The sequence below is a fragment of the Protopterus annectens genome, chromosome 5.part0, assembly GCF_019279795.1.
Source record: "Protopterus annectens isolate FY-2018-M chromosome 5.part0, PAN1.0, whole genome shotgun sequence".
NCBI classification, from domain to species: Eukaryota; Metazoa; Chordata; order Ceratodontiformes; family Protopteridae; genus Protopterus; species Protopterus annectens.
Window position 1 is genome coordinate 934121681 of NC_056735.1, and position 144179 is coordinate 934265859.

Here is a 144179-nt window from a genome sequence, read left to right on the forward strand (position 1 = left end):
AATAAGCACCAGCACAGCAACCACGTCCACAGAATGTATAAATTCAGTCTTTAATAGTTTAATTTTTAATAGTATTTGTTTATGGTGTTTACTAATATTAAATAGTAAATGTAAAATTATATGGATGTGTATATATTTTAATATTCCGGCCTTTACAATATGATGTTGGTCTTTTCACATTGAGTCTTTTAACACTGAGTCTTTGTGTACATAAGCATACGTATGTTGTGAATAAAAGGAATTATCATATGATATTTGTTTGGGGGGTCACAAGACGCTCGTATACTATTTAAGAAAGGGGAGGGGTAATTGATATGTATCTGATGAAGTTTTATGGATGTTAAAACGAAAGCGCTTATACTATTAAAGAGTGAATTTATACAAGGGCCTAAGTAAACATAGCCAACAAGGTTCCCTGGCTTACGCCATCCAACAAAGTTAATTTCCTGTGCACCTGTTGAGCAGAGCCACAGAAGGGATCCCCGGGGTGTATTTCCTATTTCCCATCCACTCATCAAGATTTTGCTTGAAGAGTGCTAATGAGGAATTTTGCTTGACATAGATGGGTAGCTTGTTCCAGAGTATAGGAAGTCTCTGGGACAGGAATCTATCCCTCCAGCATGTCCTGTTTATTGTGGTGACAAAGTTTAGGTCCCTAGAGTGTGTAGCTTGGAGGGATTGGGATTTCCTTAGGTGTAGCATGTCCATCAGCCCTGGGTTTAACATAGCTTTATATGTTAGGCAGAGATCTCCTCGGAGTAGGCAATATGCGACAGAGTAAAGCTGGAGTTTTTTTTAAATGGTCAGTGTAGGGCATCTGTTTCAGGCCAGTAATCCTCTTTGTGAGGTACTTCTGTGGCCTTTCCAGCTGCTGCAGATGTCTTGTGAGATACATTCCAAAAGGGGTGTTGTACTCTATAATGGGTCTAATGAGTGCTGAGTAGAGGGGAACAATGACCTCTTTTTTCTTGGATGAGAACCTTTTGTGATGAGGTGTGCCACATAGAAGGATTTCCTGACTACTGTGGCGATGTGATTATCCAAGGAGAGACTACTGTCCACCTGGGTCCCAAGGTCTCTTATCACACATTCAGCATTAAGTAGACTGACGTTTATGTGGTAGTTCATGGATACAGAGTTTTTACCAAAGGGGATGACACTGCACTTTTTGGCATTGAGCTTGAGGCCATGCCTCTGACACAAGGCATCTATCTCAGTGAGGCCCATTTGTAGGATGTCCACATATATTTACAAAATCTTATGCAAAACAGTTTGGCTCCAGAAAAGGGGTAGTAAGTTGTCCTAGTGACATCCATGTAACCCCAGATACTGGAATCAAATTAGATTATATTGAAAAAGAACTGTGCAAACTGGATCCAAGCAAAGCGCAGGGAAGAGACGGAATAAGTAACAATGACCTGAGAACACTTCAGCAAGAACTTATACCACAATTATATCTATTATTCACTAGGTCATATAAATACAGGGCGATTCCTGAAGATTGGAGACATGTACTTATTAAACCTGTATTTAAGGGAAAGGGGAGTAAGACAAACCCAAAATCATATAGACCCTTAAGTTTACTTTCATGGTGTGGAAAATAATGGAGAAGGTAATAGTGGATAAGTTATTGTCAGAACTGGATAGGTTGGGACTTGAAACCATATATCAGCATGCATATGTTGAATATATATCTATTACCACCTGTAACATGATGTTCTAAAACAATATAATAACAGCTATGAATGAAAAATTGTGCTGTGATGTGATTTATATAGATTTAACTTCAGCATTTGACAGTGTCATACACAAAACACTGATCTGTAAATTAGTACAACTAGGTATTGATGTACTGTTGATTAGATGGATAGCTGCATGGTTTACAAATAGGACATGGCAAGTATCACCCACCAAATGGACAGGTGAAATCCTTGGTTACAGTCAAGGTGTCCCACAGGGCTCTGTACTAGGTCCTTACTTGTTTAGATTGTGTCTTTCAGACCTTACTTTTTCATCTGAGGTGTTCTACAGTCTATATGCTGATGATCTGAAATTGGGTAAACTGATTACAAGTGTTACAGATAAGGCATGTCTGCAAAATAATTTGACTAAATTGACCATTTGGGCACAGGAGAATAATATGTTGATAAATACATCAAAAACTAAGAATATGAGATTTGGAAGACATAAACTGAAAGGTGAATATTTAATACAGCACACAGTGATTGAAACTGTGGACTCATTTAAGGACCTGGGTATATGGGTAGATTCAGCTATGAGTTTTTCTAATCATATCAACCACTTGGCTAATGATAGTTATAGAACTATAGGTTGTATAAAAAGATTTATAAAGTCTAGGAAATCAAACATATTGAAGTCATTGTTTGTTAGTTACGTTAGACCCAAACTTGAGTATGGAATAACAATATGGAAACCCTATAAGAAAACAAGCATGAATAAACTGGAAAGAGTACAGCGGAAATATACATAGAGCATCCATGGATGTGAAAATCTAAGTTATTATGAAGGACTAAAATATCTGAACTTATACACTGTCTCTTACAGATATTTAAGAGGAGATCTTATTAAGGTAAATAGGGCATTTAGGGACAACTACCTCTGGGAATGTTTGGGGTTATCAAAAAGTACTAGAGAATCATCAGATAATCTATGTAGAAGATTCTATAGGAATGATAAGTGTACTAAATGGTCCTCTGACAGAGTAGCTGATGCTTGGAACAGACTACCAAAATTACATTAAAGCAAGTACTAGTTTAGATATTTTTAAGAACAGCCTGGATATTTATTATGGGAGCAAGTGTTTTGGTATATTGGTAAGTTAGAAGGGAATTAATGCCTGTGCTTGAAACATTTGTATGTATGTACTGAGAGGTAAGCAGAGGCTGAAAAGTGAGCCCTGGATTCAGAGACAACTGCTGAACCCACCGCAGAAGCTCTCTCTTAAGACACAGGAGAAGAGGAACAGGAAAGTCCAAAGGATGTGCATGCTGAAGCCACACTGACCTCAGACATCACTGAAACTTCCTCGTGTGGAATTTGGCCAGAGGAAGCATCAGAATGGTGGAAGCCATGAACCCCATAGCTCTCAGAAACTCCATGGCTGAAATGAAGGCTGAAAAATTATATGACATCTTCCTGTTTGTTACTTGCTGTTACTTACATTTGCATGCATGCATCATTTACCTATTTATTGTAATCAGCTAGTCTTATTACTGTATTGTACTAAGTACAATAAATACACAAAGATAACTGTTTCAGATAATACACTTTACTATCACATTGTTTCTTTTCAGATCTACAAGCATGTAACATAGATGCTGTCAGCTCTCTATGGCAAATACCCAAAGCTTGTTTATACAGTCACATTTATACCAAAAGGTCTGATATTTTTTCTCAGATTCTGGTGTATAACAGTTCTTTCTTTGTATAACAGTTTTTCTTTGTTCCCTTGTCCTTGATTCTTTGCAGTTTGATGATCCATGGAAACTCAATCTTGCATTATCTGAAATGTAGTGTTCCAGCACTATCTGAAACTTGATGTTACATCCTTTACATTATTTATGTCCTTCCAGCTGCCATCTGCACAGTTATTTTTACATACTTTGTTTCTTAATAACATACTCCTTTACATGGATGCCAAAATCCAAGCTATATATGCTTGCTAGCACACTTACTACTTTCTATTTTTCAACATTTTATACTATTTCTAAATTAACCCTTTATATTTCATATCATTCTTGCAGCTTTTTATTCAAGCTAATAATCATGCTAGTGAAAATACAGTGAACTATTATTCTTTCAGAGGCCAGGGGAAGAAGAATTTGAAAGAAAGAAATGAGAGTTAATGCCTTTGGAGGAGGAATGAATGACAGCATTGGCACCATTTGAAACCTGCAACCCAGAAAAACATGATCCTGAGAAGGAGTCAGGGAAGACTTTTTGAAGTTTATTGTAAACCCTAGCCTCTGAAGAAGAGAAAAGATCAAATGAAGACTTTACAAAAGGACCTCTGGAGAAGATGCCCAAATCAGCAGGTCATCCAAATAAGGAAAGATTTGGATCCCTTGAAGCCTGCAAAAGGCAATCATAGAAGCAAGGCATTTGGTGAACACTCTTGGGGCAGGAGAAAGGCCAAAAGGCAAAGCACAGAACTGAAAATGCCAAGAAGCAACAGAAAAATGCAAAAATCTCCTGAAAAGAGGATGGATCAAAATATGGAGATAAGCATCCTTGAGGTCCAGAGACACCAGAAAGGTCTGAGGGGGCAAGAGAGGAAAAAAGGACTGAAGGGACAACATTCAAAAAGAAAGGCACCTTCAAAAAGGTGTTCAGATGGAGAGGTCTAGAATAGGTCCCCAAGTACCTTCTTTTCTGGGCACTAGAAATTTTCTTGAATAAAACCCTTTCCCCCTTTGGGACACAGACACTTCTTGAATTGTACCCTGAGACAAGAGGTCCTGAAGAGCCTCTGGGAAATAAGGAAGATGTTCCTGAGGAGGCTGCAGAATGCCCATAAAAGGAGGGTGGGAAATCCAGATCATGAAGTATCCCTGACGAATGACTGACAGAACCCAAGAATCCCAGGTGATTCAGAGCCAAATAGGAAGAGAAAGAGAAAGAGGAATGTGGCTGGGAATTGGTGGATAGTCATACAGTACCTGGTTTGTCAGGAAAGGAAGGCTTAAGAATCTCTGCAATCTGAGTGGACTTAGTAGGAGGAGTCCAATTACCACCCCTTTTTACCTTTAGAAGTAGGGTGAGACTGCCTATGAACAAAGGCTGGCTTAGAAGGGTAGTTCTGCTGACATTTAGGCACAGCAGAAACAAGACATGCTTAAGCTCCTGTAAAGCCTTCCCCTTGTCCTGAAGAGACTTAAATAAATCAGCAGCTGTTTCACCAAACAAAAGAGTACTTATCCAGAGGAGCATCCAGCAACTTAGCCTTAATATCATCAGGCAAAGGCTGAAGCCAAAGCCATGAATATCTCCTCAGAACTGAACCAGAAGCAGCAGCCCTTGAAGACATATCTGCTGCATCATAATTACATTTGATAGAATTATGATCTACCTGAGAGGAAGTCCCAAGCAAGGAAACAGCAGCAGATTTACCCTCAGAGTCTGAAAGATCAGAAAGAACCTGACAAGCCTGAGAAAGAAGAGCCAAGACATACCTAGAGATATAGGTCTAATAATTAATAGCCCTAAAAGCTAGGGTAGATGAAGTATAAACTTACTTACTCAGCCTATCCATCAGAAGGCAGTAACTTGGATGAAGGAAGGAAGTGGGATGGCTTATCAGAGGCTACAAACACCACAGAGGGGTCAGCAGCAGGACATTTAAACAGAAAGGAACAATCCTCAGGCACCCTATAAAACCTATCAGACTTACTGGGAGCAGGGGGCAGAGAATCCAGAGCTTTAGAGACAGTGGAAGAGACATCCAATAAAGTGGGCAAGACAGGAGAAATCACCGCAAGTTTAGGAGATTCCATCTGCAGTAACTCATAGTACCTCCTATGGATATCCAAAACCTGGGCACAATCCCACTTAAAAAATTCCATCATCCTAGGGACTGTCCCCCCAAAGGAAATATCCTCAGAAGGATTATCTAGAGTATGAGAATCCTCCACCTCAGACCCCGTAGTCTAGAGGAGAAGGCATGTGGGTAGAATAAGCAAGGGAGACATCATCAGAATCCATCTCTGAAGAATGCAATTCTCTGGGTCTTTTAGGGGAACAGGTGGAACAAGGAGGATCAGGAACTGAAACCCCTTGAGGAGGCCGCAATGACAGTAAAGCATTAAATAACCCCTGAGTAAAGGCCTGCCACTCACTTTGTGGATCCCTAAGAGCAGGAGAAACATGGTTAGTTTTTGTTTCTTTTTTAAAGGGGCAGCCATCCTAGACACCTGAGAAGGCCCAGACATAGGATGGCATTCCACAACCGCAGTAGGACCCTCTTCCCTAAAGAGAAACTGCGGAACCCCACTACACCCCTCGAAAAAAGTCAACCATGGTTCCCTCTGAACACCCAAATCATCGGAAATGCTGTCTGCCAGATCCTCATCAGCTTCCAAACCAGACAAGGAAGAATAATCTGGCAAAACAACCAGGTGAGCCTCTGGGTGCATAATAACCTCAGGACAAACTCCCGGCAGAGGCTGGACAGTGGAAGATTCTGGTCTTACCTTATGCACCTTCTTCTTCCCAGACAGATGACCCTCGGGGCAGAAGTTCCATCCATAGTACCCACAGCAAGAAGCTTAATTCACTGGTTCTCAAGGTACAATGAAAGGGAAGAATGCCTACTATAAACAGTTTTGGGGATAAACACCTGACAAATTAAACAAGATGTATGGTCGTGAGCAGCACCAAGGGAAAAAAGACACTTATTGTGGCAGTCTTTATGGGGAATCAGTCTCCCACACTGGCATTTACACTTCCTGGATGACATTAACCCCAAACAGCTCAAAACAAACAGAAAAAGTTACCAAAAACCCAACTGGCTACTTATCTACAACTGTGAGGACTCCAGCAAACAGGAGCAAGCATAGAAAAGCCAACAAACAGAAAAAAAACAGTAACAAAAATGGATGTATGCAACAGACCAGCAGTTAAAACAGCATTCGGACTGGCAGTAAAGAAGTTCTGAGAATGGTACACCTCAACATCACTTTTATGCCCTACTTTATGCAAGGAGTACGCAGGTGACGTTCAGCATACCTAAAAGCAATGGTAGGCTTTTGTAAACTGGCCGGACGGAGGGCTTCATGGCAAGGAATCCCCATTCATAAGCTGTGAATGTAAGGACATCACTGTGATATCAGAAAGGCATTTATTGTTGGAACTTCTTCCAAGATAAGCAAAATATGCTATTTTGGCTGAGACCAACACAAAACCATAGGATGAAATATGCATTGTTCCCATTGGTATCAGCCTTACTTTCAGTACCTAGTCAGGAAGATTCACAATTTTTCAAGAGTATTTGCTTCACACCACATTTTAGTTTCTCTAGTCATTTCTTCTTTTTTACTGTGATCATTTGACAATGAATATTATACTTTTAAGACATCAGGCAGCCAAGCTTTCTACAGAAAGCAAACTGCTCTTCTCTAGTCTCTTTTGCTATCCTGATAGCCTCTTATTTGGTGACGTGGGTGAATAAAAGTTGTACCAGTGTCTGTTATTTCCTGAAAAAAAAAAAAAAAATATATATATATATATATATATATAAAATACTGAAAAAAGTCGAATGTTACAAATAGTGAACGTTTATAATCACGAATTTCATATATCTCGAATATATGTCGAATTCCTGGTTATGAAGTTGCGCTACGTAATGACCGGGTTTGTGTTTTGTTGGTGTGCGGTGCCGTGTGTGGATGTAGGTGTTATGTCAGGTAAGTGAGTGTTTTGTAAGGGTTTTGAGTGGGAGTTAGAGTGTGTGTGAGGGAGTGGAGAATGTGCGTGTGTGAGTGAGCTTTTGTGTTGTGTTTGTGCGATCTTGGAGTTAGTATATATAAGTAGGGGGGTGTGGGGATGCAGCCCCCCACATGGGGGGTGCAGGGGGGCTTGCCCCCCTGCTTATGTGTGTGTGAGTTGTGTATGTGTGCTGTTTTTTTGTTTATGTTGTGATGTGGGTGTTGTGTTGTATGTTTAGTGTAGTGTGTGCAGTGTTTTCGGTTATGTGGTTTCGCGGTTTTTGTTTGTCGATGTTTTGTGGATTCGGTTTTATAGTCTCGAGATACTGAAATTTGATATTTCAGCATTTTGAGGTTATAAAGTGAATCCATACATACATATATATATATATATATATATATATATATATATTAGGTACTGCAGTGGTGGTGCACGGTAGCATTGTCACCTCACAGTAAGATGTTGTCCTGTTCGATTCTCAGCTAGAGCATCTTCTGTGTGGAGTCATGCGTGAATGGGCATACCTTCATTGAAGGTTGTGCATCAGGGCTGGCAACTCGGCATGTAAAAATCTACTGCCAATCATTAGCGGACCGAAGTTCCGCTGTGGCAACCCCTAACCGGAAAAAGCCAAAAGACACAACAACAACAACAACATTCTAGGACCCCTTCTCTTCTCTCTGTTCATAAATGATCTTCATGTAGCTATTCCTCAATCCACCTCCACCTTATACAGTGCTGCTATGATTTCTACTATCTCTTGTGCAGTCTCTCTCCTCTTCCTGAGCTGAAATAGCCAAAGCCAACTCTTTCTCCATAGAAAAACATGGTTCAAACAACTGCTGCTTACTCTTGAATGCCAAAAAAATTACTTCTGATTACTCCCAACAAACAGACCCCTCCCCCCCACTTCTCCTAGCTAGTAAGCCCTTTATGGAACCCTATCATCACTGACTGACCTGTTATTAGGACAACAGACAATAAAACATAAACTCACTTTCATATTAATAACACCATAAAGTCATTAAACAGAAAATTAAAAAGAAAATAGCTTGTAAGAGGATTCCTCCCCTTCTCTCCTAAAAACTACCTCTAACTTTGCCCTCCTCTCTACCTCTCTACTCTCTCCTATTCCCCTCCCATTATTACCAAAAATTTAAACAATCAACAACAAAAAATGTTAAAAACACAACACAAGTAAGGTTTGTAACTTGTAAGCCTGGTAGAACTACAGAACCCATCACTTAACACCACCACCAGCTAGACTGGCTTGAACTGCAAAACGCTTCTCTCAATCTCACTCTCAAAACAACAACAAAATTACACTTTTCTAACAACACCTACACACACCTCTATCTTAACACCCTATATAACAATCTTCATTCCTATGCTCCCTCCTAAACTCCTCTAAGCTTATACCCAAAATAACACAACTTAACTGAGCTGTGTGACTCCCAACCAACCACTCCCAAACCACCTCATGGCCACAATGAAATCTGCCTATAAACTTTTTTTCTTCATTTCCATTTTCAAATCTTTCTAAACTAAAATGGTTATGCCCTTAACTTGCATTGACCTCTAATATTGCTACTACACCTAGCTACTACTACTATTAGCCTGTAACCCTCTCTCTCTTTTCTCTACTTTACGTACTCTTCTACAAATTTAATGTAATGGTTTACTTTAAAATTTTATTTAAATGGTTATGTATTGTATGTTATATTCTTATTCTTCCTGCTGTTGTGCTCATATGCTTTTTTATATATTATTCTCCAGCTAGACTACCCGGGCAAACAAATGTAAAATAATAAAATAAAATAAAAATAAAATATACATATATATATATATATATATATATATATATATATATATATATATATATATATATATATATATATATATATATATATATATATATATATATATATATATATATATATATATATATATATATATATATATATATCAGACAAATACCAAACTATTGACTTTGAAAGTTCCCAACAGACTGCAAATTTCAAAGACTGCTTTTGTAAAAAAATGTATATAAAGGACATTGAAAGTGTATGATGTTAGACCTGATTTTGGTCAGACCTGGTACATGTAGGAACACATTTGTTCTGAGGTGTTGAGAAGTTAAAACCTGAGACATTAAAACCTATAAATTGTGACATTATCATACTTGTCGTCTGTTACATAGACAAGTTATTTTATTAGTAAATGTGCAAAGTTAATATATAGTGCTGAAAAGGTTAATAGTCTGAAAAGTTCAGTACATTAATTAGACTCTGGTTTCAGCAAGAAGCTGCATCCAGCAGGTACCACCATTCATCATCATTAAAGGACCACTATGTGTTTCTTTGCTTATTTCCTCATTTACAAAACGATTTACTTCCGTATCTTTTCATTCTACAAATGTAGTACAGTCAGACTGCAAAGGTTTGACTGTTTCTTTCATCCTGTGCTGGGCCTTGAAGAGCCCATTTTCAGAGGAGGCCCATGGAGAAAAGAAACAATAACAATGTGTAATTCACACAGCTTGGAGAGTTTACAAAATGCTTCCTAAGTAGTTTTAAGACAGAAATATAAATAAAGGCAAAGCAATAGTAGCAAACTCAAATGTGAGTATAAAATAAAGTATTCAAACTAGTATATACATAGAAATATAATTACAGGGAAAACCTGACCTGACTCATGTTGAAATGTACTGTAATTTGTAACTGCATTTACTGTGCCGTACCTGTCTGATCTATTTTCATGGCATTTCACAGCGTAACGCATGTATTTTGAGCGATATCTACTGCTAGTTGTATTTTTACCCTTCAACTCCTGCTATATCTGTTTTCCTCAGTTTACCTACTTTTCTTTGTCATTACCACTATTGAGCCACTATCCCTACTCACTTTCTCCCTCCTAATCCTTGTTCTATACGCACGCTCACTCATAGCAAACCCTAACTCAGGCTATTTCACCTTTTCCTTGGCTCTATTTTTCCCCATGTCTACCATACAAAAACTGCTTCTAAACTTAAAACCATGTTCTAATGCCCCGATGAGATACCCTCCTACTTCCTAAAGATAGCAGCCTTCCCTATCTGCATCCTAATAAATCAATCAATTTCTGAATGCCATGTTCTCCAGCTCTGGAAAAAGACCTTTATCATTCCACTCCATAAAGGTGGCAACAACAATGATATCCATAGCTGGCGTTAGGCACCCGCGAAACCCGTGGCCACCGAGAGCCCCCGATTACCTCCCCATGAATGAGGGCCCCCATCCAGCAGCTGCGGGTTGCTCTGACTGGTACTGTTCCTCGGCTCGGCTCCTCATGGACATCCACATGGTTCCCTGACATCATTGTGAAAATCGGAACTGTGTTTCTTTTTTTTTTTTTTTTGATTTGCTGGCAAGCTGCACTCAATCAGGTCTGCTCACTGAAACAAGGGATCTGATTGGATGCAGCAGCCTGCGAACTAAGTTCTTGTTGTTGATTGGTCCTTGCAAAGCACTTCCTGTACAAACTGCCTTTAAAAAGTCATGTGTAGCTAATAAGGATCACTTTTCTTGTTTTTAAACAGAGGAATATTCCTTAGTAGCAGAGTGTGGACATCGAGCTGGGTTTGGACCAGTGTGAAGATGGACTACATTGGAGAATGCATCAGCGGTGAAGTGAAGCCTTTGGAGCGGTCATGGTCATTGGAGAATACCCCTTTCAACTGTCCTTCTAAGAGTAATTTCTCAAAAGGTCTGAAAAACTGTCCTTTTAAGGGCAATTTCAAAAGGACTGCAGTGGTCTGAGGAAGGCAAGCAGAGCAGATGAGCCTTCAGTCATAAAGAGGAAGCAGAGTATTGGAAGCAGTCTTCTGTAGAAAGCATAAAAGGTTAGTTTTTGGATTTAGTTTAAACTTTATTTTTTGTGGGGAGGCGATTGTATTTTGTTTTTTGTGCATATTTCTTGTGCTAAGAGGTTTGGGGGGGTGAGGACTGTGGCTGTACTAGTTTTATTTTGGTTTTGTGTAGAGTTTTTGTGCTAAGAGGTTTGGAATGGGGTGAGAGCTGTGGTTGTACCAGTTTTAATTTGGTTTTGTGCAGAATTTTTGTGCTAAGAGGATGGGAGGGTTGTGGATGTACCAGTTTTATTTTGGTTTTGTGTAGAGTTTTTGTGCTAAGAGGGTGGGGGGTTGAGGTTGTGGTTGTACCAGTTTTATTTTATGTCTGTGTAGTGCTCTGGTGGTAAGAGGATGGAGGGGTGAAGGGCAGTGGTTTTACCAGTTTTATTTCACTTGTGTGGTGTTCTTGTGCTATGAGGATTGGGGAGGTGAGGACTAGTTTTACCAGTTTTAATTTACTTTTCTGTAGAGTTCTTGTGCTAAGAGAATTGGGGGGGGGGGGTTGTGGTTGTACCAGTCTTATTTTACTTTTGTGTAGCAACGTGTTGTGCTAAGAAGATTTGTGGGTGAGGGGCTGTGGTTGTGCCAGTTTTACTTTACCTATTTTACATTTGCTTACTGGATAGTCTGACCGGGATAGAACCCATTTTCAGTGGAGGCCCATGGAGAAATGCTTATCTTAGTACACAAGTGCTAGAAATATGTAAAATAAGTTTGGTTTATTTGTTTGTATGAGGGATAATATAAGGGAATGTGAAATGTAACATACATTTAATTTTGATTGCCTGTTGGTTAGGAGAGTGTATAAGTTAGCTATTGGGGGCAAAGGGTTGAGTTGGCTCGTTATTTTTTTTTTGGTAGTATCTATGCTGTATGCTAAGCTAGTGGGGAAAGAATTGCTCTGGGCCTGTATATGTAAAAGGTAGAGAGAATGGGATATGGGTGACAAAAAGGAGGGGAGATAAATAATGAGACAGAGAAGGATATTGTAGCTGGCTAGAGCATGGATAGGTGGACAGTCTTGTGCGGTGCTGTCTAAGTCAATAGTCTTAGGTGTATGGGGTAAGTGGTGAAGACTAGCTTATTTCAGCCTGGGTTGGGACATGACCTGTTGCATGGTAGATGTGACACAAGTTTATCGGTCTCAGCATATTGGATTGTGGGTGTGATGCCCGTGCACTGGCCCAGCAATCAAGGAGCCTTAATCCTCACCACTAACACCAGTGAGGGGTGTCCATATAGGGAAAGGATAATAAATATACACACAGTAAAGTACAATTTCCCCTAAAAGCTCACAGAGATCACAGTCAGTCTGGGGCTGGTTTCTCCCTTTCTCTCAAGGTCCACAATAAGACTCCCCACTGGCACAGCTATAGGGTCTAGATCTCAGCCTAGTGGGCAAGCTAAAACCTCCAGCACCCTCTCTGTCCAACCAGTGCTTCATGTCCCTGCCCAAGTAGCTGACACACACACTCTTTGAGATAAGAGTTTATACAACCACACAGACACTCCTGAGGAAGGCTGGCACAGGATCTCCAGCTGTGTCCCTTTTCTGCCCGGTCTAAAATGTAGTACCAGCTGTCAGCTACTCAAATCCCCTTCTGAAAGGGTGTCCAATTATTGCTGTGCAATATTATTATCCAAATGGTAAGTGTGACAAAACAGTCAAGGTGAGTGACTTTACAGTATCACTATATACATGCAATGTACTCTAGAGCTTAAATTAACTCTACATAAAACAGCCACAGTTGAATGGTTTAAAAATATTTCATAATAAATAATAAAAACACAAGACAATACTTCTTACTACACAATGCTAGTCAAGACGTCACAGAGAAATACTTAAAATAATACAGTAGAAAAGTTCTAACATCAACACAGAAAAACACTTAGTCTAATCTTCCTAATTCCTAGCTATTTCTAAGAGAAAACACAGTTATAAATAACCTGCATCTACAGTAAGACAGTGCTGGTGATGTTTGATGTTCTCAAGACAAATGCTCAGAGCTCTCTGATTCTCTCTCTTTAAATTGATAACATAAAGCTGCTTCACATGACATCATTCTTCATGCTTCTCTGGTGTTCCTAGGCTAACAAAAACTACATTTTATTCTTTACACCTGGTCAGAAACCAGAGCAATAAAGGACATTTATACATGCAAATTCTAGCCATTAACTCTGGTCTTAAAACAATAGGCAGGATGCCTCCGTCTAGACATATCGGCTTTGAATTTTGACATCAAAGACCATCATAAAATGCTTGACTTAGCTTTCTTACAGCAGAGTGCACTGTTTCATTTTTGCAGTTCAATTTCCAAAGCAGTCTTTTCACATTTAAGAGAACAAGCCTGTGGCTTACATTAATATTTACAAATGACAGAATTATCTACAAAATTATATCTGGCTAAGCTGACAGCCTTCACCTATCTTCACCCCCCCCCCCCGAGAACTCAAGCTAGGTTTTTCAAGTGGCCCTTGAGAAACGTTGCTTGAAAGGGTTAGGTCTATCTGAGTATACCTTACCCCATTCCCTGCCTGACAGCCCATCTCTGTTCGCATTACTAATCCCACTGAGGTGCTGCACTGACATATCATATGCTTGCAACCCTAGGCTCCATCTTAGCAACTTGGCATTTTGCTGGCACGTTTTGTGTAACCTTGTTAGGGGGTTGTGATCTGTCACTACAGTGAATTTTCTTCCATACAGATAAGGCTGAAGTTCCTTTAATGCCCACACTATGGCTAGACATTCCTTTTCTACAGCTGCATAGCATTCCTCCCTGGGTTGGAGCCTATGACTGAGATAAACCACTGGGTGCTCTTCTCCCTCTGAAGAAATTTGGCTAAGTACAGCCCTCACCCCATGGTTCACAGAATCCACCTGTAAAATAAACTATTTGCTGTAATCTAGACTGGCTAACACAGGGGGTCCTCCCAAAGCTTGATTAAGCTCCTAGAATGCCTGCTCACATGTTGGGGTACACAACACCTTATCTGGCCTGTTTTTCCTTGTCAGGTCTGTGAGGGGAGCAGCTATGGTACTATAACTAGGGACAAACTTTCTGTAGTACCCTGCTGTCACTATGAATGCCTTCACCTGCTTTTGGTAACAGGTGCAGGCCATGCCTGAATGGCTTCTAATTTGGCAGGTTCTGGACTGATCTTACCATTCCCCAATCTATGTCCCAGGTAGGGGACCTCTGCCATATCCACCTGACATTTGCTCACTTAATGGTCAACCCTGCCCTCTCTAGTCTGCCCAGCACCTCCCTGACATGTTGAAGGTGCTCTTGCCAGGAATGGCTGTAGATGGCAATATAATCTAGGTAAGCAAGGGCAAACCCTCCTGTTCCTGTTAGGATATGATCTACCAGCCTCTGGAAAGTTGCTGGAGCATTTTTCATCAGAAAGGGCATCTCTGTGAACTCATACAAGCCAAATGGAGTCACAAAGGCTGACCTCTCTATAGCCCTGGGAGTCAAAGGCACCTGCCAGTAACCCTTGGTAAGATCAATGGTTGTAAGATACTTAGCACCACCCAGTTGCTCTGGGGCCTCATCTGTCCTAGCAATAGGGTAAGCATCTGACTTTATGTGACTATTCAATTTCCTGTAGTCCACACAGAACCTCGTGCTGCCATCCTTCATTGGCACCAGCACCACTGGGGAGTCACAGGGACTGTTGGACTCTTGAATCACTCCTAGTTCAAACATCTCCTGTATCTCCTCCCTCAGAGTCTGTTTGACTCTCTCAGGCACCCTATAAGGGGCCTGCCTAATAGGCCTTTGGGGTCCTGTATCCACCTGGTGCTGCACCAGGTGGGTGCACCCTGGTTTCCCAATGAACATGTCCCCAAACTCATGTAACACTACTCGGATTTCTAGAACTTGGGTAGGAAATATCAAATGGGACATTGCTACCCCTTCCACTGAGGTGTTGTTCAGAGCCTCGCTGAGGATATCAGTCACCAGATCTCCCTCAAACTCCTCATGCAAGCCACTGCAAATGCTCAGCACAAGGGCCTCCCTATATGGTAAGATTTCATCATGTTAACATGGTACAATTTGTGTCCCTGCCTTCTGTCTAACAGTTCCACCATGTAGTTAACATCACTTACCTTTCTTACTACCTTGTAGGGTCCCTCCCAAGCTGTTTGCAGTTTGTTGTGTCTGACAGGAATGAGAACCATTGCCTGCTGCCCTGCAGCGTACTCTCTAGCTCGAGCATTCCTGTCATACCATACCTTTTTCTGCTGCTGGGATTCTGCCAGATTCTCCTGGGCCAAGCCCATGAGTTCCCTGAGCCTTGTCCTGAGGTTTAGGACATATTCCACAACATACTCCTTGTGAGGTTCACACTCACCTTCCCTCATCTCAAATTAAATCTAGAGGTCCCCTCACCCTATGCCCATACAACAAATCAAAGGGTGAAAAGCCTGTGGATTCCTGGGGAACCTCTCTGTAAGCAAAATACAGATGGGGCAAATATTTGTCCCACTCCCTCTTAAACTGGTCTGCAAATGCCAGTAGCATGGACTTGAGTGTACAGTTTAACCTCTCAACAAGACCATTAGTCTGGTGATAGAAGGAGGTGATCTTCATGTCCTTCACCCCACCATACTTCCACAGACAAGCCAGTAGGTCTGACATGAAATTGGCACCTCTGTCCATCAGTATTTATTTTGGGAAACCTACCATGCTGAAAATCTCTAACAAGGTATTTGCCACCTTTTCTGCCTCAATGGAGAACAGAGCCACTGCCTCAGGGTATCTTGTAGCATAATCTACTACCACTAAGATATACTTTTTCCCTGTGGAACTTGGGGTACTCAGAGGTCCCACAATATCCATAGCTACCCTCTGAAATGTCTCCTTAATCACAGGCAAAGGCATCAAAGGAGCTCTCACCTTGTCTCCTGCCCTGTCTACATTTTGGCACTACTCAGAGGTCCTGCAGTACCCCGCTACATCTCTGAAAATTTCAGGCCAATAGATGTTCTGCATAATAAGTTTCTTTGTACGTTTTATGCCCATATGACCTGCAAAGGGAATATCATGGGCTATGGCTAGAAGTGCCAGATGGTAAGCTCTAGGCACTACTAACAGCTGTACCCTCTCACCTTCTAGCCCTCCCTCAGTGGTCAACTCTCTATACAGTAACCCTTTGTCCCAGTATACAGATTCTCCCATCCCTTGAGAATCAGGTGCCTCACTAGCTACCTGCCTCAGGCCTTGTCTCAACTCTCTCTTTGTAACCTTTCCCAGCTCCCCTTCCACAGGAAGTCTGGCATCCTCTGACAGTTGTGCCTCACTGTCAGCCTGGGTACTACTACTCACCTCTTCCTTTGCAGTCACTCTGTCCAAGGGTACATCAGTACCCACAAGCAGCTGTGGCTCACCTTTAGTCTCACTGCTACAGAGTAGCTCCCTTCCTGAAGTAACCACCTCACCAGTCCTGGCTGCAAGTATGCAGTCTGGCTGGATCTTCCCCAGGCTACCAGATCCATATGCTTGTCTCCTAGCCTGACTGAGTTTAACTGCATAAGCACATTGTACTGCCTCATCTAAATCCTTCCCTATCAAGACAACTGCAGGATGGTAGTTCAGTACCCTTGTTGTCTCAAGAAAACCTACTATTGGCATTTTGTCTTTCCCACTTACTGGCTCTCTCACCTTTTGTTCCCCACCTTGCCTCCATGGACATCTGTATGCCACATGACCCCACTTGTTGCATTTAAAATATTTAACCCTAGGTCCTGAACATGTACCTGGACTAGTGGCTTCCCCTGCTACTGGCAGATTCTGTTGGGGCAGTCTGTGCTGCCCACCATGAGATCCTTTAGACCCAGGAGCAGTACTGGGCATCCCTTTACTGTGCAGGGATGCCCTGCTTGCTAGGTATAAGTCTCCCTTCTTCCCCAACTCATTTGAAGTAGCATCAGCTAACCAGATTCCCATGTCCTCAGGCAAAGTGCTAAGGGCTTGTTCCCTCACCAAAAGGTCTGCCACCCCATCAAAAGTGGTGACCTGAAATCCACTTACCCACCTATGAAAATAAGTGCTCAGTTCAGCAACATGTTCACACAAACTTTCATCTGCCTTGCGTCTATGCTCACAAAACTTTTTCCTATACATTTCAGGTGTTAGCTTAAAACATTCTAACAAGGGATTTTTAACATCAGTATAATCAAACTACTCACAATCAGCAAGTTTAGACAACACAGTTACAGCTTCATCATGGAGTAAGGGGGTCAGGAACTGTACCCAGGGCTTTTGGTCAACATCATACTGTTTACATGCCTCTCAAACATATGAATGAAACTATCAAAATTATCCCCCTATTTAAACTACAGAAGAAATTTACTGATCTTTTGTGCTTCTGGGGTCCAGTCACTCCCATCCTCATTACCTCCATGACTCTGGCAAAGAGTCAGCATCTCCTTCTCATGCTGCCTCTGCCTCTCCTTTTCGCCAGCTTCCAAGAATAGCAGTTTCTCATTCTCCTCAGCTTGCAGACATCTCAGCCTGTCAGCTGCTTCTATTTCCAAATGCCTGGCCTCCATCCCAAGTCTATTTAGCTCCAGATAGATTTTTAAGTCCCCTGCAGAAAGGTTGAGCTGTCCATTCTTTGAGGGTGGCACATCTCCACTGCCAGTTTGAATGTCCTCCTGGTTGCTGTTTTCTGATGCAGCTGTGACCAAAGCTGCAATCATGTCTGCCTTAGTCAGGTTTCCATGCACCAGTCCCCTAGCCTGGCACATCTCAGCCAGCTGGCTCCTTGTCAGCTTTCCGTACTCCTCTGCCGTGACATGCTGCTGCTCTCCCTGACTAAGCTAACAAAAGAAATAAAAAAATTGTGATCTGAACTCTGAATTCTGAGTATTCACTGATTTAGAGTACAAAACACATTCAGTGATCACTGTACACAAGCTACATGAATTCATTCTACCCACACCACTACAAGCCAATTAGTACTGGTACAGCAGTAGCGTTGTTGCCTCACAGCAAGACGTTCTCCAGTTCGATTCTCAGCTGGAGTGCCTTCTGTGTGGAGTCTGCATGTTCTCCCTGTGGTTGAGTGCCCTCTGAAAGACATGCGTGAATGGGCATGCCTTCACTGAAGGTTGGGCATCAGACTGGCAACTCGGCACCACAAAAATCGGACCGGAGTTCCACTGTGGTGACCCCTAACCGGGGAAAGCCGAAAAGACAAACAAACAACCAATTAATATGTAGTGTGGACATCCCACCACTGCCACCAATTAATATGTGATGCCTGTGCACTGGCCCAGCAATCAATGACCCTCAATCCTCCCCACTAACACCAGTGAGGGGCATCCATATAGGGAAAGGATAATAAATACACACACAGTAAAGTACAATTTCCCTTAACAGCTCACAGAGATCACAGTCAGTCTGGGGCTGGTTTCTCCCTTTCTCTCCAGGTCCCCAATAAGACTTCCCACTGGCACAGCTATAGGGTCCAGATCTCAGCCTAGTGGCCAATCTAAAAGTTCCAGCATCTTCTCTGTCCAACCAGTGCTTTGTGTCCCTGCCCACGTAGCTGACACACACATGCTTTGAGATAAGAGTTTATACAACCACACAGACATTCCTGGGGAAGGGTTCTCCAGCTGTGCCCCTTTTCTGCCCAGTCTAAAAGGTAGTACCAGCTGTGACCACCCACTAATATCAGCTGCTCAAAGGCCCTTATGAAAGGATGTCCAATTATTACTGTGCAATATTATTATCCAAATGGTAAGTGTGGCTGAACAGACAAGGCTTATTAGAGTGATTTGGTACAGTATCACTATATGCATGCAATGTACTCCAGAGCATAAAGTAACTCTACATAAAACAACCACAGTTAAAAGGTTTAAAAATATTTAATAATAAATAATAAAAACAGAAGACAATACGTCTTGCTACACAGTGCCAATCAAGCATTCAGAGATCACAGAGAAATACCTAAAATAATACAGTAGAAAAGTTCTAACATCAACACAAAAAAACACCACTTTGCCTAATCTTCCTACTTCCTAGCTATTTCTAAGAGAAAACACAGTACTAAATAATTTGCATCTACAGCAAGACAGTGCTGGTGATGTTCAATGTTCTCAAGACAAATGCTCAGAGCTCTCTGATTCTCTCTCTTTAAATTGATAACACAGAGCTGCTTTACATGACATCATTCTTCACACTTCTCTGGTGTTCCCAGGCTAATAGAAACTACATTTACATTCTTTACACCTGGTCAAAAACCAGAGCAATAAAGGACATTTATACATGCAAATTCTAGCCATTAACTCTGATCTTAAAACAATAGGCAGGATGTCTTCCTCTAGACATATTGTTTCTGAATTTTGACATGAAAGACAGTCATAAAATGCTTGACTTAGCTTTCTTACAGCAGAGTGCACTGTTGTTACATTTTTGCAGTTCAATATCCAATGCAGTCTTTTCATATTTAAGAGAACAAGCCTGTGGCTTACATTAATATTTACAAATGAAAGAATTATCTATGTACTAGTTTTATTTTGGTTTTGTGTAGAGTTTTTGTGCTAAGAGGTTTGGAGGGGGTGAGGGCTGTGGTTGTACAAGTTTTAATTTCGTTTTGTGTAGAGTTTTTGTGTTAAGAGTATGGGAGGGAGGGTTGTGGTTGTACCAGTTTTATTTTGGTTTTGTGTAGAGTTTTTCTGCTAAGAGTATGGGGGTGAGGTTTTGGTTGTACCAGTTTTATTTTATGTTTGTGTAGTGCTCTGTAGGTATGAGGATGGAGGGGTGGGGGCTGTGGTTTTACCAGATTTATTTCACTTGTGTGGTGTTCTTGTGCTATGAGGATTGGGAAGGTGAGGACTGGTTTTACCAGTTTTAATTTGCTGTACTAAGAGGATGGGGGTGAGGGGCTATAGTTGTACCAGTTTTACTTTACTTATTTTACATTTGCTTACTGGATAGTCTGACTGGGATAGAACCCATTTTCAGTGGAGGCACAGGGAGAAATGCTTATCTTAGTACACAAGTGCTAGAAATATGTAAAATAAGTTTGGTTTATCTGTTTGTATGAGGGACAACATAAGGGAATGTGAAATGTAATATACATTTAATTTTGATTGCCCGTTGGTTAGGAGAGTGTGTAAGTTAGCTATTGGGGGCAAGAGCTAGAGTTGGCTCATTATTTTTTTTGGTAGTATCTATGCTGTATGCTAAGCTAGTGGAGAAAGAATTGCTCTGGGCCTGTATATGTAAAAGGAAGAGAGAATGGGATAGGGGTGACAAAAAGGAGGGGCGATAAATAATGAGACAGAGAAGGATATTGTAGCTGGCTAGAGCAGGGATAGGTGGACAGTCTTGTGAGGTGCTGTCTAAGTCAATAGTCTTAGGCATGTGGGGTAAGTGGTGAAGATTAGCTTATTTCAGCCTGGGTTGGGACATGACCTGTTGCATTGTAGATGTGGCGCAAGTGCATCGGTGTCAGCATATTGGATTGTGGGTGTGATGCCCGTGCACTGGCCCAGCAATCAAAGAGCCTCAATCCTCACCACTAATACCAGTGAGGGGCGTCCATATAGGGAAAGGATAATAAATACACACACAATAAAGTACAATTTCCCTTAACAGCTCACAGAGATGACAGTCAGTCTGGGGCAGGTTTCTTCCATTCTCTCCAGGTCCCCAATAAGACTCCCGACTGGCACAGCTATAGGGTCCAAATATCAGCCTTCTGGGCAAGCTAAAACCTCCAGCAGCCTCTCTGTTCAACCAGTGCTTCATGTCCCTGCCCAAGTAGCTGACACATACACGCTTTGAGATAAGAGTTTATACAACCACACAGACACTCCTGAGGAAGGCTGGCACATGTTCTCCAGCTGTGTCCCTTTTCTGCCTAGTCTAAAAGGTAGTGCCAGCTGCCACCACTCACTAATATCAGCTACTCAAATCCCCTTCTGAAAGGATGTCCAATTATTGCTGTGCAATATTATTATCCAAATGATAAGTGTGACTGAACAGTCAAGGCGAGTGACTTGGTACAGTATCACTATATACAAGCAATATACTCTAGAGCTTAAATTAACTCTACATAAAATAGCCACAGTTGAAAGGTTTAAAAATATTTAATAATAAATAATAAAAACACAAGATAATACTTCTCACTACACAATGCTAGTCAAGAGGTCACAGGGAAATACTTAAAATAATACAGTAGAAAAGTTGTTCTAACATCAACACAGAAAACACTTAGTCTAATCTTCCTAATTCCTAGCTATTTCTAAGAGAAAACACAGTTCTAAATAACTTGCATCTAGAGCAAGACAGTGCTGGTGATGTCTCAAGACAAATGCTCAGAGCTCTCTGATTCTCTCTCTTAAATTGATAACCCAGAGCTGCTTCACATGACATCATTCTTCACACTTCTCTGGTGTTCCCAGGCTAACAGAAACTACATTTACATTCTGTACACCTGGTCAGAAACCAGAGCAATAAAGGACATTTATACGTCCAAATTCTAGCTATTAACTCTGGTCTTAAAACAATAGGCAGAATGCCTCACTCTAGAAATATTGGCTCTGAATTTTGACATGAAAGACAGTCATAAAATGCTTGACTTAGCTTTCTTACAGCAGAGTGCACTGTTGTTACATTTTTGCAGTTCAATACCCAATGCAGTCTTTTCACATTTAAGAGATCAAGCCTGTGGCTTACATTAATATTTACAAATGACAGAATTATCTACAAAATTCTATCTGGCTAGGCTGGCAGCCTTCAACTATCATCACAGTGGATGCTAGGGATGTGGCAGTATTGAGGTTGATAATAAATCCACTAAACTGAAGTGGACCAAGGATGGAGCTTTGTGAGACTCCTAATGTGAGTGGGAGTAGGTAGATCCTGGAGACATTTTATGGCTGTTTATGACCTGTTGGGTAGCTTTGGAGCCAGTGGAGGACTAGGGGGATGCAATTTAGGTTGGCAAGAGTAGTTAGTAGTTTGTTGAGAGACTCTGACAATGGCCTTTAAAAAATCAAGAAAGACAGATGATCCTATTTTACCTTCATTTTTAAATTGATGCTGTTGGTATAACAGAAGGGCAGTTGCAGCATGAGGCCTGAAGCCGTGTTGGGATTTAGCAAGTAAATTATTGGTTGAGAATGAATGCATTCCCTCTAGGAGTTCAGCTATTGGGGAAAGAGTTGCTCTGGGCCTGTAATTTGTAAGTTCTATCGGGTTTCACCTTTGTGCAAGGGTATAATGTATACATTTTTCCAGATGGTTGGGACGTATTGCTCAGTAATTGATCTTTTAAGTATTCAGGATAAGAACTGGCTTCAGCTGCTATTTTTTGAAATTCTGCTGGAAGATTGTCAGCTGTATTTGCAGTAGGTTTTGAGTTTTTTTACAAGTTTTTCAAACCACCGTTCTGCTATCTAGGTTTATAGTTGTTCTTTTGGCTTTTCCTGGTTAGGGGTCGCCACAGCGGAACTCTGGTCCATTAATGATTGGCAGTAGATTTTTTACGGGTGCCAAGGTGCCAGCTCGATGCCCAACTTTCAGCGAAGGCACGCCCATTCTACAAATGTCTTTCGAACATCACTCGACCACGGGGAGGACATGCAGACTCCACATAGAAGGTGCTCCAGCTGAGAATCGAATGGGAGAACCTCTTGCTGTGAGGCAACAACGCTACCGCTGCACCACTGTGGCTTAGTGTAGGTTTATAGTACTGTTTTAAATTATCCATGATGTTACACCTTGGTCTGCATTTTTTGGCTGTTTGAATTATGCTGAGAGGGTAGGAGGTTGATGGGGCCTGTACATTGTTTAAAATGCCTAATGTTGGGAGTGTACTTAGCAGCTGTGAGAATGTTGCTGAAGGCACAGATGTTTTGAATGTATACTAATGCAAACCCTGTTAGGCTACTATTGGGTATAACTGCAATGTTCTACTCACTGATGCAATGACTGAAATTTTTTTGTTGTCCGTCGTTAATGTGTTGAAAGTTTGGGAGTGTGGTTAGGGCCTGTGAGAATGTTGCAGTGTTCAATGTTTGCCTGGAGTTTTTAATGGGAGGGGGGTGTCATGTACTGTATAAGCACATTGTTAATGCTACCACCTTTGTTTTTTTTTTTCACTTCATCCACAACTATTGTGCTGTGACTTTGGGGGGTGAGAATTCCACCAAATGTACTGATATCTTAATGCATGCCAATGCAAACACTGTTCTGCTATCTAGGTTTGTAGTACTGTTTAACTATCCCTGATGTTACAGCTTGTTCTGTAGTTATTATTGGCTGTTTAAATTATGCTCTTTGGAGGTTGAGGGGACCTGTACATTGTTTACAATGCCTAATGTTGGTAGGGTAGTTAGCAGCTGTGAGAATGTTGTAGAAGGTACAGATGTTTGAATGTATACTAATGCAAACCCTGTTACACTACTATTATGTTTACCAACAATGTTGTACTGATGCAATGACTTAACTTTTTTAATTGTCCATACTAATTGTGTTGAAAGGTATGGAGTGTAATTAGGGCCTGTGAGAATGTTCACAGGTTCTTAGGTAGGTACGAGGCTATCGGCCCACGGGCCTAAGTAAGTCTAGCCAACAAGTTCCCCAGCTTACACCACCCAAGAAAGTTAATTTCCTGTGCCCCTGTTGAGCAGAGCCACAGAAGTGATCCCTGGGGTGTATTTCCTATTTCCCATCCACTCATCAAGATTTTTCTTGAAGAGTGCTAATGAGGAACTTTGCTTGACATAGATGGGTAGCTTGTTCCAGAGTATAAGAAGTTTCTGGTTCAGGAATCTATCCCTCCAGCATGTCATGTTTATTGTGGTGACAAGGTTTAGGTCCCTAGAGCATGTAGCTCAGAGGGACTGGGATTTCATAAGGTGTAGCATATCCAACAGCTCTGGGTTTGACATAGCTTTATATATTAGGAAGAGATCTCCTCGGAGTAGGCAATGTGCTATAGAGTAAAGCTGGAGATTTTTTAAGATGGTTAGTGTAGAGCATCTGTTTGAGGCCACTAATCCTCTTTGTGAGGTACTTCTGTGGCCTTTCCAGCTGCTGCAGATGTCTTGTGAGGTACATTCCAAAAGGGGCGTTGTACTCTATAATGTGTCTAATGAGTGCTGAGTAGAGGGGAACAATGACCTATTTTTTCCTGGATGAGAAACCTTTTGTGATGAGGTGTGGCATATAGAAGGATTTCCTGACTACTGTGGTGATGTGATTATCAAAGGAAAGACTACTGTCCACCTGGGTTCCAAGTTCTCTTATCACACATTCAGTGTTAAGTAGACTGCCGTTTATGTGGTAGTTCATGGGTACAGAGTTTTTACCAAAGGGGATGACAATGCACTTTTTGGCATTGAGATTGAGGCCATGCCTCTGACACCAGGCATCTGTCTCAGAGAGGCCCTTCTGTAGGATGTCCACATCATTTGGGGACTCAGCTTTGGCTCATAGTTTGCAGTCATCTCGGACTTCATTAGCCAGAGGCGTTCTGTGTTACCCTGTACTTCAGATAAGTAGATACCAAACAGGAGAGGTCCCAGGACTCAATCCTGTGGTACTCCATTTGTCACTGGTTTGAAGTCAGATTTGGAGTCTGCAACTTTTACAGTGGGGGTTCTGTCAGTGAGGAAGTTGGCAACCCATCTTGTGACGTAGGGGTTTATACCTAGTTTAGTGAGTTTAGCTATAATTCCAGAATGGGGGATGGTGTTGAAAGCCTTGGCGAGGTCAAGAGAGGCTGTGTGAACCACCTTACCCTCATTTACGGCTTTGATGACTGCCTCAAAGAAGTCGATCAGTTTCAAAAGGCATGATCTGTCTTTCACAAATCCAAACTGGGTGAGGTCCAGAGTTTGGAGGTTACCAATGTCTTTGTTTATGAGATCCATGATGATATGTTCCATGGCCTTGCAGACCAGGCTCATCAGGCTAATAGGATGATAGTCCCCAGGATCAGTGGTGGCTCCCCTTTGTGGAGTGGGATAACTGTTGCTGTGTGCTACTCAGTGGGCACAAAGCCTGATCTGAGACTATGATTGAACATGGTGCTTAGGTGGGGAGCCAGTTCGTTCTGAAGTTTGTGTAAAATTCAGCTTGGGATGTTGTCCGGTCCAATGGATGCTGTGTTTTTAGTTTTAGAGAGTGCAGCTTTTACCGGCATAGATGTGATTACAGGGATTCTGCATTCTTCCTGTATAGATATGGGCCCTTTAGGGGGTGGGAGGGGAGTAAAGTTAGCAATGAACCCATCTGCCAGGATGTTGGCAATATCAGTTGGTTCTGTAATTTTCGTGCCGTTTTGCTGTAACTCAGAGCAGAACTGGGTGTTGCCATTAAGATTCTTGACATAGCTATGGAATGCTTTGTGGTTGCCCTTAGAATCAGTGGCGATTTTGTTTTCATAGCTAGCTTTGGAGGATCTTATAAGAGATCTCAGCTTCTTACCGAGGCTGACCAGGCTACTCCACTCATGGGATTTTACTCTCTTTTGCAACAGTTTCTTCCTTCTGTTGTAGAGATTGTTTATGGCAGGGGACCACCAGATTGGCTTCCTTTTTTTGGAGGATAGCATCTTGGTTCTGTTTGGGATAGCACGATCTATGCACTTGTGTAAGTGCTTATAGAGTGCATTTGTGTAGGATTCAGCAGTCATAACTGTATTGTCCATCTGCATGGGTGTCATGAAGTTCACCACTTCTGTCTTAAGAAGCTTGAAGTTGGCTTTGGAGAAATTTTTTACTATGGTTTCCTTAATGGTGGGTGGGGGCAGGATATGAATATCTAGGGTGATTAGCTTATGGTCGGATTTGACCAACGAGGAGTTGATTTCAGGTGTGGAACACTGGTCACTCATGTTGGTAATGACTAGGTCTAGGATATTGTTGCCCCTGGTCCAGGGCATTGGAATTTATGAATTCCAGAAAGCGTTGAGTGAAGGGGTTGGTACATGAGTAGTCTTCCCAGTTAATGGTGGGGTAGTTGAAATCATCCATTATTATGGTCTTTGGTTGAACCCTAATATTTTCCAGTATATCAAGGAAAAAGGAGTGGGAATCCTGGGGCATGGTGGGGGATCTGTAGCAAGCTACAATTTGGATTGTAGGTTTGCCCAGAGTTAGTTGAACTTGGATAACCTCGGATGCATTATGCTGCGCAACTTGCCAGGAGGTGTGGATATCCTTAATGAATATGGACATACCTCCACCTTTGGTGTTCTGGTCCAGGTTAGATGGCCGAAAAGTGTGGTACGAGTTATAGCCTGGTAATTCAGGACTGCTCTCTACAACCTTGAACCAGGTCTCAGTCACTGTACAGATATTGATGTTCTCCATTTTAAGGAGTGCCTCGAGTGAGTGCATTTTGAGATTTAGACTTCTAGCATTGAGTAGCATTACTCTCAGTTTTTTCTTGCCTGTTCCTGTTACGGTGGTGAATTTGTCATTTGAACCTTGCCTAAAAAAGGCACTATAGGGGCGGCAAGAGTCTTAGCCAGTATCTGAAATCCCAGGGGTGACAGGTGCAGGCCATCTCTGGCAAAGCATCGTGGTCAGGCAGACAGATACTGGATCCCCTTAGAATGACACCAGAAGCTTAGCCAATTGTTGAAGTCAATAATTTTGTCCTACTGCGGTATCATTCTGGGCAATGGCAGGATGCTACTCAGGGCTAGGGTCATACCTGCCTGGGCTACGAGATCAGAGAGCTCTTCCATGTCACTTTTCATGTAGTCCAGTAAGGTGCATCTCAGGTCGTTCACACCAACATGGACAATGACAGTCATATTTGTACTTGTTGTGGAGTGACCTGAGTGTGTGGGTTATGTGGCAGATCCTGGCACCTGACAGGCAGCTGACAGTAATCTTCTCCTTGTTTAGCCTGTTGAGTGGGACATCAGTGTGCCTGACTATAGCGTCACCTATGACTAGTGTGTTGGGTACGTTGTTTTGCCTTATGCGCTGTGGTTTATTGGCACACTGAATCTGTGGGCTATGTGTCCTTTGGGTTGTGTTGGGGGGTGGAGGTTGCTTGCTTTCTGCTTTGGATGTCTCTGTTGCTTGAGCAGATTAATATTGAGAGCCTCTGCAAATGTTTTTGTGTTTCTATATCTGGTTTTTGGTGGTGTAGGTTTAGTGGGACTATGTGATGAGTGTGGTGTGGTGCAAGTGTTTACCTTCTCCTCTTGACTGTCAAGTTCAGTCTTGGTTGGAGAGAACTTTACCTCCAGTTTGGCTAGATAAGTGCATCTCTCACAGGTTGTGGTGTTGGGTGGTAGGAGGAGAGAGTTGTATGTGTACATGAGGCAGTTGCTACATTGTCTCATAAGCCCAGATTCATCAGATAGACAGGAGAGAACACTGGGAGCTGACCCTTGGATATGCCTGAATAAAAAACTACTTTCCTCTAGACAATTGAGGAAAGTGAGTATAAGAGCTGTTTTTCTCTAAGCAAGTGAGGAAAGTAAGCACAAGAACTGTTTTCCTCTAGGTAAAGAGGAAAGTTGAGTGTTTGTAGCTTATTTAGTGCTAACAACAAGTTCTGAACAAGTGCTGAGCAGGAATAAGCAAATTCAAGTGCTAAAACTAAGAATCTGTACCTGGATCTTGTGGTAGATAGGCTACCTAGTGCTTATCACTTCCACTAATAAGCTAGAATGCTTCCTTCCAACAAAGGCCTGGAGGCTCAGAAGCTTACAAACAGTCCTGGATGCAGCAAATCTGTATCTGGACTAGACTAGTTACAGGAAAGGTGGGAAACAAGAGCAAACGCGGGCTTTTAAACCAGAAAGTTGAAAGAGATGGAAAAACTGCCAAATGGCCAATAAACTACAAAATTACAGAATGTTGCAGTGCCCATTGTTTGCCTGGTGTTTTTTTAATGGGGGAGACACGGACTGTATAACCACATTGTTAATACTATGCCTTTTTGTTTTCACTTCATCCAGAATTGTGCCTAGACTGGGGGGGGGGTTAAAAATGCTGCAGAATGTACTGATATCTTAATGCATGCTAATGCAAACACTGTTCTGCTGTCTAGGTTTATAGTACTGTTTAACTATCCCTGATGTTACAGCTTGTTCTGCAGTTATTTTTGGCTCTTTGAATTATGCTATTTGGAGGTTGATGGGACCTGTACATTGTTTAAAAAGCCTAATGTTGGGAGAGTAGCTAGCGGCTGTGAGTGTGTTGCAGTGTTCAATGTTTGCCTGGAATTTTTTGAATGTGGGGCCACACACTGTATAAGCACATTGTTAATGCTATGCCTATGTTTTTGATTTTCACTTTATCCAGGATTATTGTTCAGAGGCTATGGGGGGTTGAGAATACTACAGAATGTACTGATATCTTAATGCATACTACTGCAAACACTGTTCTGCTATCTAAGTTTATAGTAATGTTTTAAACTATCCATGATGTTATGCCTTCGTCTGCAGTTATTTTTGGCTGTCTAAATTATGTTGACAGTTTAGGAGGTTGATGGGGCCTGTGAGAATGTGCATCCAGATGTTTTTGGCCTCTCTCACAAAATGATTGCATAGCACAATGCGGAGGGAAGAGGCTACTAGAAGAAATGGACCATGTTTCATACCCTCCACATAATGCATGGTACATTCCCTGGCCTTATGCTTTTGTACACAGATCCGGTGCTAAGGGAGGTTGTGGGAATGTCTCTTGATGTGTTTGCCACTTCTACACCCCTCACAAATGAGGTTTTCTAGCAAATCCATGCTTTTATTCCTTTGTTCAACAATGATTTTGGTCTGTTCAAGTGTGCTAAGAGATTGAGAGGTATTGGGCGTGTGTAGTCTTTTTTTGCACCATAACATTTTTCTTGCCTCATAGTTTGGTGTGTTCCCCTACAAACTTGTGCCTCTCCTAGTTATTATTTTTTCAGACTTTAGTCTGTTCCAGAGAGCTTGTAATATCAATCTTTTGCATTGTTTGGGGCCTCTTCACATTGGGGGGATGAAAGGGGAAGACTTGTGTAGAAAAAGCTCAAGTTCACCTCTAGTGTTAGGTATTTATCATAAAGCTGTAACTTGGGCCTTTCTCATTACTTTTTTGTGCCTCCTGGTTAGTCATTCTTCAGTCTTTCTGCCTGCAGTGCAATAGTGACTGATGTCAATGCAAGTCATTATGCAATATGTATTTTTTCAATGCACTTCAATTGTACCTATTGCCTACGTTAGTTTTTCACTACTGGTTACTGTTACTCAGCAGTTCTTCAGCCTACGGTATGATACTGCATACTGTGTAGCTTGTTTATGAACAGCGTTCAGTATTAGGTTGCTCAATCTTTTGTGCCTGCAGTTATTGTAATGTGACTTTGGAACCTAATCCATTTTCCTGGTTTATAAGGCTGCACTGCAGTTTTTTGGCCTACTGGTCCTTGTTTATCTTCAGTTCTGCCTACAGTGTAATACCATCTTTAGAATGTGTTCAGAATGCTAACATTTGTCATTATGCAGTCCGGGTAGGTCAAACAAAGTTGCATAACATGTACCTGATGTGTAGTTTTTTTTACTAACAGTATGACAGGAGGACTCTGTTTTCTGCATGTGTTGTCATTCTGCTTTACTTCCATTCCCCAGTTAGAGATGAAGCGTACATATTTGTCAGGAGCAGCAAAAATAAAGCTTTGGCAGCAGAAGAATGAGGATGCCGAGACAGGGTTTCATTATGAAAATTTTCTGTGGGTCATCGGAGAGGGGAGATTCATGAAAAAGTCTGCTTCAGGACAACACAATGGTTCTGCATTACAGTCTGACCACTGTGAGTCCAGCATCTTTCTAATAGAAAGTGACCACTCTCTTGTGGCTACACCACAGGCTACCTCCTGTGGACCTACAGCCATTACCATGGGTGAAAGCATGTTAGCAAATGCAGATTCAACCCTGGAGGTATTGCTTGAATCACCAGACTTTGATGCAGAAGGAGCCCATACTTACATAGTGACAGATGTGGCCTATGACTTCCAGGGAGTGTCAGGTATATCTTTTGAGGATCTAGGAACTTGGCCAGACTTGATAAGGGATGAGTTTAGGGTACCTGCTATTCAGCATGGACCTGTGCAAGTTATGTTGCCACAGTTCCCAGTCAATGAGCAGGAAAGAAGATTTACATCGGAACTATTTCCATGTGCTGCTTAATGGAGACAGAGCAAAACGCACTTGGCTGACATATTTGGTCTTAAAAGATGCACTGTTTTTCTTTGCATGCAAATTGTTTGGACATTCTAACCATCTTCTCAGGTCAGGTGATTACAGAGCATCGAGAGAGATGTCCAAAGCTTTACACAGCCATGACCGAGCACCAGAGAATTTGGCATGCATGCTGAAGTGGAAGGAACTGGACAACAGAATAAAGAGTAGGCAGACTATGGACGATAAGAGACAAGCAGTGGTTGAAAAGGAGATAACTCACTGGCGTGTTAGAATGCATTATTGCTACTGTCCAATACTTGGCGGAATGGAACATGGCATTCCGTGGTACAAGTGATGCCCTGGACACCTATGGCAATGGCAATTTCTTAGGCCAATTGCAACTTTTGTCGCAGTTTGATCTGTCATGACTGAACATTTGCATCATATTCGGAATAAAGAGGTAATGAATCACTATCTTGGGAAAGACATACAGAATGAAGTTATCCAGCAGACTGCAAATGCTATTTTAAAGACCATTGTAGGGAAGGTGAAGGATGCTAGATACTTTTCTGTAATTATTGATTGCATGCCAGACATCAGCAATCAAGAGAAAATGACTGTAGTAGTTAGGAATGTGGATATTTCATGGACTGCAGCCACAGTTGAGGAACATTTTCTGGGATATGTGCCTGTGAATGGTACAACTGGGGTAAGACTTACAGAAGCTCTTCTTCAGACTCTTCAAAATCATCAACTGGACATTAACAACTGTATAGGACAAGGATACGACAATGGCAGCAACATGAAGGGGAAACAAGCTGGAGTACAGGCCTGGATAAAACAGATGTCTTCAAGGGATTTTTATGTGCCATGTGCCTACCATAATTTAAATCTTATAGTTAGTGATGGAGCACATTCGTCACTACAGGCAGTGTCATTCTTTGGATATCTGCAGAAGATTTACGTATTCTGTTCAGGATCAACAAGCCAATGACAGATCTTGAAACGGCACACAAATGTCACTGTGAAGCCACTGTCGGAGACTCACTGGGAATGCACGATAGACTCTGTCAAGGCAGTAAGATTTCAGTTGAAGGGAGTCATTGAGGCATTACAGGAGATAGGTCAAGCAGTACATACAAATGATGCTGCAACACATAAACAAGCAAGGGGACTGTGCTCAGAACTTATGTCATACCAGTTTATTGTATGTTTAGTGGTTTGGCATGATGTGCTGACAGAGGTAAATCATGCAAGCAAAGTTCTGCAGAGTCCATCTTTTGATATTTTGATGTGTCAAAGTGCTGGCATTAACTATGGACCTGCTGAAGAATTAGAGAGAGACAAGATTTCAATATGCCATGGGCTCCAAGACAGCAGAAGAACTGGATGTTGGCACCACATTTCAAGAAAAGAGGCAGAGGAGAAGAAGAAGATGAGACTGTACAGGATCCAGTGGTAAAACTACATGTAGTGTTCTTCAATGTGCTGCTGGACACAACAATCCAATCATTTACTGACCAGTTTGAGCAGCTTTCAGAGTTTGATAAGGCCTTTTGGATTTTTATCAAATATTAAAACCTTGAGTGATGTTACAGAAGACACATTGCTCCAACACTGCAAGGCTCTGAAAGAACAACTGACTGACAGGATAACTGGCCATTGTGATATTGATGACTCTGACCTTGGATGCAAACTTAAAAGCCTTTCTCGAATGACTGATAATGAATCATCACCACTGACTGTGTTAAATTTCCTCATTCGCAACCACTTGCAAGACATATATATAAATACTTATGTTTCACTGCACATTTATTTGACTGCACCCATTACAGTGGCTACTGCAGAATGCAGCTTTTCTACACTGAAACTCAAAGATACACCTGCATTCTTCAATGAGTCAGGAGAGACTTTCAGGCTTAGCTGTGCTCTCAACTAAGCATGAAGTGGGACAAAGTGTATCACATGGCAGCCTCATTGAAGACTTTGTACAGAAGAAAATGTGTAAGATCCCAGTAAAACTCTAGGTATGTGCTTGTATTTCCTTTCCAGTAATCTTTTATAATGCTGTCAGGCAGTAAATTTCAGGTAGCACTTTAGTGTGGCTTGTATGCTGTATATTCACTTTTTTTTGCTTACTTCAACAGTATGGAACTAGCAGGATGTTAGGCAAAGACAGCTAGGAGCAGCAGGACTCGTCGGGAGTGGCAGGACTAGTCAGGAGGCTAGGACAGTTGGGACCGGCAGGACTTGTCAGAGGGATAGGACAGAAGCGCAGGAAGAACAGACAAGTGGCAGCAGTCAGAAGTTGAAGAGGTAGATGCACATGGAAGATGAAAGACACTCTGGTCTTCATTATTTCTCTCTGGGTTTGAGTCTGCCTGTGTCAGACTCACTAATCCCCATTACTCTCTTGTGCATAAGTTTGTGTCTCCCTCAGGATCAGTAATCCCCATGGCTCTCCTGTGTCTTTCATTGGGTTTGAGTCTGTCTGCCTCAGGTTCAGTAATCCCCATGGCTCTCTTGTGTGTTTCTTTGGGTTTGAGTCTGTCTGCCTCAGGCTCAGTAATCCCCATGTCTCTCTCGTGTGTTTCTTTGGGTTTGAGTCTGTCTGCCTCAGGCTTAGTGATCCCCATGGCTCTCATAGGCTCATAGGTAGGTACTAGACTATCTGCCCAAGGGCATTTATAAGCCTAGCCAGAGTGTGTCAGATTTTGCCACCCCATTGATTAATTAACTGATCCTCTGTCAAGCAGAGCCAATGAAGTGATCCCAGGGGTGTATTTTCTGTTACCCATCCACTCGTCAAGGTTTCTCTTGAAGAGTGTTAGTGAGGGGCTCTGCCTGATGTAATTTGGAATTTTGTTCCAAAGCATGGGGAGTCTCTGTGACAGGAATCTATCCCTCCAGCATGTTCTATTTATTGTTGTGGTGAGGTTTATCTCACTAGAGCGCGTGGATCGCAGTGACTTGGATTTCTTTAGGTGGAGCATGTCCATCAATTCTGAGTTGGACATGGCTTTGTAAATCAGGCAGAGATCACCTCTGAGTAAGCGATATGCTCTGATTACAGCCGGAGTTTTTTCAGTCGGGCTGCATAGGACATATGTTTGAGACCAGTAATCCTCTTGGTGAGGTACTTTTGTGGTCTTTCCAGCTATTGGAAGTGTCTTGTGAGGTACATCCCAAATGGGGCATTGTACTCTATGATGGGTCTAATGAGTGATGAGTAGAAGGGCACTATAACCTCTTTATTTCTAGATGCAAACCCTTTAGCAATTAGATGGGCCACATAGAAGGATTTCCTAACTACTTTGGCAATATGATTGTCAAAGGAGAGATTACTATCTACCTGGGTCCCCAGATCTCATTACCTCTTCTGTATTAAGGGGACTGCCACCTATGTAGTAATTTGTGGGTGTTTTGTTTTTCCTAAATGGGATGACTATGCATTTTTTAGCATTTAGCTTGAGGCCATGACTTTGACACCAGGTGTCCATCTCAGTAAGGCCCTATTGGAGGATGTCCGTGTCAGCCTGAGAGTCAATTATCACTCCCAGTTTGCAGTCATCGACGAATTTGGTTAGCCATAGCCCTCCTGTGTTTGTCTGTACTTCTGAGAAGTATATGCTGAACAGTAGGGGTCCCAGGACTGAGCCTTGCGGGACACCACTTGTGACTGGTTTAGAGTCGGACCTGAAGCCTGCTATTCTTACCGTGTGAGTTCTGTCTGTAAGCCAGTTGGCAACCCATCTCATGACTCAGGGGTTTATGTTCAGTCTGGTGAGTTTTTCTGTAATACTCAAGTGGGGAATGGTGTCGAAAGCCTTGGCGAGGTCAAGGTAGGCTGTGTGAACCACCTTTCCCTCGTCTATTGCCTTGGTGACTGTCTCGAAGAAGCCAACCAGGTTTAGTAGGCATGATCTTCCCTTAACAAAGCCAAACTGGGTCAGGTGAAGTGTTTGGAGGTTCCCAATGTCTTTGCTAATGAGTTCCATGATGATGCACTCCATAGCCTTGCAGACCAGGCTAGTCAGGCTTATGGGGCGATAGTTACCAGGGTCAGTTGTGGCCCCTCCTTTGTGGATAGGAACAACTGTTGCTGTGCACCATTCTATGGGCACATAGCCTGTGGAGAGGCTGAGGTTGAACAGTGTGTTTAGGTGGGGGGGTTAGTTCGTTCTGTAGTTCATGCAAGATTCAGCCTGGGACACCATCTGGTCCCATTGACGCTGTGTTTTTGGCTTTTGAAAGGGCTGTTTTCACCTGTGCGGCTGTGATTTTTGGGACACTACACTTTTTCGGTATTGTTGTGGGCCCTTTTGAAGGTGATAGGGGGGTAAAGTTTGCACTGAATCTATCTGCCAGGATGTTGGCAATATCAGTAGGTTCAGTATATTTTGTGCTATTTTGCACTAGTTCAGTGCATATCTGCGAGTTGCCACTTAGATTCTTAACATAGCTAAAGAAGGCTTTGTGGTTATCTTTTGAATCCTTGGCTATTTTTCTTTCAAAGTTAGCCTTGGATGATTTCATGAGGGACCTCAGTTTCTTACTGATACTGATCAGGGATGTCTTTCCTTCTTGGGATTTGCTTTTTTTTCTGAAATAGTTTCCTCCTTCTATTGTATAGCCTGTTTATTGCAGGGGTCCACCAACCTGGTTTCCTTCTCTTAGAGGAGGGTGTCTTGGTTTTGCTAGGAATGGCATGATCCATGCATACTTGTTGGTGCTCATAGAGTGCATTTGTAAAGGTTTCTGCATCTTGGGCAGCATTATCCTTTAGCGTGGGGGCTGTGAAACTTACAAACTCTGTCTTAAGTAAGGTGAAGTCTGCTTTAGAAAAGTTTTTTTACTGTGGTTTCCTTAGTTGGGGGTGGTGGTGGGGTGTGGACATCCATAGTGATTAGTTTATGGTCTGATCTAACCAGTGATGGGTTGACCTCTGGTGTGGAACACCTGTCGCCCATGTTGGTGATGACCAGGTCCAATATGTTTTCAACTCTGGTAGGGGAGTTTACCAGCTGATCCAGGGCATTTGAGTTGATGAATTCCAGGAAACACTGGGCCTGGGAATTTGTACTCGAGTAGTTTTCCCAGTAAATGGTAGGGTAATTGAAATCGCCCAATATCAGGGTGTTTGGTAGGACCTTCATGTTTTCCAGTGTCTCCAGAAAGGTGGAGTGGTAGTCCTGGGTCATGGAGGTTGATCTGTACAATTTGCATTGCAGATTTGCCCGATGTTAGTTGCACATGGATGATCTCAGAGGTATCATGCTGTGCCACTAACCTGGAGGTGTAGGTATCCTTGATAAATATGGATACACCCCCTCCTTTTGTGTTTCGGTCTGTGTTCTGTGGCCAAAACGTGTGGTATGAGTTGCAGCCCGGTAGTGCTGTGGTGCTCTTTGGAGCCTTGAACCAGGTTTCAGTTACTGCACAGATGTCGACATTCTCCATACTGAGGAGTGCTTCGAGTGCGTGCATTTTGAGATATAAACTCCTGGCATTGAGTAGCATAACCCTCAGTTTTTTGTAAATTGTGCTGTTTACAGAGGTGGGTTTGAGTTTTGAGCCTTGCCTAAAAAAGGCATTATGGGGGCAGCAAGAGCCTTGGCCAGTATTCGAAGGCCTAGGGGTGAAGCAACACGGCTTGTTGAGCATGTCATCCCAGGCTGACAGACACTGGATCCCCTTTGAATGACACCAGAAGCTTAGCCAATTGTTGAAATTTATAATTTTTTCTTTATACTCAGGTATCATTCTTGGTGAGGGCAGGATGCTACTCAGGGTCAGGGTCATACCAGCCTGGGCTACATGATCAGAGAGCTCTTCCATGTCTCTTTTCATGTAGACCAGGGAGGTACATCTCAGGTCATTCACACCAACATGAACAATTACAGAGTCATATTTGTACTTGTTCTGGAGTGACGTGCTTGTGTTATGTGGCGGATTCTGGATCCCGACAGGCAGCTAACAGTAACCTTCTGCTTATCCACCCTAGTGAGTGGGACATCAGTGTGCCTGACTATAGTCACCTTTTACTAGTGTGTTAGGTATGTTATTTCACTTTAAGGGCTGTGATTGTGCGGCACACTGATTTTGTGTTTTATGTGTTGTCTGGTTTGTGACATGAAGTGCAGGTTGTTTGAGTGTCTGCTCTGGAGGTCTCTGATGCTTTTGCAGGTTTTTATTTAGAGCCTCCGAGTATGATTTTGTGTATTTATGTGTATTTTTTGCCAGTGCTCTTTTAGTAGGTCTGTGTGCTGCTGGAGTTATAGTGCAAGTGGTAACCTTCTCCTCTTGACTGTCTGTTCCAGTCTTGGGTGGAGACAGCTTAACTTCCAGTTTGGCTGTATAACTGCATCTCTCGCATATGTTAGTGTTTTGTGGTAGGAGGAGAGGGTTGTCTGTGTACATGAGACAGTTGTAACATTGCCTCAGGATACCCAGATTCACCAGCTGGACTGGAGAGTGCACCTGAAGTTGCCCTTTGGTCATACCTGAATAGTAGGGTGAGCTGCTTAGTCACTTGGTTGTTGAGGGGTAAATAAAGAGCCTTGCCCTGCTGGGCAATCAGTGTCAGGGTATATTAGTGCTTGCTATTAGGTCTGAGCAAGTGCTGAGCTGTAAGATGCCTTTTGAGTGCTTAGGATGAGAGTTAGACTAGTTTCAAGGGAAAAACTGAAGAGGAGACTTAATGGAGCCAGAAATAATTTAACCATAGCTAACCGGCACTGCCCGATGCGCAAAACCATGCAAACGTAGTTTTTATAGAAGGGAAATGAAAGAGATAGAAATTAGCCCAAAATGGCCAATAAACTTCTAACTTCTGGGCTGGAACCACTCCTCCAGGGACAGATATGTTGCTCAAAGCTCCCCTCTCTCACAAGTGAACAGAGAAACTTCCTTCTATCCAAGTAAGGTATGGGCAACTCAGAAACTAGTATCACAGCCCTGAATTCAGCACTAGCCTGAAAACTGAACTATACTAGCTTAGAAAGGCGGGAAACAAGGAATTGTTCTGTTTTTTTTTTTTGTTTTTTTTTTGAAAAGATAAGGCAAAAACAATAAAAAATACTCTTAAAACAGCTTTAAACGACTACAAACGATCAGAAAAGGCTATCGCACTTTTGTGTGTAGCCTACAACAGTTAAACAAATTATTTAAACAAAAAACAACTTTTTAAAAGTGGAGGCAGTCAAATAAGTACAATATGTGAAAAACAAGCTTTTAAATCACAATAAACGCTGGAAAAATCAGTGTTTAGGCAGAAAACAGTTAAGTACAGCAATTAAGTACAGAAAACTGATACTTAATAACTCCAAAATCTCTCTCCTAAGCTGGAAGACTTGTATAAGTTTAAGGCTTTCTAGTGCTACCCAGTAGGTTAGTTACAGGAAAGATGGGAAACAAACACAGTTGTGGTCTTTTAAACCAGAAAGTTGAAAGAGTTGGACAAACTGTCCAAATGGTCAATAAACTATAATTTCTGGGCCAAGAACCTCTCCTCTCATGGTAGACAGGCTACCTAGTGCTTACCACTCACACTGATAAGCTAGAAGGCTTTCCTCCAACACAGAAAGGCTTGCTGGGCTCAGAAGCTTACCAACAGTCCTGGATACAGCAACTCTGTATCTCTTATGTGTTTCTTTGGGCTTGAGTCTGTCTGCCTCAGGCTCAGTAATCTCCATGGCTCTCGTCTGTGTTTCTTTGGGTTTGAATCTGTCTGCCTAAGGCTCAGTAATCCCCATTGCGCTCTCTGTTTAGGTTTGAGTCATCAGTCTCGGTCTCAGTAATCCCTATGGCTTTCTTTTGGGTTTGTTTGGGTTTGAGTCTACCTCAGGCTCTGTAATCCCCATAGCTTTCCCTTGTATGTTGTGTCTGTAGTCTTTTCTGTGTCCCATAGCTGTGTTGTGTAAATCTGCAGTGTGACTGTTCTGCATGTCAGTAATTGCCTTGAGTGATGTCAGTTTATTTAATGCTGCTTGTTTCAGTCTTGTTGTATTGCTGTCATTGTCTTGTATTTGGGAGTGGTGTCTCAGTTCTGTTTTGTGGTAGTGCTGACATAATCCTGTGTGGGTTTATGTTCAGTCTTGCAGTAGATTTGTCCTGGTCTTGTCTCTATATTGTGGGAGTGGATGCCTCTGTCCTGTGTCTGTGTGGGTGTTAATGTTCAGTCTTGCTGTAGTGCAGTCTTTATCATGCATGGGTGTCTGTCCTGTATGCAAGAGTCTCTGTTTTAGTGTGCTTCTGTCCTATGTGAGGGAGTCTTTGTGTCTTTGTGTGGGAGTCTTTGTGTGGCAGCCTTTGTGTCTTTGTCTTTATGTGGCAGTCTTTGTGTATTTGTGTGGGAGTCAGTGTGGGAGTCTTTGTGCACCTCTGTGGGACTGGCTACCTTATACAGAGGCTTGTCATAATGTAACAACATTGCTACTAAATGCTAGTCAGTGTGGGTGTCTGTGGGGAGTCAGTGTGGGTATCTCTGCATACCTCTGTGGGACTGGCTACCTTGATGCAGTACACACGCTTGTCGTAATGTAACAACATTGCTACTAAATGCCAATCATAGCTCTCACTCTCATGGCACAAAATCTGGACAAAGCCACAGATAATGGGGTTAAAGCCAAAGATAATGGGGTTAAAGCCCCAAAGATCTGGGCAAATTTTAAATATTGCTCTTATTAACTGAAAAAGTTGCTAGAATAAAAGATGTTACCATGCATGTTCTGAAGGATATGAAGTTAAACTGAAACGCCTGTCATTTAATTAATTCATTCATCAATGATTTGCCACAAAAAATCCAGAAAACTACAAATTGTGAGGAACAGACCAAACACAAGTCATATCTGGACATTCTGTGAAAATCTGGGCAGTTGAGTATGCAGTCAGTGTCTGCACCTTTGAGTGGCTACCTTGCTGTGGTACAGGGGTTTGTCCATAATGTAACATTGGGACTAAATGCCATTTAGTGTGCGTGTGTATGCAGCTGAGTGGCAACCTTGCTGTGGTACAGGGGTTTCAGAATGTCACATTGGTACTAAATGCCAGTCAGTGTGTGTACCTGTGAATCGCTACTTTGCTGTGGTACAAGGGTTTGTCATAATGTAACACTGGTACTAAATACCAGTCAGTGTATACGTGCACCTGTGAGTGGCTACCTTGCTGTGGTACAGGGGTTTGTCATAATGTAACATTGGTACTAAATGCCAGTCAGTGTGTGTGTACTTGTGAGTAGCTATCTTGCTGTGGTACAGGGGTTTGTCATAATGTAACACTGGTACTAAATGCCAGTGTTTACCTTGGCACATCAATTCTTAGTGATCTGAATGTAGTGACACTATAGTGGTTAAATGGTGCTGGATGAGCTTGACAGGGAAGGGGTGTGATGGCAATGTGGTCACACTTGATATTCTCCTGAGTAAGGCCCCCAACTTGAACCTTGCTGGGGGCCCCCAAAATGCTAGCACTGGCCCTGATGATATCCCCAATTTCCATCCCATCGTTATCTACTCCCCTATTTCTAAACTTCTCGAAAAATGCATCCACCTACAACTTCTACCCTATCTTATAAATAATGACCTTCTCACCCCCACCCAGCATGGATTCCGACCCAGCCAAGCACCACCACTGCTCTCCTCTCCTTTTTAGAAACTGTAAACAAGGCACGTTACTCTGGTCATATTGTATTCACCCTCCTCTTAGACTTCTCTAAGGCCTTTGACACGATCTCTTACAACCTTTTCCTTACTAAACTCTCTAAACTAAATCTATCCCACTCCTCTGTCAACTGGTTCATCGGTTATCTGTCAAATAGGCAACAAGCAGTTAAGTGGAAAAAAGCTACTTCTCCATTCCTAAATGCTTACACCGGTGTGCCCCAGGGCTCAATTCTAGGTCCCCTTCTATTCAATATTTTCATGAATGACTTCTATCATGCCATCTCTAATGCCAACCTCATCCAAAACACCAATGACTCAGCAATAATCTGCTCTGCCACCTCAACTTCCTCATTAGCAAAATTAACCCAAGACGCCTTCTCTTCTACTGAACAATGGATGCTAGACAACCATCTAGCACTAAATGCAACCAAGACTAAACTAATGATATTTCCCCCTTCTAAAACTACCACCCTAGATAAAAACTCATTCTCTATCACCAGCAAAAATAACACACCTCTTGAAATAGTCTCCACTGCTAAACTATTAGGAATCCTCATTTATGATCAGCTAAAATTTGATAGCTATCTACAAGTAAATATAAAAAAAATCTCATAAGAAACTTGGCATGCTTTACTGCCATAACCGTTTCATCTCTCCCTCCACCAGACTCATTCTTGCTAACACCTACTTTATCCCTTTCCTCCTGTATGTTGCCTCTATCCTTACTAATCTGCAATCCTCCCTCAAGTCAAAACTCTCCTCCTGTTACTATAAAATTTCAAAATTTGTAACAGGCCACAGATTCAATGCCCATCACTGCATTTCCCTCTGCCAACTGAACTGGCTTGAGCTGCCCAATTATCTTACCTATATTCAACTTATCCAAGCACACAAACTTATTTTCAGCCCCTCTCTTTGCTCCTCCCTTGCCTCTACCTTTCAAATGCATCTACCCAACAGAAGTCTACGATCCAACTTCCAAAATCTAATAGAACAACATAAACCTGCTCGCCCTCCAGGCAAACATCTTATATCCTTCTATCTAGCACGCCACTGGAATTCTCTCCCACCTCTTATCTGTAGAGACCACTAACAGTCTCTCTATCTTCAAAGCTTTACTTCACTCACACCTAACCTCACAATGGGAATGCTCTTGCTCCCATTCTACATAACGTCCTTAACTATAGTTCTCTCTATAGCCAATACATCTGCTAATAGCCTCATTTAGCCTTATAATTCCTAATAATACACTCTAACAATTAGCATATTTTGCAAGAATCTTAATTTGTTTGTAAAGAATTTTTTCATACTTTGTACTACATACCCTCCCTCAAATGTCAATTTACTACAACTGTTATCTTGCATTTTTCTAACTCTCATATTGTAATTTTTTGTAAGTTTGTAATTTTGTAATTTGTAAAATTTGTATTTTTCTGGAGCTTTTCTCCCCAGGATTCCATTGAAAATGGGCTCCTCGTGGCCCAATGGACAATCCTGGCAAACAAACTGTAAATAAATAAAATAAATTATAGTCTGTATGTTTTACAGGTAGTGAATCTCCTTCTCTGAATGTGGACATAGAAAGCAGATGAACATATGGCTACTTCATGCTGGTATATCATTGATCTGATTGTTTTGTGCTGACCAGCTATACCAGTAGCTTTGTAGGACTAACAATAAGACTTAAATAACTATTATGACTTTGAACTGGGTGCTGTTGGACCATAAGCTGTGTGTGCAGTTTTAAATACAGTGTGTGTGTCTGTCTGTGTTTGTCTTTGTGTGTGCATATGTCTGTATGTGTGTGTCTGTCTCTGTGTGGCGGATGTTGTAACGATGAACAATGGAGGAGAGCTGGACTGGCACCAACCCTGTTTAGAGATCATCTGGTGTCAGTGCAGAGGACTTGCTAACAACTGTTAGGTTCCCTGCACTGACATCACCTGCAGATTGGGTTCCCACATCTGTTGCAGCATTTTCATTGAGAGGTGGGCAAAGCACCATGATTCACTGATACATTGTGCTTCTGTGTGTGTTTTGCATGGCTGGTATAAATGAGAATGATGTAGCATACCTGGGCTGAGACCAACCATGTTATATGGAATGACTGTTAGGTGTCCTGAGCTGACATCACCAGTATATGTGGTCCACCACAGCTGTTGCATCAGTTTATTGTGGAGAGATGGGCAAAGCAACATGGTTCAAAAGAACATTGTGGGTGTTTGTGTGTTTAGCATTGGTGCTGTAACCGAGAATTATATAGACTAGGTGGGCTGACAGCAATCCTGTTAGAGGAGGACCAGGATTCAGTGTAGTGTGCTTTCTCCAACTGTTGTACTTTGCACCGAGCAGAGGTCCTTAGGAGCTATGGTTGCCCATAGTTATTACATGACTGTTTTATGAAGATGGGGGCAAATTCCCATAGTTTACTTGTACATTATACAAGGGTGTGGGTGTGTGTGTGTGTGTGTGTGTGTGTGTGTGTGTGTGTGTGTGTGTGTGTGTGTGTGTGTGTGTGTGTGTGTGTGTGTGTGTGTGTTGTGTGTATGCTGTCGGTGTAATGAACTTAATGTTAATGGACATGGCGACTGGTGCATTGGAATGGTGGTGACCAGACTGTTTGATACATGGTTTGACATATGGGCATTACAACTGCGGTAATAAAGAGGCACATACTGGCTCATTCTTTGGTGATACATTAGTGTGGGTGGGTAGGTCTGTGTGTGTGTGTGTGTGTGTGTGTGTGTGTGTGTGTGTGTGTGTGTGTGTGTGTGTGTGTGTGTGTGTGTGTAATGTGGGCCAGAACAACAGGGACACCACCTAGTGTTTGTAGCCTGATGTGAGAAGTACATCTTTACTGGGTGTTTGGTCACAGCCTGAGAGTAAGTTCTGCATAGTGTCATAGCAGGGATTGCTGCATTATTTCTTTGCTTGTAGATGGCCTGTCATAGCTCGATGTTTCATTTATACCCTTTGGAACAATTTTACTCCTTTATTGTTGGTAAGTCTGTCTGCTGTGATGCATGTAATGAACATGTGTCTGCTGTGATGCATGCAATGAACATGTGTCAAGTGAGTATGCTGTCTTAGTTACAAGAAGCAGGTATAGCAATAGGTCTGATGAACACTGTGAAAAAAGTGTAGCATTCCGAGGGGGGGGTGATACGTTGAATTACAACAGAGTACACTGTAATTGCTACTTGGTCAACTACAAATTGTTTCAAAGTGGCTGTTATGTAACTCATTTGGAGGAGATAGTCACTTGTATCCAGTTTCAGAAGGAAGTTTGAGAAATTTGGAGTCATAGTTAATACAAAAGTTTATTGTGGCAGTGTGCACTGAAAACACTATTGATATTGAGCTAGAAAAAATATGCTGTTTGGGTTAGTGTTGAGCATTAGATTATGTGAAGAAAGGAATATATTCCGCTACAGCAGAAAAACATAACATTGATGAATATGTGCATACTAAGGCAGTGCTACTGAGTATGAGGCAACATAAAGATCCTAAGAGGTAACAAGGCAGAGGACTTTACTATTCTGTCAAGTAAATAAACTTATTCTGGGTTGATAATCAGGGTATTAATTTTCATACATATCTATATGTGCGAGAAGTCAAAATCAATTGAAATCTGTGTATGTCACAGGGATGGTTGCAGGAATACTTAAGACATGTTTAATTTAAGGATTGATAAAAGCATTTTGTAGCACTGTTTACTGTGAACATGCTATTCAGATGACAAGAGTAAAGAGAAAAATCAGGAAACACTTTTACTGGATCACAGGCAGATTGATGACTAATCTGATATGCATTGTCATGCAAAGAAGAAAGTAGCATGGGAAATGTGATACTCTTGCTAGCTGAGGGTGGGTATATGGGAGGAGTAACGTGAGTAGAAACTGAAGCAGATCAAAGTGAAATGTTCTAAATAAAGAGTGTTATCTCAACTAGCTGATACTTCTGTAAGCTTTTTTTGCACATAATATATGAGACATCACTAGGAAGCACATTTGTAAGAGGCACTACATAGCTGCAAAGGATTTTTTTCTGTCGCCTCCCAAAATTAGCTGTACTTCTCAGTTCTTTCATTCTAAGTGAATGGTATTCTGTTGTGACAGCTGAGCTATGAGCATTGTAATCTCATCAGCTGAGCATTTGAGAGAAGCTTTAGCTTTAGCAGAAAACAAACTCTCATCAGGATGTCTACCCCAGGAGGGCATTCATGGTAACAAACATAATAAAACTGCTAGCAACTCAATGATCTGGTACATACAGGTTTGCAACGAGCCAAATTTAAGTAAAGTTAAAAAAAAATATGTCATCATTTTTTTCCCATAGTGGTCCTTTAAATAGCTTTTCAGTGGCGAGCCTAGCCTGTATTCGAACAGAGGGAGAGTGGTACCTTGTATAAGTTCACCTCAGTAAAATTGCAGTAAATAACATTTATGTATGTGGTTGAATCCTGAATAGGAGCACTTTAGTCTCCACAGTTTGCAGCAGTACAGTTCCCCGACGTTTGGATCTGGAGTGAGACTGCCATGCAGGAAGGCTGCAGTGCCATAAATTCTCCAGGTCAGTGAATTCGGAGTTTTCAAATCTGCAACTGCCAGCTTCATTTCACCAACTTTTCAACTAACTACAAAAGTTTTCCAACCATCTACAGTAAGCAGTGTGGCCCAGGGGCGGCTCGTGCTATAGGACTGCAGGACTGCAGACCCCCCCCCACCTAGAAAACAAAAAGAAAACAAACAAAAAAGTAAAGAAAAGAAAAGAAAAAAAAAAACATTTAAAATTGCAAGTCCCAGAACTCCGCACATGCGGGCATGCACTGGGAACTCAGACAGAACTCCACGCATGCGTGCATGCATTGGGAACTCAGACAGAACTCCAGACTGCCTTTGTCAGCAGTCTGGATAGAGGGGAAGGCATCTCTGCCCCGCAGATGGCCAGAAGTCTGTGTGGTGATGACCGCACAGAACAGAGGATCTCCGGACTGCTTCATCTGCAGGCTAGACCAATCAGGAGAGAGGTGAGGTGAGGTGAGTTTTGAGCTCTTGCGGGGCTGGATTTGACTGCGTGGGTGACGTGGAGCTGGATTTAGTACATGCTCACTATCGCAGGGCTGGATTTGACTGGACTGCATGGATGACTTGGATATTCCACCTCCATGCACAAGTTCAGTCAATGGCTTCAGGTTAAGTTTAGGCAGAGTTCAAGAAGGATGGTGTACCGTCATGGCACAATAAAAGCCACATTTTTGGCAGCAAAATGTGTTGTTTTAGGACAAGAAAAAAGGTAAAGTAAGCAATAACTTTACTGTGAAGAAAACGACATGGTATGTAAAACAGGAACTGAAACTGCTAAACACCACTTCTTAAAGTAGAGTACATGCTGACAGTTGTAAGAAAAAGTTAATTCCCTTCAGTGAAACAAGGAATCTGAAGCACTTACCTTTCATAAAGTTTTGAATTGTTTTCAAAAACAAAAAAATGGGGAGTGTGTACAAGTCTTAAAAAAGTTATGTGCATGCATGTCTTTATTCTGAATGAAGCAATATAAAAGGGCAATTCAGCATGATGTGCTCGAACAGTTTATTAAAGTTATTATGCTCACACTCAGATGCCAGTCCTGAATGCTGATTAATTTTATTCATTTAAGAATGCTTTTGCTTGAGGTAAACTAAGACGTATCTCTATTTAAGTTGTTTGAAATACCTCTTTCTAGTGCAGCAATACTGTACAGTAAATGTGGATATAAATGACAGCGGATGTTCAATTGCGTAGTTCTTGTTTGGGCCTGTAGTAGAAATAATCAGATGAGTGATGTATGCATTTTATTACTTATTCTTAAATCAGTTTTTTCTAGGCTGGCACAGGTCAGATGTGAATGACCTTTTGAGTGATTTGAGTTAAGCAACATTTTGTATCTGTGAAATGTTGCAGAACTGAAACTCATGCTGAGGTGAATGTTTGTATCTTATGGCATGGCCCTACCATTGTTTTTGCTTTGCTCACATGCTGATATTCTGCCAATGGGGCTTTATGGACTAGAACAAAAAAAAATGTTTTTAGCATATGATTTGTGGCGTCATAGATACTACACAACAGAATTGTAACAAAGTATATGAGAAGCCCAGATGCAGAAATATGCAGTCACATTTCAGATCATTAGATGAACTGATGCATGCTGTCCCTTTGCCTTCTCATATGCCTTGCTAAAATGATAGCCTTGTAGTGTGTGACCTTATACTAGTAAATCTCCTAGATACTTTACATGTTTCCTGTATGTATTGCAGACTGTCCTGCAATGTTGCCATGAATCCCTGTGTAGTTACTGTATAGATAGCATATTCTTGTGTGAGTGTGTAATGCCCGAAGTGCTATATGGTGGTGGGTAGATAACAGGCTTGAACTCTGTACCTTGGGCCCAGGTGGCAAGAGCCTGAATTCCCTACCCACCACCATTTGCAAAAAATTGTTGATTTTTTCCTCATACTTGTTCTGTTCCTCATAAAATATTTGGTTTCTGTATTTTTGTGTCTTTACAAAATCAGTAGTGCATTGGTGCAGTAGTAGCATTGTTGCCTAACAGCTACAGGTTTTCTGGTTTGATTATTGGCTGGAGTGCCTTCTGTGTGGAGTCTGCATGTCTTCCCTGTGTTTGTTTGGGTTTCCTCTGGTGTCTTCCATCTTACAAAGACATGTGTCTGTCTGGAGTATTTTTCCCTGGACCTCTGCTGAAAATTGGCTTTTGTTCCAAGTCAGACTTTCGTGGTTAACAAATGTTAAATAAAAATGACAAGCATTTGAATTTCAGACTTCATATTCAGAAAGTACATGGTAACACAAAAGTTTATAAGATGGATATTTGAAATTTGTCCCTATTTTTGGGACTGTATTCCCCCATTATTGGCTTTGTCCAGGTTTTTTGTGCTAAGGTTGAGAGCTATGGTAAGAACTGAATTCACTGAATATGTTTGGGGGCTGTATTCCCCCATTACTGGCTTTGTCCAGGTGTTTTTTGCTAAGAGGTTGAGAGCTATGGTGAGAACTGAATTCACTGAATATGTTTGGGGGCTGTATTCCCCCATTATTGGCTTTGTTCAGGTGTTTTGTGCTAAGAGGTTGACAGCTATGGTGAGAACTGAATTCACTAAATGGTAGCCATTTAAGTTTTAGTCTTCCTTTCTTTCACAAAACAGCTGATATGGCATAGTAGTATGTTGCTCTGACTGTTTTACACAGGGCCCTGGGTTTAAGAATTGGCAGTGAAATGTATGGTGGTAACACAGCATTTTATTCTAGCAACTTTCCAACATTATACAAGCAATGTTTAAAATGTGTCCCTGTTTTTTGGGCTTTTGTCGCCCCCACCCAATAAATGTTGGCTTTTTCCAGATTTCTTGTGCTGCAAAGTTCAGAGATACAGCTGAATGAGTAGGTTTTACAAGGAGCTGAGAGCTGCAGGGGAGCAAAAATTTAGTGCTGCTTATGATAGTTGGCTTGCATTGTTAATAGCACAACCGGTAGTGTACTTGCTTTTGATGCAGAAGGCTGTGGGTTCTACTCCCACAGTAGATAGATGCATTGCTGATACTGTACTGTGTTGCAAAGGGGGTGGATGCTGCACTCCTTTTTGGCGAAAATACCTAGTAACTATGAACCTGTTATCAGTTTGCCATTCATTCCCTATTGCAATATTATTAGCTTATCATTTTTTAGTGTACAATAGGCAATTTATTCCTCAAGAGCAATAGGCACTTTATTTGTAGATGAAACAATGAAATATAAAGTTGTTTGCTAGCAGCAGCCTCTTCATTAGTTACAGATCTCTTTAATGTGGAATTATTTAGATGACTTTTACTTCTTCAGAGATTGTGCATATGTACTGATACTGGTGGACTGTAGAAGTTTGAGTAGACTTTTATGATGGAAATGTTCTGAATTGGGCAGTTTTATCATTATTGGTGCATGTATTTTGTTTCATTGTTTACTGGAAAAATTTCAAAACAATAAATTTTAAATGCCCTCAAAAACTGTACTGTATTGTACAAGGAATATAATTTAATACAATCAGGAAGGTGTGTGAAAGAGCATGTGTATGCTTCATGTAAAGGGACCTGTGATTTGAAAACAGCCCAAACCCAAAGTTAATCTTTATCTGCCAATGGCAAAATGTATTTTCTTTGAATGTGGGTTTCAATGCTGTTTCAATGAATGTGCGTTTCAAGGGCAGAGAAGTTTTAATGCTAAGTCTGTTTTCACTGTGAGACTGCATTACTTTGTTTAGCAGATATCTATTAGTGTTTGCGCTGTAAAATGCAAAATAAAACTTTCAAATGAAGTCCAAATCATCGCAGAAGTAAAGCAGTATGCACATTAGTGTTTAGGGTAAATAGGGTGAAATAGCCAAGTAATGGTTCATTGGAATGACTGCAGGGGGGGGCTACATTCGACCATGATTTTGTGAGGGGGAAAGGGCAGCAAACTCAAAGACAGCCCGGCTGAACTATACCTCACAACTGCCCAGCCTTTTGAAGAATGAATAAATTTTTGCTTCTTATTTTTGGTTTGTTCCTCAAAATGTGTGGTTTTCTGGCAAATCATTTAGGAATGAAGTCACTAAATAATGACAGACACTGAGTTTTAGACTTCATAACCTTCAGAAAAATGCATGCTAAAGCAAGGCATGTTATTCTATCAACTGTCTCAGTTTATACAAGAGCAATTTTTAGTACTGTTTATATGTTCCCCCAGTATATTTGGCCTTGTCCAGATTTCCTGCATTAACAGGTTGAGAGGTACATGCAAATAAATTGCTTTATAGAATTAGGCATACCCAAACCTCTCAACTTTCCCCGACTTTGGCTCAAAATGTTGCTCTTCCCCTAATAATCCCTCCGCAAAATGGCAATTTTGGAAGAAAACATGAAGGGTTTACAATTAATAAATAACTGTAATAATCAGAGTTATAGATTACTTTTATTTCAGAAATGCATGTAGATTTTTATTTTGTCAGCTGTTCAAGTTAGCAGTACTAATGTTAAAAAGTGTCCCTTCTTTACAGGTTCCCAGCTTTATTGTGTGACTATTTTATATTTTTTGCATCACATTTTTGGTCCATTTTTCATAAAATTGTGGGGGTTTTTTTTGGCAAATTAGTGGCAAATCATTAAAGACTGAATTTAGAAAATAATGACAGACATTTCAGTTTCAGATTTCATACCCTTCAGAAAATTCATACTACTGCAAGACCTACTATTCTATTATCTTTCTAAGTTTATAAGAGCAATATTTAAAAACTGTCCTTATTTTGGGGCCTTTGTCCCACTTCTGTGTATGGCTTTGTCCAGATTTCTTGCTCTGAGGCTGAGAGGTATGACAAATGTGTCAGGGCAATCACAGTCAGCCAGAGACATTTCAAATTGTAACATACTTGTTGCACCCCACTCCCCCATGTAGTGACTCTGTTGTCCAAGCAAGGCAATGAGCAGTTATGCAGTGTAAATGTGCAGAGTATCCCCCCATCCAAGGTAGACACAAGTACTACAGTGGCTTTTCATCTGTCCTTGATTCTGCAAAATGTTCTGGTTTCTGTCATATTTTTATACTGCTGATTTATTCTTATTATTATTCAGAAAATGCCTGTTGTTCTGTGTTTAAGTAATAATGCTTTAATGACCATCAGGTAAGCTTGTCTGAGATTGTAAGATGGAAGTAAGTTTTAATAAGCATACTGCTAAAGAACTGCCAACATTGAAAGCCTTTCTGTTGTTGCCATGAAGAGAATACTTACATAACTAGATAACATATAAGCCTTGGGTATTGAAATACATATGACAGTATTTGTAATAAAGGACAGGATTACATTATTTTAAGAAGCTCATTACATTTGTTGGAGACTTGCAGTCATCTTTGCAGGCTTTACCTGCAAACTAAACAGAATGCCAATCTATATTGTGTGGTCCATAACATGTGCAGTAATCCTTTAAGCCATGTATGTTGAGCTTGTTTCTTGTTTGCTTTTCATTTTTTACTTTGATCATGTTTTCCCCATGAAACAACAAGTAGATAGTTGTTGTCAAGCAGCAGGTCTTTTTTGGATAAGAAACATTTTTACAAGTGTGGGGTATCACAGAGATTGCTACTTTCAGCATGTTACTTGGTACTTTAATAAAGCCAAATATAAATTATAATTAGAACTGCAGTGCAAGTTGAAGTGGTTTGAGTTGAGTGCTGCTTGTTTTTCTTATACTTGATTTTGACTGGCATTCCAGTAATGTATTTAAAAAGTAATTTATTTTTTCATGCCTCACAACCTTTTTGTTTCCATCTAGATATTAAGTAAGCTGTCATGCACCCAGTGCACTGAAATTTTTTTTATTCTACACTTCATTTTGTCTTGACTGGACTCTCATAATGATGGTTTGGCACCCAGGGCAGTGTATTTAATTAAAGTTACAGTTTTTGTGGTTTTTGAGCATAGCTCCTCCCCTTTCTAGTTGGCCACACTCATTCCCATTGACCCCACCCATTCAGCTGTCTCCTGCAGCCCCCCTTTGATTTGAGGTCACCAGCCGCCACTCGTGTGGCCAACTGTGTCCCTGTAAAATTGGTATGCCGTTAGACAGGGTAGTAAACAAAGTTTTACTCTTAATGTATCAAAACGACCAGATAAAATTTTGGACAGACTACAGAGTTTGTTTAAACAGCATATTAGCAAATGTAAAACCTTATTAGTGCAAGCTGACAGTCAGGAATTATACAAATGGGTAGTAACATTTGACTGGTATCTTAGGTTCATAGGTATGTAATAGGCTAATGGCCCTGGAACCTTTACAACCCTAACCCATAGGATTATCCTGGCATTGTGCTAACCAACCTTAGTTCACAGTGCCTTTGTCATGTAGAGCCACTGGAGTGATCCCCGGAGTGAATTTTCTATTGCCCATCCACTCATCAAGATTTCTCTTGAAGAGGGCCAGTGAGGTGCTCTGTTTGACACGTATGGGAAGTCTATTCCATATCATGGGCAGTGTCTGGGTTATGAACCTGTCCCTCCAGCACGTTCTGTTGATTGTGGTAATGAGGTCTCTGGAACATGTAGTGCAGAGGGATTGGGATTTCTTTAGATGGTGCATTTCTAACAGAGCTGGGTCAGACATGGCTTTGTAAGTCAAGCAGAGATCGCTTCTAAGTAGGCAATATGAGACAGAGAATAACTGGAGTTTTTTGAGTCTGTCCATATAGGACAAGTGTTTAAGGCTAGGATCCTCTTTGTGAGGTACTTTTGAGTCCTCTCCAGTTGTTGCAGGTGTCTAGTGAGGTACATGACAAATGGGGCATTTTACTCGATGACTGGCCTAATGAGGGAAGAGTAGAGGGAGACAATGACCTCTTTCTTCCTGGATGCAAAACCCTTAGTAATGAGATGTACCGCATAGAAGGACTTTCTGACCACAGTGGCAATGTGGTGGTGAAAAGAGAGGTTGCTGTCAACCTGTGTTCCCAGATCTCTTATAACACCTTCTGTGTTCAGTGGACTACCATCAATGTGGTAATTCATGGGAACTGGGTTTTTCCCAAAGGGGATGATGACACATTTTTTGGCATTGAGCTTAAGGCCATGGTTCTGACACCAGCCATTGGTCTCAGTGAGGCCTTTCTGTAGGATGTCAACATCACTTGAGGAGTTAATAATGGCTCCCAACTTGCAAGTGTCTGTGGATTTTGTCAGCCAGAGTCCCTCCGTGTTGGCCTGGACTTCTGAGAAGTAGATACCAAACAGGAGAGGACCCAGGAATGATCCCTGTGGGACTCCACTCGTGACTGGTTGGCAGTCTGACTTGGAGTCAGCTACTTTCACACTGTGGGTTCTACCTCTGAGCCAGTTTGCAACCCACCTAGTGATATAGGGGTTGATGCCTAGCTTAGTGAGTTTTGCTATGATTCCTGAGTGGGGAATTGTATCAAAGGCCCTGGCCAGATCAAGGTAGGCTGTATGAACCACCTTGCCTTCATGCACAGTTCTGGTGACCGACTCAAAGAAATTGACCAAGTTGAGCAGGCATGATCTACCCTTCACAAAACCAAACTGTGTGGGATCCATAATTTGGAGATTCCCTATAGCCTTGTTTATTAGCTCCATGATGATATGTTCCATAGCTTTGCATATCAGCCTTGACAGGCTAATGAGGCAATAGTTCCCAGGGTCTGTAGTCACTCCTCCTTTGTGGAGAGGGATGACTATAGCAATGCACCATTCAGTAAGGACAAAGCTTGAGGTGAGGCTTTGATTGAACAGGGCACACAGGTGACATGCCAGTTCACTCTGTAGTTCATGTAGAACACAGCCAGGGATATTGTCAAATCCCACAGAAGCTGTATTCTTGGCCTTGGAAAGTGTTGTTTTAACCTGTGCATCAGTAATACTTAGTGCCTGGCAATCTACTGGTATTGTGAGTGGTCCTTTGCAGGGGAGAGAGGGGTAAAGTTGGCACTGAATCTGTCGGCCAGGATAGTGGCAATATCTGTTGGCTCGATATAGGAGGTACCATTGTGCAGCAGCTCAGAGCAAATCTGGGTATTGCTGTGGAGATTCTTTACATAACTATAGAAGGCCTTGTGGTTGTCTTTACTATCTGCTGCAATTCTGTTTTCATAGAGGATTTGATGAGGGATCTCAACTTTTTGTTGAGGCGGATAAAGGAGTTTTTCCTGTCTTGGGACTTCACCTTATTCCGCATCAGTTTCCTCCTTCTGTTGTAGAGTTTGTTTATGGCAGGGGACCACCAGATTGGCTTCCTTTTTTTGGAGGAGAGCATCTTGGTTCTATTGGGGATGGACAGAATCATGTATTTGTGTACGTGTTCGTACAGTGCATTGGTGTATGAGTCGGCCGTCATGCAACTATTCTCCATTTGCATGGGTGCCGTGAAGCTAGCCACCTCTGTTTTTAGCATCCCAAAGTTATCTTTAGAGTTGTTTTTCATGGTGGTTACCTTTGTGGGGGTGAGTGGGAGGTATGTGGATTTCCAAGGTGATTAGTTTCTGGTCAGATCTAATCAGGGAGGAGTTGACTACTGTTGTAGAGCAATGGTCACCCATGTAAGTAATGACCAGGTCAAGGATGTTGCTACCTCTAGTGGGTGTAAGAATAAGCTGGTCCATTGCATTGGAATTAATGAATTCCAGGAAACATTGGGCAAGTGTACTGGTACATGAGTAGTTTTCCCAGTTAATGGAGGGGTAGTTGAAGTCGCCTAGTATGAGAGTGTTAGGTTGGACCCTAATATTCTCCAGGGTGCTTAGGAATGTGGAATGTGAGTCTTGGAATATGGTTGGGGACCTATAACAGGCTATGACCTGAATTGCTGTCTTACCCAGTGTTAGCTGCACCTGGATTATCTGTGATGTGTTATGTTGGGCTGCCAGTCTAGAGGTGTGCACATCTTTTATGAATATGGAAACACCATTGCCTTTGGAGCTTTTGTCCAAGTTCTGGGGCCAAAAGGTGTGGAATGAGTTTTAGCCTGGTAGTGCAGGGGTGCTTTCTGCTGCCTTGAATCAGGTCTCTGTTACAGCACAAATGTCGATGTTCTCCATTTTAAGGAGTGCTTCAAGCAAGTTCATTTTGAGAATTAGACTTCTGGGTTTTGTTTATTCAATCTTTTGTTTTATTTTTAAGTCTATGTAAGTATTTGGGGCTTATTGAATCAAGACAAAACTTATATTTCTAAAGTAATTTTAACTTTATGAGTTAAAAATTTCTTTGTATTTCTCATTTAGTTTGTTTATTTCTTCAATAACTTTCTTGTCCATAATATTTTCTTTATTATTATGCTTATAAGAGTCTAATTTACTTTGAATATCTAACAATTCCTTATCCCAAGATTTCCTTTTATTATTATACCATCTGATACTTTGTCCATATAGATATGATTTTAAGGCATCCCAAACATAGACAATGGAGACTTCAGGAGTATTATTTATGTCTAGAAAATGTTGTACTTCTGAAAGTATATATTCTTTATAGTCTTTTAGCTGAGTTAAGTATGCTGGTATCCTTTGATCTGAACATTATGAGTATTTTTATCATGAATTCAAAAACAATTGAGTTATGATCAGATATAGGACATGAAATGATTTTGGAATTAATTAAATCTGTTACCATCTGGTTAGAAATAAAGACCCTATCTATTTTTAATAAGTTTTGTATCTGTTAGAAAAAAAAGTGTATGGTAATGATTTTGAATCTATCTGATTATTAATATCATTCAAATGATAAGAATTAGCAAAATCATTTAAATGTTTTGAATTAGATGTAATTCTTCTTTTCCTTATAGTGGTAGTATCACTTTCATGTAGTATACAATTAAAATCACCAGCTAAAATAATATCCCCTATAGAGAATGATATGATCTTATCAATATGATGTTTCACTGTATTAATACCAATTCCAGGTATCCAATATACATTAATTAAAGTGTAAGTCTTCCCATTAATTTGTATTGTAACCATACAAAACATTCATTTGTCATCCTGATAAGACTTAATGGTTTTAGGAATGGGCATACTTTTATTCCATAAAATAGCCACTCGTCTTTTTTTCTGAGTGTGCTCTGGACTAACCAGTACTGTATACTTATTAGTGGCTAGTTTATCAATATCTTTTTTCAAGAGATGGGTTTCTTGCAGGAAGACTAGATTGGCCTTGTGTAAATTAATGTATCTTATTAGGCTTGCCCTTTTACACGGATTATTCAATCCATTAATGTTTAAAGAAATTCCTTTTAAAGATGTCATTTGGCATTTTTAAAACTCAAGAATCTTATGATCGAAATAACAAATAACAAGATAAATAATGTTACATCTCCTCTTTTAGGTGTACCTTTAAATATAGCTGTATTTATTAAATCTCTTATGGGATTTTGTATAGATTACAATGTTGTTTGTAGTGACAATGAGTGTACAAAATATATTGTGGATGTCAAAACTATATACATATAACAATGAACAAGTGAAAATAATGAAAGGATTAAACCTTGCATCCAGCCTGGAGTTGAAAACTCCAACTTAGAGTAGTATTTACTACTCAAGTTAACCCCCTACCCTAAGCAGCAGTACCTCAGCTACCACCTTATCAATTTAATACTAGTTATATTTAACTGAGGTTAACAGTTTTCAATTCAATTATCTATCAAGACAAAACTACACATTTGGTAAAACAGCATCATTTTTTTTTTTTTTTAAACTGTTCATACTACTATATAGATCTATGTAATATATAACACTTGTATTCAAATAGCATTCAAATAATCTTGATGTTAGAAATCAAGAGGAGAGAAAATTAGGTTCTAACATTCATTTAAATCAAAACTTTGGCTAATATGATTCAGACATTACATATATTAAGATGCATCTATTTTCTGTCATGTGAATACTATTAACAGCTTCCAAAAAAAAAAATCTTGAATTGTTTGTATATGAGCATTTACTTAAACTCATTATTGTCAATAGAGTAAAATATTGTATTCATAAAAATTATTATAAATCATATTGCATAGTTATGCAAATTCTCAGAAACACTTGCATTATTAAAAAAAAAGCCATCACACACATACACACAGACACACACACACATACATACACACACACATACATACACACACACACACACATATATATATATATATATATATATATATATATATATATCTGATCTCACTGAGTTATGTCCTTGTTGAGCATTATCCTACTTGCTGTCCCTAGAATAAATCTGTCTGCTTTATAGAAAATAATGCACAGCAAACACATTTTAGTAACCAGATTTTACAATCATGCTAACCTACTGCTTTAAAATATATCACATGACATTTCTTCCAGAATAGAATTATAAAATTGTTTATGCTTGTCAATCAGATGAATTAAATGAATTATAATAAAGTATATGTTTGGAACAGAAGTTTTAACACAGATTATTATGCTGCTGTTAAGTAGATTTTCAAAAACATTTAAATAAATGTTTCATTTTCTATGCCTTCTAAAATAAGACATTTACTTACTACAAGAAACTACATCATTTAAACTCATTATAACTGACATTTTTTATGAATAGAGTATTTTTCCTGAATCTGTGGTGTGTCAGTATGATAACTAGGTCAGAGGTTATACTAACTGCTTTCAGTTTCTCTGTTAGAATTCTGTGAGTTGAAGCTTTTGAAGTAGTTCATGGACACTGTGCATGAGACACCCCACATCCCAGATTGTCTCCCTTAACATTTTGGCGGGAAACTTATTAAAACTTGTGACAAACATTCATTTTGTCAATAGAGTAAAATATTGTATTCATAGAAATTATTATAAATCATATGGGATAGTTATGCAGATTCTCAGAAACACTTGCATTATTATATAAAAAAAAAAAGCCATCACACTCACACACACACATACACATACATACACACACACACACACACACACATATATATATATATATATATATATATATATATATATATATATATATATATATCTGATCTCACTGAGTTGTGTCTTTGTTGAGCACTATCCTACTTGCTGTCCCTAGAATAAATCTGTCTGCTTTATACAAAATAATGCACAGCAAACACATTTTAGTAACCAGATTTTACAATCATGCTAACCTACTGCTTTAAAATATATCACATGACATTTCTTCCAGAATAGAGTTATAAGATTATTTATGCTTGTCAATCAGATGAATTAAATGAGTTATAGTAAAGTATATGTTTGGAACACAAATTTTAACACAGATTATTATGCTGCTGTTAAGTAGATTTTCAAAAACATTTAAATAAATGTTTCATTTTCTATGCCTTCTAAAATAAGACATTTACTTACTACAAGAAACTACATCATTTAGACTCATTATAACTGGCATATTTTATGAATAGAGTATTTTTCCTGAATCTGTGGTGTGTCAGTGTGATAACTATGTCAAAGGTTATACTAACTGCTTTCAGTTTCTCTGTGAGAATTCTGTGAGTTGAAGTTTTTGAAGTAGTTCATGGACACTGTGCATGAGACAGCCCACATCTCAGATTGTCTCTCTTAACATTTTGGCGGAAACTTATTAAAACTAGTGACAAACATTCATTTAGTAGTGTAAATGTATGTAAACATGACAAAACCTTCACAATGTATTCCACAGACCATTACAGCCTCTTACTTCTTTTCAGAAAGAGAAACAAATTGAATCACAGCTTGCCATTAAATCTTCAGATATTTTGACTGGTTATGAAACAAAACATTATAACTGACATATTTTATGAATAGAGTATTTTCCTGAATCTGTGGTGTGTCAGTGTGATAACTATGTCAAAAGTTATACTAACTGCTTTCAGTTTCTCTGTGAGAATTCTGTGAGCTGAAGCTTCTGAAGTAACTCATGAACACTGTGCATGAGGCAGCCCACATCTCAAATTGTCTCTCTTAACATTTTGGCGGGAAACTTATTAAAAACTAGTGACAAACATTCATTTAGCAGTGTAAATGCATCTAAACATGACAAAACCTTCACAATGTATTCCACAGATCATTACAGCCTCTATGTAAGTGAAATTACCAACAAGCAATAAAACTCAACATTCTTCTCCCAACTCAATTTTCATACAAATCCTATTATTCACTGTGCCCACACAATCAAAAGCATTTCTATATATTAATAAAGAAAAGAAAAAGAGAGTAGAAAATAAAAGGAAGTGAGGCAGAAATAAAAAAATGTAAGAGAAAGCTGTAAGAAGTATATACAATGGAATGTTACTTACTGTTTATATTAATATAGTTAAAAATAAAACATATTATTTACTCTTATTTAGTTCTGATTATTATTAGTTAAAGCATAACAGATTATTTACAAACAAGCATAAGCAGTATAATCAAGAAAGTATAATTAGAAATAGCATTTGAAGAACTTATAAAAACTTTTACAAGGAATAAATATGTTATTATTCTATTAATGATATTTTCATTACTGTTCTCTCCTGCCCTCCCCACACTTTACGCAATACATAATCTAAATAGAATGACAATTATTAAACAAAAAAAATAATAAAAGGAGAAGGAAAAAAAGGTAAAGATAAAAAATGTATCAAATTACTAACCTTTCTTTTCAGAAAGAGAAACAAATTGAATCACAGCTTGCCATTAAATCTTCAGGTATTTTGACTGGTTATGAAACAAAACATTTCTTTGCACATAGAGAATAACTTTGATTAAATCTTTTCCAAAATATTTGTGGCTTTCTGGAAATGCAGGAACTATATTCAAAAAGATTAATAATTAACTAAAATGATGAGAGAGAAAAAAAACATATGACAAATCATTTGTTTTTTAGTCTCTTCTTCTTCTCTGAAGTCTTCCACGAAGCTTCAGTTGCCAATCTCTTTAATGAAGAACTAGCCCATTCCATTTCTTCTATTTTATCCAAAATCCCTTTTTCTTTGACAAACAGTAAAGCAGAGTCTAAATCATCGAAAACCTTAGGACCATCAGGAAGGAAGATTTTAAGCTTGGCAGGAAACAGAAGGTATGTTTTAAACTGTGCTTTTTTAAGCTCCCTTATTAATGGAGAGGGATGACTATAGCAATGCACCATTCAGTAAGGACAAAGCTTGAGGTGAGGCTTTGATTGAACAGGGCACACAGGTGACATGCCAGTTCACTCTGTAGTTCATGTAGAACACAGCCAGGGATATTGTCAAATCCCACAGAAGCTGTATTCTTGGCCTTGGAAAGTGCTGTTTTAACCTGTGCATCAGTAATACTGGGTGCCTGGCAATCTACTGGTATTGTGAGTGGTCCTTTGCAGGGGAGAGAGGGGTAAAGTTGGCACTGAATCTGCCGGCCAGTATATTGGCAATATCTGTTGGCTCGGTATAGGAGGTACCATTGTGCAGCACTCAGAGCAAATCTGGGCATTGCTGTGGAGATTCTTTACATAACTATAGAAGGCTTTGTGGTTGTCTTTACTATCTGCTGCAATTCTGTTTTCATAGTTAGCTTTAGAGGATTTGATGAGGGATCTCAACTTTTTGTTGAGGCTGATAAAGGAGTTTTTCCTGTCTTGGGACTTCACCTTATTCCGCATCAGTTTTCTCCTTCTGTTGTAGAGTTTGTTTATGGCAGGGGACCACCAGATTGGCTTCCTTTTTTTGGAGGAGAGCATCTTGGTTCTACTGGGGATAGACAGAATCATGTATTTGTGTACGTGTTCGTACAGTGCATTGGTGTATGAGTCGGCGATCATGAAACTATTCTCCATTTGCATGGGTGCCGTGAAGCTAGCCACCTCTGTTTTTAGCATCCCAAAGTTAGCTTTAGAGTTGTTTTTCATGGTGGTTACCTTTGTGGGGGTGAGTGGGAGGTATGTGGATTTCCAAGGTGATTAGTTTCTGGTCAGATCTAACCAGGTCAAGGATGCTGCTACCTCTAGTGGGGGTAAGAATAAGCTGGTCCATTGCATTGGAATTAATGAATTCCAGGAAACATTGAGCAAGTGTACTGGTGCATGAGTAGTTTTCCCAGTTAATGGAGGGATAGTTGAAGTCGCCTAGTATGAGAGTGTTAGGTTGGATCCTAATATTCTCCAGGGTGCTTAGAAATGTGGAATGTGAGTCTTGGGATATGGTTGGGGACCTATAACAGGCTATGACCTGAATTGCTGTCTTACCCAGTGTTAGCTGCACCTGAATTATCTAAGATGTGTTATGTTGGGCTGCCAGTCTAGAGGTGTGCACATCTTTTATGAATATGGAAACACCATTGCCTTTGGAGCTTTTGTCCAAGTTTTGGGGCCGAAAGGTGTGGAATGAGTTTTAGCCTGGTAGTGCAGGGGTGCTTTCTGCTGCCTTGAATCAGGTCTCTGTTACAGCACAAATGTCAATGTTCTCCATTTTAAGGAGTGCTTCAAGCAAGTTCATTTTGAGAATTAGAATTCCAGTGTTGAGCAACATGACCCTCAGAATGAATTTATTTGTAACTGTTACAGTGGTAATTTGGTCTTTGGAATACCTCCTAAAAAAGGCACTATAGGGGTGGCATGAGCCTTGGCCAGTATCTGGAAGCCCAGGGGTGATAGATGCAGAACATCTCTGGCAAAGCATCAAGGTCTGTCAATCATGTCATCACAGGCAGACAGATACTGGATCCTCTTAGAATGACACCAGGAACGCATCCAATTGCTGAAATCAATAATTTTCTGCTTGTACTGTGGTATCATTCTGGGTGATGGTAGGATGCTGCTCAGGGCTAGGTCATACCCGCCTGGGCTACATAATCTGAGAGCTCCTCCATGTCTCTTTTCATGTAGTCCAGGGAGGTATGTCTTAGGTCATTCAACCCACATGTACAATGACAGAGTCATATTTGTACTTGTTGTTGAGGGACATGAGTGCATGCATTATGTGGCAGATCCTGGCACCTGACAGGCAGCTGACTGTTACTTTCTCCTTATTCAACCTTGTGAGTGGGACATCAGTGTGCCTCACTATCGAGTCACCTATGACTATTGTGCTGGGCATGGTGTTTTGCCTTAGGGGCTTTGGTTGAGTGGCACATTGTTTTAGAGAGTTATGTGTCTCGTGATTAGTATTGTGTTGTGGTGGTTGAGTGCATTTCTGCCTTAGAGGTCTCTGCTGTCTGGGTAGATATTTATTGAGAGCTTCTGTGAAGGTGGGCATGTGGTTTGTGTTTTTATGTGAAGGTAGTGCTGGTGTGTGTTCTGGAGGGCTATATGTTCCATGTGGTGTGGTGCAAGTGTTGACCTTCTCCACTTGACCAGCAATTCCGGTCTTGGCTGGAGAGTGTATGGCTTCCAATATGGATATATAAGCGCATCTCTCGCAAGTCTGAGTGTTAGGAGGTAAGAGGAGAGGGTTGTCAGTGTACATGAGGCAGTTGCTACATTGTCTCAGGATTCCCAAGTTCACCAGGTTAATAGGAGAAAGCACAGGGAACTGACCTTTAGACATACCTGGAGAGGTGGGCATTAATAATAAGTACTGGAGCTGTTTCCTTGTAAAATGCTTAGTGCTGGTTACACTTTTGTGTGCTACAATTGCTACAAGAAGTCTGGTATGGTAAAGTGCTAGGCTAATAAGCTAGTAAAAGTGCAGGAGAGGAGAGAACTAGCAGATCTAAGGGAAAATTTGAAGATCAGACTTTGGCACCCCTCAGAAGCTTACAAACAGTCCTGGATACAGCAAATCTGTATCTGGACTAGACTAGTTACAGGAAAGGTGGGAAACAGGCACAAACATGGGCTTTAAAACCAGAAAGTTGAAAGAAATGCAAAAACTGCCCAAACGGCCAATAAACTACAAATGTTGGGCCAAAAACCACTCCTCTTGTGGTAGATAGGCTACCTAGTGCTTACCACTCCCACTGACAAGCTAAAAGGCTCCCCTCCAACACAGAAAGCTTGGGGGGCTCAGAAGCTTACAAGCAGTCCTGGATGCAGCAAAACTGTATCGGCACTAGACTAGTTACAGGAAAGGTGGGAAAAGTGCAAACGTGAGCTTTTAGACCAGAAAGTTGGAAGAGATGGAAAAAAACTGCCCAAACGGCCAATAAACTACAATTTCTGGTCCAGAAACCACTCCTCTTGTGGTGGATAGGCTAGCTAGTGCTTACCACTCCCACTAACAAGCTAGAAGGCTTCCCTCCAACACAAAAAGGCTTGAGGGGCTCAGAAGCTTGCAAACAGTCCTGGATACAGCACATCTATATCTGGACTAGACTAGTTACAGGAAAGGCAGGAAACAAGCTTAGAATTTTTTTTAATACAGAAAAGCAGCTAAAACAGCACTAAAAACTATTCAAGTGCAATGCAAGCTAGTACACTTGAATGTGTAGCAATATTAAAGCAAATACAGTTTAAATAAATGCAATTTATTCAAACTATATTCTGAACTGAATTCAGTTATTGTTTTATTCAACTCTGAACAGTTAAAAAGTGTCAAATATATACTTATCAGCTGAGAGCACACTCATTCAGAACACAAGGAGAATCTAGCAAAGTGTTTTTTTTTTTTTTTTTTTTTTTTGTTTAGTAAAGTGGAAAGGGAGAAAGGAGAAACAGAAGATAATTCAAGGTTAAGGACCTACGTGGGTTGCGCCTTCTCAAACCTTCTGTCTGTATTAGGTAGAAAGAGCTGACACTAGACTGGGATAGAGCTGGTCAGATGGGACTGGTAGGAGTGTCTGAAATCAAAATATGATCAACACAAAAGCTTTGGCATGACAGTAAATGTTTATTGTGTGAGTCATGTAAATTGCTTTCTGTGTACAATGCCATAAAAATGCAGTGCAGACCATTATTAACAACTTAAAATGTACAGAAAAATCTTCAGATGATAAAGCAACAGAAAAGGGTAATGATCTTACATTATTTCCAGATGTTAAACAGTTATGTCCTGTCACCACATGTGAAATGTTAATTTCAGAGTTACAACAGCAGTCAAATCAGTTCTTGACAGAATCTCCTCTACCCTTTAGAGAAAAGTGGAATAAAGCCACTGCACAGCAAAACAGATAAGCACAGAAATGAGGATCATGGTGAACTGACAAAAGAATTTAATAAACTTCTAAAAGACTGACAAAATGAGTTCAGAAAGTTTAGACAACATATACAAACACTTTTTGAAAGTGCATAAGAGCTTTAGAGTCAGCAAAACAGGTTACTAAGAAATATCAGACAGCCTATGCAGAATTACAAGACAGACAAATCTGGTTAGTAAAGAGTTAAAGAAAGAAATTCCAGACCTTACACAGCAATTAGCTAAGCTGACAAAAAATAATTTACAGCTCACTATTCTACATTTAGAAAATGGTTAGCATACACAGCAGGATCTAAAATATGGACAAATGATTCCCAAATGTATTAAAACTTTCATTCAGTTATAGAAAGACACTTATCAGTTAAACAGTAAAGCAGAACGTATAACTGACTTTCTTATGACATACTCATAGGGACAGCCTCTCATAGCTAAGCTGTTAGATAATTTCATGTCAAAAGGTAAAAAAAAGAAAAACAGAACAGTTCTAGTGCATAGAAATCAAATAAGAGTAGTTAAAAGCAGTGAAGACATGAAGTCACGAGTGACATGCATGTATTTTCTTTTCACCTAAAGTTCACTTGCTTAAAATCCACAGGAGCAAATGCTAGACAACAGCAAATATAAGCATGTGTTAGTTAAGCCAATATCTATTTTTTATACAATATTTTGTAACTATAATACCATCAAAAATGTCAGAGACTCTGGCAAAAAAGGTTTACAAAAGTAATATTACTAATATAAAGTACTAATAACTTTCTTGGGTGGCGTAAGCCAGGGAACCTTGTTGGCTAGGCTTATGTAGGCCATTGGGCCAATAGCCTAGTACCTACCTATGAACCTATGAACATAATATTACAAATAAAACTCAAGGTAATTTATCTTGTCCAGAGGGACAAAGATGTCATGTTAAAAACCTTTCCTTAAACCAGAGTGTCACAGTCTGGAAAACAGCCAGAGGGCAGGCATACATTCAATTCTCACAGCATGAAGCAGATAAACAATATTGCAATAAAATGCTGCATACTTCAGGGGGAAAGGGCACTCGTTCAATTTTACACTGACTGTGTAAACAGTACTGCAGAAGGGTCTAAAATAAAACTACAGAAGAAACATATATTAGCCCGCATCAATGATTCAGTAATTATTAAAAGACAACCTTGCCTTTTTATTGTTATTAAGTGATTAGGGTGCCATCAACATGTATGATAGTGAGACAAAACTACCAAAAGCAATAATACATTTTAATGTTTCAGTAAATATTTAATTAACAGGCTTCAGTATAATATTAATGTCACTTCATATGTAAACTGGACTAAGGGTACGTTACAGTCCATGTATGTACAAATGCAAAAAAAAATCTGTGAAGCAAAACTGATGGTAAATAATAAATATGCTTGGCATATGATGTACAGCAAATGGTTTAATATGTAAAAAGCATTCTGCATTGTATAAGCCATGTTTTCTACAATACTCTGTAAATCTGTGTAAACAGACAATATTGCCATCAAGTTTTAAAATGTTCACAGAGATTGCTCAATTTGTTTGTATTTGTTTGTATTGTATGAGTTGTTCTAAACAAACACCCATTGTGGCATAAGAAAGCTTACTTGTTTACTCCAGAAAGTAAAATGCCTGTGTCTTTTAAATAAAATCCTCAAATAGTTTGTTTTTAAATACTTTGTATAAGGCAATTAACAAAAGTAAACAGTTAATTTAACAGTTAAAAAAAATAAGCTAATGAAGTTAGCAAAAAAAGACTAAAAGCAAACACAGCACATTGTGCTGACAACATGAAACTGTGTTTTAACTTGCTGTATCAAAAGAAAACTAACGGTTTTGTTTCCTAATGGGTTTTCTATAAATTAGGATAAAAATTATAATCTGACTGTTTTGTGTGTTTTAAAACAAAAAGGGAGAACTGCTAGATATATATTTAGACATTTATAACAGTACAGTACACTTCTGTTTGCTAGAATATATATAGAAAAATATAGTCACTTAGATGCATGTACATTTCTGTTTGTTAGCATGTATACATTAAAAGGTTAAACTGTTCTTAGCTGACAAGCAGAAAAAAAGGCATCCAACTGTTTATAGATAAGCCTTATACCAAGGTAAGTCACTTACACTGATAGCAAATCTTTTTGAATCAGGACAAACTTGGCTAAGAGCAACTCTTTTGGAATCTGGCCTCAAGTGTTTTGCTGGCTTTACAAGCTGGTAAAACAAGTATCACTGGCAGACAGACAACAGCACACCTCAATTTCTTTGCTTAAGAATGTTGGAGAAATCAAAAAAATGGAGAGGAGGACAAAGGATTAACATCTGATAGAGTTTATAAATATTACTTTTATTCATGTAAAAGATAACAGAACAACAGCTTCTGCATCAATATGCATTTTCTGAACAATAAGAAATATAAAACCCTAATGCCATGCATTATTAGTTGACGGTAATCCTCTGCGATTTACCAGAAAGTTAAAAAAATAATGAGGGACAAAGCCAAAATATAAGACAAACTCAGGAACACATGAGTGACATGGAGAGCAGGCAAAAATGAAGCTGTTTTACTTTCTGTCTCTGTTCTTTGCTAGCCGACAGTATACACTGTTAGTCCCTAGCATAAGATTGATTGTCATAGTGCTTAGCAGGTGTGCAACAATTGTTAAAAGAGAACTCCACCCAAATGTAATTTTCTTTCCAAAAAGTGATTTTCCTTCCCTATAAATTAAATACTATACACTTCACATAGAGACAAAGCATCATGTAATAATTATTTAGTTTGTTTTATGTCTGAACTTATTTCTGTTTGTCTTTCTTTCCTGCATTTGTCTCATCTGTTACATCATGAAGGCTACTAAATGTGGCAGCGTAACTAGGTTGGATCATTTATTTAACTACAAAGCAACTGAGAAAACAATGGCTCTTAAATAATGGCATTTAAATGTGCCTTATAAGTCACAGATTGCCATCATCACACCTCAGATAATGTGTAGCCTGGACTCTGAACAAAAGGAAGGCTTTCAAGCTCAATATTTAGATGCAAAATAAATCTATTTACAAATTAGTTGCATTTCCCTTTAATTAATCTCTGAATGCCACAAAGACAATATTTTCATCTCACTCTTCTTGTTTTCTGTCAGTATTTGATTTTTCATTTTTCTATACTGTATTTTTTTTGTAGAAGTGCATGTTTCATCTGCTGTTTTGTTACAGCATTTTTGCATTGCACTGCATGCAGTATTTTGTTGAGATAAATCAGTGAGTTGAGGAAGGAAAATTAATATCAAAGACTCTAATTCTAGGTACAGTAATACAATCTGTGAATGTAAGACATTAAAGCCCAAGTAACATCCATTCAGAGGTCTGATTTCTCACACTCCAACACTAAACTATAGTTGTTAATTCTGGAAAGAAAAATTAAGTCGTCTACATTTTCAAGGCCATCATTCAAACATCACTTAAACTGCTGTAGCAGAAACGGCCAGTAATGAAAATTAAAGGAAGCAAAGGAAATGTTGTTGCTGTGTCTTTTGGCTTTTCTTGGTTAGGGGTCGCCACAGTGGAACTCCGGTCCGCTAATGATTGGCAGTAGATTTTTACGTGCCGAGTTGCCAGCCCTGATGCATAACCTCAACGAAGGTACGTCCATTCATGCATGTCTCCACACAGAAAACGCTCTAGCTGAGAATCGGACATGACAATGTCTTATTGTGAGGCAACAACGCTACCGCAGCATCACCAGGAAGGAAATAAACATATAAATTGGCACAGACAATCAAAAGTAAGCAGTCACACCATTTTTGTAAACTACTGAGAGAGAAAACCACAGCAAAAGATCCTGAAATGTTTGTCCCTCTAAAACAACATCAAAAAGGTAATGGTATTGCCTGCAAAAATTATCTTTTTCATTTTTAGTTATTCAGCATTATATAGTTTTAGAATTAGTTTATTTGGCATCCTGTGTTCTTGCATTTAATGAGAATAACATGTCACTTTCTCAAAGGAAATGAACATTAACATCAAAAACTTAAAAATTAAGAACTGAAAAGGGATGAGTTAGGATGGCTCCATTATAATATACACACTGATAGATAGATATAGACATGTATGTAAATGTATATATATATATATATATATATATATATATATATATATATATATATATATATGTATATATAGTATATTTTGGCTACCTGATGGTGTAGGTGCTTGCTGTTTGTTTTTGCTTTTGTTACATATTGAAAAATTGAAAAATGTATTAGAAAGTGAAAGAGGCCAGTGCAATGTAGAAATGTTGCTTTTATTGAAACTACACATCCATTTATAATTAAGCAATCAAGTGCATGGACACATTCAGGAAATAGAAGAGGTATTAGTTACTGAGCACAATGCTCATTATAATAAATTAACTTTCAAAAAATACTTAGGAGAACAGATTACTCCACATGATTTAAGAGGTGTCAAATTTCCATCCGCACTCTTTGAAACAGATGAATATCACAAAGAATTTAAAAATAGGATAGAGTCAGGCATATTATGCTGTACAGATAAGATTAGAATACACACATACAAGGATGTTGAAATACAAAAAGATGGGTGTCTCAAATTAAAGATACACAGAAATGGCTTGAACAAAATGCCAACAGAATTCAGCTAGAAGGCATGAAAAAGTATTTAAATCAAAGGTGATTTTAACTGGCGGTAATGTCTGCTTTCTCATAAAGCAAAGAAATTAGAAGGAGACGAACAGCTACAAGAATAATACAACAGTTATTTTTCATAAAACTCACAACAATTTTATTACTCTCATAATAGGTGACATCCATAATACTGCAAAATAGGAGGAATTCAAACACAGGGGAGAAGCTGATTTAAAGTGTGATATGCCCCATTAGAGAAGGAAAAAGTTACATACCAGCATTCAGAGGCACCTGTAATTTACCCTTCTCTGCCTCCATACTGCTTTCAATGTTTTAGGTAATTGTAGTAGCTGTTATTTTGTATCCCACTTCACAGAGCTTGAGTATTAAGAACATTGCCACAGTCAAACATGCATGTTTAGTGGGCATACATTGCCAACCTGTGTTTTTTTTTTATTGATGTACACTCCTCCTGTGTGGACTACCTTCGTATTTAAACATCTTTGAACCCCAGTGATATACCAGGGCAGTTGTACTGCACCTCCTCTGTAGAGTTTGTCTTATCACTAGTTTGCAGTGGTGTACCTTTACTTTTCATTTCTGCATTTTAACAGCCACAGCAAAAGTATGCTTCTGTTTACTTTTCTTAGGCTAGGTGTGCAGAATCACTGAATTTCAGAAGGCCTAGACTTGACTGTTTCCCACCAATCTGGGAGCTGTGGCCTGTTTCACTCCCCTCCCACCACCAGTTCCATAGTCACTCCCCACATCCACACATTTAATTCTACTGTTCTCCACCCACTTTTTAATGACATCACAAACAGTTACTAACCAATATACAACATGGTTTTAGACATGCCTATAGCACAAAACTGCACTCCTCACTTTCATGAATAACATAAATAAAGCCAGAGATAGTGGTAAACTCTATCTTCCTTATTCCTAGACTTATGAAAATCTTTTGACTCCTACTACAACTGTCCACAATGTGTAGGTCACAACAGACTCTTCAGTGGTTTAATATTTACTTAACAGAATGCTAGCAGGCAATCAAAAATGAATTCTACCCTTTCCCCTTACCTGCCCATCATTACAGCTGCATCACATGGTTCAGTCCTTGATCCTATTCTATTTAATATCGTTACATGCAATCTTCATAATTCTGTACAAGCATCCCTTGTACATTATTCAGACAATTCTAGCCTTATCTGCCTCTCAGACAATCTAGAAATTTAGAAAAGATTACACAACGTGCCTTTAACTCATTATATCTAAGTAACACCTCCAGATGCATCTGCAGTTAACTCCTACTGATGCCTCTAGGCATCAAATATTGCTTGTTCATATTTGCATCAGTAATTCCAAAACCATGCTATATACAAGGTTTTAAAAGATTTCGTCTTAATGCTTACACTACAGCAAACTCAGCTGCATTGATATTTGACCTCTGTCTAGTGCAGGTAAATAGATATTAACTGTTGTTTTTATGATATTAATTTATATAGATATAATTTTCACATTTTTATCAATATCTCAACAACCATGTAACCCAGACAGAACTCCTTAGCTTCATACGAATGCTCTCAGCTAGATTAACAAAATGCTGCTGACAGTATAAGTGTAACTTGAGTGGTTGCTGAGATATTGTAAGTTGTTTACAAAATATTACAAATGTAATAGTTACTGTGTTTACTGTGACTTATAAATTTTAGTTTTAAGACCTAGAACCTAAAGAATACTACCACTATAAAAAGTTTGTGCTGAAGAGTTTTCCTTTTATACTACCTTCATAATCCTTACGGTTCCAGAGATATGAATATTTGTTTGAAATGTGAGGTCATAATTTGATTCTGTGAAAAAGCCTTAGGCTTCCCCATTGGAAGTTACAGTGCAAACTTCCTGAGCTCCATTGGAGTGAAAGAGTTAACTCTATTGAAAACTGGCTTTGTAACCACCAACCCCTTCTTAATCAAAAAAAAAAAAAAAAACAAGCTCCTTTTTTATTTTACCCAAATTACTTCCCCTGAAAAAAATAATTTTCAGATCACATCCATAAACAATAAGCCAATTGAAGTAGTGCCCCATACAAAACTGCTGGGGGTTACAATAGATGATAACTTCAATATATAGCATCCATATACAGAACAATATAAAAAAAAAACACAAAAAACTAGGAATGCTATAGAGAACCAGAAAATTCCTTACTGATCCACCAGAGTCACTCTTGTCACTACATACCTACTCACCTCTCTGTTATATGGTTCTCCCATCTTAACTAACCTCCAGGCCACCCTAAATCGAAGCTAGAACAGTGTTACAACAATGTAGCTAGATTTGCAGCTCATACAAGTCTTACAAAACATCAGAATTCTGCACTAAAAACTCTAAACTGGCTTGAATTATCCCACCAACTAAATTATACCCAACCTCTCTTAAAACAGAGAATTATATTTAATCCCACTTCCTCTCCAGCTGTAAATACAATTCTCCACCACTACCTCCCAAATCATCACCTTCGATCTTCTGACAAAAGTCTTCCTGACATCTATAAGCCTTACAAAATCTTCTGTCAAAGTCTTTACTCACACTGTGTAGCAAAACACTTAAATACAATCCCTGCACCAGTCAAAGCAATACACGACATTAACTGTTTAAGTTGCATCTAAAAAATGCTCTCTGATGCCAGGCTATGCATTTGCTGCTCTCCTGGCTAAAATTTAATTTCCTTCTCCTCTGATACTTATATACATCCTATCTCCCCTTTTCCGTATTTATATTTCCCTTACGCCTAGTTTTGCTTTTACTCATTTTTTTCTCCTGCTTCAGTAGTTAATACCCTTTTTACCTCCTTACAAAGACTTTTCTTACTCTCTCTTCTCTTCTTCTCCTCCTTATCCACTGTTTGAGTTTTCCACTCTGGAATTTGCTATATGAGTGAGTAATAAACTGTCACACTTATAAGATGTTGGCATGTTTCAAATCTACTTGATATTGTACTTATCTTGTTTTAATGATGGTATATGAGTTTTAGTCTATATTTCATTAGTATTAATCTATGTATTTACAGTATACTGTAATATGATGTCAGTTTTCACCTGTGTATTTGTATTTTGTGTGTGTTTTTTTTATTTATGGAGCTTTTCTCCCAGGAGATCTGCAGAAAACAGATACAATTATCCAGGTGGACTTTCCCGGTAAACAAATATCAATATATAAATAAATAAATAAAATAAGTTGGAGTAATACAAGAACAGAAGATGAAATCAGAAAGGTTGATTCCATCAGCTCACAGCATTTGGACTGCAGAGAAACATTGTTTTGTATTCAACAAGTCAGCAACTCCATCCCAATATTTTAAAAACAAAGAACATATCAATTTCAAAAATGAAACCAAGAACAAAAGAGGAGAAAAATGCTAACTCCCGAGAGTTAGTCCATAAGAACAGCATCAGCAAAAACCACAAGGTAAGGAAAAGTACATATTTCTGGGTTAATTTACACAGTCATTTCTTCTTTTGAATTTTTGGAAGCTCTTGGTTTAACAAATGAAGACTTTAATATCTTGCTATCTGATAATCTCAAACTAATTAATCTGCCTGAGTACAACTTATCTCAGGCACAGGTCTTTGTCACCAGGAGTTAAATTTGTTCAAACAAACTTAACAAATTGTCATAAAGTGCAAATCATTTTTATTCATGAATTTTATTTATTTATTTATTTTTGCTAATCAAGGAATTTTAGGAGACCGGTATTTATAGTTGCTTGTGTAAATGCAATACGGGCATCCCTGATGTTTACAAGTGAGCATAGCAAAGGTGAAATGCATAGAGGCTATATATGCTAATGTGAAATACCTTAAAATTAATGAGATGCAAATGAGAACTGTTGTAAAGTGACATATGCTAATGAAGTGGTTTTGCAATTCATAGTCCAACATCTGCATGGTACACACAGCCATTGTTACAAGCAATGCTTAGTCTCTGATACTAGAGTTGCAATCTGCGAACTTGCCCGCAACCATCTCTTCAGTATTTTGTCCAAGTAGGTACAAACACTTCCCTGTCACACAAATTAATTATTTCCTGCAGCAAACCTTTCTTTAGTTTGTTATAGTTTGTAGAAACAAATTATTTTGGCAGGGGATCACTTCAGCAGTCTGACCATGTATGCACAGGAACTTTCCTGATACACAAATAAATTATTTCCCCCCAAAATCACTTTGCTTGTCTTAAGTGTGCACAAGCACTAAAATGACAAAAATAAACTATTTTTCCCAGTAACTCATTCAGAAGTATGCCCAAGTATGCACAAGCACCAAAAAGCAGCAATTACCCAAGCAACCCCTTCAGTAATATGTCCCGGTATGTACAAGCACTAAAATGAAACATTTCCCCAAGTGACCCCTTCAGTAATATGTCCAGGTATGCACCAGAACCAAAATGAAACATTTCTCCAAGTGACCCCTTCAGTAATATGTCCAGGTATGTACCAGCACCAAGATAAAATAGTTACTCAAGCAATCTCCCCTTGCATCTCCATATTCTTCTGGAAAACTGCTGCTTACTGGCATAGGTTCAGGGCTATTTACACTCATAGTATGCTAATTACCTCATTATAGATTCACATCTATGAATCATACTCGTATGCAAATGTCTAAGGCCTCTAAAGAGCATATTAGCTGTCCCCCTATCGCTTATATGTTAAGCATGTTACACTTTTACAATAGGGAGGCATATTTATAAAAGTCTTTCCATTTCTGTATCCATACTGAAAATTCAGGATTTGCATAGCCATGTAGTGCTGTTCTTTGAAATTTACCACTATGAAAATGTGAAGCCCCAGACTATGAACAGCTTCCTTAGATAATGATGTGGATACTTTTGATACTGACTCTAATCTATAATTCTTTCCTTGTAAGTCAGATGATAATATGATTAATGGTGGGTACATTCCATTAGCTGTATAATTTAGTGCCAATGTAAATTTACTCCTGACTTTAACTGTAATAATGAAACAATTAATGTTTTTTTATAAAGGTGTTAAGTTTTTTTTAAACAAGAAACATCTTTATTAAGTTATCATGCATGACATATGCCATGTTACATTTATATAAATGGCAATAAACCATCGTGACACAATCTCAGTTGCAAACATTATACATTCCAAACCGTCTGACACAACTGTAACTGTAAACATTATACATCACTTTTAACATGTCCAGTCATTGTTAGTCAGCCATTACATAGCTCATTCAAATTCTGCCTTTTATATTGAGCAGTTAAATGTGTTCATACGATACAGCGTCTGAACTTCTGGCCTTTTTCTCCTCAAGGACATACATATTTGTACAGTTACACGTTTTTTTCCAGTACAGTGCAAATGTTCCCTCTTTATTAGGGATTATATTCTACTGCTAATTCAGACTTGCTGACAATCATGAGGGAGTATATGAATTTATCTGAAACCTAATCCCATCAGGCCAGATTCCAAATCACACAAATTTATAATTGTACAGGTCTACAGCAACTCTAAACAAATCTTTCACTTCACTGCTAATTATAGATCCCCATCGATGTCTCTCATGAAACACTTAAAATATCTGAATCAGACTGATAAACAAGTACAGTACAGGCTTGAAATCCTTAGAATATTTCCTAGGCTCCAACCCTAGAGCTCATATCATTTGTAAAGCAATGTGGTTTTGTTTAAATATACTGTTAAATGAAGGGTATAGCAATGACAACAAGCTTTGTTCTTCATATGCTAATCTAGTAGTAGGCCTCTTGGAGACTGAACATATGTACAATAACAATTATTTTTGAACATGTCTTCTTCCAGTAAGTGTGTGTGTGTGTGTGTGTGTGTGTGTGTGTGTGTGTGTGTGTGTGTGTGTGTGTGTGTGTGTGTATGCATAAGTTCATAGGTAGATACTAGGCTATCAGCCCAAGGGCCTAAGTAAGCCTTGCCAACAAGGTTCCCTGGCTTATGCCACCCAAGAAAGTTATTTTCCTGTGCCTCTGTCGAGCAGAGCCACCAAAGTGATCCCCGGGGTGTATTTCCTATTTCCCATCCATTCATCAAGATTTTTCTTGAAGAGTGCTAATGAGGAACTTTACTTGACATAGATGGGTAGCTTGTTCCAGAGTATGGGAAGTCTCTGGGACAAGAATCCATCCCTCCAGCATGTCCTGTTTATTGTGGTGACAAGGTTTAGGTCCCTAGAGCATGTAGCTCAGATGGATTGGCATTTCTTTAGGTGTAGCATGTCCAACAACTCTGGTGGGTCTGACATAGCTTTATATGTTAGGCAGAGATCACCTCAGAGTAGGCGATACGCTATGGAGTAAAGCTGGAGTTTTTTGAGACGGTCAGTGTAGGGCATCTGTTTGAGGCCAGAAATCCTCTTTATGAGGTACTTCTGTGGCATTTCCAGCTGCTGCAGATGTCTTGTGAGGTACATCCCAATAGGGGCATTGTACTCTATAATGGGTCTAATGAGTGTCAAGTAGAGGGGAACAATAACCTTTTTTTTCCAAGATGAGAACCCTTTTGTGATGAGGTGTGCCACGTAGAAGGATTTCCTGACTACTGTGGTGATGTGATTATCAAAGGAGAGACTACTGTCCACCTGGGTCCCCAGGTCTCTTATCACATGTTTGGCATTAAGTAGACTGCCGCCTATGTGGTAGTTCATGGGTACAAAGTTTTTACCAAAGGAGATGACAATGCACTTTTTGGCACTGAGCTTGAGGCCATGGCTCTGACACCAGGCATCTGTCTCAGTGAGGCCCTTCTGTAGGATGTCCACATCATTTGGGGATTCAGCTATGGCTCCTAGTTTGCAGTCAACTGTGAAATTCATTAGCCAAAGGCATTCTGTGTTAGCCTGTACTTCAGAGAAGTAGATACAAAACAAGAGAGGTCTCAGGACTGAACCCTGTGGTACTCCACTTGTCACTGGTTTGAAGTCAGATTTAAAGTCTGCAACTTTTACAGTGTAGGTTTTGTCAGTGAGCCAATTGGCAACCCATCTTGTGACGTAGGGATTTATACCTAGTTTAGTGACTTTAGCTATAATTCCAGAATGGGGGATGGTGTCAAAACCATGCCGAGGTCAAGATACGCTGTGTGAACCACCTTACCCTCGTCTACAGCTTTGGTGACTGCCTCAAAGAAGTCGATCAGGTTCAGAAAGCATGATCTGCCTTTCACAAACCCGAACTGGGTGGGGTCCAGAGTTTGAAGGTTACCAATGTCTGTGTTTATGAGTTCCATGATGATACGTTCCATGGCCTTACAGACCAGGCTCATCAGGCTAATAGGGCGATAGTTCCCGGGATCAGTGGTGGCTCCCCCTTTGTGGATTGGGATAACTGTTGCTGTGTGCCATTCAGTGGGTACAAAGCCTGATGTGAGACTATGACTGAACATGGTGCTTAGGTGGGGAGCCAGTTCATTCTGAAGTCCATGTAAAACGTAGCCTGGGATGTTGTTTGGTCCCATGGATGCTGTGTTTTTGGCTTTAGAGAGTGCAGCTTTTACCTGCATAGTTGTGATTACAGGGACTCTGCATTCTTCCTGTATAGATATGGGCCCTTTAGGGGCTGAGAGGCGAGGTAAAGTTAGCACTGAACCTATCTGCCAGGACGTTGACAATATCAGTTGGTTCTGTAATTTTCATGCCGTTGTGCTGTAACTCAGAGCAGATCTGGCTGTTGCCATTGAGATTCTTGACATAGCTATAAAATGCTTTGTGGTTGTCCCTAGAATCAGTGGCAATTTTGTTTTCATAGCTAGCTTTGGAGGATCTTATAAGGGATCTCAGCTTCTTACTGAGGCTGACCAGGGAACTCCTCCACTCATGGGATTTTAGTCTCTTTTGCAACAGTTTCTTCCTTCTGTTGTAGAGTTTGTTTATGGCAGGGGACCACCAGATTGGCTTCCTTTTTTTGGAGGATAACATCTTGGTTCTGTTTGGAATAGCGTGATCCATGCACTTGTGTAAGTGCTTATGGAGTGCATCTGTGTAGGCTTCAGCAGTCGTAACTGTATTGTCCATCTGCATCGGTGTCATGAAGTTCGCCACTTCTGTCTGAAGAAGCATGAAGTTGGCTTTGGAGAAATTTTTTACCATGATTTCCTTAATGGGGGGTGGGGGCGGGATGCGGATATCTAGGGTGATTAGCTTATGGTTGGATTTGACCAACAAGGACTTGACTTCAGGTGTGGAACACCAGTCACTCATGTTGGTAATGACTAGGTCTAGGATATTGTTGCCCTTGGTGGGAGTGTGGATAAGTTGATCTAGGGCATTGGAATTTATGAATTCCAGAAAGCGTTGAGCGAAGGAGTTGTTACATGAGTAGTTTTCCCAGTTAATGGTGGGGTAGTTGAAATCACCCATTATTAGGGTGTTTGGTTGAACCATAATATTTTCCAGTATATCAAGAAAAGAGGAGTGGGAATCCTGGGGCATGGTGGGGGATCTGTAGCAAGCTACAATTTGGACTGCTGTTTTGCCCAGAGTTAGTTGCACTTGGATAACCTCAGATCCATTATGCTGAACAACTAGCCTGGAGGTGTGGATATCCTTAATGAATATGGACACACCTCCACCTTTGGTGTTCCATTCCAGGTTAGGTGGCTGAAAAGTGTGGTATGAGTTAATGCCTGGTAATGCAGGGGTGCTCCCTGGAGCCTTGAACAAGTTCTCAGCCACTGCACAGATATCAATGTTCTCCATTTTAAGGAGTGCCTCAAGGGAGTGCATTTTGAGGTTTAGATTTCTAGCATTGAGTAGCATTACCCTCAGTTTTTGCTTGCCTGTTCCTGTAACTGTGGTGAATTTGTCATTTGAACCTTGCCTAAAAAAGGCACTATAGGGGCAGCAAGAGACTTAGCCAGTATCCGGACTCCCAGGGATGACAGGTGCAGGCCATCTCTGGCAAAGCATCGCGGTCTGTCGACCATGTCATCCCAGGCAGACAGATACTGGATCCCCTTAGAATGATACCAGAAGCTTAGACAATTGTTGAAGTCAATCATTTTGTCCTTGTACTGCGGTATCATTCTGGATGATGGTAGGATGGTACTCAGAGCTAGGGTCATACCTGCCTGAGCTACAAGATCAGAGAGCTCTTCCATGTCTCTTTTCATTTAGTCCAGGGAGGTACATCTCAGGTCATTCCCACCATCATGGACAATGACAGAGTCATATTTGTACTTGTTGTGGAGTGACCTGAGTGCGTGGGTTATGTGGCAGATCCTGGCACACGACAGGCAGCTGATAGTAACCTTCTCTTTGTTTAGCCTGGTGAGTGGGACATCAGTGCACCTGACTATAGCGTCACCTATGACTAGTGTGTTGGGTACATTGCATTGCCTTATGGGCTGTGGTTGAGTGGCACACTGAGTCTGTGGGCTATGTGTCATTTGGGTTGTGTTGGGGGTGGAGATTGCTTGCATTTCTGCTTTGGAGGTCTCTGTTGCTTGAGCAGATTATTATTGAGAGCCTCTGCAAATGTTTTTGTGTTTCTATGTGTGGATTTTGGTGTTGCAGGTTTAGTAGGACTATGTGATGAGTGTGGTGTGTGCAAGTGTTTACCTTCTCCTCTTGACTGTCAAGTTCAGTCTTGGTTGGAAAGAGCTTTACCTCCAGTTTGGCTAGATAAGTACATCTCTCACAGGTTGTGGTGTTGAGTGGTAGGAGGAGAGGGTTGTCTGTGTACATGAGGCAATTGCTACATTGCCCCAAGATGCCCAGATTAATCAGATAGACAGGAGAGAACACTGGGAGCTGACCCTTGGACATGCCTGAATAAAAAACTACTTTCTCTAGACAAGAGAGGAAAGTGAGTATAAGAGCTGTTTTTCTCTAAGCAAGTGAGAAAAGTAAGTACAAAAACTGTTTTCCTCTAGGTAAAGAGGAAGGTTGAGTGCTGTAGAAATGTGTAGCTTATTTAGTGCTAACAACAAGTTCTGAACAAGTGCTGAGCACGAATAAGCAAATTTATGTGCTAAAACTAAGAATCTGTACATGGATCTTGTGGTAGATAGGCTACCTAGTATTTATCACTCCCACTGATAAGCTAGAATGCTTCCCTCCAACACAGACAGGCTGGGGGGCTCTAAAGCTTACAAACAGTCCTGGATACAGCAAATCTGTATCTGGACTAGATTAGTTACAGGAAAGGTGGGAAACAAGTGCAAATGCAGGCTTTTAAACCAGAAAGTTGAAAGAGATGGAAAAACTGCCCGAACGGCCAATAAACTACAATTTCTGGGCCAGAAACCACTCTTGTGGTAGATAGGCTACCTAGTGCTTACCACACCCACTGATAAGCTAGAAGGTTTCCCTCCAACACAGAAAGGCTTGTGGGGGCTCAGAAGCTTATACACAGTCCTGGATACAGCAAATCTGTATCAGGACTAGACTAGTTACAGGAAAGGTGGGAAACAAGCGCAAATGCGGGCTTTTAAACAAGAAGGTTGAAAGAGATGGAAAACTGCCCAAACAGCCAATAAACTACAATTTCTTGGCCAAAAAACACTCTTGTGGTAGATAGGCTACCTAGTGCTTACCACTCCCACATGTAGGGGTAAGTACAACATTTTGAAGATTTTTTTTTCTGACGTGATAGCAGTGTTAGTGGGGAATTTACTTATTCACTGAAACTTGATAATCTACATTTTTGGACATTTCTCTGAGGGGGTATTTCTTCATTATCAACTATGTCTAAATTGTACAGAAAAGAATCTAGTGCTAACATACTTTTATACAGTTCAAGCTGTCACCTCCAAAAAGTTTATTCTCATTTTGCTATATAGGAAACTTTTTCATGCAAGATATATTTGAAAACATTGTTCTGATTTTTAGATATGGATAAAAGTTTTATAAAGTTACATTTAATGGTGTTTGTGATACATATGCATCTGATGAGTATACTAGTAGTTTTCTATTAAAAGCAGACATTATTTGTTGTTGGTAACAAAAAAGTTATACACCAAATTATGAAAATAAAACCTTAAATAACTTAAAATAATAGTCACTGAATATACAAGGCCGCGGTGGTGCAGCGGTTAGCGTTGTCGCCTCACAGCAAGAGGTTCTCCCGTTCGATTCTCGGCTGGAGTGCCTTCTGTGTGGAGTCGGCATGTCCCCTCCCCCCGTGGCTGAGTGACGTTAAAGACATGCAGGTCGGTGCGTGCGTCAATGGGCGTGCCTTCTTTGAAGGTTGGGCATCGGGCTGGCAAATCAGAACCATAAAAATCCACTGTCAATCAGTAGCGGATAGGAGTTCTGCTGTGGCGACCCCTAACCGGGAAAAGCCAAAATACTTTTTAATAGTCACTGAATATAGTGTATGCTCTGAATAGGTGATTAAGGTTATAAGGAAATGCTGTTCCATGCTTTTACAGGACAAGTGTATTAAAGATGCTATCCGTAATATCTTTGTATCTTTCTATTCAAACGCGGCCAGCATTAGAGACATAATTGTGTACAACCTTTTTGCTTGCCCAAAGATTTCTTTAAACAGGTTGTCGCTGTTATATGCCAATACTCATAAATGTTCTTGTGGAAATGTAGTGTATGTCAGTATATGATTTCTAAACATTTATATTACTAATATGAAGCTTATAATTGTGTGGTTATGCTTTTTGTGAGAGTTATAATATTATATATGTAATTTTGTACCAGTAAGGCATGTTATACTTTGGAGAAACATAGAGAGAATTTGCTATTATAATGAAAAAGCAATGCAAGAGCATTAAAATAGAAAGGTAACAAGCCCACAAGTCTACTCACCACATACTCTTGATTGCCAGAATGCTAACTACGTTAATCTAAAAGTAAGAATGTGTGTGTGTGTGTGTGTGTGTGTGTGTGTGTGTGTGTGTGTGTGTGTGTGTGTGTGTGTGTGTGTGTGAGAGGGGGCAGGAGAGTGTTGGCAACCACTGGCAGAACTGAAGGAGATGCCACAAGTATTTTAACATGAAAATAACTCCTTTATTTTGCTCTCTAAGGAATGAATTAAGAACTTGATTATTGTCTTTGGCTGAGAAAATAATTATTGGGGCATTCTCATCAGCTTTTGCTTCTTGGATTGTTAAATAATGCCTGGTTTTCATCTCTTAAAGTTCCCTTAGAAGGCTACTGTAGCTGAAGTATCAAAATTGCAGATTTCAACTTAGGCTACTTACTATTAGCACAGTATAATAGCTTCTAAAGAAAATGAAAAGTTACACATTTGATACACTGCTCCTGGCTTACGTAAGACTAAATGCATCTCACTTATCAAATGCACTGACTATTGATTAATCAATGTCTAGGTGAAGTAATGGTGTATAACATATGAAAACAGTAAAATAATTGCTATGACACCTAAGTGTGCGAATCATTCTGTGACTAACAACTATTGGCCAATTTGTATATTAAGGCCTTTGCCTCTATATTGGAAAGAGGAGTTCTTCTTCAGATTATGCACCAGATAAATGAGCATCATGCCCTGTCTAAAATCTAGTACAGCTATAGTCCTGGCTATGGTGTTAATGCTGCATTGGTTAGGGTAACAGACTATACAACCCAATTTCATCAAAACGCATACATCTATTGAAAAAGTGCAGAGAGTAACACGTGTATAGCTCAATTACTCAAAGGCACTTGATGTCGTAATCAATACATTGTTATTACAATAGACCGAAGAAACCACATTCATGCTATCAGCACTTAAGATTATCTTTGGCTATATGCTACCAATCCTTGATTAAGATCCATTGTTTCTGGACAAGGTTGGGTGACTGAAACTATTTCCATGTTTGTTGAAAGTCATTTAAGGTCAATATTGAATAGTTATGATGTCATTCTGAATGATACTAAACAATCTGTAACACAGTTAAATGCACAGTATTTAAATGTGAATCGAGATCAGAAGTATTTGCACAGTATTTAAATGTGAATCGAGATCAGAAGTATTTATTTGTAAATATTGGAAGAGCGTTGCACCACAAGTATTAGTATTTCATCTAAGTATTCAAAACTTGCTAAACAACCAAAATGGCGAAAAGACAGCTTCAAAACAACAGCTTCAATAACAGTCTTTTACCATGTTGAATCCACAATATATGAAATATAGAGCTTTGCTGTTGTAAAAGTCAAGTGGCATTGTAATTCTACAGCTTTAAAACATGTGGATGTCATAAAAACAGAAAAAATGAACATAAAAGTGAAGAACCCTTCTGATGTAAACAATGGACAAGCGCTTTCAGCTTTTTCAAGCCTTCTTCAGATCCAAGTAGGTAAGCTGGGTTCAGTGTTAAAAAGCCTATGCTTTCTACCAATAATATTAATTAAGCATTTTGCGAAGATCGTGTTGGAGGCATTTTGCGAAGATCGTGTTGGCGGTATGATTAGATAGACAAAAAAATATTTTATTTCTAAACATTTAGTGTCACACTTGTGTCTGGGATTATTTTAGCTCGTGAATTAATATTATTGGTAGAAAGCATAAGCCAGATTCAGACTTCCTGAATCTAGACTGTTTGGTATCACTTCAGCAAAAAACAGCTCTTCACTTAGATAATGAAAGATATGAGGCATCCGTTGCTTCCAAATAACTAACTTGTTCTTTTAACTAGAACCTACTGAAAAGATTTTACTAATATTCCTTCTGAAAATATGTCTGAGTCTGTCTTAGAAATGTCAAACTGTCATGATGATACCAACTTTTAAACACTGAACCCAGCTTACCTACTTGGATCTGAAGAAGGCTTTATAAAGCTGGAAGCGCTTGTCCATTGTTTACATCAGAAGGGTTCTTCACTTTTATGTTTGTTTTTTCCTGTTTTTATGACATCCACATGTTTTAAAGCTGTGGAATTACAACGCCACTTGACTTTTACAACAGCAAAGCTATATATTTCATATATTGTGGATTCAACATGGTAAAAGCCTGTTATTGAAGCTGTTGTTTTGACGCTGTCTTTTCGCCATTTTGGTTGTTTAGCAAGTTTTGAATACTTAGATGAAATACTAATACTTGTGGTGCAACGCTCTTCCAATATTTACATTGTTTTTTGTTCTGCTGAGTGTTCTTTAGCGGAATTCACTTCTCTTTCTGGAAGTATTTATTTGTGACCTTAGGTATTTGTGCATTATTCACCATGATTCCTAATTATTTAGGTTTGTAATTTACGAAAGATTTTTTATTGAAGTATAGTACTTACAGTAAAGGGAGAATAGATCTCTTATGCCTGTTCATAGAAATTATTTTAGAGAATAATATCTTTAGTATTCCAATATTATTGCCAAAAAATTTGTGTGGACATGAGTACCCACTAAGCTAACAGCTATGCCAATGCTGTTTTACCACAGTGGGAGTCCAAATATGTACTAGCTGATGATAAATTCATTCCTTGTATCAAATTCTACCATAGATGTCTAGACAATGTGTGTTTATTCTTTGGCTAAGCTACAAAAGTCAGCTTGACAAATGTATTGAATACTTATATAATATTAACATCCTTCTTGAAATTTTTTATGAATGTCTCTGAAACTGTTATAGAATATTTCAATATAAGACTGGAGAGAGACATCTTGAATGAGATTACTACTACTAGAGTTAGAAAGAAATGTTATAAAAATCATATTTTACATTGCAACAGTTTACATCCACCTCATATATACAAGAATATTATCAAAGGGCAAGCAATGAGAATTTCACACCTCAATAACCATGATGACAGGTTTCTGAGAGAAATCAATATTATGAAAGATTAATTTTTGGAAAGAGGTTATAATATCAAAGAAACAGAATCACAATTGAAAGACATTAAGAACCTAAGAACAGGCAAAGCATTTTTAAGGATAATGTGATTATATTCAAACAAACAATGATAATTTTTCAGAAAAGCATCCAATGTTTGTTTATCTTATTTAAGTGACATTGGAGCTGTGTGTGAGATTGTCAAGAACAATTGTAATATTTTAATGTCAGATTAACAAACTAATAGTGTGATAGGTTCAAGTCCTTCTTTTTATTTTAAAAATAAATGCTCATTGAAAAGATTATTATAATAAAAAGAAAGATTATTCCACCTCTCAGACAGGAACATTTCCCTGTGGGAGTTGCAATTTCTTATTTGCCAGATAGCAAAACTACTTTTATACATCCAGTGACACATAAGATGTATACGTTTAATTTAATAGCAACCTGTAAGTTGAGACAGCTCATTTATTTAGCACAGTGTTTGAGATGTAAACAAACGTTATGTGGGCAAAACCAATCGCACATTAATGGAGAGAATGAGAGAACATGTAAGAGATACCAAACAACCTAACCTGAATAACTCTTTAGCAAAACATATTATGGAAACATCACAGAAACATAATTTTAAGGTTAAAGTGATAGAGATACTGGTGGGGAATGGCAGATTAGGTTATATCTGGAATGTTACAGAAGACAAGGAACTATTTCGGATCTTACATTTACAAGCAAGGAGGTCTAAATGATAGGGTCTCTTTAAAATCTAGATTGAAATGAAGGAGACCTCATTTGTGATTAATGAACTTTGATCACGTGACTCTATTGTATTTTATCAGACTATTAAATTTAAATTTTAGTATTAAAAGGATGTTCATTTTAGTTATTTTATGGTCTGATGAAGTAAAGTTTTCTCTATGAAAGTGTTTACTGTTGTTCAATTTTATGTGATTTTATTAAAGCCTTTTTGCCAATTACAGCATGTTTATTTTTTTTCTTTTCAGTTCTATGTTCTCTAATAACCTAGCAGGAGGCTGCTATTTTTGGCTAGCCCTTCAAATAAAAAGTGCATGTTTATTGTAATAACAACAACTGTCCTACTTCATTCAGTTTTGTATCCAGGAGTTCTGGCTGTTCTATGCTTCTTTCCCTTGTACTGCTAGTTATTTTTCCAACTAATTCTCAGTACATAAACTGCTGTTTATGTTGTTCCAATTGTTGTTGCACTGCATGCTGTTTGGGAGGGTGTCCACTGAAAACGAGCTCTGCTCAGAGGGACAAATCAGCTAATAAACAAAATTATAAGTGAATAGATATATTTTAAAATGTGTAAACAAATAGAGCGTGGTTTATCTTAAAAGAAAATGAAAGTGAGAGGATCATAAAAGTGATACTAAAATGTTAAATGTTTAATGCCAAGGAATTTTGTGCTGTTAAGAATTTCCATTCTTAAGAGAAGTAGTTTATGAAATATGTTTTCATTGTATATTTTAAATACCATTTACCCTATGTTCACAGGTCATACCACACTTGCAGTGTGATTCTGCTTTATATGGGTTGTTGTGGATCTTTATGGCTAGTAGTACATGGTTTGCTGATGAGACATTTTTGAGCCGAGTAGAGGACGGGCATTGACTACAACTCTGATCTGAGATATATAACAATAAGTATCCTGTTTTTTTTCCTTATTTTTACTAGTTATTGCTTCTAGTCATTTATATATATATAGCACTTTTTATTGCCTGCTGCATACTTTTTACTGTATTTTATTGCTATTAACTAATCTGCATGGTTAAACTAAATTTGTCTGGCTTACAGGGCCTAAATAAGGTTTTTACTGTCACACTGTAAGGCTTTTTAGCTAGTTTCACTGTTGAAAGGTATTAACGTGAAATTTTCTCTACTTGTTAAGCACCTTTTTGTTTGTTCTGATTTGCTGCCAAGGAGTGTATCATAGAACTGATTTGTTTGCAGTTAAAAGCATTCTGTAGAGTCTCCTTGCTCCTTTATCTGTTTAAAACTTTAATTTTGTGGCTCACTGCTGTTCTTCTCATGTGATTAACATTTCTGTAGTGGTTACTATCTAAAAGAGTGTAAGCTAGTAGCTTTAGTATTGTTCCCTACCCTCCCTCCCTGTTGGTGTCTTGCTGTTATACTTGGTGGCTTTGCAGTTGCCCGCCCCTACTGTAAATTTGATCTGGGACACTCCTCCCAGTCTAGTGTCACTAGCTCATTCTACCTAATATAGAAAGAACATTTGAGAAGGCCAACACACTTAGTTTCCTAACCTTGAATTATCGTCTGCTTCTTCTCTCTCCCTTTCCTTTACAAAAAAAAAAAAACTTTGCTAGAATCTTCGTGTTCTGCTTAACTGTAACAAAAAAAAACTATTACGCTTGTTTCCTGCCTTTCCTGTAACTAGTCAAGTCCAGATACAGATTTGCTATATCCAGGACTGTTTGTAGGTTTCTGAGCCTCCACCCCAAAGCCTGTCTGTGTTGGAGAGAAGCCTGCTAGCTTATCAGTGGGAGTGGAAAGCACTAGGTAACCTATCTACCACATAAGGAGTGGTTTCTGGCCCAGAAAACGTAGTTATTGGCCGTTTGGGCAGGGTTTCAATCTCTCTCAAATTCCTGATTTAAAATCCCACATTTGCACTCCCCCCCCCCACACTTCCTGTAACTCGTCTAGTCCAGATACAGATTTGCTGTATCCAGGACTGTTTGTAAGCTCCTGAGGCCCCCAAGCCTTTCTGCATTGGAGGGAAGCCTGCTAGCTTATCAGTGGGAGTGGTAAGCACTAGGTAACCGATCTACCACATAAGGAGTGGTTTCTGGCCCAGAAAATGTAGTTACTAGCCATTTGGGCAATTTTTCCATCTCTTTCAACTTTCTGATTTAAAAGCCCACATTTGCACTTGTTTCTTTCCTGTAACTAGTCTAGTTCAGATACAGCTTCTTAGTTTTAGCACTTGAATTTGCTTATTCATGCTCAGCACTTGTTCAGAACTTGTTGTAAGCACTAAATAAGCTATAAATTACTACAGCACTCAACCTTCCTCATTACTTACAGGAAAACAGTTTTTCTACTTACTTTCCTCACTTGCTTAGAGAAAAACAGCTCTTGTACTTACTTTCCTCACTTGTCTAGAGGAAAATAGTTTTTTTATTCAGGCATGTCCAAGGGTCAGCTCCCAGTGTTCTCTCCTGTCTATCTGATGAATATGGGCATCTTCGGGCAATGTAACAATTGCCTCATGTACACAGACAACCATCTCCTACTACCACCCAACACTACAACCTGTGAGAGAGGCACTTCTCTAGCCAAACTGGAGGCAAAGCTCTGTCCACCCAAGACTGAACTTGACAGTCAAAAGGAGAAGGTAAACACTTGCACCACACCACACTCATCACATAGTCCTACTAAACCTACACCACCAAAATCCACACATAGAAACACAAAAACATTTGTGAAGGCTCTCAATAATAATCTGCTCAAGCAACAGAGACCTCCAAAGCAGAAACACAAGCAACCTCCATACCCCAACACAACCTAAATGACACACAGACTCAGTGTGCCACTCAACCACAGCCCATAAGGCAAAACAATGTACCCAACACACTAGTCATAGATGACTCTATAGTCAGGCACACTGATGTCCCACTTACCAGGCTAAACAAGGAGAAGGTTACTGTCAGCTGCCTGTCGTGTGCCAGGATCTGCCACATAACCCACAGACTCAGGTCACTCCACAACAAGTACAAATATGACTCTGTCATTGTCCATGTTGGTGTGAATGACCTGAGATGTACCTCCCTGAACTACATGAAAACAGACATGGAAGAGCTCTCCGATCTTGTAGCCTAGGCAGGTATAACCCTAGCCCTGAGTAGCATCCTCCCATCGCCCAGAATGATACTGCAGTACAAGGATAAAATGAATGACTTCAACAATTGGCTAACCTTCTGGTGCCATTCTAATGGGATCCAATATCTGTCTGCCTGGGATGACATGGTTGACAGACCACAATGCTATGCCAGAGATGGCCTGTACCTGTCACCCCTGGGATTCCTGATACTGGCTAAGGCTCTTGCCACCCCTATAGTGCCTTTTTAGGCAAGGTTCAAATGACAAATTCACCACTGTAACAGGAACAGGAAAGCAAAAACTGAGGGTAATGCTACCCAATGCTAGAAGTCTAAATCTCAAAATGCACTCCTTAAAATGGAGAACATCGATATCTGTGCAGTGACTGAGACGTAGTTCAAGGCTCCAGAGAGCACCCTTGCATTACCAGGCTATAACTCATACCACACTTTTCGGCCACCTAACCTGGATGGGAACACCAAAGGCGGAGGTGTGTCCATATTCATTAAGGATATCCAAACCTCCAGGCTGGTTGCTCAACATAATACATCCGAGATTATCCAAGTGCAACTAACTCTGGGTAAAACGACAATACAAATTGTAGCTTGCTACAGATCCCCCACCATGCCCCAGGATTCCCACTCCTCTTTTCTTGATATACTGGAAAATATTAGGTTCCAACCAAACACCATAATAATGGGCGATTTCAACTACCCCACCATTAATTGGGAAAACTATTCATGTACCAACTCCTTCACTCAACGCTTTCTGGATCGCAGAAATTCCAATGCCCTGGATCAACTTATCCACACCCCCACCGGGGGCAACAATATCCTAGACCTAGTCATTACCAACATGAGTGACCGGTGTTCCAAACCTGAAGTCAACTCCTCGTTGGTCAGATCCGACCATATGCTAATCACCCTAGATATCCACATCCCGACCCCACCCCCCATTAAGGAAACCATGGTAAAAAATGTCTTCAAAGCCAACTTCATGCTTCTTAAGACAGAAGTGGTGAACTTCATGACACCCATGCAGATGGACAATACAGTTATGACTGCTGAATCCTACACAAATGCACTCTATAAGCATTTACATGAGTGCATGGATCGTGCTATCCCAAACAGAACCATGATGCTATCCTCCAAAAAAAGGAAGCTCATCTGTTGATCTCCTGCCATAAACAAACTCTACAACAGAAGGAATAAACTGTTGCAAAAGAGAGTAAAATTCCATGAGTGGAGGAGCACCCTGGTCAGCCTCAGTAAGAAGCTGAGATCCCTTATAAGATCCTCCAAAGCGAGCTATGAAAACAAAATTGCCACTGATTCTAGGGACAACCACAAAGCATTCTATAGCTATGTCAAGAATCTCAATGGCAACAACCAGAATTGCTGAGTTACAGCACAACAGCATGAAAACTACAAAACCAACTGATATTGCCAACATCCTGGCAGATAGGTTCAGTGCTAACTTTAGCCCCATCTCACCCCCTAAAGGACCCATATCTATACAGGAAGAATGCAGAGTCCCTGTAATCACAACTATGCAGGTAAAAGCTGCACTCTCTAAAGCCAAAAACACAGCATCCATTGGACTGGACAACATCCCAGGCTGCGTTTTACATGAACTTCAGAACGAACTGGCTCCCCACCTAAGCACCATGTTTAATCATAGCCTCACGTCAGGCTTTCTGCCCACTGAATGGCGCACAGCAACAGTTGTCCCACTATACAAATGGGGAGCCACCACTGGTCCTGGGAACTATCACCCTATTAGCCTGACGAGCCTGGTCTATAAGGCCATGGAATGTATCAACATGGAACTCATAAACAAAGACATTGGTAACCTCCAAACTCTAGACCCCACCCAGTTTGGGTTTATGAAAGGCAGATCATGCCTCCTGAACCTGATTGACTTCTTTGAAGTAGTCACCAAAGCCGTAGATAAAGGTAAGGTGGTTCACACAGCCTATCTTGACCTCACCAAAGCTTTCGACACCGTCCCCCATTCAGGAATTATAGCTAAACTTACTAAACTAGGTATAAATCCCTACATCACAAGATGGGTTGCCAACTGTCTCACTGACAGAACCCACACTGTAAAAGTTGCAGACTCCAAATCTAATTTCAAACCAGTGACAAGTGGAGTACCACAGGGTTCAGTCCTGGGACCTCTTCTGTTTGGTATCTACTTCTCTGAAGTATAGGCTAACACAGAAGGCTTCTGGCTAATGACGTTTGCAGATGACTGCAAACTAGGAGCCATAGTCTAGTCCCCAAATGATGTGGACATCCTACAGAAGGGCCTCACTGAGAGAGATGCCTGGTGTCAGAGCCATGTCCTCAAGCTCAATGCCAAAAAGTGCCTTGTCATCCCCTTTGGTAAGAACTCTGTACCCATGAACTACCACATAGGTGGCAGTCTACTTAATGCTGAATGTGTGATAAGAGACCTTGGGACCCAGGTGGACAGTAGTCTCTCCTTTGATAATCACTTTGCCACAGTAGTCAGGAAATCCTTCTATGTGGCATACCTCATCACAAAAGGGTTCTCATCCAGGAAAAAAGAGGCCACTGTTCCCCTCTACTCGACACTCATTAGACCCATTATAGAGTACAATGCCCCTTTTGAAATGTACCTCACAAGACATCTGCAGTAGCTGGAAAGGCCACAGAAGGTCCTCACAAAGAGGATTACCGGACTCAAATAGATTTCCTACACTGACCATCTCAAAAAACTCCAGCTTTACTCCATAGCATAGCGCCTACTCTGACGTGATCTCTGCCTACCATATAAAGCTATGTCAAACCCAGAGCTGTTGGACATGCTATACCTAAAGAAATCCCAATCCCTCTGAGCTATACGCTGTAGGGACCTAAACCTTGTCACCACAATAAACAGGACATGCTGGAGGGATAGATTCCTGTCTCAGAAACTTCCCAAACTCTGGAACAAGCTACCCATCTATGTCAAGCAAAGTTTGTCATTAGCACTCTTCACGAAAAATCTTGATGAGTGGATGGGAAATAGGATATACACCCCGGGGATCACTTCTTTGGCTCTGCTCGACAGGGGCACAGGAAAATAACTTTCTTGGGTGGCGTAAGCCAGGGAACCTTGTTGGCTAGGCTTACTTAGGCCTTGGGCCGATAGCCTAGTACCTTCCTATGAACCTATGAAATGGAAGTTTGCAAGCATTCCTATATCTCTGCCTAATATACCTGGCAGTTAGTAGGTACTAATTATCAATCACAAAGTGATGAAAGATGTTTCTTGTTTAGTGTGCACTTTTGCCAACTAGCCAGAATAAGGATTACAGTTTATATGGTAAAACAGAAACACATGGCAACTGTGATACTGAGGGGAAAGACACTACCTACACAGTGATTCTGTTTGGAATAATCTGTAGGATAAACCAATAAAACTTCATCTAAAGGATCTCAGATCCTTTAGTCATATTAGAGGAAAATTTATATTTATCTGCCTTCAGGGCTGGATATACTATGGGCTTGCTATCTTGCATATAAAACTAATGCTGTTCGGAACAACTTTTCAGTTGTTCACTTGACGCATCTTAGACAAAAGAGCATGGCAGAATAAAGCTTTGTGCACAAGCAGTTAATGCTGAACAATTGTTGACATGGTTTACCTTGCAGCATAAATTCTTGGAGCCACTTGAGAACGGTATCTGATGATACTAGGAGTTAGACTGGGAGCAAGGAAGATAGTAGTTGAGAGGTCTGTAGTGAATGACCTACTGAAGCATAATCCAAGTGTGCTGTACTTATAGAATATAAGGAGGTATTTATTCTAACTTGGGCAACCCAGATTTTGGTCATAGGATCACAGAACATTACCAGGCTATTGGCCATGAGGCCCTCATAAGCCTAGCCAAGACTTTAGCCCATGTTCTGACAGGTCAGCACCTGATGCCCCTGTCCAGCAGGGACACAGGTGGAATCCCAGGGGTGTATTTTCTGTTCCCCATAAAGTTATTCAGGTTGTGCTTAAAAAGACTTAATGAGGGTTATTGTACATGTGATCCTGTTCCTACCATCAATATGCTCTTTGTGGAAACTTGGGGTCATATTTCATCTTATTCATTTTGGTGGATTTCTCTTTTTGCACAGTGAGTAGATATTCAAACATTAGTTGTTCTAAGAGACTGCACTGGTATTTTATTTATTTTACATATGTTAACCAGAGCAGAGTACTAATCATAAATTACCAATGCCAGTCTCAGCTCAGGGTCTGGGGTGAAACTGGAGTACAAATAAAAACAGAAAAGTACATTCACAATATGAAACAGGACTAGTCAATAAAAGTGGAGCTATAATATATGCACATAGCAAAAGCAGTGAAAGTACACAACGTGAATTTTCATTTAGACTCAGTGGAACATAGCATGTGAGGTTATAACCTCAGGCTTAAAAATGTAATACCAGACTGAGTATTATTTGTAGTTTCAGACTGTTACATTACAGATGGGAGATAGGAAGGGTATCATGAGTAGTAAGCTGAAAGAGTGAATGAAGGAGAGATAAGAATTAAGAGAGCAAAACAAATGAGGCAAGAGCAATAAAGCTTTATTTATAAAGGACAGAAAGTGGGGGGATCGGGTTATGTGACTGGTTGGATGGTATTGGCATGTGGCATTTGTGCTGTGGTGGGATTTTAGCTGTGATCAGAAAGCCGGGTGAGAGGTATTGTTTTTGATGTCATCTGGGATAGAGTCCTATAGTTTGGGGACCAATAGGGAGAAGAGATGGTATGTGCAGTGGAGGTTAGTTTTAGCTGGATGTAGTGTGGGTAACATTTGGCACTGATTTCTGAGACTGTAGAAGAGTGATTGTCAAATTAATTTTGCTGTAACAAGGGGAACTGTTTTGTTGTTAAGAAATTTGAAAAGCAGAGTTCCTAGGAGAAAAAGGAGTTATGACTTACCATAACATTCCATCTGTGTTGTCACTCATCTTTTCTTGACTTGTGGGTACAGTTCCAATCCTCAGAACTGATCCAACCGTTATATAGCTTGCGTCAGCCAAAAAAATCTCTTGTGTTACTAGTCTACCCACAATGTCCCTCTCTACATTACCTCAGATCAAGCTTGCAGGCTTACAGAAGAAGATACCCTAACTCAAACCAGAAGCTATGTCCAACACATATCCTAAAAAAGGAACCCAGGACAGCATGTCGTTCCACCAGAACTCTATAGGAGGGGCAGGTGAGGTGGAATGCAAGAAAGATGAAGATCGACAACACAGATGGAACATTATGGTAAGTCATAACTTCTTTATCTGATGTTGTCAATCTTCATCTATGCTTGAGTTGTGGTACAGACTCCCCAGCTACCTTAGATCCTGGGTGGCGATATGGAAGAACATTCCTGAGAACCAAAGGAGGCTGTACCCCTGGAGACCATATCCAATTTGTAATGCGTAATAAAGGTATGTGGAGTAGCCCATATTGCAGCTGTGCAAATTTCTGACATAGAAGCTTTAGAATGAAAAACAGCTGAAGCTGCCATAGATCTGGTAGAATGTGCCTTCACCAGCATAGGAAGTCTTAGATTAGTTTCAGTGTAAATAAAAGAAATACAATCCCTTAACCATCTTGATAGAGTAACCTTAGAAACCTTAGAAACATGCTTGCTCAATGTTGCACTTGCAAAAGATACAAATAATTGATCTGATTGTCTAAATTGCTTAGTTCTAACCAGATAAAAACGTTAACTGCCTTTGCACATTCGCCTTTATTAGAAAAATTTAGGAAGAATACAGGCAAGTCTATAGGTTAATATTGGCCTCTGAAATTGCTTTAGGGAGAAAGGACCTGGTTTGTACTGAAAGACACTCTGTCTTTATGGAAAACTAGATAAGGAGCTTTAGAACATAAAGCCTGTAATTCGGAGACTTGTCTCATCAAGGTGACAGCTATAAGAAGCAATGTTTTCCAAGACAGAAACTTTAAATCATAGGTAGCTGCAGGTTCAAAGGGAGGAATACAACAGTCAAGTCCCATGGTGGTAGAGGATCCTTGAATGGGGGCTTTAAGCAAATGGTGCTTTTAAGAAAAACCTTACAAAGCCTGTGGGAGATTAAGGGTTGTGAAACGATTACGGAAATTTGAAATAGTTAACCTTAATTGTGGAAGCAGAAGCTCCTTTATCAAAAATGGTAGCTAGAAACTCCTAGAACTTTTTCTACTGGGGCTGAAAAGGGGTCCACACCATTGTCAGAAGCCCAAATAGAAAATCTTTTTCCATTTACTATGGTAGAGATTCTTGGTGGATGGTTTATGGGATGCCAACAAAATGTCTCATACAGGAGATGGGATGTCATTATGCCTGGTGACTAATGGAATTGGAGAATCGAAGCAGTCATCTTAAGAGTCTGTAGACTGGGCTGCACTAGTCCCTGAGGTTGGGACAGAAGGTCTGGACCTGGATACAGAATCCATGGGTGGCAAAGTAGATGAGATCAAAGGAAGGGAAACCATATTTGTAGAGGCCAATAAGGTGCAATGAGGATTACTTTGCTTCTCAACCAAACTGCTTTTTTGAAGAAAAGAGGGATCAGAGGAAATGGAGGAAAGGCATAAAGGAGACCTGTGGGCCAATTGAGGAGAATATTGTCTCTGGGAGACTCCCCCTGAGGGGGAATTAGGGCAAAGTAGCTTCTGCACTTGTTGTTCAGGGGTGAAGCAAACAGTTTGCAGCAAGGCTGGCCCCAGCAAAGAAAGATCTTCTTCGCCACTCTGGAGTTCAGAGATCACTCATGAGAAATGAGGATACATCTGCTCAGTTTGTCCGCAATCACGTATGAACTCCCCAGAATGTACATTGCCATTAAAAAGTGGTTGGAAGTTATGGCCCACTGCCACACTCAAAAGCACAGCAGGTAGGACTTGGTTCCCCCCTGTTTGTTGATGTACCAGACTACAGACATGTTGTCTAATTGAATAGTTATTGTCCATTGAGGTAAGGCAGAACAAAATGCTTGCAATGCTAGAAGCACTGTCTTGAGCTGAAGAACATTGATATGTAGACAGTGTTATATACATGTTTAGTAAAGATGTTGTTTCATTATGGTCTGAAGAAGCTATGATTCCATAGCAAAAGCGCTTACTAGTTTGTATATGTATTAAACTTGGATTTATTTTACCTGCTGCCTATTGTTTGCTGCCTACTTTACCTTTGGATGTTTTAAATTGTGACTGTTGTGTTTCCATACTTGGATTTATTTTACCTGCTGTTTGCTGCCTATTTTACCTGTGGATATTTTGATCTGTGACTGCTGTGTTTCCACACTGGTGCTTTTCTCTGCATTTAGTTTTGAATTCTGGCTACTAGTGTGGTCTGTCTGCTGGTGAAATTTCTGTATTTTATACTGGATAAAACATGTTCAGTGATACTCTGATATGCAGCAAAGGGTCATGTTTGTCATAGCCAATTGCCAAGGGGATCTTGGGGCCACACAGTGGAATATGACTACAGCTCCTGAAGAAACTAGGATCAAGGTCACTGCAGGCATATCTCTTAACTGTGCAGATTTTTGCCTCATATTTTTGGTCTGTTTTTCATAAAATTGTGGTTTTCTGGGAAATTTGTGGCAAATCATTAAAGACTGAAGTTAGAAAATAATGATAGACATTTGAGTGCCCTTCAGAAAAATCCAAGTTAATGCAAAACCTGTTATTCTATCAAGTTTCTAAGTTTGTAAGACCAATATTTAAAAACTGTCCCTGTTTTTTGGGCCTTTGTCCCACTTTTATTTATGACTTTGTCCAGATTTCTTGCTCTAAGAGGTTGAGAGGTATGACTGCAGGCCATTTCACTTGTAATGACATTGCCTCCTGCTCTGTGTGGTACCATTAGAATATTGACCTCCTACCCTGTGCAATCTCTCACAAATCACAAAATGCCACTGTATTATTACCCATAATTACTCTCTACAGGTGGATGAAGTGGAGGCTTTCCTTTTCAGGTCAGTTTAATGCTCTTGTTTTTTTTTATGAGTCATGTTAAGGAAAGCAGTATAATCATTTTAACAAATTAAGCAATTGTTAGCAATGTTCTACACTAGTTGAGCAGATTCAAGTAATTCTAATGAACCACTGGCAGTTACAAAACACCGCTCAGAGTCCACATGCTTATATAGCAGGATGCAAAAAATGTTACAGATAACAGCATGTGAGCTATGTGAGAGTTTGCTGAGGTTAAGCAGATATAAAGCTCATTATTTTGCAGTGTGCTATGCAGATAGTGACAGCTTAGAGCACTGTGAAATCTGGGACAGTAACAAGTTACAGATCAATATGTCATTAAAACTGATTTGGACAGAGATATTCTATGCAGGTGTAATACACAGACATTATGGAGTTAAATACCTTTGTTAATATGCACAGCATGGAATACCATGCTGTAAGTGGAAGTCAAAAGCTACAAGAACTCTGACATGGGCAGCAATAAAAATTCATGAAGAAGTTTCACACTAAAGAACTACTGAACCAAGGCATATTAATCGTTAAATGCAATTGAAATATTTATAGTAAACTGCATAAATGCATGTTCTATTCTGTGAAAGGAGTATCTAATTTAAGAATAAATCTTCAGAAATTAAGATACTGATTTGTGACTTTAATTTCAAGTGCTAGCAGAAAGAATACATGACATTCAATCCTACTTTAACTACAGGAATTGTTTTCCTAGTAAACCATACTCATTTTCATCACTGATGGTATATCATAAATGTGTCACACCTAGACAAGTCTTACTGCATTGTGTCACTCTGTAAGACAGACAATTGTGATAGTTTGAAGCATTCTGTTGACTAGTAATGGAGAACATCAAAGTACATCTAACAGTAATCACACAGTACCTCACAGTTCTCAAATGTCCACATTTTTGCAGAATGTCTAGAGTTTTGCCTTATATTTTTGGTCTGTTCCTCATATAATTAGTGTTTTTCTGGCAAATTATTGAGGACATAAATGCTAATAATGACAGACATTTGAGTTTTGACTTTATATCCTTCAGAAAATGCATGCTAAGGCTAAACCTGACAGTCTAGCAGCTTTGCAAGTTTATGTCACTTCTCGTGTATTAAATGAGACACTGAGGCACGGAATGCATTTAAGTCGTTTTTTCTACAAACACACATCGGCAGCTGTAATTTGTGCATCTGCTTCGAACTTCATATGCTTACTTATTGACATTACTTTTCACACACTCACATGTGTATCTCCATTCAAGTTTACATTCATATTGGCTGACTACACAAAATGGCACTGATCTCAGACATGCTCAGTAACTTATATGCACATGCTATCTAGCTACAGTGGCTAACCAGGTTCAATATACACACTGATCTAGAGTTTATAAACCCAATATTTAACATTTGTCCCTATTTTTCAGTCCCCCCCCCATTAGTTTTAGCTTTGTCCAGATTTTCTGTGCAAGAGGTTGAGAGATATGGGTACAATACCAAACCTTGTGCCGGTTTTTGTTGCAGCAATACCTGTATTGTTATTACTAATGATTAAATACTGTGCAAGTGTAAGTAGGTTTGTCAAGCATAGTTACAAAACATGTTTCATTCTGCAAGCTGCAGTAGAAACACAAGGATGTATACTGGTATCACAGACTAGTTGTGAATGTTAAAATATTCCTTGCAAACATTATTTTAAATGTATACATGTATGTATGCACATAACATCTCAGCCTCACAGAAATCTCAGCTAAGGACAGAGTCCACAGCAACACTGATAAATTAAATGAGAAGGAAATAATTACAATCCTGCGGGTAACCTGTGATCAAAATATCCATCTCTTCAGTTAAGGTGGTCTACACTACATAGAGAGAACCTCTTCACTGTGTACAATCTCTGAAATGGCCACTCCCTCCACTTACTGAGAGGCAAGAGTTGCGTAGTGAGTATCATATGCACAGCTCAGGGATTTTATGGGAAGGAAATCCATAACTGGTTATAAAAGGCATGTTGCAGGCATTACACATCCCCCATCCCTTCATTACCTAAGTTGTCTGCTTTGCACTTGGGAACACACTCCTCAGTCTCTACCAGAATATGTCCCTGGCTGCAGGCAGATCACACCCCCACCATAGGCACACCCATCCTTCCTGCCTGTGCTGTGAAGTGCCCAAGTCACTATCTGATCCTGGATCTCTTGGGCCATAGTCAGGGCTCCATCCTTCTATGCCACCAGTGGGGGTTTGTTTATCAAGTAACAATGTCATATGGACTCGTCTGTAGTTTTTAGTGACCTGTCACCACTCTAACAAATATATGATACCAGGACTGTTTTCTAAGATGGTAGACATACCTCTCAACCATACTGAATTCCTTGGCATTTACCGGTTTTGAGGGCAAAATATTGGGGTGCCATGAATTCCCGAGTGGCACCCTTAATTTTCCAGTCATTTTGTTTTGTATTAGTTACCACTTAAAATTTGTGTCTGATGTCACGATGCATCACCAGCCTAGGGGCATGCTTGGTGACATCAGCTACTGCCTGCTGGTCTTGGAGGGAATAGCAACTATAACAGCAATGGCAGGCGGATTTAAAATTCCAGGTAAGAACAACCCTTATTGCATTATTTTATTTATCTGCTGGTCAGCCAAGATACCATCTGCAAGTTCATTGTTTGCATTCCAGACAGCTGTTCTGTCTCGTATGCAAGTTCGTTGTTTGCATTTGCAGCTAGCCACTCTAATTCAACCGTTGCTATCTCTGAGTTTATGTAGTGTGTATTTATGGCCAGCCAGCTGCTCTAATTCCACTGTTGCTGCAAGTTAGATCTGCATTTACATTTAGAGTTTGTTTTCCAGCCACCCACTCTAATTCAGTTTATCTAGGGTGTATTTATGGCCGGTCTCTCTCTCTCTGTCTCTCTCTCTCTCTCTCTGTCTCTCTCTCTCTCTCTATGTCTGGTCCATTCTCTGCATTACTTAGTGGAAGTGTGAGCCAGATCTCTCTGCTTGCATTTACCTAGTTTGTTGTTTCAGTTACTAAGAGTGAGCTCTCTCTGCCTGCATTTACTTAGTTTGTTGTTTCAGTTACTGAGAGTGAACTCTCTCTGCTTGCATTTACTTAGTTTGTTGTTTCAGTTACTAAGAGTGAGCTCTCTCTGCCTGCATTTACTTAATTCATTCTTTCAGTTACTGAGATCTCTCTGTCTGGCATTCAAGTTTGGGCATCTTTTAAATGCATATCATGATTGATCCATGCATGGAATGAATTACTGAAGCGTAAATTAGAACTTGTGCTTCATTTTCAACTCAAGGTTTTTTTTTTATTTCTGGACTAAAATGGGTGTTACAAAATTACTTGGGCTAATCGGACCTTTAATTGAAAGGACAGTCCTTATCAAATGTCAAGACTTTTTTTCACTCCTGACCGGAGTTTTATGTATTCTCGTCCCAAAATCGACTTGTGCAAGTACTTTTATTTATTTATTTATTTTACATTTGTTAACTGGGATAGTCCAGCTGGATATATGTCCATTTTCAGTGGAGGCCCGGGGAGAAAAGCTCCAAAGAGACAATTTTTTACAGAGCAAACAGACAAACTTGGGTACATATTTCATCTAGATCCATTAGGGTATCTAGTTATTGACACTTATAGGTATAAACTACAGACACTTAAACTACAGACAGATACAGTTTACAATAGTCATTAAACAGTTTTACATTGTTCATACTAACACTGTTAAATGTATGTTATCATACCTTTGATGTGGTATACATTTATATGCAAGTAACAGATAGGACTCAAATTTAGGACAATGGTTACAATGGTTACAATAGTACTGGAGTGGCTCAGGTGTTAGTCTGGAGTTGAACAGGGACATAACCATTTGTTGCTGAGGTAGTTGTAGATAGCTTTTTTAAATGTAGGTAGTGAGATAATCAGGGATAAGGATGTGGGCAGGGAGTTCCAGATTTTGGCCACATAAGAAGAGTAAAGGGAGTCTCCAGCATGGTTGTTGAATCTAGTAACAGTTAACTGTAATTTGTCAGTTGAGCGGAGTTGCCTAGGACAGGAATATTGTTGGACAATGTTAGCTGGTGAAGGTGATATATTTTGTTGATAGAGTATCTTGTGAGTAGTAACCAGCTGACTATAAATAAGTACGTTATAGGTTCATAGGTTCATACTAGGCTATCTGCTCTAGGGCATTTATAAGCCTAGCCAGAGTGTGTTTGGCTTTCGCCACCCATTTTAAGTTAATTTTGCTATGCCCTTTTTTGAGGTTAGTATACTGTGCCTCTGTCTAACAGTGCCACAGAAGTGATACCCGGGGTAAACCTACGATCTCCCATCCACTCATCAAGATTCCTCCTGAAGAGAGTCAATGAGGGACTCTGCCTAACCTGGACTGGGATTTTATTCCAGAGTGAAGGGAGCCTCTGGATTATGAATCTGTCCCTCCAGCATGTCCTATTTATTTCAGTGCTGAGGTTCAAGTCTCTCGAGCGCGTAGCTCAATGGGATTTGGATTTTCTGAGGTGCAGCATGTCCATTAATTCCAGGTTGGACATGGCTTTATACATCAGGCACAGATCGCCTCTGAGCAGGTGGTATGCCACTGAGTAGAGCTGGAGTTTCTTTAACCGGGCAGCATATGGCATCTGTTTGAGCCCTTTGATCCTGTTGGTGAGGTACTTTTGGGGGTCTTTCCAGTTGCTGCAGGTGTCTGGTAATGTACATCCCAAAAGGGGCATTGTACTCAATTATGTGCCTGATGAGGGATGAGTAAACAGGCACGATGTCCTCCCCTGATCTAGATGTGAATCCCTTCATGATTAGGTGGGCTATATAAAATGTTTTTCTAACCACTTTGGCCACGTAGTTGTCAAATGAGAGATTGCTATCAACTTGGGTCCCCAGGTCTCTAATTTCTTCTTCCATACTTAATGGATTACCACCTATGTGGTAATTTGTGGGCACTTTGTTTTTGCCAAAGGGGATGACTATACACTTTTTGGCATTTAGCTTGAGGCCATGGCTCTGGCACCAGTTGTCTGTTTCTATGAGGCCCTTTTGGAGGATGCTTGTGTCAGCTGGAGAGTCGATTATGGCGCCAGTTTGCAGTCATCTGCGAACTTGGTCAGCCACAGACCTTCCGAGTTGGCCTGTACCTCCGAGAAATATATACCGAACAAAAGAGGTCCCAGGACTGGGCCTTGTGGGATGCCACTTGTAACTGGTTTGGAGTCTGACATGGCTCCAGCAATTCTAACCATGTGGGTTCTGTCCTGGATCCAGTTTGCAACCCATCAAGTAACATAGGGGTTTATATTTAAGTGGGTGAGCTTATCTATAATGCCTGAGTGGGGTATTATATCGAAGGCTTTTGTGAGGTCCAGGTATGCTGTGTGGACCATCTTCCCCTCGTCAATGGCCTTGGTGACTGTTTCAAAGAAATTGACCAGGTTTAAGAGACAGGATCTGCCCTTAACAAAGCCGAACTGGGTAGGATCCAGTGTCTGTAGGTCCCCAATATCTTTATTTATGAGGTCCATGATGATCCTTTCCATAGCTTTGCAGACCAAGCTAGTCAGGCTTATGGGGCGATAGTTTCCAGGATCCATTGAGGCGCCACCTTTGTGGAGAGGGACCACTGTTGCTGTACGCCACTCTTTGGGTACATATCCTGTAGTAAGGCTGAGATTGAACAGTAGTTTTATGTTTGGGTTTAGCTCTTCTTGGAGTTCATGTATGATGCAGCCTGAGACACCGTCTGGTCCCATTGATGCTGTGTTTTTTGCTTTGGAGAGGGCGGCTCTTACCTGAGCATCTGAGAGGTCAGGGGGCAGCACTCTGCTGGGATAGATATTTGCCCTTTTGGTGGGGAGGGGGGGAGAAGTTTGCGCTGAACCTGTCAGCTAGGATGTTGGCAATGTCTGTGGGTATGGTGTATTTTTTGTCATTTTGGACTAATTCTGAGCATATCTGGGAATTCCCACCCAGGTTCCTAACATAACTAAAGAAAGTCTTGTGATTATCCTTAGTGTCCTATGCAATTTTTCTCTCGAAGCTGACCTTAGATGATTTTATGAATGCCCGTAGTTTTTGCTAATACTGATCAGAGATGCCGTCCCTTTTTGGGATTTTGCTCTATCATGTAGTATCTTCCTCCTACTATTGTATAGTTTGTTTATGGCTGGGGTCCACCAGACAGGATGTCTGCCTTTGGAGGATTGGATCTTGGTTTTATTTGGGATTGCATGATCCATGCATTCCTGAAGGTGTTCATAGAATGCATTTATAAAGGATTCTGCAGTCTGGGCTATATTTTCCACAGGCCCGGGGCCTTTGAAGGATTCCACCTCGGTTTTGAGGAGTGTGAAATTTGCTTTAGAGAAGTTTTTCACTGTGGTTTTCTGGGCAGGGGGTGGGGTCGGGATGTGAATATCCAGTGAGATTAGTTTATGGCCTGATCTTACCAGTGAGGGATACGCTTCTGGTCTGGAGCATAGAGTCCCTATGTTGGTGATGATCAGGTCCAGTATGTTTTCCCCTCTTGTGGGAGTGGTAACAAGTTGTTCCATAGCATTTGAGTTTATAAATTCTAGGAACCTTTGGGCTAGGGTGTTGGACCTAGAGTAATGCTCCCAGTCTATGTTTGGGTAGTTGAAGTCTCCCAATATAATGGTGTTTGGAGAGACCTTCATATTTTCCAGTGTTCTCAGGAAGGCTGAGTGGGATTCCTGGGTTTGGGAGGGTGGTCTGTAGCAGGCTATAAACTGGAAGGCAGTTTTACCCACTGTTAGTTGCACATGGATAGTCTCTGATGCTTCATACTGTGCCACCAACCTGGAGTTGTGGGTATCTTTGACGAATATTGATACTCCCCCTCCTTTTGTGGTTCAGTCCAAGTTTTGGGGCCGAAAAGCATGGTATGAGGTATAACCTGGTAGTGCTGGGGTGCTCTTGGGAGCCTTGAACCAGGTTTCTGTTACTGCACAGATATCGATGTTCTCCATGCTAAGGAGAGTTTCGAGTGCGTGCATCTTGAGGTTTAGACTTCTGGCATTGAGTAGCATTACTCTTAGTTTCTTATCCCTTGTGATACCTATGGAGGTGGGTTTGTCTTTTGAGCCTTGCCTAAAAAAGGCACTATGGGGGTAGCAAGAGCCTTTGCCAATATCCGAAAGCCCAGGGGTGACAGGTGCAAGCCATCCCTAGCGAAGCATCATAGCTTGTCGAGCATGTCATCCCAGGCTGACAGGCATTGGATCCCCTTTGAATGACACCAATACTTAAGCCAATTGTTGAAATTGATCGTCTTGTCTTCATACTGTGGCATCATTCTTGGTGAGTGTAAGATACTACTCAAGGTCAGGGTCATACCGGCCTGGGATACATGCTCAAAGAGCTCCTCTATGTCTATTTTCATGTAGTCCAGGGAGGTATGTCTCAGGTCATTCACACCAGCATGGACAATGACTGAGTCATATTTGTACTTGCCTTGGAGTGACCTGAGTGCTTGTGTTATGTGGCGGATCCTAGCGCCTGACAGGCAGCTCATCGTGACCTTCTCCTTGTTCAGCCTTGTGAGTGGGATGTCAGTGTGCCTGATGATAGAGTCACCTATTACAAGTGTATCAGGTGTGTTGTTTAGCCTTAAGGGCTGTGACTGTTTGGCACACTGGCTTTGTGAGCTATGTGTTGCACGTGTTTTGTTTTGGGGTAGCGGTTGCTTGGGTGTCTGCTTTGGAGGTCTCTGCTGTTTAGGCAGATTTTTATTTAGAGCCTCTGTGTATGTTTTTGTGTGTTTATGTGTTTGCTTTGCTGTCGTGGTAGGTCTATGTGAGACTGGAATTGTAGTGAGTGTGGTTTCCTTCTCCTCCTGACTGGTTATGCCAGTACTGAGTTGGGAGAACTTAGCCTCCAGTTTGGCTATATGGTTGCATCTCGCACATGTGTTGGAATTTGTTGGGAGGAAGAGTGGGTTGTCTGTGTACATGAGGCAGTTGTAACATTGCCTCAAGATTCCCAGATTCATCAGCTGGACCGGAGAGGAGATTGACAAATGACCTTTGGACATGCTGGAATAGTATTGGGAATTCCTTTATAATTGAAAAAAAGGACCAATGGGGAACAAGGTACTCAAGGGGAGTTTGTGAGAGTGTAGTGCTTTTAATTTTTTAGTGCTGACTTATATAATTGCTTTAGTGAGCAAGTGCCAGGTAACTTAAATGCAATGTGTTACAAGTAACTTAAATGCAAAAAATGACAAACAGTAACTTTCTTTCAAGTGAAACAAGGAAATAAGTACAGTAAGCAATGCAGATATCACTAGGGATCCACAGAAATGCTGAAAAGCCACGTTTTAGGTGGAATTAGAGTTTCAGGGAAATAACAAGCATACAAACAAAGCTAGATTCATCAGGCCTGGATCTAGTCTATGCTACAGCAAACAAGGCGTACCAATTTCAGTAAGAAACAGTTAGAATATGCAGGCACTATAAGCCTCTAACCAGAAATTCCCAGCTCAGAAGGGCAGAGTCCAGCCTCTCCTCCCACAAGAGTGCAGACCACGAACCTTCTTAATGTAAAATAACTGGCCTGAAGCCCAAGTGCTTAAACCAGAACTAATACACTTTTAGAATAACAGACACTGAGCCCTCAACCAGCAGTTCCCAACTTAGAAGGATGTAAGCTACCTGTCCTGCCACCACAGTGCAGGCCACAAACCTTCCTAATGTAAAACAACTGGTCTGAAACCCAAGTGCTTAATCCAAAAGACTTAGAATGATAGCTACACTTTAATCAAGTTACTACCAAGCAGTAATACATACAATTGAATACTTTAAAGAATGCCTGATTAGTGCTCAAGTTACACAAACAAAGTTAGATTCAGCAGGCCTGGATCTAGTCTATGCTACAGCAAACAAGGTGTACCAATTTCAGTAAGAAGCAGTTCAAATATGCAGGCACTATAAGTCTTTAACCAGAAATTCCCAGCTCAAAAGGGCAGAGTCCAGCCTCTCCTCCCACAAGAGTGCAGACCACGAACCCTCTTAATGTAAAATAACTGGCCTGAAGCCCAAGTGCTTAAACCAGAATTAATACACTTTTAGAATAACAGACACTGAGCCCTCAATCAGCAGTTCCCAACTTAGAAGGATGTAAGCTACCTGTTCTGCCACTACAGTGCAGACCACAAACCTTCTTAATGTAAAACAACTGGTCTGAAGCCCAAGTGCTTAAACTAAAAGGCTTAGAATGAATTACACCAAGCAGTAATAAATAGAATTGAGTACTTTTAAGATGACGCAAAAGCAAAATAAAGTAGGAAGAAACACAAATACAGTAAAAGCAGATTTTTTTTTTTTCGTGGAAAGAGAGAAAGGAGTAGCAGAAACTAAGCTGATTGGCCTTCTCAAATGTTCTCCCTGTACTGGGAAGAATGAGGTAATGACACCAGACTGGGAGGAGGGTCCCAGATCAAATTTACACTAGGGGAGGGCTACTGCAAAGACACCAACTATAAAAGCACTATACCAACAGGGAGGAGGGTGGGAAAACCTCAAGCAGCAGTGAGCCTTTAAATGAAAGTTTTAAACAGCTAAAGGAGCCTCTAGAAAAAAGAGTTTAACTGCAACAAGTTATCAGAAACAAACAACCCAACAGATGCTTAATAAAAGTGAACAATTTCCAGTTAATACCTCACACACAGTGAAACTAGCTATAAAAATACACAGTACACAAATTGCTATAAATAACAAAGAAATAAAGAACAAAATAAACAAAAAACAGGATACTTAATGTTATATATTATATCTCCGAGTTTGCTGAGTGTCCTTCCTTCTATTAGCTGAGTGTAAAATGGCAGAACATTCACAACTGAGTTTCTTAGGTAACATAAAGTTGAAACCTGAGACAGCTTTTAAGAAAGAAATCTCAAAAGAACCCATGAGGTGCTTAGTCTAAGCTGTAGTCCAGGTGACCTCAGTCAGCCAATGACCTCAAACAATTCTCTGTCACTGAAATGCCTGATGGCTTTGGCAAAACCAAGATGTCCCTTAATATGTGCTCAGACACAGCCTCCACAAACATTAGGCCCAAATACAAGCCTGAATATGGAAATGCTACAAATATCCCCACTACTTAGAAACAAACTGCAGAAATGTTTCTCACAGCTGAAAAGCAGCAGTGAGCCTTTAAATGAAAGTTTTAAACAGCTAAAGGAGCCTCTAGAAAAAAGAGTTTGACTGCAACAAGCTATCAGAAACAAACAAACCAATAGATGCTTAATAAAAGTGGACAATTTCCAGTTAATACCTCACACACAGTGAAACTAGCTAGAATACACAGTACACAAAGTGCTATAAATAACAAAGAAATAAAGAACAAAATAAACAAAAAACAGGATACATAATGTTATATATTATAGCTCCGAGTTTGCTGAGTGTCCTTCCTTCTATTAGCTGAGTGTAGTTCTATCCAGCCCAATTGCTTTAGGTTTAGGCAGTGATGTGTTCTGTAGGAGCTGTTGTTGGCAAATTTGGCTATCTGATTGTAGCAGGTTGTCATTTTATTGATTTCTGTTTTGGATAAGTTAATCAAGATGGGTGAGGCATACAGTAGTGTTGAGAGAAGGTGTGTACGTGCAATTGTAGTTCTAGCATTATGGGTCAAGAATGCTTTATGTTTGTAGAGGCTACCTAGCTTTTTGTTAGTATTTTTAATGGCCAGATTAATGTGTATATCAAATTTGAGCTTATTGTCAATAGTAATACCTAGTAGTTTTGTCTGGGCTTCAGGTGATATGGGGGGTACCATTATTAGAGTGGATAGTAAAGGTGCAGGTGGGGGCAGTAGTAAATGAGGGATGAAATAGCAGGAGCTTGGTTTTTTTGGGGTTGAGTATCAAGCCATTCTCAGTGAGCCATGTTTCCACTGAGTGAAAGTTATCCTGTGTCTTTTTGTGGAGGTCTGGTAAAGTAGGGGTGTTACATATTATAGTTGAATCATCTGCGTACTTTTGCAACTGAGTGGAGATTATTTGTAAAAATTGGGAACAGCAAGGGGCCCAGTATAGATCCCTGAGGTACTCCAAGTGTTACAGGTAAGAGTGGAGATACGTTATTATTCCATTGTACTGCCTGTTATCTATTGTTGAGGTAGTTTTTAAACCAGGAGACTGATGAGTTATCTAAGCCTAGGCTTTCAAGATGGGAGATTAATTTTTCATGGTTGACCATGTCAAATAGGTCTAGGAAGAGGACTGAAGAAAGCTTACCATTATTCCTGTTGTGATTAATGGTATCTATGAATGCTAACAGGGCGGTGGTTGTGCTATGTCCTGGCCTTTGATAGGTCTAGGAAGAGGGCTGAAGAACGCTTACCATTATTCCTGTTGTGATTAATGGTATCTATGAATGCTAGCAGGGCGGTGGTTGTGCTATGTCCTGGCCTTTGATAGGTCTAGGAAGAGGGCTGAAGAACGCTTACCATTATTCCTGTTGTGATTAATGGTATCTATGAATGCTAGCAGGGCGGTGGTTGTGATATGTCCTGGCCAAAACCCATGCTGTGTATGAGATATGAGCTCTTGATCAATAAGATGTGTCATTAATTGATGGTGAATACATTTGTCTAATATTTTAGCAAGTGGGGATAATATTGCTATTGGTCTGTAGTTAGATATGTCATACGAAGTTCCCCCTTTGTGTAGGGGTATGATATAGGCAGTTTTCCAGATCAGAACCTTCTGAGATGGATCGGTTTATTAGGATTGAGACTGGTTTAGCTATTTCATTTGCTGCTAGTTTTAAGAATTCATTGGGGAGGGAATCTGCTCCTAGTGTTGTTGGTTTTAGTTGGGATAGTAGCTTTCTTATATAGGAGGTTGAGGTGGGTTGTAGCTTAAATGTGGGGTTGTTAGGTTTGGGGGGGGCACTAGTAGTATTTGTATAGGTTTGGTTTTGGGCAAGGGCAAGTACAGTCTCAGTAAAGAATGAGTTAAATGAGTCAGCCTGTTGTTGGGGGTGGGGTAGTGGTTTTTCCAGGGTGTAGTAACCTGTTTAAGCCTGCTCAGAATTTTTTTGGATTGTTTTAGTGTTGGGTTGGGTGGGTGATAAAGTAATTTCTTTTATCTTGCATTACTAGTTTCTTAGTAAGATTTCTTATCTGTTGGTATGCTTGCTGTGTTCCTGGGTTTTTGCTGGACCTCCAGGCTGTCCAGGCTCTATTCCTTTCTTTTATTTTTTTGCTTTGTTTCACTTGATAACCATGGAACTGTTTTAGATTTCATTCTGGTAGTTCTTGGAGGGGCATGCCTATTTAGTATCTCTAGGAAGGTAGAGTTGAAGTGTTTGATAGCTTCGTCTAGGGGTAGATAATACAGTTGCGACCAGTTGTAGAGCTGTAGATCTTGTAAAAAGTTTGGTAAGTTGAAGTGTTTTTTGTTTCTTATTGTATGAAGTATAGGGATTTGGGGGTGGTGTGAGTTATATTTGAGTAGGAAGGTAGTTTGATGGTCACTTAGTGAGTCAGGAAGGGTACCTGCTAAATATGAGCAAGGTATTTTGTTTAGTAAAATCCAGTCTAAAAGTGATTCTCTTTTACTATTCTTGTAGACTCTAGTGGGTTCTTTTATGAGTTGAGAGAAGGTAAGTAGGTTGATATGATTAGTGGGAGCCTGGGAAGAGCATGTGAGCCAGTCAAGATTAAAGTCCCCTAATAGTATAATTTCTTGGGGCAAGGTTTGTGATAGCCATTGTAGTAGATTTTCCATGATGGGGATATTATTGCCTGGGGGGATATAGCCTGTTACTAAGTTGATAGTTTTGTTGTTACCTATTTTGAGCCTAGTTAAGAGTATTTCTTCCTTGTCCAGAGGGGGTAAAGTCAACTCAGTTTTAGCTATGGATAGTGTATTTTTATAAAGTAGAGCAATGCCTCCACCTTTCTTCATTGGTCTATCTTGCCGAAGGATACTGTATCCAGGTGGTAGGATCTCTTTATTCTTGGTATTGGTTTTAGCCATGTTTCTGTTAAACTGATTATATCTGGGAGATATTGTGAGATTAGAGTATGAAGCTCATGTATCTGTTTGTTGATGCTCCTGATATTTAGATTTAGAATGAGTAGACTATTTGCTGGTCTGGTATTAATTTGGGTTAGTTTGGGAGGTTTTATATTAGTAGGAGGATTTGTATCATAAGGACCTGGGTTAGGGTGGATATCGCTATCATTTAATAGTTCACCTTATTGTTTTTGTAGAGTTTTCACTATCGTTTGCAGTATTATTATGTGTTTGTGGGTAATAATGGATTTGGGGTTAGTGTTGATGGGTTTAAGAAGGGTATAAGTAGTGGCAGTGGTGTTCAATAGGGTGGGGCTTATTGTTAAGGAGTATGTAGAAGGGATGGGAGAGCTAACTGATGTGGATTTATGAGTGAAGGAAGAGCTATTTTGTAATGGGAAGTTGTAACAAGTGATATGGTAGGTAAATGTTAGGAGGAGTAGTAGGGTCGTTTGCTGGAGGTAGATGTTTACTGTAATTGGCCGCAGTTGATTGACAGGAATGAATTGGAGTGATATAATTAAGTATATGAGGGTAGTAAGGGTATGATAGGTAACAGGAAATGCAGACGGCGGGAAGGATGTTGATTGGATGCAAGTTAATTGTGGGAGGGACTGGACAGGATTGGTAACAAAAATGTAGAGGGCGGGAAGGATGTTGAGTGGCTGTAAGTTAATTGTGGGAGGGACTGGCCAGGTATGAGTGTAGTTGATGTGGGGTGGGTGGGAATTGGGGGCAGGGTAGGGGAGCGGAGTGAGCCCGCAGGGCGAATGGAGTGGGTAGAGCCAAGTAGTGAAGTAAGAAGGCAGGTAGTGAGGAAAACAATCAGAGATTTGGAAGGTAAGTTCAAGGTAAGGTATACAAGGAGGTCAGGGGCTTACCAGTGGGGAGAAGGGAAGAAAGATAAGAAGAAATTCAGAGACACAAGGGGTGAGTAAGGTGGTACCAGAGGCAGGAATAGAACAACTTAGGTTTGAGGACTTGTTTTGTAGGAACAATGTAACTGGTGGGTCACAATGTTATACTGTCCTCTAGTGGTTATTCCTTGTAATGACAATAGAGATATCACAGGGGGAGATTGGGAGAGTTGTATGAAAGGAGAGGAAACAATAGAAATCCAGGGGGAGAGTTAGAGGTTAGATTAATGGATGGTATAGAGGATAGTGAGTGGGAGACTATGGCTGCTGGTATTCCCGATAGGGACCTCTCCCTTAAACTAATAAAACAGGAATTAGTTACAGTTATAGGAGATAAGGAGTGGGTTACACATATCTTTTAACTACAGTTCCTGCTTCCTAGGCCAGTACAGCACAGGGACGTAAAACAGTACCTGGCCATTTCTAGTTTGTGCTTGAGTTTGCATTGCAATCTGTTTGCATACTGTTTTGGTTGTCTGCCATATTTTCTTTCTAGTATACTTTGTAATCTACAGTCTCGGAGGGGCATGTTGAAAATCATTGAGCAAGGCAGGAGAAAGTACAGTTGACATTTATAGCATTAACAAAACTAATTGGTGTGTTACTTCCAGACTAGTATAGATTCAGGAGTTAAAGAATTTACAGAAACACTGCTAAATTCAAATGTATGATACAACTAGCTAGTGGTTACTAAAAACTAGTACAGGATTCAATTTAGAAAAGAAAATTAATAAAACCAAACCTCGAGGAGGGCCTTTTTCTTGTACAGTAATCAAAACTGATGAAAACATGTTTAGTAGATTGCTGCTAATAAAATAAGAGACCATGATGAAATAAATGCTAACATTTTAATCCAACACCCAGAGAGCAGAAATTCAAACTGTTGTTGTTTTTTCTGTTTACTTAATTTCCACGGCAGAATAAATCCTTCTGAAGCAAATGTTTAGTTTACTTTGTGTGTGTCTGTGCACGCAGATGGGGGTAGTACAGTGAAATTGGTGCTTACAATCAGGAAATGTACTGAAGGACTTCTGCTACATTGTATGCATACCTCACAACTGTCCAGATTTTAGCCTCTAATTTGTTGTTTTTTTCCTCATAAGATTTGTGGTTTTCTGGCAAATCACTTGAGTATTGAAGTCACTAAATAATGACAGACATTTGAGTTTCAGACTTTCTCCTTCAGGAAATGCATAGTAATGCAAAAACTGTTAGTCTGTTTTTTTAAGTTTGTAAGATCAGTATTAAACAAGTCCCTTTTTTGAGCCTTTGTCCCCTCCACTATATTTATCTTTGTTGAGAATTCTTGTACTAAGAAGCTGATAGGTTTGTTTGCATGGTAAACCTAACTATGGATCTGTGTGTGTGTGTGTGTAGGGGGGGGGGATAATTAGTCCACTCACTTAAAGAGCAAACTGACAGAAACATTTTAGAGACTTTTTGATTTCTAACGTTATAAATTTAAAAGGTAGTAGTATTTAGAAACAGAGTTCCTAACAGATAAATTTGTCCCAGGGGTACCACCTGTGTCCCTCATGGACAGGGGCGACAGGTGCTGATGTCTGTTCTTCAGTTTGCATTTAAAAGTTGGTATCCCACAATTCCATTGGAGTGGGTAGGCTACATGATTATGTATGCAAATTGTATATTAACCAGTGTACAGATTTGTACCTATTTTGCACGGGCCTTTTTCCAGATTTTTGATGCTTCCAGGTTGAGAGGTATGATGGTAGAACATAACCTTTTTTAAAGAAGCTTAAAGCAAGTACTGTACAATCCAGATCCAATGCTCCTGAGATAATTTTAACAAACACCCAGAAACTAGATCCTGTCCAACAGTGGAATTATTCCTTGTATTAGAAAATACTTGCATGAACTGATTCAGTTTCAGTTTGAGGTCTGGTGACTAACAATCACCAGATATATAAACAGCAGTGTTTTATTAGAAGTCATTGTTGCAAGTAAGGATTTACTGTCAATATCTAAGAGGGAGGACATGAAGGTGATATAACTTATGCAAGTATTGTGCTTTATGCTTATTGTAGGTGGGAAAGGTCTAGGGTTAATAGCTATATTATTAGCAAGTGGCTGTTCATACTATGCTTTTCTACAGCAAATGGCTTTTGAAAAATAAGTATAACTGCATGCAATGGGATACGTCTTACAGATATTTCAAGCTGTTTACTCTTGTAATAAAATTTCTGTATTTTATTATTCAACTATCCCAATCTATTGAAAAATCTAGTTTTTCCTTGTGCTAAACATGAATGGTTTTCTCATTTGTCTGACATGTCTTTGAGCCATTTCCAAATTCTGATACAAATGTTCAATGTGTAGCATCCATTTAAAAACAAAGTCATGTCACATGAGTATTTTGGACAAGATAAATAATCTTCCTATAGACAATCATGATCAGGAGACCCTGTAGGAGTAGACGATTCAAGCACTGTGGTGCTTTTTTAGATAGGGGAGAAATGGCTCCTGAGGATGCTCATAGCAATGTGGAGTGAAAGGCATATGCCAGATGACTGGAGAATAAGCATACTACTGCCAGTGCCCAAGAGCAAAGGGGGCATTCACAACTGTGGTCAGTACAGAGGTATCAAACTCTTGTTACACTGCGTGAAAGTTTTGGACAGGGTAATTGATAAATGAATATAAAGAGCAGTAGAAAGTAAGATGGGAGATGAGCTGTTCAGATTCAGATCAGGATGCAGCACAACTGACCTGATGTCAGCAATGAGAGAGATAGTTGAGAAGAAGGTACAGATGAGGAGGATCCAGCTGGGTATTCCTGAACTTAGAGAAAACATATGACAATGTCCAAAGAAAGCAGTCCTGTGGTGGTTTCAAGTCCCAAAAACGTTGATAGAATTATTGCAAGTTATGTACAAGGACCCAATGGCTCAAGTACAAATAGTGGTCTCAGAGGGGTTCTCAGAGGGAGTGGGTGTGCACTAGCGTTCAGCTCTGAGCCCACTGCTGTTCATACTGGTGATGGACTACATTAGCGAACAGGTCGGAGGGGACAGATCAACAAAGTTACTGTATGCAGATGATGTGGCATTACAGGCAGACTCTAAGCAAGAACTTCAGCAAATGATAGGGGAATGGAATGCAAAACTGTAGGTATATGGGGTGAAACTGAGTACAGATAAGACATTTGTAATGGCAGCAAATGGTGGAGCTCAGAGGAAGCTGAGAATTCAGACAGAAGGGAAAACTGTGAAACAAGCTGAGCTTCAAGTATCGGGGAGGGGTAGCTGAGGAGGTCAAAGCTAGAATAAGAGGGGCTGCAACCAACTGGCACAGACTGTAAGGTGTTCTATATGACTGAAGAATGCCAAAGAGGCTTAAAAGTAAGGTGTACAAAACAGTGGTGCAATCAGTACTGCTGTATGATACGGAAACATGGGCAGTAAAGACAAAGCAGTTGAGGAAACTAGAGGTGATGGAGATGAAGTGCCTGAGACAAGTGTTAGGTGCACACTGTGGGACAGACAAAAAATGAGGACATCAGAGCAGAAGTCAAAGTAGGTCCTACTGAAGAAAAAGTAAAAGACAACAGATTACAATGGTTCAGATGTGCAGAAAAGCAGCAGACAATCTGGTGCAGAAGATTTGGGACAGACAAGAAGGCAAGAGCAAACAAGGGTATCCACCGAAGAGGTGGATGGATTGTGTGAGAGAAGGCCTGTGATAGTCAGGCATTAGTATCGAAGAAGGTAAGAATGTGACATTGAGTGGAGAGAGAGAGTGATAGTTGACACAACACACTGACTCCATGTAGAAAATGGGGAAAAAGGGGGTTGATGATGAGATTAACTCTACCCTTGTGGGGACAGTAATGTCCCCAGTTATTAAAAAAAAAAAAAGAGAGAGAAAGTATCAAAAAGTTGTCTATCTAAGAACTGACAAGATGCAAATAACTCCAAGTTAACATATGGATAATTAAGCATCAGGAATTGAGCTAGACAGAAGGACTAAATTTAAATTTATACTACCCTCATGTGTACATATAGGATTTAAAGACAGGTCTCCTACTATACAAAGTTGTCTGCAAAGTGTTCCTGTTTCACAGTCAGCATTCTGTATTGTTCAGTGAAGATTTAAGATGTCACTTGGAAATGTGGCATTTTGTAGGCATGGCCTGTTTAAATTAGGTCCTTGTGCTTCCTGATGCACTGCTTTGCACGGAAGGCATATGCAGAATGATAATTTATACATATCTATACTAAGCAATGCCCATGCTGCACACTGCATAGAATTCATTTCTGTATGCATTTAATAGCTATGTTTTACCTATGCATTCCTATGGGAGAATCTGTGCAGGATGATGCAGAGCAATGCTGTGCTGCCAGACAGCCAATCAAGGTAAAGAGTAAATATATGAGTGGGTTTGTGTGTGTGTGTGTGTGTGTGTGTGTGTGTGTGTGTGTGTGTGTGTGTGTGTGTGTGTGTGTGTGTGTGTGTGAGAGAGAGAGAGTGTCTGTCACTGCTACAAATATGTATTCTAGTGTGCTTCTGTTTAAGTATATCTCTTTTCGGGGTGTGCCTGCTTGTGTGGTCTGAAAAGAACCTATTCTAATTTCTTGCAACACGATAGTAGGATGGTCAACTGAGTGGTTGTTAACTGCTTAATCAACCAATTAATAGCCATGCAGAGTCAAGTTCAATTATATACATTGCTAGTGTGAACATATATGACTGTGACTCACATCTTAGAGCGGGACAGCATCTCAATGTATGTGTACGGCACACCAGGCTTTGTGGCACAGAATGGAGGCCTGAAAGTAATCCATGTGAAGTGAGCTCAGTTATCAGCTTGGGCACTGCAGGAGCAAAATGGACCACTGCTGGAGACCAAGGTCATACAGGCATGCTGTAGCACAGAAGAAAGTTTCTAGTTCATTAATTATATTATTTAGAGTTTGTACGTTGGTGAATAAAATATTTATCCCATTATTTAGTGAGCTTATATGAACACCATTTTGCACCTTAAGGTAAAAGAATGCTTAACTATTATGAGTTTACAATAATCCAGTACTATATTGCTTTCATGGCTAAACTATGACATCATGTGAAAACTCTTAGACTTATCTGCCATGTCTTCTTTATCAACATCATCATTGCCATCAGCCACTTTCCCATTTTCTGCATGAGGTTGGAGTGTTATACCAACTGTCACCACCTCTTTCAATTCAATGCTACTCTCCTAACTATTGTAGATCTTCTTCAATGCAATCCATCCATCTCTTGGCTGGACTGGGGACATCTTATTTAACTTGGGTTTCATCTTTCTTGCAAATTAAGGTTAAAAAATGTTAGGAGGGTAGTGGGAAGTTTGTAGAGAAGTAATTTGATAGTTATAGGAGGCAAGGATTAAGACAATTTGTGAGAGATTCTTGGGTGGTAAACTGGAGTGGGTGCTGCTATTGGGAGTAATTGGATTGATTGTTTCCCTGCTGGAGAAAACCAATGGTATTAATTAGACGAATATGTGGGTGGTGCTATGGAAATATAAATGCCGAGTAAGGAGGTGGTGGGATTTGGGGGTAGGATTTGGGAGCATAGTGAGCCCGAGCGATAGTAAGGGTGAACGGAGCGGGTTGAAAACTTGTCAAAAGATCAGTGACTTAACGTAAACAGCCACAAATCTACTGAGAGGTAAGTAAAAGAAACAATGCAGTTTAAAAGGGCTCTGTGCTAGTGGATGAATGTCTTGTTTTTTTGCTCCAGGATGCGGTTTTAATAGGAGAGTTAATCCAATATCACCTTGACCTGACTAATGGTGATAACAGTAAAAAATTGCACTTGACTGTTTGAATAACTTCGTAATGTAAGGAGGTTTCTATGGACTTTGAAAGGCAAAGTCCAAAAGCCTACCTCAATACCCATAGACCAGAAAAGCAATGAGGAAAATAAGCCAAAATTCAGTAATTCAGCTCTGGAAAAATACTGGCTCAGAACTCAAAACTGGTTATTTAAGAAGAGAAATAAACTTATGGAAGGGAGACAGTGGACTGCTAAAAACAATTAATTGAGCAAAGTTAAAGGAAAAAGTACCAATGGAACTGCTGTGGTCTAAGAAAATGGAGCTACTATAGTGGACAAAGTTCTTTGTTTTAGGCTGCCATAATATTTATAATTTACATACAAATGTAGCCCACAGACTGATGCTCAAATTGCAGACTTCACTATTACACACATATCTATTTTCTTGCAGGGACACTTCTATAGAAAAATAAAAACACACTAAATAGTTAGTGCACTGAATTTATGTTGACTGTGCACAAATACTAGCTCAGAGCTGAAACTGGTTTAGTAACTATCTCAGGAAAGTAGAAATATGAAAGGAGGTAGGGAGACCAAGAGTGACTTACCTGAAGTCATGCAGTTCACTAAAGACAGGAGGATATAAATAATGGGAGTAACAAGTCTAGAAGAAGTGAAGAAAAATATAAGAGAAAGAAATAGTTTGAGAAGTAGAAGTAAATGTCACTGTCTATTTGGAAGGAAAGAGTAAAAGCTGACCAGCAGGACATCAGTGGAGCAGGGCTTGCAGACTATAAGGCTATTGCTTACAAGCTAGGACATTGAAGCACTTGTCTTCAAATTAGTCACTGTGCAGGCTAACTAAGATATATGCAGAAGACTGAACACCTCTATCACTTACTTATAGCACAAGGCCGAAGGCCTGTTTGGATGAAATTGCTCTGTGTATATTTATGTTTCCAGTGAACCTGTTGACATACTCATAGTGTGGCATAAAAAGAAATCAATTTCTAACTTAATGGCCACTGTATTTGAATCAGCAGACAGTCCTGAGATGTGTACTAAGCTGTCCTGTGAAATACTGAGCCACCATGCTACTATGTGGACAATGGCAGAGACATTTACATAAAGTATGCAAATATAAATACATGCAAAGTGATGGTAGTGAGTATTACACAAAATTAGATATTTTTTTCTAAAACGCCTTTATTGCATTATCACCCAAGACATAATCACACATACATTAACAGAAAAGAAAACAAACCATATTAGCATTTTCATTTACAGGCATAATGCATTACATATATGTTTTCTTCCTTTTTAACAATTGTCATTCACTCCTACATTTCATAGAGTCACCAGTTCATGCCCTCCCTTAAACTTCACTCCTGAACATTATTAGCAGGAAGGAAATTTATGGCAGCAGGTTGAACAAAGTGTATGGATCATCATTTTTCAGAAGTGACCTTTTAGCAGAAGCTGCGGTTTGTCAACCCAATTAGAAACTATAAGAAATGCAAGTTAAAATACAGATTACTTTTCTATCTTAAAAGTTTTTTCCATCAGCAGGTGTCTTGGCAGTAACACATGCAGAAGAAGCCAAGACCATGTGGAAAGTTTTTTTAACCCTTTACATTTGCTGTAATCATGCAAACATTACTTAAATTGGGCTTTCTGATTCTAAAATATATTTTTTTACTTTAGTTCCATCCAGAGCTGGATTATAGCCAATGGGGTCCTAGACAGGCTACTGGATCCCACCACCACCCCCAGAACAATTCTAGTGTCTCATTACTTGTCTATTTTTCCCCAGTTACTGTAACTACTGTTCAAACCTGTCAGTGTGCATACTATTTTTTTTTACGTCTACAAAAATTACACATAGTTGGAAATAATTTCATACTTTTATTTCAGATTTTATAGCACAAACAAAGATAACCATTTGCTAAACAAAACAATGTCATAATTAAAAGAGACTTAACATGAACAACAGCAAACTTATCTGCCCTTGAAACTGCATTGAAAACAGCATTCATAAAATGCATCTGGTCAGTGGTGGATTAAGTTTACCTTTAGGCTTTTGTCAAATTATAGGTCCAGTCCACACATCTTTAGGACTATGCAACCATACAAGTGCATATGTTCTTTGGTTCACCTTCCTGATTGTTTTAAATTGTATTAAGTTACATACCTTGTAAAACACAGCACCACATGTTAGAATGTGTTTTAAATTGGTAAATTTGAATATTTTTCTAGTAAGCAATGAAAAAAAACATATTAACCAATAATGACAAAATTACCCATTTCAGAACATTTCTGCCATAAAAGGCCACTCAGACTTTTGGCATTACAATCCACCAATACTACCCAATATGCACAATTTTTGCAGAAGTAAAAGTAATCTGAATAATTCCACATTAAATAAATCTGTAACTAATGAAGAGGCTGCTTTTGGCAAACAATTTTAAATCTGAGTATTTCATCTATAAATTCAGTGGCTGTTGCCCTTGAAGAATAAATTACCTATGTTACATAAAAAAATAAGAAATTGGTAAGTTGGCAATATTGCAATAGGTAATGACTGGTAAATAGACAAGTTTGTAGTTATTAGGCATCTCATCCAAAAGAGAGCATACTCAGGAGTACAGCACCGCCACACCCCTTAAAGTGCACCACAGCATCAGCAATCCATCTATATCATGTGGGAATAGAACCCACAGCCTTCTGCACCTTTTGTTTTATTAGCAATGCTTTCAAACTCTATAGCACAAACACAGATGGCCATTTGTTAAACAAAACAGTTGCACATAGAAAACAGACAGCATGAGCAACAGTAAACTTCTCTTCCCTTGAAACTCACATTTTCTTGAAAATTCACAGAAACTCACATTCCTTGAAAATGCACCCTTTATGACTAAGTAAGCAGCATACCTATCAACCTCTTAGCACAAGAAATCTGGATAAAGCCAAAACAAGGGAAGGAGAGACAAAGGCCCAAATATAGGGATATATTTTAAACATTAGTCTTTTAAACTTAGAAAGTTGCTAGAACAGAATAACAGGATTTGTGTTAGCATGCATTTTCTGAATGATATGAAGTCTGAATTTCAAATGTCTTTCATTATTAAGAGGCATCAAACCTCAACGATTATGAAAACAAAAATTTTATGAAGAACAGATCAAAAATATGAGTTAAAAATCTGAACAGTTGGGAGGTATGGTGAGAAGTAGAGGATTCAGGCTGTCTGCTGTAACCAAGAGTACAGGGTTTGAGACACACGCACACACACATACACAGACACACACACAGACACACACACAGACACACACAGCACACAGACACACACACACATACAGACACACACACAGACACACAGACACATATACACACACACACACACACACACACACACACACACACACACACACACACACACACACACATACACACACACATTCTCTGTTTAAATCCTGTGCATGAAAGCCATAGTGGGATCCAATGTTTAAATCTGTGTCTGTGTGTGAGTCATACTCAAGATGCATGCAGAAATGCAGAATGTGACTGCGTCCTTAAAGGAGGAATGTAATTAAAAGTTGTGGCAGCCCCCCGGCCAGCATCCCCCTCAGACAGCGGGTCATAGGCAATTGCATAGGTCACTTAGTGCTGGATCCAGCTCTGGTTACATCAGTAGACATACATTTAAATCAGTAGACCTATATGTAACAAGTTTAAAAAAAAAATTCTGTTTGAATGTACTGTATGCTGGGCATCTGTCCAATTACTTCTTAATTCTTTGTCATCCAGTGGTACATTTTGATGATGTTATATGAAGAAAGCAGTGTGCAGTTCAATACCTCTTGGTTTTGAATCATAGGAAGTCCTGATATGATCATTACAGATAATGAATTTCTATAACATTCATCTATTTTGAGCACAGCCCAAATGTACTCAAGGACTCAGAGTGGCCGCTGAGTTGGGCTGATGTTCTCTGGCACAGCAGTTCCACCTGTATGTCATGCCTGGTATTGATGGTAGGTGGAGCTGCATGGCCATGATGCTGTTCTGTGCAAAAACTCCATCTGTAGGCAAGCATGACTGACATGCCTGCATTCTCCATAAGTCCAAAAAGAAGAAGGCAACTCTGCAGTGCTAAAGTAACTATTAAACAACAAAGCTTTTTGACTGAAAATCCTTCTCAGTGTAATACAAACAAGCAAGTAAAGCACTTCATTAAATACAAAATTACTAAAATCACAAGACACAGCCCAACCAACCACAGCCCATCACCAATTATTCAATTAACAATATAAAAGCACACTTAAAAATAAAATAAAAAGACTTATAAGAAAAATAAATAAATAATTCGAATATAATGCAATTCTAAAAAGATATATTCACTTCAAACAGTACTGGTTTAGTATTGACCGTCTTATTTATTCCGGGTATATGATCTGCCTGCATCTGCACTATCCAATCATATTCCTTCAACTCTAACTTGTTATTTATATCACCACTCCTTGGATTCTTAGAGTGTGTCTCAATTACTCTAATCAAAATCATGATAGATGTCATTATACTTTACAAGTTACTTTAGCAATGCAGAGCTGTTTTCTTCTTTTTTGACTTTTGCAGTTTGTTATTGTTTATTTGTTTTATTCATTTAATTAACTTTTGTTTACTGGGAAAGTTTGACTTGGAATGAACCAATTTACAGAGGAGGCCTGGGGAGAAAAGCTCCAGACACATGTCTTTGTTAATCTCTGCTTTTGGTTGTTTTTTGGATAAGCGTGGGCACTATATATTTTTTTATAATGACGCAGCCTGCCTTGGAAGGAAATTTGCCAACCAATCAGAGTCATTTATTAAATGAACTTCTTACCACATGTATCAACACACTTTTGAATCAAATGAATGATGTTGCCACCAGCAATGGATCTAGTGTTCTACAATCCGAAGATAAGTGTTCAAGCCGTATCAAAGCCCTGCAGCGTTAGGTGCAAATGTTTAAAAGGCTACAGTGGCAACGGTTTACTTTTGCAGCATATATTGAGCTTGGTGTGGTTTCATGAGGACTGAGGATCCTAAAAATGCCTTCTATTGGGAACACTTATCCTGACCTTCTTAAAAAATGGCAGGAATTAAACTTGAAGCTCAGTTTTGACTACATGACAATAATGAATCAGTTTTTTTACAAAATAGAAAATGACTTATACGATGAAATTAATAAACCTGAGAGTGAAGTTTCTGTCCTGTTTTCATTCAAGGATGATTTTCCTGTATATAATGAAATGGTTGAGTGTATATTACCATTGACTGGAGACCATTAAGAAATGTAAATTAATGAGGGTTATTAATGATTCTCGGTTTTGTAACATATATTCTTGGTCTAAGGAATCCAGTTTAAAACTACCAATGAGTTAGATGATATCAGAATGCCAATAAACACTGGCCATCCCTTTATTACTCATCAACAACAGACTGAATTTCCTGTTCCTAATGGTGCTACTCCTTCGACGAGCACTCCACTGACTTTTCCTGTCACCTCATTGGTAGAAAAATCAACACTACCACAAATACTTCTGAGGGTTTTCCAAAGATTCCACCAATGGTGCACCAAGTTTACCGGAGAAAATCACTGCCTACAGATGAGATCTCTCCAAGGGGCGTTCCCAAAGAAGAGGAGGAGGAAGAAACAGTTGCAGTGGCCCACAAAGATGCATCAGATCGAACCCCCACCAGCAATAAACACTAATTCTGTGATTAATTTATTGGATTTGGAATTATCTAATGCTGGTGTTGCCTTACTAAGTCAAGGCATTAAGTTTATTCCTTCGTATATGGACACACTTGTGAATGCATTAACAGACTTGAAGGTGTTTGCACGTAATTTGCATTTTAAATTTATATTTAATGATTCCCTTCCCTCTAGTGCTCAGATATGTAAAAAAATCCACTGCGTTCATATCACTTAGTAATCCAGTCATTACTGCCTTTCATGATGTATGCGAGCAGCAACATTGTAAGTTATATGAATGAAATGACTTTAAGAAAATGTATAATATACCAAAATGTGAATATGAGGCACTGTTGACACTACAAGAAAATAATGATGTAATAATTAAAGTGGCTGATAAGGGTGGTGCGATTGTTTTAATGAATCACGGTGACTATATTAGTCTTATGAATTAACTTCTAGCTGATGGATGTGTTTTTTAAGAAAATAACTAGTCTTGATATTACTAAATCTATTAATAATATCAGTATGTGTACTTATAATTTACAAGTCATGAATGATACTTCTATTGAAACTTTTTTAACAGTCTCATGCCCTGTAATTCCAGTGTTATACGGTCTGCCTAAGATTCATAAATCTTTGTCCTGCCCCCCCCCCCCCACAATGAGACTGATTGTGTTGGGTAGGGGCTGGGCAACTGAACCAATTTTACTGTATCTACAAAATATTTTAAGTAAATACCTGATTTATGTTAAAAAAGTTTTATTAGGGACACTGGTGATTTTTTGGTTAAATGAGTGGTGTAAAATTAATTGTAGCTGTGATATTACTTTTTTCACCTTGGATATCAAGTCTTTGTTCACAGTGATTCCTAATCATTATGGGATCAATGCATTTAAGTAATTGTTTTATACACAGTCAATATAAAGGGAAAGAAACTGAGACATTATGCAAATTGCTTGAGTTAGTTCTCTAGAATAATGTCTTCATTTTTTATGAACAACTTTATCATCAAATTGCGTGTGTAGCGATGGGTACGCCTATCACCAACTGTGCTAATCTCACACTTAGTAAATGGGAGGAAACATATGTCGATAATGGACCGGAGAGATTTAAATCTAAAGTTACTTTTTATAAGGGTTTTTTAGATGATGGGTTTTTTATATGGCAAGGTCAGCAAGATTAACTCATTAAGTTTGTTGAATTTTTAAATCAGACAACTGAATTTTTGGAATTAAAAATCAATTCATCTGAAGTGGATATACATTTTTGGTAGTTAAATTAGAATATGATGGCTTTGAAATTAATACCAGTATTTAAAAGAAGGATATACATGCAAACGGCAAGTGGGCATGTTAAGCATACCTTCAAAGGAATTGTAAAGAGCCAGTACCTATGGGTAAGTAGATTAAATACTGACACCACAAGATACACAGATCAAATGGCTGAAATGACAGCGGAGTTTAAGGAAAGGAGTTATAATCAACAGACCTTAGACAGTATTAGAGAGGATATTATGAATGAAAGAGACGGTGAAGCTAAGCACTACTTCTCTGGCCATATTATGTCAATGAACATAATGACACACTACGCTACCTAACAACTTATAGTAGATGTACTGATGCAGTGAAGGATGTAATTATGAATAACTGGAGCATTCTAGGAGCCATGCCAAAACTTAAACACTTTATAGGGGATAAACCTTCCTTTGCTTATAGGAACTGTTCAACCTTGAAGAACCGGTTATGTTATAAAGGCATGACTTCTAGTACAAGATTAAAATCCTATAATAAGGCTGGAACTTTTCCTTGCTTTAACTGCTCTTGTTGTAATGTTATATGTACTGATAACACCTTTCTACATCCTATATCTGAAAAGATTTGTATATTTAAATGCACTGTGACATGCAACACACCTTTTATTATTTATTTGGTTATTTGCACAAACTGTATCCAAAAGAACAAACCCATGAAACAGGCAGGCTCCGGAGATCCCAAAAAGACACAGCAGTCCGAGATGTGTAGAGTCTTCTTAACGCAGAATTTATTATTGTTAAAAAATGTAAAAACAGCGTTTTCGCTACCAAGAAAATGCTGTAGCTTCTTCAGAGAACAGATAAAAAGTAACTTGAATATTAGCGCCACTTATACAAAGCTAGGTGTAGTTAATTAGTGGTTAATACACATAATTTCCTTTCATACTGAACTAAACAGATTAGTTTACATTGCGTACTAGTGAAGTTGTTGTAGTTAAACATAAAATTATAAAAACATAAGATAATGCAAAACATTAAGCCAAATTTTTAAAGAACTTAGAGTATATGAATTAAATAAATAAATAAACTCATCCTGCAGAAATTGTTATTCTGAAACAGTTCTTGTATGTATACAATATATATATGTGTACAAATACACAATTTGAGCCCTTTATAAAAGGACTAAGCACCCTGATGTTATGTAAATATCAATCAAATAATTTTGTAATGAGACGCACTAATATAGTGAGCATTTATATTTTACTATGATAATTGAGTATGTATAATATGTCATAGTATTATAAATTATTAATGCATTGTATAATAAAAATAATAACAAAAATAAAATTGTATATATTGTGAACGAATAAATATGTATAAAATAAAAGTTATGTGTATTATCAATAATTGTGTTGTAATTAAATCATTACTACAATAGGTAATATAATATCTATTGAACAGGTGTGTGATGTTAACGTAGATATGAATTAAGATAATCATATCACTAATATGTGTGTGTACAAAATGTATGGTAGTAACACCAAATTAATACAATAAATGTACAATGAGTGTCACCAACAATATTACATATTTATATATTTTTATCTAAGATAACTTTTCATTTTAAGCAGATAGGAAATATTACAATTTTCATTCAAACCAGGGGAGTGGAATGCATTAAGTTTTATTTGCCATTCCAACTCCCTGGTTTCCAAGATGGTAGATATAGGGCCACCTCTGATATTATATGGAATATGGTCAATGGCAATAAAGTGAAACTTATGTCCAATGTGTTGATCAATGTGTTTTGCTAAAGCGTTGTCATTTTTGCATTTCCTGATTGCGTACATATGTTGGTAAATCCTCTCTTTAAATTTACGATCTGTTTTACCAACATAGTACGCAGGGCAACTATCACAGGTGGCTAGATAAACAATGGACTTAGTCTCACAATTTATTTTGTGATTAATGGTGTATTTTTTGCCATTGAGTTGAAAAGAGTTACCTGTCTTGAGACTACTACACCAGTTACAATGCCCACACATGAACGTCCCTTTCTGTTTTGAGAACAAGTCAGCACTTGTATTTTTCTCTAATAGAGCCTTTAAGTTTTTTCCTTTCCTGTAAACAATAAGGGGCTTAGTCCCTAGTTTCTCCAATAATAAACTGTTACTGGTGATAAAAAGCAATTCTTGTAAAGAATAGAATAAATTTGTTTAGAGTCTGTACTGTATGTTGTAATAAAACTAGACGAGTACTTCTGTGTCTCAGCATGAGTGTGAGTCAAAGAAGTTACCAGGTCTAGGTGTAGTGTCTCAGTAGAGTATGTAGAGACATCAGTGAATCCTCTAATATTGTTGTTCAAAAGAGGTGTATAAAAGCCATTCTCTCGATTATTCCTAACCTCTAATGTTAGCTCATGAATTAGTGACTCAGGGTAGTCACGACTACTAAACATATCAAAAAGGAATTGACATTCAATGTCAAATTTGGCTTCAGTACTACACATCTTTACTGCTCTGATGAGCTGTCCCTTAACTATAGAATGTTTCTGTTTGAACGGATGTTGACTAGAAAAATGGAGGAACGAATTACAGTAGGTTGGTTTTCTGTGAATAGAAGAAATCATAGAACCATCCTCTGTAATTTTCTCAAGTTTAACATCCAAGTAGTCAATGGAAGATGTGGAAAATTGATGTGTGAACCTAAAAAATTGAGTGGTGTTGTTCATGTATTCAAGCAAATGTAGAGCATCCTGTTCTGTACCTCTGAATATAATGAAAATGTCATCAAGGTATCTGGTATAGTAAACTAACTGGTGTGTATAATTTGAATTATCAAGGATAAAACATTTTTCCCAATAAGCTACAAAAATATTAGCCACAGAAGTACCGCAAGGTGAACCCATTGCATTGCCTTGTGTTTGCAGGAAATATTGCTTGTCAAAAGTGAAAAAAATTAGATGATAAAATGATCTCTAACAGGTCCGTCACTGTGTCAATCTCATTTCTAGGAGCTCCTAAGTTGGTCAAAATGTTAGCTGTCCATTCAATGGCCTCCAGGTGTGGTATAGAGGTGTAGAGATCCACCACATCTATGGTACGGAAGTTGCAAAATGGGTCTAAGTTAAGCTTATTGATATCAGAAAGGAAGGACCATGAATCCTTACAAATACAAGGTATTAGTTTGATGTATTTAGAAAGGATGTTGTCTACTAGGCATGCACATGGATGAGTCATGGAAGACCTTGCGTCTATAAGGGCTCTCATGGGTGGATTGTGAAGGTCTTTGTGGATTTTAGGGATTCCAAAGATAATAGGGGTCTTTGGTGATGTAATATCTATAAATTGGTAAGTATCATTATCTATTTTACCTGCCAAAAATAAGTCTCTAAAATAGCCCCTATTTCTAGAGTAGGCTGTGTTCATCTCGTTTAGAGAAGATGGTGTGTATGCTGGACTATCTAGAATGTGCAACATCTTTTCAGTATAGTCTCTGTTGACAAAGATGACCAGCCCTCCCCCTTTGTCAGGTTTTAAGACCCTCACTGGCAAGTTGCAAAGTTCATGCAAAAGTGTTTGTTGCCCATTAGAAATGTTGTATTTCTGTTGCCCAGAGGAGAACCTTCTATTTGCTTCCAGATACCTTAAGTCAAATTCACATGCTCTCTCAAAGAGAGACAAGTCAGGGTGTAGTGGAGGGTTGAATACACTTGGTAACTTTAGTTTGTAACACTCTTGTTGCATGGGGGCAGAAAACAATAAACCCAGATTGAGTTTACGTGTAAAACATTTTAAATCAATGATAGTGTCAGTCAAGTTGAAATGACAGCTGGGTACAAAAGTATTACCAAAAGCTAATAAATCAATTAACTCTTGCTCTATTTTGAAACTAGAAAAGTTATAAATTTTAAAGTCCCCTTTTGTGTTCACAAGAATGTTTAAGACTGTGTTATGTCCTGTTTCTAAGTCACAGTCCAAATTTAGGATTGGTAGTTGTTCCACCGTCTGTTCCTGAAGCCCGATTGGTGGTTGTTGTTGCGTTGCCCTATAAAACCTTTGTTGTGATTTTGTTGGCCTTCCTCCTGGTGCCGAGGGGCGTTGTGATTGTTGTAACTACTGGCCTTAATTCTGTTGCTCCGACGTGGACCCTGAGTAACTTCCAGGTCGAATTCTTCCTGGATGATGTCCATGTGGGAATCATGGTGATGCCCAGGGTCATTAACATTAGAAGGAGGTGGTGGGTCAGTAGTAGAAGGCTCACATTGTGCAAGTGGAATCATTAATTTAACATAGGCTTTGTTCTGTTGGTAAGCTAGTCTATCTCTACGGAGTTTTTTGGTTTTATTTACTTTGAGTTTGGACAACAGTGCGTCTATGCTATTAAAAATACGAGCATAGTCATATTTGTATCTAACAAAGTCTAAGTCCACTTTTATTAAGTTGTCCAAATCATTAATTTCTGTTGTAAGGGTGGAAATGTGGAGTGTGTAGTGCTTAATCATAAGTTCCAATAGTTTAAACCCCTGCTGGTCAAACAAAGTTCTCAAATCAGTTAGAAAAGCTTCATCAGCGAGTAAACCTGTAGGTGCAAAAGAACTGCATAGTCCTTTTGGAATTATTTTATCTTGAAGGCATTGTTTGAAGTAACACACTTCAAGTTGCAACTTTCTTAATTTTAAAAGTTTCTGATCAAATACCTTAAGTCTGCTCACTAGAGAGTCCATGATTACTGCAGTCTCAGCTGTTTGTAGTGCCGGTAGTTCCTGTAATCCTTGCTGCATGAATGAAAATGAATCCAAATCAGAAATCCATTCACGAAGAACCGGAACCCCAATAAGCACATTATTGAGTCCATTGTTAGCTCCCGAAGGGTCTAACAAAACTTGTGCAGGAGAGTCAAGGTTACCAGCAGTAGAATTGTTAATACTACGTTGACCTGCTGGAATGGAAGAAAAACTCGTAGTTCCAGGAAAGTTACGTTGTGAAGTAGCGCTAACATTGTTGTCATCTGCCGTTCTGTGATCTAAATGATCCAGGCGAGAGTTTAGCTGATCAAGCCGTTGTGTTATCACGGCCAGTAAAGAAGTCATATCTGTATTAGAGTCAGGTCTTTCTGGGTTAGTTAACCCGAAGATGTTCGGACTTACCGGGCTGACTGGTGAACCTGAAGCCATAAATAAAAAAATGCACAAACTGTATCCAAAAGAACAAACCCACGAAACAGGCAGGCTCCGGAGATCCCAAAAAGACACAGCAGTCCGAGATGTGTAGAGTCTTCTTAACGCAGAATTTATTATTGTTAAAAAATGTAAAAACAGCGTTTTCACTACCAAGAAAATGCTGTAGCTTCTTCAGAGAACAGATAAAAAGTAACTTGAATATTAGCGCCACTTATACAAAGCTAGGTGTAGTTAATTAGTGGTTAATACACGTCATTTCCTTTCATACTGAACTAAACAGATTAGTTTACATTGCGTACTAGTGAAGTTGTTGTAGTTAAACATAAAATTATAAAAACATAAGATAATGCAAAACATTAAGCCAAATTTTTAAAGAACTTAGAGTATATGAATTAAATAAATAAATAAACTCATCCTGCAGAAATTGTTATTCTGAAACAGTTCTTGTATGTATACAATATATATATGTGTACAAATACACCATTTGAGCCCTTTATAAAAGGACTAAGCACCCTGATGTTATGTAAATATCACTCAAATAATTCTGTAATGAGACGCACTAATATAGTGAGCATTTATATTTTACTATGATAATTGAGTATGTATAATATGTCATAGTATTATAAATTATTAATGAATTGTATAATAAAAATAATAACAAAAATAAAATTGTATATATTGTGAACGAATAAATATGTATAAAATAAAAGTTGTGTGTATTATCAATAATTGTGTTGTAATTAAATCATTACTACAATAGGTAATATAAAATCTAATGAACAGGTGTGTGATGTTAATGTAGATATGAATTAAGATAATCATATAACTAATATGTGTGTGTACAAAATGTATGGTAGTAACACCAAATTAATACAATAAATGTACAATGAGTGTCACCAATAATATTACATATTTATATATTTTTATCTAAGATAACTTTTCATTTTAAGCAGACAGGAAATATTACAATTTTCATTCAAACCAGGGGAGTGGAATGCATTAAGTTTTATTTGCCATTCCAACTCCCTGGTTTCCAAGATGGTAGATATAGGGTCACCTCTGATATTATATGGAATATGGTCAATGGCAATAAAGTGAAACTTATGTCCAATGTGTTGATCAATGTGTTTTGCTAAAGCGTTGTCATTTTTGCATTTCCTGATTGCGTACATATGTTGGTAAATCCTCTCTTTAAATTTACGATCTGTTTTACCAACATAGTACGCAGGGCAACTATCACAGGTGGCTAGATAAACAATGGACTTAGTCTCACAATTTATTTTGTGATTAATGGTGTATTTTTTGCCATTGAGTTGAAAAGAGTTACCTGTCTTGAGACTACTACACCAGTTACAATGCCCACACATGAACGTCGCTTTCTGTTTTGAGAACAAGTCAGCACTTGTATTTTTCTCCAATAGAGCCTTTAAGTTTTTTCCTTTCCTGTAAACAATAAGGGGCTTAGTCCCTAGTTTCTCCAATAATAAACTGTTACTGGTGATAAAAAAAGAATTCTTGTAAAGAATAGAACAAATTTGTTTAGAGTCTGTACTGTATGTTGTAATAAAACTAGACGAGTACTTCTGTGTCTCAGCATGAGTGTGAGTCAAAGAAGTTACCAGGTCTAGGTGTAGTGTCTCAGTAGAGGATGTAGAGACATCAGTGAATCCTCTAATATTGTTGTTCAAAAGAGGTGTATAAAAGCCATTCTCTCTCTCTCTCTTATTCCTAACCTCCTACCTAACTCACTAGTACGCAATGTAAACTAATCTGTTTAGTTCAGTATGAAAGGAAATGACGTGTATTAACCACTAATTAACTACACCTAGCTTTGTATAAGCGGCGCTAATATTCAAGTTACTTTTTATCTGTTCTCTGAAGAAGCTACAGCATTTTTTTGGCAGCGAAAATGCTGTTTTTACATTTTTTAACAATAATAAATTCTGCGTTAAGAAGACTCTACACATCTCGGACTGCTGTGTCTTTTTGGGATCTCCGGAGCCTATTTGGTTATTTGGTTATATGCAAGGGCTGTATGAGTTTTTATGTAGGAATCTCAAAGAAAGAATTGTTGAGCAAAAGTCTGAAATGTGCAGGGGTGTTATGACTAATGCTCTAGTGAAGCATTTAGCTGAATATGGCATCCATCGTGACTTTTTTTTACAGTAATTGAGACACTCTCTAAAAATCTGAGGGGTAGTGATATAAATAACAAGTTAGAGTTGAAGAAATATGATTGTATAGTGTGTATGCAGGCAGATCATGTACCTGGAATAAATAAGGTAGTCAGTATTAAGCCAATACTTAACAATAAACAGTTATGTTTGAAGTTAATATATCTTTTTTGAGTTAAATTATATTGGAATTGCTTATTCTTCTTGTATGTCTTTTTATTTTATTGTAACTGTGGTTTTATATTGCTAACTGAATAAGTGCTGATGGGCTGTAGTTGGTTGGGCTGTGTCTTGTGATTTTAGTAATGCTGTTATTTAATGAAGTGCTTTACTTGCTTGTTTGTATTACACTGATAAAGGATTTTCAATCCAAAAGCTTTGTTGTTTAATAAATTTACTTTAGCACTTCAGAGTTGCTTTCTTCTTTTTGGACTTTTGCAGTTTGTTTGTGATTCTGCTTAACTGCAGCTTGCTATCCTTTGTTAATCTATACCTGCATTCTTCCCATGCAAGATGAGGGATGGGCTGGCAGGGACACTAGACTACCAGAAAATGAAATCTATATTTGAAAACCGAAAGACTGTCAGCCAACTTCACTAGAGTTTGGGAGATGGCTCACACTACAAGGAACCACAAATGGTCTTAGGCTTGCCTCCCCACCCCAATTACAAAAACCTGCAATTCACTTCTGTGTGGAACTCAGCACTTAAGGGAGTATGGCTTGCTACCAGATACTGCCTGCAGTACCTACTCTCACACAAAATGTGGATCCTCTGCTTTTCTGAGAAGCCTATTACATGTAATAAACAGTTTTCTTTCCAGCCTTAATCCAGTCAATGTATAGCACACAAAAATAAGTTACTGTACACTATAATTGTGGTGATTCATATATCCTTAGTTTTCTACCCAAGAGTAGTCATCTCATAGTAGACAACTATTTATTACAGTGTTATGTGTAATGTATTACACTGTATGACAAGCAATATACACTATAAACTTTACAAGAAATCCTATCCTGATTCATTTTACTTTTCTTAATCTTTATTCAAATATAAATGCATTTAGTTGGTGATTTACTGTCTTACTGCCTGAGTGACTGATGAGTGTTAATGGAAAAGTTCAGAGAAGGTCAGAAGGAGTTGCATTGTGTCTTTGTGGACTTAGAGAAAGCATATGACAGGGTGCCTAGAGAGGAGTTATGGCATTGTATGAAGAAGTTGGGAGTGTCAGAGAAGTATGTAAGAGTGGATATGTACGAGGGTAGTGTGACAGCGGTGAGGTCTGCAGTGGAAGTGACGGATGCATTTAAGGTGGAGGTGGGATTACATCAAGGATCAGCTCTGAGCCCTTTCTTATTTGCAATGGTGATGGACAGGTTGACAGACGAGATCAGACAGGAGTCCCTGTGGACTATGATGTTTGCAGATGACATTGTAATCTGTAGTGAGAGTAGGGAACAGGTGGAGGAGACCCTGGAGAGGTGGAGATATGCTATAGAGTGAAGAGGAATGAAGGTCAGCAGGACTAAGACAGAATATATGTGTGTGAATGAGAGGGAGGATAGAGGAATGGTGAGGATGCAGGGAGTAGAGGTGGGGAAGATGGATGAGTTTAAATACTTTGGATCAACAGTTCAGAGTAATGGTGAGTGTGGAAGAGAGGTGAAGAAGAGAGTACAGGCAGGATGGCATGGGTGGAGAAGAGTGTCTGGAGTGATTTGTGACAGACGAGTACCAGTAAGATTGAAAGGGAAGGCCTACAAGAGGGTAGTGAGACCAGCTATGTTATATGGGTTGGAGACAGTGGCATTGACAAAAAGGCAGGAGTCAGAGTTTGACGTGGCAGAGTTGAAGATGTTAAGATTTGCACTAGGTGTGACAAGGATGGACAGGATTAGGAATAAGTATATTAGAGGGTCAGCCCAGGTTGGACAGTTTGGAGACAAAGCCAAAGAGGCAAGATTACATTGGTTTGGACATGTGCTGAGGAGGGATGCAGAGTATATTGGGAAAAAAGATGCTAAGGATGAAGCTGCCAGGTAACAGGAAAAGAGGAAGGCCTAAGATACGGTTTATGGATGTGGTGAAACAGGACATGCGGGTGGTTAGTGTGACAGAGCAAGATGCAGAGGACAGGAAGAAATGGAAACAGTTGATCCGCTGTGGTGACCCCTAACGGGAGCAGCCGAAAGAAAAAGAAGAAGAAGTGAGTGACTGATTGTGCTGCAGTCTGTGGTACTTTTATGTGTTGGAAATTTGTTACAGACTACAGAAAACATGCCTGGCAATTACAAGCTGTTTATCCATCATATTACATCATCAAAAAGCAAGACAGCATGACTAAACATACAGGAAATACAACTACAAGTTTCTTAAAGTTAGCAAATTTAGTCCCGGTGACAAAACTAAAGTAAAAACACTGCATATGTAGGAGCAGGAAGCCCGCTTTATATGATGAGACCATAATTATTGCAGAAAGAAACAGTGAAAAAAAGACCTTTGCACATAATCTTTACAAGAGTTGTTGAGTAGCAAGGGTTTGGTGGAAGATTAAGAATGTTTTGAAGAAAGCCACCTGGACAGAGATGGGGTGACAAAGGTCAGTCAGCTTACTAAATCCTTGTTTATGGATAGGGGTATGTTATTAAAAAATCTGAGGCTGATTATTACAAAAAGAAGCTGTTTCTATTTCTGTGTAAACCAGAGGGTTGTGGAAATTAAGAAATGGGACACCATCAAAATCATTGGAACTGACAACTGCACTATTTGATGGAAAAGTGCATTATTTTGAAGAGAAACCTCTATGAAGTTCATAGCTGCTTACTAAGCTATTGATCCATGATGATCTTTAGTAACCTAGCCCTGCATTCCCATGAAAATCTTAGCCGTTGAATTTTAAGCATGAGTGACCTAGAGATGGCAGGACATTTGCGTTTTACTCTTATCCACATGGGGAAGGGGTACTAAATCAGGGGTGAATTTGTGGTTTCTCATTTATTCGTCCAGACTATGTTTGAATAGATTAAGGGAAGTACTTTGCTTTATAAGGAAAGGAAGATGATTCCAAGAAATGGCATTCACTGTGATACATATCTATCCCTCCATGTTCTATTTATGTTGTTAAGGAGATTAAAGCAATTACTAGAAAATGGAAATCAAAACCTAAATCAATTATACTGGAAGTAGTGAATATAGTAACAGATAAAACAACTGGCATTGAGATCTTTAGAAAAGAGTAGGAACAAACTACATAGGAAAAAATGGGAATTGTGGGAACAATACCTACAAGGGAGGAATGAGGTCTAAAAGACAGCTGGACTTAAATGAGCTCTGTAATGTTTGAGTGAGAAAGATTGGGTAGATTATAAGTATGTATAATGTTTGCAACTGGGAGTGTGTCAGTATGGTTTGTGATGTAAAATGCTTGCAACTAGGATTGTGTCGGTGTGGTTTGTTTTCATTTATATAAATGTATGACTGCCTATGTAGTAAGTGATGGTTTAATAAAGATTTTTCTTGTTTAAAAAAAGAGGGAATTGAATAATGTATGTAATGTTGCTTAGGTTATATGATATATAGCAATATATGTGAAGTATAATGTTTGTTATATTTATATAATTTGATTAATTTTATATGAATGTAAATTTGTCTGCTTCACAAGTGTTACTTCAATAAAGATGTCTGAAGTAAAACAAAAAACTAAAAGATCTCCTGAGCAGGTGTTTATGCCACCATTGGACATGCAGATGTGCAGTACATCAAGGAGGACAGAGTCTGTGGATGACACAGAGAAGAGGGCCAAGGCTTTCAGATGGTCATTTTTTTAAAACTAAGGCCCTTGATTTTCTGGGTGAGAAAACACTGTGTTCATTTAAATTGTGTTAAGTGTTTGCACAGGTACATACCAAACAGGGCATTATGCTCAGCAATCAGACTAAGTGCCAAATACAGTGAAATGATCACATCCCTGGTCCTAGACATGATACCCTTAATAATAAGCTGTGCAATAGAAAGGACTTTCTACAACAGTGAATACACAGTGATCAAAGGACAGTTTGTTGTCCACAAAGGTTTCTAGGTCTCTAACTACCAATCTGATTTTCAGGGGAGTGTTGTCAATGTGATAGTTACAAGGAAAGTTATGCTTGCTAAAGTTAACTATTATACATATTTTTGTCATTTAGTTTTAGTCCATGGTTATGACAACTTTAAACAATAATTGTTTCAGAAAGGTCCTCTTTGACAGTGGAGAGTTCATCATGGCACCAAGTTTACAATAATCTGCAAAACTGGTCTTCCATAAATGCTTAACATTAGCTCTGACCTATGAGAAGCAAATGCCAAAGAGTAGTGGACAAGCACTGAACTATGGGGCACAGCACTAATGGCAGGTATTTCGGAGGAGATAGAGCCACATACCCTAATTTCTTGGACTCTATTTGTGATCCATTTAGCTATCCAGTGAGTTAGATAGGGATTAACATTTAGCTGAGAGAATTTATCAACAATAGCTAAGTACGGGATGATGTCAAACACATTTTCAAGGCACAGATATGTGGTATGTACTGATTTTTCCTCATGCATTGTTCAGTAACCTTTTCAAAGAAGTCAACCAGTTTATGCAGGAAGGATCTTTCCTTGACAAAAACGAACTAGGTTGGGTCAAGAGTTTGTAGGTTACCTGTGCCATATCACATCATCAAAATGCAAGATAGCAGTTATTAATTCCATAATGATTCTTACCACAGCCATACAGAGGTTGGTCAGACTTCAAGGGCCATAATTACCCATGTTTGTTGATGCCCCATCTTAGTGCAGGGGAACAACTGTGGCTGCCTTCCATTCATCCAGCATGAAGCTTGTTTGGAAGCTTATACTGAATAGTTTCTGTAGGGGGGCTTGACAGATCCTCTTTCAGGCTGGCCGGTAAGCAGCCTAGTCTGTTATCTTGCCATACAGCAGCAATGTTCTTGGCCTTGTATAGCACCTTGAGGACTTATTCATGTCAGAATTGAGGAGGGAGCATAGATGCGGGTAAGTGATCTGGGAATGTAGGGAGAGCATGCCTCTCATATGTCCAGATATTTGCAGAATGTCCATATTTTTGCCTCATATGTTTGACATGTTTCTGATAAAATTGTGGTTTTCTGGCAAATCACTGCCAAATAATTGAGGACTGAAGTCAGAAAATAATGACAGACATTTGAGTTTCAGACTTCATATCTTTCAGAAAATTCATGCTAATGCAAAACCTGTTAGTCTGTCAAATTTCTAAGTTTGTAAGAGTACTACTTAAACAGTGTCCCCATTATTGTGCATCTGTCCCCAATTAGTTGTGGCTTTGTCCAGATTTCTTGATGTAAGAGGTTGAGAGGTATGAAAGGGAGAGAGGGATGGAAGTTAAAACTAAATTTATCCACTAATATATTGGCTATGTTTTCAGAGTCTGAGTATGTGATATCATTTACTAAAAGTTCTATGTGGTGCTAGGGATTGTATCTGAGATTTCTAACACAGTTAATGAAGGCTTTATGATTGCCTTTTGCCTGAGTGTTTATTTTTACCTCATATCTAGCTCTGGCTAATTTGATCAGGGGCTGGAGCTCATTGTTAATTTTAGCAACATCATTTTTGACATCTTGAGAGTTGCATTTATTATTGCATACAATGATTTTTTTCTTTTATTGTAGAGCCCTTTGGGTTCCACCTTAAGGGCTTGTTTTTAAATTTGGCATGTATTTACTTCAGAGGAAGACGGTTGTATCTATGCAGCTATTCACCTGTGCATAGAATGAGGTGGTGAAGGATTCTGCATATGTAATGGGGTCATCATGTTGGAGGGAGATGCTGAATTTAGCCAGGTCACCACTCAGATTTAGTGATCAGCCTTACCATAGTCTCTGAATATTGAGGTATATGAAGATGTTTCCAGATTCAGTCTTATGGTGAATGTGACTGATTTATGGTCCAATATGACTAGGGAAGAAGTTACAACTAGTGGGGTGAGGAACAGTGCTGTCTCACATTAGTGAGGACCATGTCCAGGATATTGTCTCCCCAAGCAGGGTGCAGACTAACTGATCCATAGAGTTTGTATTTATGAAGTCCATAAATCTCCTAGTTGATGGAGGGGGCACTTGAAGTCCCTTAGGAGAATGGGCCTACAGGGGAATAGAAGGGGTCCTTTAATTAGCAATGATGTGATAACATGTTGTGCTAATGGTCTCATCAGCTTGAAGGTGAGATTTTGTTTAATGAACATAGAGACATCATCGCCTTTAGTGCATTTGTCTAATGCGGTGGGCTTAAACGTGTGGCAGTCTGGAAACCATAGACTATGGTGTGCTCTCCTTGAACCACATCTCCATGATGAAACATGTATTACTGCATTCGAAGGTAAGCAGAGCCTGTAGGGAGTGATTCATTTTTTTTTTTTTGCATAAGCTCCTAGCATTGATCAGCAATACCTTTATGTTTCCTGGATTGTTGTAATTAAATGTTCAGATGACAAATGCTGTGACAGCCTATTATTTTATTAAAAAAAAAATATATATATATATATATATATATATATATATATATATATATATATATATACATATACACACACACACACACACACACACACACACACACACACACACACACACACACACACACACACACACCTGATGCATACTCATAGCCAGGAGTTGCTAAGGATTTTTCAAGATTTGTTTAAGTTGCGATACTGATACCGCTACATAAAGACTAACGACTAAGACTGATGATACAAAAGTATAGTATCACTACAGAGCAATTACCCATTTGTAGCTAGATGTCTTAAGAACGGTCTATGTAATGTATCTTTTATTGTGAGTATCTTAAATGTAACTACCGGAGTTTTTGTCGCCGTACCTCTGCTGAAAATGAGCTTTACCCAGTCAGACTTTCCCGGTAAACAAAGACAAACAAATAAACAAACAGAATGAGGGTTCAATGCAAGTTCTGTTTATTTATGTATTTTTGTCAGTTACAGTGCCTTTAATGAATAACAAGTATTGTGAATTATTTATAAATAATATGACATTTAAGTCAAATTATGTAGACTTTAAAAAAATATGTATGTATGTAAATATATATATATATCACAAAATCCAGCACTCGTAAATAAATCAAACCTTGTAAATTCCAAGAAGAAGGGACCCAAAACATTTAAGAACAAACATTCAGGCAACTTACATAGGCCATTCGGCTCCAACAACACAGACCGGTGACCAGTTTCGCCCGCTGGCGTCATCTGTGTGAATTTACCATACAGCAACCACCAATATTTATATACCATGATCCCCATTTAGTTAAAGACATAAAGGTTTTAAAGTGCACATTCCCATATACAAAACCAAGGTCCAAAAAGACACATATATACTCAAAGACATATATCTAAATAATATATATTTCTTTGAGTATATATGTGTCTTTTATATAAATATTGGCGGTTGCTGTATGGTAAATTCACACTGATGATGCCAGGGGGTGAAACCGGTCACTGGTCTGTGTTGTTGGAGCCGAATGGACACTATGTAATCTGCCTGAATGTTTGTTCTACTGGAATAAAGCTTTAATACACCTAATTTAAGTGTTTTGGGTCCCTTCTTCTTGGAATTTACAACAAGACTTGATTTATTTGTGAGTGCTGGATTTTGTGATTCATTTGGACTGTGTATATACCGAGCACCGCATTCGTTTTGGCATGTAGCATTTTGTTCTTGGGTTACTGAAATATATATATATATATATATATATATATATATATATATATATATATATATATATATATATATCTATATATACACACACACACACACACACACACACACATATATATATATTTATATATATATATATATATATATATATATATATATATATATGAGTCTACTTTACTTACCAGAAAAAACACATCGCCGACATTCACTTCACCGAGACAAATACACCGACAAACCAGAAGACCGACATCCATAACACCGACATTCCGACCTGAGGTAAGTAAACGCTTGGCTATCCTGTTGAACTTTGCCCATTACCCCCATGATAGTGCAATCTCAGAGTTGGTATATTTATTCTCAAAATGTGAAGCAACCTCACCGCTGAGTAGATCTCCTTTCAAAAACGAGAAACAGAATGAAAAAAGTGAACGGAGAATCTAGCCACAAATGTAGTCCAAATGTAGTCCAAAGACAACTCTTAAGATACCAGATGAAATCCATAACAAATAATTTATTGATCCAACAGTACATAAGGTAAGCGCTTTCGCGTAGTGAATCCTACACTTCATCAGACAACTATATGCAGAAAACAGAAACTCTTAAATATCACATTGCGCGGGAAAGATTCCATCTAACAAGCAATTAATTCCTAAATAGCAATCAAATTCTTAAAGTACACAGAGCTAATGTTCATTATTAAAACCTATACATAACCCTGTACTGTTATTACTATGCAAAAAACGTTATAAAATCAAGAACAGATAGAGAACCTTACATCTAACAAACAATTAATTCCTAAATAACAATCAAATTCTTAAAGTGCACAAGCTAATGTTCAATATTAAAATCTGTATATAACGCTGTACTATGACTACTATGCAAAAATGTTTACAGAATCATGAACAGTTAAAAAACAATTCATAAGAATAAACTGTGCAAACTAAACTACATCATTTCTATTATATTAACTTATCAAATGTGAATAAATGTAAATAAATACATTAGATTAATTTTAATTTTAAAACAACTTAATTCATGAATTTATAAATAAGTTTATACTAAAGATTCTTTAATTCAAGTACCGGTTTTATGGATAAATAATTATTTAAACCTGGAGGTAAATGTGAACTGAGTTTTAAAATCCATTTCAGTTCCGCTAAAGCTAATTCATTATCAAAATCTCCACCCCGCATGCTCTGTCTTACTACTTGTAAAACTCTAAAACAGAATTTATGAGAAGAATGTTCTGTTATATGTCTAGCCAACGCATTGGTTTCATTGCCTTTGCGAATATCATACAAGTGATTATAAATTCTATCTTGTAGCCTCCTCTTTGTTAAACCCACATAGAAGGCTGGACATAACTCGCATGTGGCAAGGTAGATTATATTTCTAGTATCACAAGTTGCATAGAAACTAGGGATAAATTTAAAATTAGCTACTGGATGCTGGTAAGTTTGTATATTCGTTATGTAACCACATCTATTACAATGATTACAGGGAAAAGTACCCTGAACCACTGCTGTTGATTTAGCAAACAATTTGGAAGCAGTGTGATCATTACATAAAATCTGTTTAAGATTTTCACAATTTTTATATAAAAAACTAGGTTTAGTACCTACTATACCTGTTGTATTAGAATCCATAATAAGTATGTTCCAATTTCTGGAAATAACTTCTTGTATGTTATTTATGTCGCTAGTATATTTTGTGGTATATTTAACAATGTTACTTGTGATGTATGATTTGTTTAAACCTCTATAGTTTTTAGAACTTACAAAATTAGTAGCCATAAAATGTTCCCCAGTGCTGGAGGAATCCAAGAAGCCTAAGACACTCTGTCTAATAATTCTCACCATGTTTGGATCATAACCCCTATCTAGGAAAAGGGTTTCCATTTTCTCGTTTTTGAAAGGAGATCTACTCAGCGGTGAGGTTGCTTCACATTTTGAGAATTATTCCCTTCGTTTTGTTGCAACCACCTGCACACGATGGAACCAGTAGCAATTGCTTCTAATCCTTGTTCGGAGCCGAGGGATACCTTTAACTTGTGGAAAGGTATATTGCATCTAGACTCTAACCCTTTATTGTCTCTGGACTTTACTCATAGTAATGGTACTCCACCTACACACAGCACAGGTGAGAATATAACGGAGTTTACTAACCTGCTAAAACTTTTTGAGAACGATCTTTATCAATTGCAACGTTACTCCTGGCAGAGGCTGCACTTGGAGGCTTGTCTACATTTCCGGGTGATCCCCAGAGGCATGCGGGTTTTCTGTATGCCGACCTATGGGGATTCACACCCGGTTCTTTTAAAACAATGGCAAGACCTAAATATCGAGTTGGGTTTCAATTATGTCAAATTGCTTTTAAAGTATTTTCTGCCATTGGAGAATGAGTTACACAATAAAGTTGACAATGCATATAAAGATCTGACAGAATGTTTTCTTTCTGATTTTTGCCTGAACAGGCTGCATAATGTATGTATACAAGTTAATGCCTTCAGTGACAGATTAAAAAACATTAAACAACGTAAACTCATGAGGGACTACAATAATTTTGCACGGGGCCAAGTGTTTGTTTGGCCCAGATCCCAAAATACACATACTTCTGCCAGCAATCATGACTCTGATGCTTCTAATACAGCAGAAACACCTCCAACTCAATCTAATGATATCTCAGGTGTTTCATTATTACCAGTGGTGCCAACATCTATTGCCTCATTTCCATCAGGGCGTGATGACTCCTTTTTGGAATTGCCTATAGGTGTATGTAGTAACGCTTTACCTCCAGTTACAGACACACCCCCATCAAATCAACAAGCTTTTTTTGAAAAACAGGCTGTCTCAGTTCCAGCTACTGGAGCGATACCTAAGGTAGTCCAGTCTGGTAATGCTTCTTTTTTGCCGTACAAAAGGAAATTTACATCACAGAGCAGAGGAAGATCCAGCAGCAGAGGCCCAAGAAAAAGAAAGCTCTCAGGAGAGAGATTCGATCCAACCAGGAAGACAAGACACCGACTAATCTGGTTTTTAATTTCTCTAGTTTTAATCTGGATACTTCACACATCAGTTTGCTGAATAGAGGGCTAAATTTTATTCCTGCTAATTTGGGAATCCTGAGTGACGTTTTAACAGACTTGAGACTTTTTTGTCGTCAGGTATCTTTAAAACTGTTTTTCTTAGACAAGCCTGACATGTTACACGATAATTTACCTTTGTCTCATTTTAAACGTAGTAGTTGTTTCATACCAGTTATGCCTTCACATGTAGATTCTTTTCTTAAATTATGTGAGAATGATTTTTATGTCTTATTCTCTAGTAAGAGAAAAAAGGGTAGATTTTATAATTTGACACAAGAGGAATCCAAGTCGTTGTATGATCTTAAACATAATAATGATGTTACCATCAAGCCTGCTGACGAGGGAGGGGGGGTAGTAGTACTAAACACATTAGACTATGAGGCTAATATGTTGCTAATGCTTTCCGATCAAGCCACCTACAAAGAGATTGATCAGAGTATTATAGATACCATCATACACAATGTACAGGATACTCTTTATGATCTGCTCATGTGCAGACAGATTAGTTCTGAGATATTTGAATATTTCTTTATAAAACATCCAGTAATACCTATCATTAAAGGGCTTCCGAAGATACATAAAGAGGTCTCACCTATACCCATGAGACCCATCGTTTCAAGTGAAGGATGGGTCACATTTCATGTATCTAGTTTTCTTGAACATCTATTAAGACCAGTGGTAGATCAATTTTCTTCAATTTTGAGAGATACTCATGATCTATTGGAGAGTCTTAGTACTGTGACTCTCGATATGAACAATGGTCATTTACTTATCACATTAGATGTAAAAAACTTATTTACATCTATACCGAATGACATAGGTATACAGTCAGTTAGAGAGTTGTTAGTTAGTGAGACATATTTTAGTAATGATAGAAAAATTTTGATATGTCAATTACTTGAAATTGTACTTTATAACAATGTTTTTCTATTTGGAGATAAGCGTTATTTACAACAGTGGGGGGTAGCCATGGGCACCCCCTGCGCTAATACGTATGCAAATTTGGTAGTCCTACATTGGGAGAAAACACACTTGTTTAAACATGAAATGTTTAGACATGTTAAACTATATAAACATTTCGTGGACAATATTTTAATAGTGTGGGAAGGCTCCAGAAAAGATTTTGATGTATTTCTGATTTATTTAGAGACTACTACCTCTTTTCTTAGATTTACTAAAGATGTCTCGCCCACTGAAATACACTTCCTAGATGTAACTTTGAAGTTATCTGCTAGTGGATCTATTGTCTCCTCTTTATATAGGAAATCAGTTTGGAAGAATACCTTACTTACTTTTGACAGTATGCATCCCAGATACACATTTTCTGGTATCGTCAGAAGTCAATTTGTGAGAATTCTGAGATTATGTAAAGAGCGACAGTCCCTATTGGCCGAGGCTGATTTCATGGAAACCCTTTTCCTAGATAGGGGTTATGATCCAAACATGGTGAGAATTATTAGACAGAGTGTCTTAGGCTTCTTGGATTCCTTCAGCACTGGGGAACATTTTATGGCTACTAATTTTGTAAGTTCTAAAAACTATAGAGGTTTAAACAAATCATACATCACAAGTAACATTGTTAAATATACCACAAAATATACTAGCGACATAAATAACATACAAGAAGTTATTTCCAGAAATTGGAACATACTTATTATGGATTCTAATACAACAGGTATAGTAGGTACTAAACCTAGTTTTTTATATAAAAATTGTGAAAATCTTAAACAGATTTTATGTAATGATCACACTGCTTCCAAATTGTTTGCTAAATCAACAGCAGTGGTTCAGGGTACTTTTCCCTGTAATCATTGTAATAGATGTGGTTACATAACGAATATACAAACTTACCAGCATCCAGTAACTAATTTTAAATTTATCCCTAGTTTCTATGCAACTTGTGATACTAGAAATATAATCTACCTTGCCACATGCGAGTTATGTCCAGCCTTCTATGTGGGTTTAACAAAGAGGAGGCTACAAGATAGAATTTATAATCACTTGTATGATATTCGCAAAGGCAATGAAACCAATGCGTTGGCTAGACATATAACAGAACATTCTTCTCATAAATTCTGTTTTAGAGTTTTACAAGTAGTAAGACAGAGCATGCGGGGTGGAGATTTTGATAATGAATTAGCTTTAGCGGAATTGAAATGGATTTTAAAACTCAGTTCACATTTACCTCCAGGTTTAAATAATTATTTATCCATAAAACCGGTACTTGAATTAAAGAATCTTTAGTATGAACTTATTTATAAATTCATGAATTAAGTTGTTTTAAAATTAAAATTAATCTATTTAATGTATTTATTTACATTTATTCACATTTGATAAGTTAATATAATAGACATGCTGTAGTTTAGTTTGCACAGTTTATTCTTATGAATTGTTTTTTAACTGTTCATGATTCTGTAAACATTTTTGCATAGTAGTCATAGTACAGCGTTATATACAGATTTTAATATTGAACATTAGCTTGTGCACTTTAAGAATTTGATTGTTATTTAGGAATTAATTGTTTGTTAGATGTAAGGTTCTCTATCTGTTCTTGATTTTATAACGTTTTTTGCATAGTAATAACAGTACAGGGTTATGTATAGGTTTTAATAATGAACATTAGCTCTGTGTACTTTAAGAATTTGATTGCTATTTAGGAATTAATTGCTTGTTAGATGGAATCTTTCCCGCGCAATGTGATATTTAAGAGCTTCTGTTTTCTGCATATAGTTGTCTGATGAAGCGTAGGATTCACTACGCGAAAGCGCTTACCTTATGTACTGTTGGATCAATAAATTATTTGTTTTGGATTTCATCTGGTATCTTAAGAGTTGTCTTTGGACTACATTTGGACTACATCCGTGGCTAGTTTCTCCGTTCACTTTTTTCATTCAGTTGGTATATTTAGTTAGGGGGGTGTGGATGGGTTTAATTTTATTTTTTATTGTGGTTTTTTTTTTTTTTTTTTGGGACGGCCAAGCAGTATGTTGGAGATATGGTTTTTCGGGTAAGTAAAGTAGATCCATATTATATATATATATATATATATATATATATATATATATATATATATACATATGAGAGTTTTTGTTAGTTTAATGTTTAAGGTGTTTACTACACAGTCACAAGGTACAAGATTTGATCCTCACCTTCGAAAGGGAAATGGGTAGGTTTTAAATGACCCACAAGGACAGCTAGCTTAGTACTCACCTTTGAAAAAGTTCTAAGACATAATTCTAGAATTAAGTTGGGCAGTCAATGCAACCATAAAGAGCAATAGTTCAAAACTTTATTTAATTTACTGCCAGTCATGGCTTTTTTAATAAATGATAAAACAGGGCAAAACAGTAATTTTAAGTCAGATTAAGGAGACTTCACATATTTAATCGTTGTAGCTGAAAATTATATGTAACATAAAATTTCAATACAACTATTTTAAATATTTCTCTTTATATGTAGTGTTTGAAGCCTGTATGCAGTGACATATAACAAGTATATATGTCAAGTAAGATTTCTATCAATGCGATATTAAATTTATTGAAGTTATTTTTGCAAGGAAGTATAAAAACTCTATTACACTATGTTTAACCAGTAAAAGCATGTATCATTATCAACAAACAGGGACAAGGACAGGAATATCTGTGAAATTAATACATAAAAATCCACTGCCAATCATTAGCGGACCAGAGTTCCGCTGTGGTGGCGACCCCTAACCAGGAAAAGCCGAAAGACACAACAAAAGTAGTGCTATGAGAAAAGCATGACTATTTAGAATTTTGGTTAAATTAAAGGCACCACTATGAGAATGAAATGGTATGATTTGTAAATAACAGTAAATTTAAGCCAAATATTTCATATATTATGATAGCAGCTGCTGAAAACTATTGTGTCATAACTGAGCCAAACCATGGATATTTTACACATTATGATCAATGTTGCTCAAAATAATTACGTTAAGATTGTTGTAACTACTATGCATTGATAAATATACTACTACTAACAAATATCTAAACGCTTTCTCTTTACATCTATTGTATGAAATTTGTATACTATGACAGTTACGTATGCCACAGCTAGGAATTATTACAATGAACTATTAATCATGATGAGGTTAATATTGCAAAGGATGATGAAAATATATTACAGAATTGTTGTCAAACATTTACTATATCCTATATGAGATGAATATAGTTATTTTCAGAGGGAGAGATAATCTTAGCTCATACCTCTCAACTGACCAGATTTCTGCAGAATGTCAAGATTTTTGCCATATATTTTTGGTCTGTTCTTCATAAGATTTGCGGTTTTCTAGCAAATCATCAATTATTGAATTCATAAACAATGGCAAACATTTGAGTTTCAGACTTCATACCTTTCAGAAATGTATGCTAATGCAAAACTTGTTATTCTATTGACTTTTTAAGTTAATAAGAGCAATACTTAAAATTAGTCCCTATTTTTGGACTTTGCCCCCCCCCATTACTTTTTTACTTTGTCCAGATTTCTTGCCCTAACAGGTTGAGAAGTATGTCTTAGCTATACTAAGAATGCTGCCATGGAGGTGAAACAAATGCATTTTATGACATCTATATTCATTGGTGGGAGAATAAGTGAATTTGAAAGTGCCTGATATAACAAAATAATAAATACAGTCTTCAAAACTAGTGCTTGAACTGCTTATTAAAAGACTCAAAAGAAGAGGGTGGATATTTAATACTCTCTGGCTTTCAGAGCAAAACAGAGAGAAATGTATAGGTAATGATTTGAGAGAAAACAATGTGAGGGTAGAAATGAAGAAAAAGTGGTGAAACCACTTCTCCTTATATGCCACAAGTCGCTTTAGAATTGAGAGATGGCATGGAATAACTGAATATTCAATGATAATAATCTTTCTACCTGCTAATGAAAGTTAGTGGATAAAACCCAATGCACCAATTGGGTCTCTTATGTATAGCCTCCACCAAAAACAGCAGGATACAGCAACCAACAAGAATGTCAGAACAGCGGAAGTCAGCTAGGAAATAATTTATTCAAACAGGTTTAGCACTTTAGTCTCCCAATACATCAAGACGTCATCAGAATCTGAACTGATGTTACCCCACTTATCCATTTATAACTAAAATGAATTACCATGTGATCATCTAATCAAAACATTATAGGTAAATAGCATATAAAAAATAAGTGTAAAAAGTACAAATACTAATAGATACAAATATATATAT